Here is a 144,179-nt window from a genome sequence, read left to right on the forward strand (position 1 = left end):
CTGGCAGTTTAGAAAAAGTGTGTTAGTGGCTGTGTTGTAATATGAGCTTGAAGCAGGAGTGTTGTTAGTTGTGATAACTGTGTAAGACTCACAATAGTCTTGCTTTTCAATATAGTGTTCCTCTTCCAGCAGGTCAAGGAGGCATTTTGTTAGGTCTGTGTGTGTGGGCGTTGGACTTGGTGGCTGCGAGAGACATGAAGAGTGTACTGTTTTTCGTAGGGTAGTCTTATTATGTAATAGACAAGGGGATGCGAGGTTGTTAAGAGTGGCATGTTGTTTATTTTGTTTGCGTCTGTTTAGTGTGGATGGAGTATGGGTTAAGGGTGGTGGAGGAGCATGTGGATCATGATGTAAGGCTCTAAGTTGTGCAATGGAGGAGAGGCGAGTGAATTAAAGTTGCTGGGTTGGGGTGCTTGTGGTAGATGTTTGTGAAGAGTGAGAAAGTAGAGGTAAAGATAGGACGGGACTTGTATTCTTTGTGTAGTCCTGAGGGTGGGAGTGGGTGTGACGATAAGTATAATGAATGTTTGTGTTGATTTGATGTGCTGATGTGTGTGGTCTGTATTGTATTGTTTTGTGGAATAGTGAGAGGGGATATTGATGTAGTTGTTTTTGGTGAGGGATTTGTATCTGGGTTCGTGCTGGTGAGTGGAATTAGAGTGTTAGAGAGGGTGTTGTTGTGTTTTGGAGATAAATGTAAGAGATGTGTAAGAGGGGATGATGTGTGTCAGGGGAGTTAGTGTTAGATGTGATGAATGGAAGAGTTAATATGTGTGGTGGAGTGAAGTGCGGGGATTGTATGGTTGTGTGTAATTGGTGAAGAGAGGGGAAGGGTGTTTGTAGATGGTGTGTTAGAAGGCTGGGTTTGGGCATTGTTATGATGAAAGGTGGTCTGTGTGGAGCAAACAGAGGATAGTGTTGTTGGTTAGTATGAACAAGGAGTGTGTATCTGGAAGGCTGAGAGAAATGTATAGTGTGGTTTTGTGGTGTGTGGGTGATGGCAGGTTGTGTTAGTGGGAGTGGACAGATTAGTCTTTGTTGTGAGAATGCAGGTGTTTGACAGTTGTAGTTGTGGAAGATATGTGTATATATGTTGTATAATGGGTATTGTGTTGGGTGATGGGATATTGCAATCTGTCTGCGGTCAGTTTGTAATGCATGAGTTGGATGTCTTTGCAGATAATGTGTTTGCATGTTGACGGATGTGTAGGGACTGTAATCATTCCTGGTCATTTGAGAATTGGGCAGCATTTCTGGCCCTAGTCCCTAGCAGTCCCGAACAGGCCCAAACAGGCAACTGCCCTTGTCCTATCCGCCCTTGTCCTCGACGCCCTTGTCCTCGATGCCCAGGCTGAGACACCCTGAGTCCTAGGCTAAAATAACCCTACTAGCCAATAAAAACTTAGTCACAACCCTAACCAATCCGATTTGTAACCCTGATTCTAACAACTAATGGGAGACCCAGCCCTAATCACCAATCATACCCCTAATCCTGACCACCAATCACAGCCCCAGCCCCAGAACCAACAACCAATCAGAATCTCAGCCCTATCCACCAATCACAGCCCTAGAACCAACAGCCAATCAGAATCTCAGCCCTATCCACCAATCACAGCCTTAGAACCAACAGCCAATCAGAATCTCAACCCTATCCACCAATCACAGCCCTAGAACCAACAGCCAATCAGAATCTCAGCCCTATCCACCAATCACAGTCCCAGCCTTGGAACGAGCAACCAATGGAAAGACCAGCCCCCAACAATATATTACAACAACATATGCAACAACCAATAGGAACTTATAAAAGGAGCAAGTTAACTGCAGTCCAGTCCCTGTGGCCAGGGAGGAGGCAGCTGCTGCTCTATTCAGAATCTCCTTGGATACAGACAGGCTGAATCCACACTTCCAAGCTAGCAGAGTCTACTTTCCAGGTAAGGGAGAGATTGTTTAAAAACAAACACTGGAATACTGCTGGTCGCGCGCTCAGAAATGTGGGTTTTTTTAAGGCAAAAAACAGGGGGAGCAGACAGTTTCTAAACACAATCTAAATCACAGAAACAGATTAAACAGTCTCCTAAAACACACTCTGCAAGATGTTGCCTTTTTACTTAGAAAAGGGGGGGGGTTATGAAGTCATGTGCCAGAAACTAGAAAGGTAATTCACACAGTCACTGCAAAAAAAAAATCTTAGAAAAAACACCACTTTAAAAGGTCAAGCTGCCTGAAACACAGAGAGTCCACAGTACAACAGGCTCGGGTAGCTGAAAAGAACACTTTTGAACAAATAATACTATTTACCCAGAAAAGTCTGGGGGCTCCTTACCTAGGTCTTTAAGCAATCCTTGAACACTGGGCTGTATTAGGACACAGGGAAGATGCTGAGGCTCACAAAATGAGATGGCTGTCTTGGGCTTCCCTCCACAAACTTAAGGGGCCAGAGTAGGTGTGGGGGGGAGGTCCCAGGTTGCCAGAGACTCAGAGAGCCAATCAGCTCTCCCTCCTGGGTCCTTCCTGCGCCATTTTGTCATAACCAAGGCTTGTTGGCGACTTCCAACACGAAATCACGTCTGCATCCATCTTCACATCGTAGGACATCTTCTGCATCATGCAGGAACCCGCTAGCATCTTCCTAGGGTGCATTCCTGCAGTCTTCGTCCAACCAGGGACTCTGCATTTGCACCCTCTTCTGGGTTGGCAGGGGCTCCTGCCCTTCCTGGAACTTCTTTTTACTTCTGGACTTGATCCCCTTCCTTTGCAGGTCTTCAGGTCCAGGAATCCAGCAGTTGTTGTTTGCAGACTTGGTTGGTTACTGCAAAATCCCAATCATGAGGTGTAGTGTGTCCTAAGGAAACTTGCAGTACTTTACTCCTGCTTTTCTGGGCTCTGGGGTGGGGTAATTTACTTACCTTTACTGTATTCTTACTCTACCAGCGATTCTGCACACACCACACTTGTCTAGGGGGGAATTCGTGATTTGCATTCCACTTTCTTAGTATATGGTTTGTGTTGCCCCTAGACCTATTTTCTCCCATTGCATTCTATAGCATTTCTTATTGTTTGCACTATTCTATGCCTAATTACTTACCTTATTTTGGTGTCTAGTGTATATATTGTGTATAATGCTTACCTCCAGAAAGAGTATTGCCTCTAAGATATTTTTGGTACTGTGTCGCCCTGTAGGAGGCTGGCCTGGCTTATAGTGGGTACCTTGTGGTACTTACACCATGTGCCAGGTCCAGTTATCCCTTATTAGTAGATTAGTGGTGTTGGGTAGCTATAGCAGAGCAGCTTAGGCTGAACTAGGAGACATGCAAAGCTCCTATTATACCACTTATATCACTTAGCAATATATCATAAAAAACACAATACTCAGAGTTACTAAAATAAAGGTACTTTATTTTAGTGACAATATGCCAAAAGTATCTCAGAGGATATATTCCCTTAGGAGGTAAGTAAAATACACAAAATATATACACATAGACCAAAATCAGGTAAGTAATACACTTAGAAATATAGCAAACACAATAGAATGCAATAGGAGACAATAGGCCTAGGGGCCTAGGGGCCTCGTGGAATGCGAACCACGAATGGACCCCAGGCCTAGTGTAGTGTGTAGAGGGTTGCTGGGACTGTTAGAAAACACTAAGGTTGTCAAAGATACCCAACCCCAAGACCCTGAAAAGTAGGAGTAAAGTTACCCTACTACCCCAGAAACACAGTAAAGTTGAGATAGGAGATTCTGCAAAGACAACAACGGACTGCAGCACACTGAAGATGGATTCCTGGACCTGAGTACCTGTGGAAGAAGGGGACCAAGTCTAAAAGTCACAAAGGTGTCCGGGGGGGCCGGAGCCCACTAAACCCTGGATGAAGTTGCAAAAGGGCTGCCTCAAGGTGGAAGAAGCAAAAGATTCTGCAACAATGTAAGGTGCCAGGAACTTCTCCTTTGGTCAGAAGATGTCCCACAAAGTGCTGGAGGACGCAGAGTTGTTTCCACGCAGAAAGACTGCAAACAAGCCTTGCTAGCTGCAAGAGTCGCGGTTGAGGATTTTGGGTGCTGCTGGGGACCAGGAAGGACCAGGATGTCGCCCCTTGGAGGGGGAGTCAGAGGAGGTGCTTAGCAACTCAGAGAGCCCCCACAGAAGTAGGCAGATCCCGCAGAAGTACCGGAGCAGGCACTTAGAAGATCTGAGGACAGCGGTCGACTCAGAGTCACAAAGGAGGGTCCCACGACGTCGGAGTCCAACTCAGCGAGTTGGGAAATGCAGAACGGAGTGCTGGCAACCCAAGCTAGGCTGTGCACAAAGGAAGCCTTGGAAAAGTGCACAGAAACCGGACCAGCTGCAGATCACGCAGAACACAGGATTGTCATCTGGCGTGGGGAGGCAAGGACTTACCTCCACCAAACTTGGACTGAAGGACCACTAGGCTGTAGGAGTCACTTGGATCCAGCTCCTGTGTGCCAGGAACTACACTTGTTGAGATGAGAGGGGACCCAGAGGACTGGTGATGCAGAAGTTTGGTGCCTGCGTTGGCAGGGGGAAGACTCTGTCAACCCAGGGGAGATTTCTTTGAGATTTCCAGTGCAGGGTGAAGGCAGACGGCCCTCAGAGCATGCACCACCAGGAAGCAGTCGAGATAGCCGGCAGGATTAGGCACTACAATGTTGCTGGTAGTCGTCTTGATACTTTGTTGCGGTTTTGCAGGCATCCTGGAGCACTCAGCGGTCGATCCTTGGCAGAAGTTGAAGGTAGAAGTGCAGAGGAACTCTGGTGAGCTCTTGCATTCAGAATCTGAGGAATAGCCAAGAGGAGAGACCCTAAATAGCCCAAAAAGGAGGTTTGGCTACTAAGAAAGGAGGCTTGGCTACCAAGAGAGGTAAGCACCTATCAGGAGGGGGCTCTGACATCACCTGCTGGCACTGGCCACTTAGAGCTGTCCATTGTGCCCCAACACCTCTGAATCCAAGATGGCAGAGGTCTGGGACACATTGGAGGAGCTCTGGACACCTCCCCTGGGAGGTGCCTGTCAGGGGAGTGGTCACTCCCCTTTCCTTTGTCCAGTTTCGTGCCAGAGCAGGGCTGGGGGATCCCTGAACCGGTGTAGACTGGCTTATGCAGAGATGGGCACCATCTGTGCCCTTCAAAGCATTCCCAGGGGCCACGAGGGGCTACTCCTCTCAGGCCCTTCACACCCATTTCCAAAGGGAGAGGGTGTAACACCCTCTCTCAGAGGAAATGCTTTGTTCTGTCTTCCTGGGAGTCTGCCCAGACCCCAGGAGGGCAGAATCCTGTCTGAGGGTTGGCAGCAGCGGTAGCTGCAGTGAAAACCCAAGAGAGCGAGTTTGGCAGTACCCAGGGTCCATGCTAGAGCCCCGGGGATGCATGGAATTGTCCCCCCAATACCAGAATGCTCATACTTTGTGGCCTGAATGTGTGTACCTGTGTAGTGACTAACTGTGTCACTGAGGCTCTGCTAACCAGAACCTCAGTGCTTATGCTCTCTCTGCCTTTAAAATTTCACTATAGGCTAGTGACCATTTTTACCAATTCTAATTGGCACACTGGAACACCCTTATAATTCCTTAGTATATGGTACCTAGGTGCCCAGGGTATTGGGGTTCCAGGAGATCCCTATGGGCTGCAGCATTTCTTTTGCCACCCACAGGGAGCTCAGACAAATCTTACACAGGACTGCCACTGCAACCTGAGTGAAATAACTTCCACGTTATTTCACAGCCATTTACCACTGCACTTAAGTAACTTATAAGTCACCTTAATGTCTGTCCTTCACTTGGTGAAGGTTAGGTGCAAAGTTACTAAGTGTGAGGGCACCCTTGCAATAGCAGAGGTGCCCCCACATAGTTCAGGGCAATTTCCCCGGACTTTGTGAGTGCGGGGACACCATTACACGCGTGCACTACATATAGGTCAATACCTATATGTAGCGTCACAATGGTAACTCCGAATATGGCCATGTAACATGTCTAAGATCATGGAATTGTCCCCCCATGCCAAATCTGGTATTGGGGAGCCAACCCCATGCATCCCGGGGGCTCCACCATGGACCCTGGGTACTGCCAAACCAGCTCTCTGGGGTTTTCTCTGCAGCTACTGCTGCTACCACCCCACAGACAGGGTTCTGCCTTCCTGGGGTCTGGGAAGCCCAGTCCCAGGAAGGTAGAACAAAGGATTTCCTCTGAGAGAGGGTGTTACACCCTCTCCCTTTGGAAATAGGTGTTAAGGGCTGGGGAGGAGTAGCCTCCCCCAGCCTCTGGAAATGCTTTGAATGGCACAGATGGTGCCCTCCTTGCATAAGCCAGTCTACACCAGTTTAGGGAACCCCCAGTCCCTGCTGTGGCACAAAACTGGACAAAGGAAAGGGGAGTGACCACTCCCCTGTCCATCACCACCCCAGGGGTGGTGCCCAGAGCTCCTCCAATGTGTCCCAGACCTCTGCCATCTTGAATCCAGAGGTGTGAGGGCACTTTGGAGGCCTCTGAGTGGCAAGTGCCAGCAGGTGACGTCAGAGAGCCCTCCTGATAGGTGCTTACCTGACCAGGTGGTCACTCCTCCTCTGAGGGCTATTTAGGGTCTCTCCTGTGGGATTTTCTTTAGATAACGACTTGCAAGAATTCACCAGAGTTCCTCTGCACCTTTCTCTTTGACTTCTGCCAAGGATCGACCGCTGACTGCTCCAGGACGCCTGCAAAACTGCAACAAAGTAGCAAGAAAACTACCAGTGACATTGTAGTGCCTAATCCTGCCGGCTTTCTCGACTGTTTCCTGGTGGTGCATGCTTTGGGGGCTGCCTGCCTTCATCCTGCACTGGAAGCCATGAAGAAATCTCCCTTGGGTTGACGGAATCTTCCCCCTGTTCTAGCAGGCACCAAACTTCAGCGTCACCAGTACTCTGGGACCCCTCTCATCCTGACGAGCATGGCCCCTGGAACACAGGTGGTGGACCCAAGTGACCCAGACTGTCCAGTGGTCCAACTGTCCAAATTTGGAGGAGTTAAGTCCTTGCCTCCCCTCTCCAGACAGTAATCCTGTGCACCGCGTGAACTGCAGCTGCTAGGGATCTGTGCACATTTCCAAGGAATCCTTCGTGCACAGCCAAGCCCAGGTCCCCAGCACTCCGCCCTGCATTGCTCAACTCCCAGAGTTGACCTCCAGCTTCGTGGGACCCACTTTTGTAGTGTTGAGACGACCACCGTGCTCAGTCTTCTTGAACCCATGTTCAATTACTTCTGCGGGTGCTACCTTCTTGTGCGTGAGCACTCTAAGTTGTTGAGAGCCCCCTCTGTCTCCTCTCCCAAGTGGCGACATCCTTGTTCTCCTTCTGGGAAGGATGCTATGATATAAACAGGAACTGACTGCGGAAGCAGAATTCTATCCCGTCTAAATAATGCTCTTCCTGGGGACCTCTCTTCTAAGTCTTTTGATCAACCCGGTGTCCGTGGCGCAGACACTTGTCTGCTACAGACCTTCCTTTTCTCCCCCCTTCCCCCCTTCTGGTAGAAGGGAAGGTGACAGGCTTACGCCTTAGCCGGACGGACACAAGTATACTACAGGTGTTACAGTACTGTTTGGTTGTTTGAGGGTTTGTGGCATGATACGTATTAATGTTCAAAAAAGTGCTGGGTGGCTGGGGGTGACGTGGAGGGGGGTGGGTCTGGGTCTGAGGGTGGGGGGTTGGGGGGTGCTCGTAGACTTGCACATTATGTTTTGATGTGATGGTGGTAGACTATGCTCTTTTGACCTGTAACGTTTGGGGGATGGGTAAACCTGTTAAACGATATAGGGTATACAATTGTCTCAGAAGGCGACAGATTCATTTAACACACGAGGAATTACTTAGACTAGGTCGCCTGTGGAGGGGCCAGATATATGGAACTGAATACTCAGCATATGCTAGAGGATCACTAATTTGGATGGCACCGGAAGTTCCTTTTGTTAAAACTAGAGTGCAAATAGACCGCAAAGGAAGGTACGTACTTCTAGAGGGACGATTAAATGGTCAACCTATCATGCTGGCATCGATATATGGTCCAAACACACCCCAAGGGACTTTTCTTAATGAGCTGACCCTGAATCTGATACAGAATCCTGGGGCTTCTGGAATTTGAGGGGGAGATTTTAATTGCATACAGAAGTCCTTGTTAGATCCCTCACTCCCTCCTCTCCCAAGTACTCCCAGCCTACAAGCCACTAAAGATTTCCAACAATGGTCCCATTCTACGAAGCTACAGGATATTTGGCGGCTACATCACCTGGAGACCAGAGAATACTCATACTGCGCACGGGGTACCAAATACACACAAGGCTTGACTACATTTTCTGTGACTCACTTTTTGAGCCCTCTATCCGCAGTTTTGAATATCTGGGTAGGACACTATCGGATCACAATCCCCTCAAGGTCACCTTTAGCTGGGGTAACACTAAACCTCTGATTCCATTATGGAAACTACGGTTGGCGGCACTGCAGGACTTGGTATACAGATCTATGATAGGTTGCACTCTTTTGGAATATTTTGAACACAATTCGGGCTCGATGGAGGACCCCAGGCTGGAATGGGACGCGATGAAGGTGGTCTTGTGGGGCCATTGTATGGCCACTTCTTGGTGGGTGAAATCAGTTCTTACCCGGAGTATATTGAAATGTGAAACTGAAATACGCAAGCTGGAAAAAGAGGCCACAAACGATTTATGGGGCCGCCCATTGCTGGCAACTCAGCGCCAGCAGTATCGAGAGGAACTAAGGCGATTAAGTAATGTAGACTATAGAGCTCAACTGGCCCAACAGCATAAGGATGGGGATAGGCCAGGGCACATATTGTCATGGTTACTGCGCTCTGAAACACCCAAAACGGTCATAGGAGCGACTCGTACCAGTAGGGGGGAGCTGGTGAACTCCCAAGAGGCAATCAATGAAAGCTTCACACAATATTTTGAAACACTGTACTTGGCCTCCCTACCCCACCTGTTTCTCATCTTTGCTCATATTTGCAGGCGCTCCCCATGCCTACCCTGTCCCTGCAGCAAATAGAAGAACTACAGTTAGTAATACAACAGATAGCTAAAGGGAAAACCCCTGGAATGGATGGGTTTCCCATTGAATTTTATTTGAGTTACAAAGACACACTCGTACCCCAATTATTGGACATGTATAATGAATCTTATCAACAGGGGAACCTCCCAACGTCGCTTTGGGAGGTACTTATAATAGTATTGCCTAAACCGGGCAAAGACCCGCTTGAAGTCGGCTCATACAGACCTCTGTCAAAGTTAAACATCGATTATAAGATACTAAGTAAAACCTTAGCTAACAGACTTCTCCCGGTGATTTCGACCTTAATTCACCCCGACCAATGCAGTATTGTACCTCACAGAGCCACATTCCACAACGGCAGGCGACTGTGTCACATTATAGACGCAGTCTCCAGGGATGCAGGCCACCCAGTGGTGGTATCCCTGGACTTTGAAAAGGCATTCAACACACTGGACTCGACATATTTGATACAGGTCTTGGAGTGCTTTGGACTTGGCCTTTGTTTCATAAAGTGGATACAATTGCTATACTCCGCCCCTCGGGCAAGGGCCCGCAATGGCGGACAGGTGTCTCACAGCTTCTCAATTCAAAGAGGGACGCAACAAGGCTGCTCTCTTTCACCAGTATTTTTTGTGCTAGCTACAGAAGCACTAGCAGCGCAATTGCAAGAGAAGGAAGTCGATTGGGGTATTCGGACGGGCAGACAATGGCACGTCTCCTCCTTATACGCTGATGATGTTTTAATTTACATAAGGAACATTACTGGGGCTCTACCTGAGTTATTCGGTATATTAGACCATTTTGAGAGGGTGGCAGGCTTGAAGGAGAATTGGACTAAGTCCGGTGCCTTCCCCCTACGTAAGACTAGTAATGTAGAGGACCTCATGCAGAACGAAGAACAACTTGTTTGGGCCACCGGGACTTTCCGTTATTTAGGGATCAATGTCTATCACACTGAGATACACCTGATAGAAGGCAACTATGGCAGGGCCCTGTCCAACACTAGGTAATCCATGATCTTTTGGACTCGCTTCGCCTCTCTCCAATGGGTAGAGCAGACATGCGACAATTGGGACAACTACCTTATAAAGTTAACTGATAAAATAGTACCCAAGAGAGAGAGGACACCAGCCTTGCAGGGTCACCCAAGTTAAAAGATTAACACCTAGAGGTATAACACACAACCTGGTGCTAACACCCCGCAGCAAACAAAATCGTGGCCTGGCTACTGTTATTTACTGTGTCATCCAGGGAGTTGCGGTGTCGTTAGTCTGTGGGATCCTTGATGGGTAGGACGGACAATATGCCCAATATGAGTGCTGGGCGGGCCCGTCTTGTGTGGGGCTAGCGGGCTGAGGATGTCTGGGTGCTTGCCTGCCGCCCTCTCTTCCTCCCCTTCCTCCCCTTCCTGCTCCAACCCCGGCGATCTCCCCATCTGGGATGGTGGTCCTGGAGTGGGGGGTTGCCGGAGTTCCCCCTCCGGCCCTGAATGGCACATACCTGGCACATACTACAGTTTGTATTATTGTGTTTTAACCAAGTTTTGTTCCCGCCCCTGTATTAGCCATGTGAAGGCCCTATAGCAAACGTAACCAAGGGGTTGCGTCCAGATACGTAAGTGATGTTCTGGATCTATGACACATGCTTAAGATGCACATTGTTGGAGGGCCACTGAACGGATTCTTGTGGAGTGTGGCATATGTGTCTGATATTACTGTTTAAGGCCAGGTCTTATCTATCTTATGTTGTGATTGATGGTAATATGCTATGATGTTGTTATTGCTACTCCGTAACCCCTCTTGAAAAATTATTTGTAATACTCCTAGAGTTACTGTTGATGGCTATGTATTGGACATTGTTGAAAATGTATAAAAATATAAATAAATAAAAATTAAAAATCTACTGTGTGCCACCATGTGCCCTTCAGTTGTCCGCCTGCTAGCCCTCAGGTGCCTTCTTCATAAGCCCTACACAGCCCCTGGGCTCAGGTTGCCAAACTTCAGACCCCAGCATTCCTCACTCCCAAGGATTGCTCATTATTGTGCCTGTGGCTCACAAACGGGCCCGGACCTCTTTTACGCAGGCCGCTAGCACCACTCCCCATCCATTCGCCCAGGCTCCAACCAGTTGACTCCATGCCTCCCCGATCTCTCCTTGTTTGTTATCCCGTGTGGCCTCTCTCGATCACCTCTCAGGCTTGGGCACACGCTGATTGTGTTACCGGATGTCTACAAATGGAACTGTCCTCCATTTGGGTCCCGCTAGTGCCCTGTGCAGAATTTGTATTTCTATTTCAGATATTTGCCAGATTTGCAGCCTGTAGGCAGAGCCTTGCAAGTACGCCCTCATAACATCACGCTCGGCCACCTATCCCGTGTCCCCCAAAATGGGGGGTGCTAACTACAAAATAGGTGTGGTTTAGGGAGGAGTAGCGAAGGGTTAAGAAGGGGTTTACGGAGAGTCAGACACCCACCAACAAAAAGAGTAGACCCATCTTATCCACAAAGTGTTCTTCTAAATCTACTACAGGTACAAAGGTCCCAAAACAGCAGTAAATGAGCTCCAGCTCAGACCTGGAGTAAGTCTAGCACCACACACAGCCGCCCACAGGTACTGCAACACCGTCCCATTTTAAAGAATGGTGCAAGGGACTTAAATAAACACCATAGGAAATAATGTTATAAAATAAACTTGTTAAAAATATAAACAAATTTACTTTAACATTAAAAAGTGTCTAAATATGTATTTTGTTTTATTTTAACCAATTTAATATCCTTTTTTTAAAACATTATTTTGAATCAAAACATAATTAACTTACTTTTGATTCATGTTATACCTCACTTTTAATAATTATTAATATCTAATATGGAAATCTTTTTGTTTTTTACTGTAGGTGGGATTTTTTCAATTTAAACTTCAGAAAAAAATGTTAATTTATAATATATTCAAAATAAATGTTACATTTAAATTAAGCTATTAAGGCTGTACCTTTTTTTTGTTTTCATTAAAAATAAAGATTAATAAGTAATTTACATTAGTATTCAACATAAAAATATTTGTAGTCATTTTTTCAAGTTTAATAAACTTTTTACTACGGGGGAAATATGCCCTGGTTCATTTTTAACGTAGAACAAGATTTAAATCTGCAGCCACAAAACCCTCAGATAGTAGATGAAGAATAGCGAACAAGAAAAAAACGACCCTAAGGCCTTAACTACCTATGTAGGACATCCACATATTCATCAAGACTACCTGATCCCTTTTCCAATTTAGGAAAGAGCTGAAGACCCCCCTCCTTAAAGAATGCATCACAATGCAGCACAAGTCCAGTTGTGCTCCTAGACCCCAGCGACCCCTCCAGTAATTCGCTGTGCCATGGCCATGGACCCTATACAGTGCTCTGATGTCCTTTGCCAGGGTTTGCACTAAATAATACCAACTACATACACCCAGAGCACTTTGGGACGCTCTAAAGATTCACAAGTGAGCTGCACATCTGGAGACAACCCCCTGATGCAGGAATAGTGCGTCACATCACCTCCTGGGACAACGGTCTCCTTTACAGACGTGAGAAAGGAACCGCGGGGTCTATATGATACGAATTTCTGTTTGCGAGAGATGGAAGTACGGAAGGACTCTCCCACTGAAGGTGGCCTCGGTGAAGGTGTGGAGATGCTCCAGGGTCTCGGTGTTGTACAGGGACAGCCGGCCTGCTTCATAGTCAAGAAACATCCCCAACTTTCTGGGGGGGTCATGCAACGCTAGGAGGGCTTCAGAGTAGCCGGAGGAACTGGAAGGATCATCGGTGATAGCCTGATACTCACTAATATACCAGGACAAAGCCCAAATCCCTGCCATAAGTGGACCTTCTCTCCTGCTGACGGACTCTCTGGCAACCCCAATGACCCAATAGTACTCAGCCTGCAGCAGCTGCACCTCCCAGTAATGCCTCCCTGAGAGGAACCCCTCCCTCCCAAGCACATCCCCCTCAGATGTGAATCTCTTGGGACCGGCAGGCAGGATCTCTCGTTCAGGTGTCCATCTCACACGCCTTCCACCCTCAGACAGGATCAGCTGATGGTTGGCTGTGTCCGGGTCCAGAGTCACCAGCTCTGCAGAAAGAGGAGAGACCATAGAGACGTAACGTGAGTACAGAGAGTGCTACAGTGACACTGTAAATAAAGAGATGAGCGTCCTGGACATAAAGGGCTAGATGTAGGAAGTTCCGATTTTGCGAATCGGATGCAGAACGGTGTCTCAGACATTGTCTGCGATTTGCTATGGGGTCGCAAAGACCCACGTCATTAATATTAATGAGGTGGGTCGCATTTTGCGACCCCATAGCGAGTCACTGCACTCACAGGGATGGTGGCCTGCGGAAGACAGCAGACCTTCATGTCTGTGACTGCTTTTTAAATAAAGCAGTTTTTTATTTATTTTGCAGCCCGTTTTCCTTAAAGGAAAACGAGTTGCAAAATAAAGAAAATAACAAAACCATTTGGTTTCGTTTTTTCAGAGTAGGCAGTGGTCCACTGGACCACTGCCTGCTCTGAAAAAACATTTTGGGCAACATTCACAAAGGGGAAGGGGTCCCATGGGGACCCCTTCCCTTTTGCGAATGGGTTACCTCCAGTGTGACACTGGTGGTAACTGCGAGTTGCTTTGCGACCACATTCGCAATCACGAAGCAATTTAGCATTGCGGTGCGAGTCGCAAATAGGAAGGGGACACCCCTTCCTATTTGCAAGTCGCATTCACAATTTGCGAGTCGGTACCGACTTGCAAATTGTGAATGTGCATCACAAACGGCATTTTGCTTGGCGCAAACTGCGATTTTCGCAGTTTGCACCATGCAAAATGCTTGCCACATCTGGCCCAAAGTCACAACCATGCAAAGGGATCACACCTGCAGGAACGCTACACAGGTGTCAGCCATCTGAGGGGAGACTTAGGGAGCCGTTCACATCTTGGGTTCCATGCACGAGCAGATCATCCATTCCACAGGTTTATCTTTGTAGTCTGGTACCTGGCATCCTGTTTCTCCCAATATAAATACAGAACTACAAGTACCAGCGGGTGGGAGCTCTGGGAACTACAAGTACCAGCATGTGGGAGCTCTGGCGACCTACAAGTACCAGCATGTGGGAGCTCTGGGGACCTACAAGTACCAGCGTGTGGGAGCTCTGGGGACCTACAAGTACCAGCATGTGGGAGCTCTGGCGACCTACAAGTACCAGCATGTGGGAGCTCTGGGGACCTACAAGTACCAGCATGTGGGACCTGAGAGAACTACAACTACCAGCGTGTGGTGACCTGGGGGAACAACAAGTACCAGCGTGTGGAAGCTTTGGGGAACTACAAGTACCAGTGTGTGGGACCTGTGGGAAGGACAAGTACCAGCGTGTAGGAGCTGTGGGGAACTACAAGTACCAGCGGGTGGGAGCTTTAGTGAACTACAAGTACCAGCATGTGGGACCTGTGGGAACTACAAGTACCAGCATGTGGTGACCTGGGGGAACAACAAGTACCAGTGTGTGGGAGCTGTGGGGAACTACATGTATCAGAGTGTGGTAGATGTGGGGAACTACATGTACCAGCATGTGGGAGCTGTGGGAACTACAAGTACCAGCATGTGGGAGCTGTGGGGAACTACAGGTACCAGCATGTGGGAGCTGTGGGAACTACAAGTACCAGCATGTGGGGCCTGTGGGGAACTGCAATTACTAGCATGTGGGACCTGTGGGGAACTACAAGTACCAGCATGTGGGAGCTCTGGGGAACTACAAGTACCAGCATGTGTGACCTGTGGGAACTACACATACCAGCATGTTAGAGCTGTGGGAGCTACAAGTACCAGCATATGAGACCTGTGGGAACTACAAGTACCAGAATGTGTGACCTCTGGGAACTACAAGTACCAGCATGTGGGGCCTGTGGGGAACTACAAGTATTAGCATGTGGGACCTGTGGGGAATTACAACTACCAGCATGTGGAACCTGTGGGAACCACAACTACCAGCATGTGGGACCTGTGGGAATTACAAGTACCAGCATGTGGATGCTGTGGGAACTGGAAGTACCAGCATGTGGGACCTGAGAAATGTACAAGTACCACCATGTGGGACCTGTGGGACCTACAAGTACCAGCGTGTGGGGCCTGAGAGAACTAAAAGGACCAGCATGTGGGAGCTGTAAGAAATACAAGTACCAGCATGTGGATGCCGTGGGAACTACAAGTACCAGTATGTGGGTCCTGTGAAAATGACAAGTACCACCATGTGGGAGCTGTGGGAACTATAAGTACCAGCATATGGGGCCTGAGAGAACTAAAAGGACCAGCATGTGGGAGCTGTAAGAAATACAAGTACCAGGATGTGGAAGTTAGTGAAATAAGGCGGAGTGATGACACAACACCTGTCCTACAATCACTCAGAACTGAGGTGAGGCCTTGGAGGTTTCTGCAGCTAGAGAGCCGGTAGGAAGCCCTTTGGTGGTTGAAAAGGACCCAACTCAAAGAGCGCCTAGAATTATACACATTTATAAATTGAGAGGATTCTGATTTCTGTGGGTGGTCAATTAAGTAGATTGTCAAAATTGTACTGGCAGAATTATTTTGCATATCCCCCTTATGATTGGTTTCTACTTATCTTGTAATTATTAATGGGCCATAGGGGGATAGATACATAACGCAGGGCATGTGCCATCATGATGTGTGCAGAAGACACTCAGAAGCAGGCGCGGTTCAGGGAGGGAAAAGGGGCGGGGTGGCACAGTGCGTGGCGGGGGGTGGTTGTGGAACCTAAATAAATAATTAAAATAAAGCCTACCGCCACTACGCACCGCGCCGCTCCATCTTTTCTGCTCCATCGTTTCAGGCACAGGCTCCCAGCCTGCCCAGCGGCCAATCCTGACGCTGCTCATAGCAAGGTTAGGATTCGCTGGGAGCGCTCAGCCAGGGGGCTCCCAGGCAGACTGGGAGCCTGTGCAGGCTTTCTCCAGCCTGGCAACACAGTGACGTGCTGGAGAGAGCTCTGTGCGCATGTGTGTTTGTCCAGCCCGAGACGGCCAGCCAAACATACATGTGTTCTGAGGGGAGTGCTGTATACTTGCCCTCCATCCACATCACGCCTATGGCCATGCCAACTTTTAGAGTAAAAATATAATATGTTTTTACTGTAAAAGCTTTGCAGCTCCTACTGCTGGCTGGGGGGAATGGGCGATGCTCCTCCGCCCTAGCAGAGAAGGTGCCCCTGCTCAGAAGGTTTATTATTAACGGTATCTTCATTCAAACGGAAACAGCTAAGGTTGAAATGTGACATGTATTTTTTTTACTTGTTTATGTGTCACATGTCCATGTCTTTAGTGCTATCAGGTGGGACATATCAGGGCCTTGGCATGGCGTGTTTCAGGCGTCTTTATCTCGAGTACAATACAGCCTGATGCCCATGAAATAAACTACAGAGGTTGCTCACTTTTGTGCAACTTCACTTTAGAGAACAGGCTTTAAGACAACTGCTGTGCTGTCACATACCTACCTCCCTTCAGAAACATGATCCCTGTGGAAACGTGACCACTGGGACAGGGGAAGGGCCCAGCTCCACAGCGGCAGAGGCCAGTGAGAGTCCAAATCACCACAGGAACAGAGGACGGTGAGTCCCAACCACCACAGAGACAGAGCATGCTAAGAGTCCCAACCACCAACGAGACAGAGGACGGTGAGAGTCCTAACCACCACAGAGACAGTGGACGGTGAGAGTCCCAACCACCATCGAGACAGGGGACGGTGAGAGTCCCAACTGTAGGAGGCTGACCTGGTTTGTAGTGGGTACCTTGGGTACTTACACCTTGTACCAGGTCCAGTTATCCCTTATTAGTGAAGTAGTAGTGTTCTAGCAGCTTAGGCTGACAGAGGTAGCTATAGCAGAGCAACTTAGGCTGAACTAGAAGACATGCAAAGCTCATGCAATACCACTTATAGTTACACAGTACTTATACACAAGTAAAGACAATACTCAGTGTTACCAAAAATAAAGGTAGTTTATTTGGGTGACACAGTACCAAAAATATCTTAGAAGCAATACTCCTTCTGGAGGTATGTATTATACACAATATGTACACTAGACACCAAAGTAAGGTAAGTAATTAGACATAAGATAGTGCAAACAATAGGAAATGCTATAAAATGCAATGGGAGAAAATAGGTCTGGGGCAACACAAACCATACACTAAGAAAGTGGAATGTGAATCACGAATTCCCCCCAGACAAGTGTAGTGTGTGCAGAATCACTGGGAGAATAAGAATACAGTAAAGGTAAGTAAATTACCCCACCCCAGAGCCCAGAAAAGCAGGAGTAAAGTACTGCAAGTTTCCTTAGGACACACTATACCTCGTGATTGGGATACTGCAGTAACCAACCAAGTCTGCAAACAACAACTGCTAGATTCCTGGACCTGAAGACCTGCAAAAGAAGAGGACCAAGTCCAGAAGTCAAAAGAAGTTCCAGGAAGGGCCGGAGCCCCTGCCAACCCAGAAGAGGGTGCAAAAGAAGAGTCCCCGGTTGGACGAAGACTGCAGGAATGCACCCGAGGAAGATGCCAGCGGGTTCCTGCATGATGCAAAGGATGTCCCACGACGTGAAGATGGATGCAGACGTGATTTAGTGTTGGAAGTCACCAACAAGCTTTGGCTACAACAAAAGTGCATTTTGTGTCAAAATGGCGCTGGCTGGACCCAAGAGGGACCTGGAGGCCTCAACTCTCTTTTATGAGGAAGAGGGCGTCTCAGAACTTTAGAGAGCCCTCAGGATGCCAGACAGCACCCACGGGAGTCCCAGGACACGGGGACAAAGGAGGTGCAAAATGCAGTTGGTCCAGCACAACAAAGGAAGTTCCCACGCCGCCGGAGAACAACTCAGCGAGTTGAACGTTGCAGGATGGAGTGCTGAGGACCTGGGCCAGGCTGTGCACAAAGGAATTTTGCAAATAGCGCACAGAGGCCTCAGGAGGTGAAGAAGACGCAGTACACAGGGGTACTGTCGCTCTCAGGGAAGGCAAGGTCTTACCACCTCCAAACTGCGTCAGCAGGACCTCAGGACAGTCTATGTCGATGGGGTCCACCCTCTGTGTCCTTAGGAGCACGCTCGTCGTTGTGAGAGGAGTCCAAGGGTATCAGTCGTCATCTTGGAAGGTGCCTGCTTGAGCAGGGGAGTGACCCTGTCACCCAATGGGAGATTTCCTCGGTCCTTCTGGTGCAGGATGAAGACAGGGAGTCCTCAGAGCGTGCACACTGTGGAAACTGTTGCAGTTGCTGGCTGGAGCTGAAGTTGCAGAGGAAAAGTACGCCTTGTGGATACTTTGTTGCTGTTACAGCGGTTCCTGGAGCAGGCTGCGGTTGATCCGAGGTCAGAGGATGAAGTAGTAGTTGCAGAGGATTCCTGAAGGAAACTTGCAAGCAGAATCTGAAGAGAACCCACAGGAGAGACCTTAAATAGCCCTGAGAGGGGGATTGGCTACCTTATGAGGTAAGGACCTATCAGGAGGGGTCTCTGATGTCACCTCCTGGGACTGGCCACTCAGAGCCCTCCAGAGTGCCCCCACACCTTGCAAAGCAAGATGGCTGAACTCTGGGACACACTGGAGGAGCTCTGGGCACCACCCCTGGGGTGGTGATGGAAAAGGGAGTGGTCACTCCCCTTTCCTTTGTCCAGTTTTGCGCCAGAGCAGGTGACAAGGGGTCCCTGAACCGGTGTAGACTGGCTTATGCAAGGAGGGCACCATCTGTGTCCTTCAAAGCATTTCCAGAGGCTGGGGGAGGATACCCCTTCCCAGACTGTAACACCTATTTCCAAAGGGAGAGGGTGTAACACCCTTCTCTCAGAGGGAATGCTTTGTTTTGCCTTTCTGGGACTGGGCAGCCCAGACCCCAGGAGGGCAGAACCCTGTCTGTGAGGTGGCAGCAGCTGTAGCTGCAGTGCAAGCCTCAGGTTTGGCAGTACTTGGGTCCATAGTGGAGCCCCCAGGATGCATGGAATTGGCTCCCCAATACCAGATTTGGAATGGGGGGACAATTCCATGATCTTAGACATGTTACCACTGTGAAGCTACATATAGGTACTGACCTATATGTAGTGCATGTGTGTAATGGCATCCCCGCACTCACAAAGTCCCGGAAAATGGCCCTGAACTATGTGGGAGCACTTTTGCTAGTGCAAGGGTGCCCTCACACTTAGCAACTTTGCATCTAACCTTCAGCAACTGAAGGTTAGACATATAGGTGACTTATAAGTTACTGAAGTGCGGTGAAAATGGCTGTGAAATAACGTGTGCTTTATTTTACGTAGGCTGCAATGGCAGGCCTGTGCAAGGGTTTGCCTGAGCTCCCTATGGGTGGCAAAAGAAATGCTGCAGCCCATATGGATCTCCTGGAACCACAATGCGCTGGGTACTTAGGCACCATATACTAAGTACTTATAAGGGGGGTCCAGTCTGCCAATTGAAATTGGTAAATGAAGTCACTAGCCTCTAGTGACAAATTTAAAAGCAGAGAGAGCATAAACACTGAAGTTCTGGTTAGCAGAGCCTCAGTGACACAGTCAAGCACTACTGACAACAAACACATTAGGCCGCAAACTATGAGCACTGGGGTCCTGGCTAGAAGGATCACAGTGAGACAGGCAAAACACACTGACATATAGGTTTTTATTTATGAGCACTGGGGTCCTGGCTAGCAGAATCCCAGTGTCACAGTAAAAACACACTGACACACTCTCACAAACAGGCCAAAGGTGGGGGAAACCTTGCTAGAAAGAGGCTACTTTCTCACACCAACCACCACAGAGACAGAGGATAGAGAGAGTCCCAATCACCACTGAGACAGAGAATGGTGAGAGTCCCAACCACCACCGAGACACAGGACGGTGAGGGTGTCAACACCCACCAGAACAGAGGACGATGAGAGTCCCAGTTACCATCGAGGTAAAGGATGGTGAGAGTCCCAACCACCACACAGACAGAGGACAGTGAGAGTCCCAAGCACCGCTGAAACAGAGGACATGAGAGTCCCAACCACCACCAAGAAAGAGGATAGTGAGAGTCCTAACCACCACCGAGACAGAGGATGGTGAGAGTCTCAACCACCATCGAGGCACAGGACGGTGAGGGTGTTAACACCCACTAGAACAGAGGACGGTGGGTGTCCCAACCATCATGAGACAGAGGACTAGTCATAATGTCGAGGTAGTCTCCGTTTGTATCTCTTGTACGAAAAATCATCTAAAGTAAGTTTAGGAAAACAGCCACGCGGTCCAATTCATCCTGCAGCGTTCCCGAATCCTCAAACATTATGACTATTTTGGATTGTATATATTACATTAAGCCCTGATGAAGTCCTTCAGAGAGATACTTCTCAGAGGATGAAACACGTGTTGGCTGTTCCTATGGAGGATATTTGAACACTATGAATAAAATTGGACTCTGATACAAACACGAGTTGGTTGTCAATTTACGAAGAAGACTGGACATATGAGTAACTTCAAACTTGATATCACGAGTGCTATGACACCTGTTCTTTTACAGTGTTTAGAAAAATATATAATATTTATCTGGATAATTGTAGGTCAAAAAGAATAAAGTTGCAATGTGAATTTGTAGAGATATCACTGGAAAGTGATATAAGAATGTCTTAAGTCTTTAAAAAGCAAACAAAGGCGGTCATTCTGACCTTGGCGGACGGCGGAGGCCATCCGCCAAGGTACCGCCGCTGAATGACCGCACCACGGTCAAAAGACCGCGGCAGCCATTCAGACATTTCCTCTGGGCCGGCGGGCGCTCTCCAAAAGAGCGCCCGCCGGCCCAGAGGAAATGCCCCTGCAACGAGGACGCCGGCTCAGAAATGAGCCGGCGTAGTTGCAGGGGTGCGACGGGTGCAGTTGCACCCGTCGCGTATTTCAGTGTCTGCTTAGCAGACACTGAAATACTTTGCGGGGCCCTCTTACGGGGGCCCCTGCCGTGCCCATGTCATTGGCATGGGCACGGCAGGGGCCCCCAGGGGCCCCGCGGCACCCCCTACCGCCATCCTGTTCCTGGCGGCCGAACCGCCAGGAACAGGATGGCGGTAGGGGGTGTCAGAATCCCCCATGGCGGCGGAGCGCGCTCCGCCGCCATGGGGGATTCTAAGGGCAGCGGTAAACCGGCGGGAGACCGCTGGTTTGCCTCTTCTGACCGCGGCCGAACCGCCGCGGTCAGAATGCCCTGCGGGGCACCGCCGGCCTGCCGGCGGTGCTCCCGCCGACCCTGGTCAGAATGACCCCCAAAGTCTCTTTCAAGCACAAGTACCTGGTTTGGAGTGGAAAATCTCCTCAGAGGGCCACAAAAGAAGAGGTGCGTGGAAAAAGGGTGTGTGCGTCGATTTCTCCCCAGCACACACGGACTTGCGTCGTTATTTTTCACGCAGGGAAGTCGTGTGTCGTTTTCTGGCGCGCGGACAGTCTCTTTCTGTGGATCGCGGGGATAACCAGATGTCCCAGGTCTGTGCGTGGATTTTCCTGCTTGTTTTCCGGCTGCGTGTCGTTCTGCGGGGTTGCGCGTCGAAATTACGATCTCACGGCAGGCGTTGTGTCGATTTCTCCTCTGGAGGTCGGGCGGCGTTGTCCTTGCGAAGCCGTGCGTCGAAGTTCCGGTCGTCCCAAAGGCGTTGCGTCGATCAGCGTCGGTGTGCGGCGTTTTTCTCGCCGTGGAACAAGCTGTGCGTTGAAAAATTCGGCGCACGGAGCGTCCAAGTGAAAAAGAGAAGTCTTTTTGGTCCTGAGACTTCAGGGAACAGGAGGCAAGCTCTATCCAAGCCCTTGAAGAGCACTTTCACAGCCAGACAAGAGTTCAGCAAGGCAGCAGGCCAACAGCAAGGCAGCAGTCCTTTGTAGAAAGCAGACAAGTGAGTCCTTTGAGCAGCCAGGCAGTTCTTCTTGGCAGGATGTAGTTTCTGGTTCAGGTTTCTTCTCCAGCAAGTGTCTGATGAGGTAGGGCAGAGGCCCTGTTTTATACCCAAATGTGCCTTTGAAGTGGGGGAGACTTCAAAGAGTGGCTAAGAAGTGCACCAAGTCCCCTTTCAGTTCAATCCTGTCTGCCAGGGTCCCAGTAGGGGGTGTGGCAGTCCTTTGTGTGAGAGCAGGCCCTCCACCCTCCCAGCCCAGGAAGACCCATTCAAAATGCAGATGTATGCAAGTGAGGCTGAGTACCCTGTGTTTGGGGTGTGTCTGAGTGAATGCACAAGGAGCTGTCAACTAAGCCCAGCCAGGCGTGGATTGTAAGGCACAGAAAGATTTAAGTGCAAAGAAATGCTCACTTTCTAAAAGTGGCATTTCTAGAATAGTAATATTAAATCCAACTTCACCAGTCAGCAGGATTTTATATTACCATTCTGGCCATACTAAATATGACCTTCCTACTCCTTTCAGATCAGCAGCTACCACTTCAATACTGTATGAGGGCAGCCCCAATGTTAGCCTATGAAGGGAGCAGGCCTCACAGTAGTGCAAAACGAATTTAGGAGTTTTACACTACCAGGACATGTAAACTACACAGGTACATGTCCTGCCTTTCACCCACACAGCACCCTGCTCTAGGGGTTACCTAGGGCACACATTAGAGGTGACTTATATGTGGAGAAAGGGGAGGTTTAGGCTTGGCAAGTACTTTTAAATGCCAAGGCGAGGTGGCAGTGAACCTGCACACACAGGCCCTGCAATGGCAGGCCTGAGACAAGGAAAAGGGGCTACTTAAGTGGGTGGCACAACCAGTGCTGCAGGCCCACTAGTAGCATTTAATCTACTGGCCCTATGCACATAAAGTGCACATTACTAGGGACTTATAAGTAAATTAATAGTCCAATCAGGTATGATTCAAGGTTACCATGTTTTAGGGGAGAGAGCATATGCACTTTAGCACTGGTTAGCAGTGGTAAAGTGCGCAGAGTCTAAAAGCCAGCAAAAACAGTGTCCAAAAAGTGGAGGGAGGCAGGCAAAAAGTTAGGGGTGACTACCCTAAGGCTGTCAGGTCTAACAGTACCAAAAAGAGAATCTTTAATCACTGTATGGGTAGGAATATCTGGAGTGTAGATAAGCAGTCACACCCAACATTAGTATTAGAGGATACCTTTGCACCTACGGGGAATTAGACCATTATATCTAACATGTCCCCTTTATTTGTTTTAAATGGTGACATAGGTTCCTATCCAATGTTGATTTCTCCAAATGTATTCTCCAGCATGTTCATGGTGGTTCTTCAGAAATGAACAACTGGTCTTCCAAGTCAATGTCTCTTTGCTCCACCTTAATTCTAATCAGATAAGTCCATTCAGGTGCTGAGTACTAGTTCAGTTTATTCTGAACTCTCACTTCTGTAGATCTTCTGGCAACACAATGCTCCAACTCTTTCTTACTCAAATCGTTCGCTGTTTGATCTACGTCTTGCCGTGCCTCTTCAACTGTTTTGAGTCTGCAACCCTCTTTTTAACTTCTTCTTTTTCTCTTCACACTCTCAGGTCAACTGGAGCCAGCTGTTATCTTCAGGCCCATGTGAGACGACTGCTGGATCTTCACTTGGCACTTGCTCCAGGCAGTTTTCCACTATAACAACTCCCAGCAGCGGCTGTCACTAGAGGGCGCCAGGGCGCTGGCCACATCGATTACCAAGTTATGTGAATGGTAATTGTCAACAGCAATTACCATTCAAATAAGTTGTTTTTTTAATTGAAAACAGGGTTTTAAGCCTATGCCATGTGCTGAGTGGGACACAGGCTCGTCTGTGCATGTGCAACACAGCCTTGTCTTTTTAAATTCAGTCCCTGCGCAGGCTAAGGGCTGACCTAGTGTCAGCCCTGGCTGGTAATGTTCAGGGGCCTGAAGAGACCTCCCACTCATGACACGTAGCAGCGTCCTATTTGCAAGCAATTTCGGGCTTAAGTCCCTCAGTAAGAGCTTAGCTAAAGTCTCACCATCACATCTCCTAGTTGGAAAGGCCTCAATCCACTTTGAGAACAGTCAATAACTAGAATGTAAGTTTAGCTAGAATGTAACATAAACCATTACACCTGGGCATTTCAAAAAAGTTAATTTGAATTTTTTTAGTGGGGCCAAAAAACTGTCCAGCATGACGCAAAGTCACAGCCCTCCTCTTATCAACATTTAACTACTGACAAATAACACAACAATGACAAATCTCCAGCTTTAGCTCTGAAATGACGATTAAACCAACCATTTTTAAAGAAACGTTTCATGATGTCCAACATGTGTTGGAACATGAAAACACCTAACTATATGGCTCAGAATGGCATTCAGCAATATGTATTGATTATCAAGTGACTTCCAAATGCCACTATGTTGCATAGCACAACCTGCTTTTTTCCTTTTAACTTCAGATAGATTGATTTGCAAAATTCTCAAGTTGTCTAATGCCTGGACTCTCTTTGACAAAAATCAATTTACACTCTTCTTTTCAGAGGTACACTCTTCAAGTACTGGACACAAGAGCACATTATTTTGCAACCTCACCAACATAACAGTTTTAAGAGTAACCATGTCAGCTCCACATGTGCTGCACATTTTACAATAGCAACGTTTTTGGTACATTTCTAATTGGACTACCAGAAGGAGTTAAGAAACCTCTGTGTGACCAAAGCTGAACAAAGCCATGAACCACTCCAAAAGCAATAGGCCCATATGTACAGAATGTAGGGACTACGAGTTCTAAATTGTGATGCTTTGGGAGTCGCAATTAGGAAATCTCAATTGCTAATGTACAAAAATGCACAAGCTAAGAATAGCAATGCCTAATAGGTTTGCAATAGACGTACCTCATGAATATTAATGAGGTAGGTCACAATTTCTGACACCCATTTAGAATTTCTGCCATCACAGGGATGGTAGCCTCCAGAGGTCAGCAGACCACCATTTATGTGATTGCTTTTTAAAAAGCAATCTTTGCGTTTTTTTTTTTAATTTAAATGCACCCCGTTTTCCTTAAAGGAAAATGGGATGCATTAAAAAGAAGAAAATTAAACGTTTAAGTTTCATTTTTTAAGAGTAGGCAGTAGTCCCCTGGACCACTCCCTGCTCTTACAAAATATTGGTTCCAACATTCACAAAGAGGAAGGGGTCCCATGGGGACCCCTTTCAATTGGAAATGGTTACCACCACCCTTCAGGTGTCAGTAAAAAATGAATGTTTTGCAACTGTAACTTGGTTACAAAACATTCATTCTTACAACTGCAATTTGTTATTTGGGAGGAATGCCCTAAACACGCCCCTTCCAAATACTGAATCTCTAAACACAAATTGAGATTCAGTAAAATGTTACTTAAACACAGCTTGTGCTCTGTAATCGGACCGTTTCTGACTGCAAAAATGCTTTTGTACATATGCCACCACATTGTGTAGATTATTGCACAAATGCCCTGATTTATACTTTTTGGTGCAAACCTGCTCTAACGCAGTTTTGCCCTGAAAAGTTAAGCACCGGCTTGCACCATTTCTGTGCACCAGGAGAGGTGTAGCATTGCAGTGCATTCCCTGGGCTACCACTTATGGTAAATCTGGGAATGCGTCCAAGTCCACGGCTTTTGCATGTGAACAACCACACACCATCCATGGAATGCCTCCCTGGAGCAGAGTAATGCAACACAGTGATTTGCTCTGCATTGCGTCACACTGGATTTATCAAGCCACTCAGGGCCACGCAGGGCTTGATAAATCGCATCGTAAGGGTTGCGTTGCTTTTGCATCTGGTGCATGGCGCAAAAGTGATGCAACCCTATGATAAATGTGGCCGTCTGTCTTTAACCTGTCTGCTGGAAAGATCATCTCACTTCTCCCCCTGGAAACTGGTCCACACCTTTAAAAACTTTCTTCAATGTATCCTTATTGTCTTTAACATTTTAAAAGATAATAAATGTAAACCAATACTAAATGTGGACATTTTAGATTTCTGGTAAAAGTCATTTAAAAGACCATTTCTTCTAAACCTATAGACGCCACGGCAGTTATCCAATCCATGTAAGAAGCATTGCATCCTGAACTTCAGGGACCAGATGCTTCTGGTCAATCAATGAATGGCCAAGTGGCTGCCCATTGGGCTTTTATTCTGATGGGTGGAGCCAGTAAGCTTTGAAGGCTTACTCTTGGAGAGTGATAACAGTTTAGAAACAAGTAACGCAAAATATAATACTCAGTTGACTCATTAGGATCTTTAGTAAAGTGGTATATGACAGTTAGTTAGAGAAATGCCTTTACACCAAAAGGTGGGGATATTATGACCATCTCATTGCATCAGTTATGGCTCAGCTTCAGTGCATGAGCAGAGGAGCATTAATGTATGAGCTACATTGCATGGTTGAGGCGCCATGTGTCTGTCCTACTCGAGCAGTTCAGATAGGTCCTCCTTGGTCTTCTTAGAGTGCAGGCCAAGATGGTTGTTGCGGTTCACTCCATAGCTGCAGCATGGGGTGGGCAGTGATCATTATTACAACACTGCACAGAGGAAACACTGGAGCTGGGTTGTGAGGAGGGATAATGTGAGTGGTGCTGGCAAGCATCCCCAGGCTCATCGAGGCAGCAAATCGTGGTGGTGGTGTGGCATACTAGTGAGGCAGGGACATTGGGCAGAGCCTTAACCTCATAGGTGTGGTAGAGTGTACAACGTGACCTACATAGACAGAGATGCCTATGACAATTGTGGCACCAAGTGTACAGAATGGAGTCTCAGATGAAGGGAAGGCCTTAGTGAAAGATGAAAACCTTGATTAACCTATTGGGACAGTAGTGTGCCTGGGAGGGGTCAACAAAATTCTCGTTTTTCAGGCTTTAGAAACACAACAAGATGTAATTTAATTCAGTGCAACCTACTAGCAACAGTTTTATTTGTTGAAACCCTATAATTCGGAGACATGACTTTTTGCTTGTTTTCTCCCAGTCTTTGCTGGCTCTTTGTGCATGACCTTAAGACTCTGGGCACTTCCCCACTGTCTTGCAGTGGGAAAATGGGCACACCCAGTGTAGGAGGCTGGCCTGGCTTACAGTGGGTACCTGATGGTACTTACACCTTGTGCCAGGTCCAGTTATCCCTTATTAATAGATTAGTAGTGTTCTAGCAGCTTAGGCTGATAGAGGTAGCTATAGCAGAGCAGCTTAGGCTGAACTAGGAGCCATGCAAAGTTCCTACTATACCACTTATATCATATAGCACTATATCATAAGAATCACAATACTCAGAGTTACTAAAAATAAAGGTACTTTATTTTAGTGACAATGTGCCAAAAATATCTCAGAGAATATACTCCCTTAGGAGGTAAGTAAAATACACAAAAGATACACACAAACCAAAATCAGGTAAGTAAGCAGTTAGAAAAGTAGTGCAAACACTGTAGAATACAATAGTATGCAATAGGCCTAGGGGCAACACAAACCATATACTAAGAAAGTGGAATGCGGACCACTTAGGGACCCCAGGCCTAGTGTAGTGTGTAGAGGGTCGCTGGGAGTGTACGAAAACACTACAGGTGTCCCAGATACCCCACCCCAAGACCCTGAAAAGTAGGAGTAAAGTTACCCTACTTCCCCAGAAACACACTAAAGTTGTGATAGGAGATTCTGCAAAGACCACAACTGACTGCAAAGCATTGAAGACGGATTCCTGGACCTGAGGACCTGTAAAGGAAGGGGACCAAGCCCAAGAGTCACGAAAGTGTCCAGGGGGGGCAGGAGCCCACTAAACCCCGGATGAAGGTGCAAAATGGTTGCCTCCGGGTGGCAGAAGCTGAAGATTCTGCAACAACGGAAGATGCCAGGAACTTCTCCTTTGCACAGAAGATGTACCACGGCGTGCTGGAGGATGCAGAGTTGTTTCCATGCAGAAAGACCGCAAACAAGCCTTGCTAGTTGCAAAGGTTGCGGTTGAAGAAAAAGGGTGCTGCCCGGGCCAAGGAAGGACCAGGAGGTCGCCACTTGGACGAGGAGACAGAGGGGGCACTCAGCAACACAAAGAGCCCATGCAGAAGCAGGCAGCACCCGCAGAAGTACCTGAACACGGGTTCAAGAAAACTGAGCACAGTGGTCGTCTCAACACTACAAAGGAGAGTCCCACAAAACCGGTGGTCAATTCAGCGAGTTGAGCAATGCAGAACAGAGTGCTGGGGACCTGAGCTGTGCTGTGAACAAAGGATTCCTTGCAAAAGTGCACAGAAGCCCAAGCAGCTGCAGTTCACGCAGTACACAGGATTACTGTCTGGCGTGGGGAGGCAAGGACTAACCTCCACCAAATTTGGAAAGATGGACCACTGGACTGTCGGGGTCACTTGGATCCAGCTCCTGTGCTCTAGGGATCATGCTCTTCACGATGAGAGGGGACCCAAAGGACCAGTGAAACAGAAGTTTGGTGCCTGCGTTAGAAGGAGGAAGATTCCATCGACCCACAGGAGATTTCTTCTTGGCTTCCAGTGCAGGGTGAAGGCAGACAGCCCCCAGAGCATACACCACCAGGAAACAGTTGAGAAAGCCGGCAGGATTAGGCGCTACAATGTCGCTGGTAGTCTTCTTGCTACTTTGTTGCAGTTTTGCAGGCGTCCTGGAGCAGTCAGCGGTCGATCCTTGGCAGAAGTCGAAGATGGAAGTGTAGAGGAAATCTGGTGAGCTCTTGCATTAGTTATCTGGGGATATGCCTACAGGAGAGACCCTAAATAGCCCACAGAGGAGGACTGGCCACCTAGTCAGGTAAGCACCTATCAGGAGGGGTCACTGACATCACCTGCTGGCACTGGCCACTCAGAGGCCTCCATTGTGCCCTCACACCTCTGCATTCAAGATGGCAGAGGTCTGGGACACACTGGAGGAGCTCTGGGCACCACCCCTGGGGTGGTGATGGACAGGAGAGCGGTTACTCCCCTTTCCTTTGTCCAGTTTCGCACCAGAGCAGGGGCTGGGTGATCCCTGAGCTAGTGTAGACTGGTTTAAGCAAGGAGGGCACCATCTGTGCCTTTCAAAGCATTTCCAGAGGCCTGGAGAGGCTACTCCTCTCAGGCCCTTAACACCTATTTCCAAAGGGAGAGGGTGTAATACCCTCTCTCAGAGGATATCCTTTGTTCTACCTTCCTGGGACTGGGCTGCCCAGGAGGGCAGAAGCCTGTCTGTGGGTTGGCAGCAGCGGTAGCTGCAGTGAAAACCCCAGAGAGCTGGTTTGGCAGTACCATGCTGGAGCCCCGGGAATTCATGGGATTGGCCCCCCAATACCAGATTTGGCATGGGGGGGGACAATTCCATGATCTTAGACATGTTACATGGCCATATTCGGAGTTACCATTGTGAACCTACATATAGGTATTGACCTATATGTAGTTCACGCATGTAATGGTCTCCCTGCACTCATAAAGTCCGGGGAAATTGCCCTGAACTATGTGGGGGCACCTTGGCTAGTGCCAGGGTGCCCTCACACGTAGTAACTTTGCACGTAACCTTCACCAACTGAGGGTTAGACATAAAAGGTGACTTATAAGTTACTTAAGTGCAGTGTAAAATGGCTGTGAAATAACGTGGACGTTATTTCACTCAGGCTGCAGTGGCAGTCCTGTGAAAGAATTGTCTGAGCTCCCTATGGGTGGCAAAAGAAATTCTGCAGCCCATAGGGATCTCCTGGAACCCCAATACCCTGGGTACCTAGGTACCATATACTAGGGAATTATAAGCGTGTTTCAGTGTGCCAATTAGAATTGGTGAAAATGGTCACTAGCCTATAGTGACAATTTGAAAGACAGAGAGAGCATAAGCACCGAGGTTCTGGTTAGCAGAGCCTCAGTGACACAGTTAATCACCACACAGGGAACACATTCAGGCCACAAACTATGACCACTGGGGTCCTGGCTAGCAGGATCCCAGTGAGACAGGCAAAAACAAACTGGCATACAACTAAAAATGGGGGTACCATACCAGGCAAGATGGTACTTTCCTACATGGGTGGATGGCAGTTTGAAACCCGGGGTACTTGCAAACGCAGTGGCATCCATGATCTGGATATCAGGGCACCGCATTATGGTGCCAGGAGTGAGTGTGTACAAGTAAATATGTGCCCAGGGTGACTGATACCCATGGCACTGCACGATGGTGCAGAGTGGTGTGCGGGAGTGAGTGTCGGTGAATGCGAAGGCAGTACTGTGGCGCTGCTGGTTACTTTTATTCTGTCAGGGAGTTGTTATAGTTGGCATTACGCCTTGTTAGAGCGGCCTCGGATGCAGTGCTAGGTGGAAGCCTTGTATGTACAATTTGATGCTAACGTTGAAAAATGGGGTGCACCTTGAATTTGTGTGCTGCACTGACTGTGGGGAATTCTTTGGTGGGTCTTGTGCTGACAATGTTTGGCACCTTATGTGGGCGCGGGAGGGAATGTACTGTTATCCTCATGAGTGCATACAGTAGCTGGTCTAACACAGTTGAGCCTCATATTGTGACTTCTATTGCTAATTGGGGTATAGGCCCAGAGTTCCAGTCCAATCCTGCTGTGTTGACAATGTGTGTGTTGAATAAAATCTTTTTATACATACAGGGTGTGTGAAGTTTGTTATACGCCACACAATGTGGTTGTGGCGGGGAAGTGCTGTGTCTTTGCTTTACACATTGCCTCTGCGATAGATGTAGCTGAGCAGCCAAGACTTATCTAGGAGACATGCAAAGCTCTTGCAATACCACTGTAGTCACACAGTACTCACACATATGAAAGAAAATATTTTGGTGACACAATGCCAAAAATACCTTAGAGACTATACTCCCTTCGGAGGTTAGTAATATATAGACAATATATAAACTAGTAACCAAAAACTGGTAGGTACATAGTCAGAAAACAGTGCAAATAGTGAAAATCACAATAGGTTGCAATGGGCCTAGGGGTAACACAAACCATATACTAAAATAGTGGAATGCGAAAGTCGGTTTCTCACCTAAGCAAGAGTAGTGTGTAGAGGGACGCTGGGAGTGTAAGAAAACACCAAAGGTAAGTAATAGACCCCACCCCAGAGCCCAGGAAAACAGGAGTAAATCACAGTAAGTTTCCCAGAACACACAAGAAGTCGTGATGGAAGATAATGCAAAAACAAGAAGAGACTGCAAGACACCAACAATGGATTCCTGGACTGCAAGACCTGCGGAAGGAGAGGACCAAGTCCAAGAAGCACTGAAGAGTCCAGGGAGAACAGGAGCCTCTGCTAACCCCGATGAAGGTGCAAAAGATAAAACACCTGTGAAGAAGAACAGTCAGTACTGCACCCAGTAAGACAGATGCGGGTTCCTGGTTGGTGCAGATGAAGTCCCACGCCGGATGGAAGATTGCAGTCTGGTTTGCGTCGCTGGATTCTGCCAACAAGCCTTGGCACACACAAAGTTCACGGGTAGCAGAAAATGGCGCTGCCCAGGACCAGGAGGAACCACCCAGGAGAGGGAGACAGAGGGGCTCTCCTCAACTCACAGAGCCCTCGGAAGACCGTGCAGCATGCACAGGAGTCCCACAGCACGGGGACAAAGAAGGTGCAAATGGAGGCCCACTCAGCACGACACAAAGGGATTCCACACAGCCAGAAAACCACTCAGGAAGCTGTGCATCACAGGATGCAGTGCTGGGGGCCTAAGCTGTGCTGTGCATGAAGATCTTTGTGGAAGGTTGCACACAAGCCTTGGCAACTGAAAATCATGACTTGCACGGGAGTACTGTCTTGCATGGGGAGGTAAGCTCTTACCTCCACCAAAGTTGGACAGCTGGACCTTTCTACAGTCGGGACACTTCAGTCCACCACCCGTGTCGCTGGATCCACGCTCGTCGTCAGGAGAAGGGACCCATGCCACCAGTCGTCGCTGCAGAGGGGTGCCTGCTGAAGCAGGGAAGTGAGTCCTTCACTTCAAGGGAGATTCTTTCACTTCATGTGGTGCAGGCTGAAGACAGGCAGTCCTCGGAGGATGCATGACCTGGAAACAGTTGCAGTTGCTGGCAGGAGCTGAAGATACAATGTTGCAGAATTTGTCTTTGCTTCTTTGTTGCAGTCTGTAGAGTTCCTGGAGGGTCCAGATGCAGTGTCATCAGTAGAAGATGAAGTAAAGGATGCAGAGGATTCCTGCTGGAGTCTTGCAATCCGAATCTGAGAAAACACCCAGGAGAGAGACCCTAAATGGACCTAAAAGGGGGATTGGTCAGCTACACAGGTAAGCACCTATCAGGGGAGGGCTCTGACATCACCTGCTGACACTGGCCACTCAGATGCTACCAGAGTGCCCCACCACCTTGGAATCCAAGATGGCAAAAGCCAGGGACACTCTGGAGGAGCTCTGGGCACCACCCCTGGGGAAGTGATGGACAGGGGAGTGGTCACTCCTCTTTCCTTTATCCAGTTTGGCACCAGAGCAGGAACTGGGGGTCCCTGAACCGGTGTAGACTGGATAAGCAAGGAGGGCACCACCTGTGCCCTTCAATGCATTTCCAGAGGCTCTGGAAGGCTACCCCTCCCATGCCTGTAACACCTATTTCCAAAGGGAGAGGGTGTAACACCCCTCCCCCAAAGGAAATGCTTTGTTCTGTCTTCCTGGGCTCGAGCTGCTTGAGCAACAGGAGGGCAGAAACCTGTCTGTGAGGTGGCAGCAGCTGGGGCTGCCTGGAAACCTCAGAAGGCTGGTATGGCAGTACTGGAGGTCCACTGTGGAGCCCCCAGAGTGCACTGAATTGTAAAACCTATACTAGAATCAGTATTGAGGTACAATTCCCAGGTGTTAGACACCTTACTTGGCCATATTCGAAGTTACCATTGTGAAGCTGGACATAGGTAGTGACCTATGTCCAGTGCATGCGTAAAATGGTGTCCCCGCACTCACAAACTCTGGGAAAATGGTCCTGGACGACTTGGGGGCACCTCTGCTAGTGCAGGGGAGTCCTCACACACAGCTACTCTGCACCCAGCCTTCAGGGTGGGAAGGCCTGACATATAGGTGACTTATAAGTGAAATAGTGCAGTGTAGATGGCTGTGAAAGTTTGCATGCACCATTTCACACAGGCTGCAATGGCATTCCTGCAGAAGCCTTTGAATGGGCTCCCTATGGGTGGCAAAAGTAATGCTGCAACCCATAGGGATCCACTGGAACCCCAATGCCTTGGGTACCTAGCTACCATATACTAAGGACTGATAAGGGGTGACCAGTATGCCAATTTGGGATGAAATACTGGGTTACCAGTATGTAGGGACAAATTTGAGAGGAGAGAGAGCATACGCTCTGGGGTCCTGGGTAGCAGCTCAGCACAGTCAAATACACTGACATCAAGCAGAAGTTGGGAGTAACATCCCCAAAAGAGGGTACTTACCTACACCACTGTTAGCTGCATTTAGAGGAAAACTGCTTTTTCAAGACAACTATTTCAAAATAATCAGGCAATATAAAAAATGCATTAAGAGTAGCATGGGTAGTATTGTCCTCCAGAACTCCTCAATGGCAATATTGGACCATATTACATAATTACATGTTTCCTATTCTCTCTCTCTCTCTCTCTCTCTCTCTCTTTCTCTCTCTCTAAATTACCTACTGGTCTTCACCAGTAGGTAGTTATAGTTAGGACCTAGATTGGATTGAATTGTTTTTTTTTTTTACTTGCCTATATCTTTGGTGTCGATTGATGAATCTTCACAAACTTTTACAAAACAATTTGACGCTCACTTCAGCTGCTGTGCAGAAAATTTCAGGTCATTCGTCAAGAGGTGGCTGAGAAAAAGGAGGGGTCCAAAACGTGTTTTCCCCATGTTAATTTCCATAGGGATTTTGAACACAACTTCAACCCGAACAGCTTGTCGGAATTACACCAAATTTAGCAAAAAGCTAGCTTGTGGTCCAGAAAGTGCCCTTTTTGTGATCTGGTGAAAATCCATTCAGTAGTTTTCTAGTTATTAAATGAAAACCAAATTTGTATATTTATAGGGACTCAGATCCTCGGATCCTCCTCAGATCCTCCTCAGATCCTCCGTGGATTAAAAGTAAAAGCAAGGCCCTGATTGGCTGGTCGCAACCTGACAGAAAAGTTGAGTCCACCTCTTTGTTTCTCGCATTGCCTGGCAGAGAGGCGTGGTGGCGAATAGTGTACAAACATATAAAAGGTCCTGACCGCATAGGACACATGGAGGTTAGTGAGCAAAAAAATGCCCACTTTTTATTTTTTGGGCGATCCCTGAATCTTCCTCGAATCCAGGGGAAAAGCAAGGCCCTGATTGGCTGGCTGCAATCTGACAGAAATATTAACATGTGTGTTACAAAAACCATAGCAATTCACTGAAATAACTGAAGGGTACAGGAATGTTGTAGTTAGGTTGACGTTTTACCCATAAAAAGACAGAAATTCAGTAGTTGTAGTTATATTTATAGCTATACTTACCTGGAGAAACAATAACTCATGCAGGAAAGTAACTTAGGGCCATGAGTTAGAGTTTCTTCAAATACGTATACGTATAACCATATCTGCTGAATTTGTATAATTTTGTATGGGTAGAACTTCAACCTAACTATAATGCCACTGTACCCTTTGATTTGTTTAGTGGATATAAATATAGATAGATAGATAGACAGACAGACAGACAGACAGACAGACAGGCAGACAGATAGATAGATAGATAGATAGATAGATAGATAGATAGATAGATAGATAGATAGATAGATAGATAGATAGATAGATTTTGCTTTAAAAACCTCATTTAAAAAGGTGATGCTGATGTTTTTACCTTTTGGGTTACCTGCTTGGTAGACTGGCCCTTCAACAAGGTCACCCACTGAACATGAAAATGCCATTCTAGTTTTAGTAGAGACACAAATGTTGTGAGTGCATCGTCGATTCTCAAAGCGTAGATCTTTATTGAAAACCTACTGATTCAGTGTGGAGCATGACTGTCTCATGATGGATGCCCTGACTCTATTCCCATCTTTGAATGTTTTCAAAAGTGTATCATAGGCAGGAATTGAGTCTCATAGCGGTGATATATACACGCGGAAGGCACAAAATCAAGGCAGCCTTCTCTTTCCCTTGGGACACTGACAGGCACAAAGTTTGTAAGGGTCAGTGGACGTATTATAGCCAAGTAAAACAAGACTTCTTGAAAGTTAATAGCTCCTCCAAGCCACACATCCCTGGACCATCAGCGACCATGATGGGTGGTGTTTTGAGGATCAGTATTTGCTGTTGGCAGATAACAGAGAAAAAGCAAAAGAAAATATGTTTTTATTTTAAAGAAAATAATTTTATAGACATAAACATAGACATGAAAATGACACTTCATACAGTTACAAAGACTCATAAGTCTACCAAAGTATGTGGAGACAGAATTTCCACAAACGCCTCCAATGGGAGTAAATGACTTGTAAGAGACAAAGGAACGCCAAGGCAGAGATGGGGGGGACAATGTAGGTTTTACACAATACGTATATCTGCACCCCAGAGGCAGAAGAACGGGAAGATTCTCTCATTGAAGGAAGCCTTAGTGAAGGTGTAGAGATGCTCCATGGTCTCGGTGTTGTAAAAAGACAGCCGTCCTGCTTCGTAGTCCAGGTACACCCCCAGCTTCTTGAGGCGATCGCGGAGAACCAGGCGGTAATCAGGAGAGGAACTCATACAGGAGGATGGATAAGTGGTGACTACCCAGTAATCACTAACATACTGCCCTAAAGCCCAGATCCCACCCTCTGGTACATCTTGGTTCCTACTTACATTCTCTCTGGCAACCCCAACAAACCAACCTATTCCCTCTTCCGCCAACTGCACCTCCCAGTAATGCTTCCCTGACTTGAACCCCTCCGTCCCCAACACACACTGGTCATAAGTGAATCTCCTGGGATTCTCAGGCAGAGTCTCCTGTCTGTCTGTCCATCTCACACGTCTACCACTTTCAGACAGGATCAGGACAGGGCAGGCTGTGTCTGGATCCAGAGTGACTGGCACTGCAGAAAGAAGAGAGACTTTAAGACTTACTGTGAATGCACAACACATACTGGTGCTCGCTACATAGACAGATCAGCACCGTAGAAAGAGCAGAGACTCTAAGGCTTACTGTGAATGCACAACACATACTGGTGCTCGCTACATAGACAGATCGGCACTGCAGAAAGAGCATAGACTCGAAGGCTTATTGTGAATGCACAACACATACTGGTGCTCGCTACATAGACAGATCGGCACCGCAGAAAGAGCAGAGACTCCAAGACTTACTGTGAATGCACAACACATACTGGTGCTCGCTACATAGACAGATCGGCACTGCAGAAAGAGCATAGACTCTAAGGCTTATTGTGAATGCACAACACATACTGGTGCTCGCTACATAGACAGATCGGCACCGCAGAAAGAGCAGAGACTCCAAGACTTACTGTGAATGCACAACACATACTGGTGCTCGCTACATAGGCAGATCGGCACCGCAGAAAGAGCGGAGACTCTAAGACTTACTGTGAATGCACAACACATACTGGTGCTCGCTACATAGACAGATTGGCACTGCAGAAAGAGCATAGACTCTAAGGCTTACTGTGAATGCACAACACATGCTGGTGCTCGCTACATAGACAGATCGGCACCTCAGAAAGAGCAGAGACACCAAGACTTACTGTGAATGCTCAACACATACTGGTGCTCTCTACATAGGCAGATCGGCACCGCAGAAAGAGCAGAGACTCTAAGGCTTACTGTGAATGCACAACACATGCTGGTGCTCTCTACATAGACAGATCGGCACCGCAGAAAGAGCAGAGACTCTAAGGCCCGTATTTATACTTTTTTTGCGCCGCATTTGCGTCGTTTTTTGACGCAAAAACGGCGCAAACTTGCAAAATACAATTGTATTTTGTAGGTTTGCGCCGCTTTGCGTCAAAAAGCGGCGCAAATGCGGCGCTAAAAAAAGTATAAATACGGCCCTAAGTCTTACTGTGAATGCACAACACACACCGGTGCTCGCTACATAGACAGATCGGCACTGCAGAAAGAGCAGAGACTCTTAAGACTTACTATGAATGCTCAACACATACCGGTGCTCTCTACATCGACAGATCCGCACCGCAGAAAGAGGAGAGACTTTAAGACTTACTGTGAATGCACAACACATGCTGGTGCTCGCTACATAGACAGATTGGCACCGCAGAAAGAGGAGAGACTCAAAGACTTACTGTGAATGCACAACACATACTGGTGCTCGCTACATAGACAGATCGGCACCGCAGAAGAAGCAGAGACGCCAAGACTTACTGGGAATGCACAACACATACTGGTGCTCGCTACATAGACAGATCGGCACCGCAGAAAGAGCATAGACTCTAAGGCTTATTGTGAATGCACAACACATACTGGTGCTCGCTACATAGACAGATCGGCACCGCAGAAAGAGCAGAGACTCCAAGACTTACTGTGAATGCACAACACATACTGGTGCTCGCTACATAGACAGATCGGCACTGCAGAAAGAGCATAGACTCTAAGGCTTATTGTGAATGCACAACACATACTGGTGCTCGCTACATAGACAGATCGGCACCGCAGAAAGAGCAGAGACTCCAAGACTTACTGTGAATGCACAACACATACTGGTGCTCGCTACATAGGCAGATCGGCACCGCAGAAAGAGCGGAGACTCTAAGACTTACTGTGAATGCACAACACATACTGGTGCTCGCTACATAGACAGATTGGCACTGCAGAAAGAGCATAGACTCTAAGGCTTACTGTGAATGCACAACACATGCTGGTGCTCGCTACATAGACAGATCGGCACCTCAGAAAGAGCAGAGACACCAAGACTTACTGTGAATGCTCAACACATACTGGTGCTCTCTACATAGACAGATCGGCACCGCAGAAAGAGCAGAGACTCTAAGGCTTACTGTGAATGCACAACACATGCTGGTGCTCTCTACATAGACAGATCGGCACCGCAGAAAGAGTAGAGACTCTAAGTCTTACTGTGAATGCACAACACACACTGGTGCTCGCTACATAGACAGATCGGCACTGCAGAAAGAGCAGAGACTCTTAAGACTTACTATGAATGCTCAACACATACCGGTGCTCTCTACATCGACAGATCTGCACCGCAGAAAGAGGAGAGACTTTAAGACTTACTGTGAATGCACAACACATGCTGGTGCTCGCTACATAGACAGATTGGCACCGCAGAAAGAGGAGAGACTCAAAGACTTACTGTGAATGCACAACACATACTGGTGCTCGCTACATAGAAAGATCGGCACCGCAGAAGGAGCAGAGACGCCAAGACTTACTGGGAATGCACAACACATACTGGTGCTCACTACATAGACAGATCGGCACCGCAGAAAGAGCAGAGACTCTAAGACTTACTGTGAATGCACAACACATGCTCGCTACATAGACAGATCGGCACCACAGAAAAAGCAGAGACTCTAAGACTTACTGTGAATGCACAACACATACTGGTGCTCGCTACATAGACAGATTGGCACCGCAGAAAGAGCAGAGACTCTAAGACTTACTGTGAATGCACAACACATACTGGGGCTCGCTACATAGACAGATCGGCACCGCAGAAAGAGCAGAGACTCTAAGACTTACTGTGAATGCACAACACATACTGGTGCTCGATACATAGACAGATCGGCACCGCAGAAAGAGCAGAGACACTAAGACTTACTGTGAATGCACAACACATACTGGTGCTCGCTACATAGACAGATCGGCACCGCAGAAAGAGCAGACTCTAAGTCTTACTGTGAATGCACAACAAATGCTGGTGCTCGCTTCATAGACAGATCTGCACTGCAGAAAGAGCACAGACTCTAAGTCTTACTGTGAATGGACAACACAAGCTGGTGCTCTCTACATAGACAGATCGGCACTGCAGAAAGGGCATAGACAGTAAGACTTACAGTGAATGCACAATACACTTCTCGCTACATAGACAGATCGGCACTGCAGAAAGAGCATAGATTCTAAGACTTACTGTGTATGCACAACACATGCTGGTGCTCGCACAATACATACTGGTGCTCTCTACATAGGCAGAGCAGCACTGCAGAAAGAGCAGAGACTCTAAGACTTACTGTGAATGCACAACACATACTGGTGCTCGCACAATACATACTGGTGCTCGCTACATAGACAGATCGGCACCGCAGAAAGAGCAGAGACTCTAAGACTTACTGTGAATGCACAACACATGCTGGTGCTCTCTACATAGACTGATCGGCACTGCAGAAAGAGCAGAGACTCTAAGACTTACTGTGAATGCACAACACATACTGGTGCTCGCTACATAGACATCTCGGCACTGCAGAAAGAGCATAGACTCTAAGGCTTACTGTGAATGCACAACACATACTGGGGCTCGCTACATAGACAGATCGGCACCGCAGAAAGCGCAGAGGATCCAAGACTTACTGTGAATGCACAACACATACTGGTGCTCGCTACATAGACAGATCGGCACCTCAGAAAGAGCATAGACTCCAAGACTTACTGTGAATGCACAACACATACTGGTGCTCGCTACATAGACAGATCGGCACTGCAGAAAGAGCAGAGACTCTAAGACTTACTGTGAATGCACAACACGTACTGGTGCTCGCTACATAGACAGATCGGCACCGCAGAAAGAGCAGAGACTCTAAGTTTTACTGTGAATGCACAACACATGCTGGTGCTCGCTACATAGACAGATCGGCACAGCAGAAAGCGCAGAGACTCCAAGACTTACTGTGAATGCACAACACATACTGGTGCTCGCTACATAGACAGATCGGCACTGCAGAAAGAGCAGAGACTCTAAGACTTACTGTGAATGGACAACACAAGCTGGTGCTCTCTACATAGACAGATCGGCACTGCAGAAAGGGCATAGACGCTAAGACTTACTGTGAATACACAACACACTGCTCGCTACATAGACAGATCGGCACTGCAGAAAGAGCAGGGACTCTAAGGCTTACTGTGAATGCACAACACATACTGGTGCTCTCTACATAGACAGGTCGGCACTGCAGAAAGAGCAGAGACTCTAAGACTTACTGTGAATGCACAACACATACTGGTGCTCGCTACATAGACAGATCGGCACTGCAGAAAGAGCAGAGACTCTACGGCTTACTGTGAATGCACAACACATACTGGTGCTCACACAACACACACGGGTGCTCGCTACATAGACAGATCAGCACTGCAGAAAGAGCAGAGACTCCAAGACTTACTGTGAATGCACAACACATACTGGTGCTCGCACAACACACACGGGTGCTCGCTACATAGACAGATCAGCACTGCAGAAAGAGCAGAGACTCCAAGACTTCCTGTGAATGCACAACACATACTGGTGCTCGCTACATAGATAAATCGGCACCACAGAAAGAGCAGAGGCTTTAAGACTTACTGTGAATGCACAACACATACTGGTGCTCGCACAACACACACTGGTGCTCGCTACATAGACAGATCGGCACTGCAGAAAGAGCAGAGACTCTAAGACTTACTGTGAATGCATAACTCATACTGGTGCTCCCTACATAGACAGATCGGCACCGCAGAAAGAGCAGAGACTCTAAGACTTACTGTGAATGCACAACACATACTGGTGCTCACTACATAAACATCTCGGCACTGCAGAAAGAGCATAGACTCTAAGGCTTACTGTGAATGCACAACACATACTGGGGCTCGCTACATAGACAGATCGCCACCGCAGAAAGCGCAGAGACTCCAAAACTTACTGTGAATGCTCAACACACACTGGTGCTCTGTACATAGACAGATCGGCACCGCAGAAAGAGCAGAGACTCTAAGACTTAGTGTGAATGCACAACACATACTGGTACTCTTTACATAGACAGATCAGCACTGCAGAAAGAGCTGACGTTGTAGATGTGGTTTTGGTGAATACAAGGGACCACAGCGGAATTCCATGTCAGGACTGGAAGTGCTGATTGTACATTTACTCTGCCATACAAAGTCATCAATAAAACTAGTCATGTCAATCTATACAGTAGTAAAAACACTTTTGGGACTACAACTCCCATGGGCTCACAGAATCCAGAAAGAACTTCACACCGAATCAGCAATCAGTGCTGCATAATCTTCTTATTATTGGTTGGAAAACTGAAAAGCTTAGGCGCTCAATGGGAATGGAGAAATGCTGCTGGAACCCACAACACCCAGGCAAGAACCTTCCATAAAATGAGCAGCAAGGGTCTGCAACTGCCTTCCACCAGCTCTTACGCGGAGTTGTGCCACATTTACAAAGGATCTCAAAATCGTCCTCTCTGGGAGACACTTTGGATGACGTTCGATCTTTTCTCCCCTTTTTGACTGATCCAATCTGACCTTTCTCCCCTGATTATAACTGCTGAATCTGTGTGTTTCTTGTTGCTTATCTCTCATTTTTATGATTGTGATTCATATTCTTCTGTTTCTTTTCTTGTAAAGTGCTCAGATGCCATTAAGCCAAGTCTGTGCTAAAAAAACTGCAAAATTAAAATAAGATTTCTACAGCAGAACCAGTACCTCCCCTTTCAATCGCTGCTCAGCAGCCAGAGTAGTGCTTGTCTCTTCTGCTGGATTGTTACTGGTCATTGTTTATTCTTCTTCCCTTCACACCCTCTTCGCTTCTTTCAGCAAACTCCTTGTCTGGGAGAAGAGACTGCAGTGGGGGTGAGTATCAGGGCGCAGCATGGAGATTCCATCTAGCTGTCATGCCAGATTGTTTCCTCCACTCTTTCGTGCAGCGGTGCATCCCCAGGTGTACCTGGCTCACCACTCTTTCATTCAGCGGTGCGTCCATAGGTATACCCAGCCACTCTTTCATGCAGCGGTGCATCCCCAGGTGTACCTGGCTCACCACTCTTTCATGCAGCGGTGCATCCATAGGTATACCCGGCCACTCTTTCATGCAGCGGTGCATCCCCAGGTGTACCTGGCTCACCACTCTTTCATTCAGCGGTGCGTCCATAGGTATCCCCGGCCACTCTTTCATGCTGCGGTGCATCCCCAGGTGTACCTGGCTCACCACTCTTTCATGCAGCGGTGCGTCCATAGGTATACCCGGCCACTCTTTCATGAGGCGGTGCGTCCACAGGTGTACCTGGCTCACCACTCTTTCATTCAGCGGTGCGTCCATAGGTATCCCCGGCCACTCTTTCATGCTGCGGTGCATCCACAGGTGTACCTGGCTCACCACTCTTTCATGCAGCGGTGCGTCCATAGGTATCCCCGGCCACTCTTTCATGAGGCGGTGCGTCCACAGGTGTACCTGGCTCACCACTTTTTCATTCAGCGGTGCGTGCATAGGTATCCCCGGCCACTCTTTCGTGCAGCGGTGCGTCCACAGGTTTACCTGGCTCACCACTCTTTCATTCAGCGGTGCGTCCATAGGTATCCCCGGCCACTCTTTCATGCGGCGGTGCATCCACAGGTGTACCTGGCTCACCACTCTTTCATGCAGCGGTGCGTCCATAGGTATACCCGGCCACTCTTTCATGAGGCGGTGCGTCCACAGGTGTACCTGGCTCACCACTCTTTCATTCAGCGGTGCGTCCATAGGTATCCCCGGCCACTCTTTCATGCAGCGGTGCATCCACAGGTGTACCTGGCTCACCACTCTTTCATTCAGCGGTGCGTCCATAGGTATCCCCGGCCACTCTTTCATGGAGCGGTGCATCCACAGGTGTACCTGGCTCACCTCTCTTTAATGCAGCGGTGCGTCCATAGGTATACCTGGCCACTCTTTCATGCAGCGGTGCGTCCATAGGTATACCCGGCCACTCTTTCATGCAGCGGTGCATCCACAGGTGTACCTGGCTCACCACTCTTTCATGCAGCGGTGCATCCATAGGTATACCTGGCCACTCTTTCATGCAGCGGTGCATCCACAGGTGTACCTGACTCACCACTCTTTCATGCATTGGTGCGTCCACAGGTGTACCTGGCTCACCACTCTTTCATTCAGCGGTGCGTCCATAGGTATCCCTGGCCACTCTTTCATGCAGCGGTGCATCCACAGGTGTACCTGGCTCACCACTCTTTCATGCAGCAGTTCATTCACATGTGTACCTGGCTCACCACTCTTTCATGCAGCGGTGCATCCACAAGTGTACCTGGCTCACCACTCTTTCGTGCAGTGGTGCGTCCACAGGTGTATCTGGCTCACCACTCTTTCATGCAGCAGTACATCCACAGGTGTACCTGGCTCACCACTCTTTCATGCAGCGGTGCATCCATAGGTATCCTCGGCCACTCTTTCATGCAGCGGTGCATTTACGGGTGTACCTGGCTCACCACTCTTTCATGCAGCACTACGTCCACAGGTGTACCTGGCTCACCACTCTTTTGTGCAGCAGTGCGTCCACAGGTGTACCTGGCTCACCACTCTTTCATGCAGCGGTGCATCCACGGGTGTACCTGGCTCACCACTCTTTCATGCAGCGTGCATTCACGTGTGAACCTGGCTCGCCACTCTTTCATGCAGCGGTGCATCCACGGGTGTACCTGGCTCACCACTCTTTCGTGCAGCGGTGCGTCCACAGGTGTATCTGGCCCACCACTCTTTCATGCAGCAGTGCATCCACAGGTGTACCTGGCTCACCACTCTTTCATGCAGCGGTGCATCCATAGGTATCCTCGGCCACTCTTTCATGCAGCGGTGCATTTACGGGTGTACCTGGCTCACCACTCTTTCATGCAGCACTACGTCCACAGGTGTACCTGGCTTACCACTCTTTTGTGCAGCAGTGCGTCTGAAGGTGTACCGGTAGGACTCTTTCATGCAGCGGTGTGACCACAGATGTACCTGGCTTACCCTCTAAGGGCAGCTACTACTCTGTGCAGGTAGATCATGCACCCTTTTTGTGCTGACACACATGCATCAGTTAGGGGGCACTTCTGTGCTGGGCGATCAACATCCTGTCTTCATTGTTGCCAACAGCCAGGGCGCACCACAGCGACTTGCGATTCAGGATATCGCTGCCTGACTCTTCACAGTGACTCCTAGCATGGCCTGTCCCTCAGCGCTCTTCTTCACTTTTGTCAGCTGTATTCAGAGGAATCCTCTGCCCTACTAATCCAAAATGGTGGAATGGGTGGCATTAGGTTCTAAAGAACACCTGATTAATGGGTCCCAGAATACTAGGGTTGAAAAGTCTTTGCTCCGGTCCCTGTAGGCCTTGACAGACAAACTTTTATCCCAGCTGGGGAAGACACATTGGCTTCAGAAATTCTCTGTGACATTGGAGTGACCACCAGTGCCTTGTTGGGTTCCATTTGGGGACACAGTATAAGCGGATTCCTGCAGCTGAGCAGGGCCATGTACATAAAAATCTCTATATGTAAGTCTGTCTTTTTACCACTGAAAATACGAGTTAAGACTCAACACTCAAAACTAGAAAAGCCCTGAAATTCACCAGTTATTTTACGATGCTCAGCGTACCTCCCTCCCGCCATTGTTTCTCAGATTCTCCGTGTTCCTGCTCTATTCCAGTCTGCTTGCCACTTTCTAAACAACGTAAGCCCATGCCTGTGGGATTAGCATTTGCTATTGAAAAGCAAGTGACTAAACTCATTTTGATTGATCAATGCTTGTTTGTCTTTGAATGGTGCTCCAACCACGTGCATGTAGGTGAAGCTTCAATATAATCTCCTTTTCATGTTTATTATCATTTCATGTAAAGAGTCCATGTTTTTAGGTCTACCCCAAGTGCTTTAACCTGTTGTAAGTATTGTGGGCTTTTAGCCAGGCCCATCTCACGCCCATCACTTTCATTTGTTCCTGGGCTTGCCTTTCAAAAATCACTTGATGTCACTGGTAAATGCTTTCGTTTGTCCCACCTTTAAGCTTTTTTTGTAACAGCTTGCAGACTGCCCCGTTACACGGATTATTGCACGATTGCCGATATACTTCAGCGTTGCCGGACTATTTTTCCTTTCTTTTGTCTCTCCCCTTCATGCTTCATGGTGGACATATCGTGCACAGCGCGAACAGGCACAACAGCGTGAACTCCATCAGTAGTATTGGAGTGCAGGTCACATTGTTCATACTTACCTAATCAGAATAATTTCCCCTTAAAACACTTGAAATTAGTAAATGCTTAACGTAAAACAGAAATCCTCAAAGGGAAAGCGGCCAGATAGCTGCCCTATTGAGTCTCTTGAGCCCTGCCATTCAGTCCTGCTCCCCCACCTCTTCGCATTCTGCGCAGAGGCAGGGGATACTACAATATTCACTGCACTCGGGAAACCTGCCCCATAATGCTTTGCAGGGCATTACTTTTACAAAACATTTTTGCTCGTAACTCAGCCTGTGCTCCATAAGCTACATATATGGTTACACTGCGTTATTTATTGCCATTTGTGTGGTTATGCTCTCTAGGGGCAACCTATATAGTTACATGACCACGTTTCTTACAAATATTATTTTTATTGTGATGTTCTCTAGGGGCTGTTCTGAGCCTTGCAGTCAACAAACTATAATATTTGCGGCACAAAAACTCGCCCCATAATGCTTTGCAGGGCATTCCTTTTACAAAACGTTTTTGCTCATACCTCAGCCTGTGGTGGTCCGAGGACAATGGGACCACCTTCAAAAGGCTCTGTCTACATCACCTCTGGGTCCCCACACTAGGTTAGCGGGGACCCCAAAATAATACCCTTTCCCACCATTCAGTGTCTTTTAAGCTTTCTCATGGCTAGAACATTTGTTTTACAGCTGGGAGAGGTTTTGTTTGAAAGGCCTTGTTGGTAATATCATTGCAGTAGGCCTGCTAGACCCAAAAATGCCATCTCAGGACTAAGTATATGGCTACACTGTATTACTTTCTCCTGTTTTTTTCATGGGGTTATGTCCTTTAGGGTGTAACAATATGGTTACATGACCATGATTCTCACAAATGATATTTTTGTTATGGTGCCCTCTAGGGGCTGTTTTGAGCATTACACTCGAATGCCAAATGTGTATTTCTGATAAAGGTTTGTATGATAATTGTATATGTTTTAATAATTTCTCCTTATTACAGTTATGACCATGATTAAGGCCAATTTAACATCCTTATTACACTATGACTGAACACTCTTGATATGTTTGGGTGACCCTTCTAGTTTATTCCTCCTCTGTGGCTGACTTGTGTTTTTTTGGGAGGGAATTGTGCTAGCCAGCCAGCAGCTCTGACAGTGGGGTGCTGAAAGTGGTATTCTACAGGAATTAACAAGGCAGATTAAAATTAGAATGCTAAATGGCAAAACTTTCATTTTTTGCTGTAGATAGAGGAAGAAGGTAAATGGAAGTGCTTTAGTTCTATGCAGGGCCACTGGAATTATATGTCAGGAAAAGACCAAATTATGAGGCAGGGTTGACCAATTTATGTGGCAAGAAAAGTCCGGTTATGAATTGACAATGCCAATAGCTCTAACTCAAGCAAATGTGAGACCCATTGCACTGCAAATGCTTGTCTTTTCATGGTGGCTGCCTTTTGGTTTATTTTGACTCCCAGCTAAATTCTCGACTCTGCATGTTTCTTGAGAGAAGTGTCGTACTTAAGAACCTTTTGGGATTTGTTTGGTAGGAGTGACCTGTTTGTGTTTCTGTGAATAAATTATTTTTTAAACTGTCTGCTTTCTTGTTTACCAATACAACATTAAAAATGTAGGCCTCTTTACTAGTATTACAAGCAGAGTGTCTGGCTCGGTTTTTTTCAGGTTGTTTTTCAAGGAAGGACACAGATACTTTTACTTTTTGTGATTTATTGCTTCTCTTTGTATAGTGTAAGTGCTTAATTTGTCTGTGTGACTTACAAGCTGAATATTCTTTGTAATATTGCAAATATATGTATTATTATCAATACATATGTTGATATTGAGTTCTGGTTGAAACCATAAAATATAGCACATCATTTTGGAGGTGGTGATAAATAATTATGCAGTATTTTTGTTAATATTAAACAATTCAAAGAAAAATGCAAACTGTCATCAAATAGTATATATACATTTCACTACAAAAAAAAGGGGCTATGGACGTTATAGTTAGGAAAGAGAATTAAAAAAAAGAAATTCACTGAAAAAAACATAAGTTACAGGGATGTTATACTTAGGCTCACATTTTAAGCGTACAAAACCAAAGAAATTCTTCTGTTTTGGTAACAGTTATTTCGAGTAACTGAAACTCGCGCCCTAAGGTAACTATAACTCGCAACTCCCCCATGCACAGTCTTCTCATTAATAATTTTACTGCAAATGTTACAGTGTTATTTTCAATGTATTGTTATCAATGTGAATGGGTGCATGAGTCTTTGAGTGGGTCTGTGAATGGGTGCATGTGACTGATTTGGTTTGTGACTGGGTGCGTGAGTCTCTGAGTGGGTCTGTGAGTGGGAGTGGGAGTGTGCGTCTCTGTAGGAGGCTGGCATGGCTTATAGTGGGTAGCTGATGGTACTTACACCTTGTGCCAGGTCCAGTTATCCCTTATTAGTAGATTAGTAGTGTTCTAGCAGCTTAGGCTGATAGAGGTAGCTAGAGCAGAGCAGCTTAGGCTGAACTAGGAGACATGCAAAGCTCCTACTATACCACTTATATCATATAGCACTATATCATAAGAATCACAATACTCAGAGTTACTAAAAATAAAGGTACTTTATTTTAGTGACAATGTGCCAAAAATATCTCAGAGGATATACTCCCTTAGGAGGTAAGTAAAATACATAAAATATACACACAAACCAAAATCAGGTAAGTAAACAGTTAAACAAGTAGTGCAAACACTGTAGAATACAATAGGATGCAATAGGCCTAGGGGCAACACAAACCCTATAATAAGAAAGTGGAATGCGAACCACTTAGGGACCCCTGGCCTAGTGTTTTGTGTAGAGGGTCACTGGGAGTGTAAGAAAACACTAAGGGTGTCCAAGATACCTCACCCCAAGACCTTGAAAAGTAGGAGTAAAGTGACCCTACTTCCCCAGAAACACACTAAAGTCGTGATAGGAGATTCTGCAAAGACCACAACAGACTGCAAAGCACTGAGGATGGATTCCTGGACCTGAGAACCTGTAAAGGAAGGTGACCAAGTCCAAGAGTCACAAAAGTGCCCAGGGGGGAAGGAGCCCCCCAAACCCCGGATAAAGGTGCAAAAGTGCTGCCTACGGGTGGAAGAAGCTAAAGAATCTGCAACAACGGAAGATGCCAGGAACTTCTCCTTTGCACAGAAGATGTCCCACAGAGTGCTGGAGGATGCAGAGTTGTGTCTTTGGAGAAAGACCACAAACAAGCCTTGCTAGCTGCAAAGGTCGCGGATGAAGAAAAGGGGTGCTGCCCAGGCCAGGGAAGGACCTGGAGGTCACCCCTTGGAAGAGGAGACAGAGGGGGCCCTCAGCAATACAGAGAGCCCACGCACAAGAAGGGAGCACCCCGAGAAGTACTTGAACACGGGTTCAAGGAAACTGTGCACGTCGGTCGTCTCAACACTACAAAGGAGGGTCCCACGAAGCTGGTGGTCAACTCAGCGAGTTGAGCAATGCAGGACGAAGTGCGGAGGACCTGGGCTAGGCTGTGCATGAAGGATTCCTTGCAAAAGTGCACAGAAGCCCTAGCAGCTGCAGTTCACGCAGTACAAAGGATTACTGTGTGGAGAGGGGAGGCAAGGACTTACCTCCTCCAAATTTGGACAGTTGGACCACTGGACAGTCTGGGTCACTTGGGTCCACCACCTGTGTTCCAGGGGCCACGCTCGTAAGGATGAGAGGGGCCACAGAGTACCGGTGACGCTGAAGTTTGGTGCCTGCTGGAGCAGGGGGAAGATTCAGTCGAGCCACGGGAGATTTCTGCTTCGCTTCCAGTGCAGGGTGAAGGAAAACAGCCCCCAGAGTATGCACCACCAGGAAACAGTCGAGAAAGCCGGCAGGATTAGGCGCTACAATGTCGCTGGCAATCTTCTTGCTACTTTGTTGAAGTTTTGCAGGCGTCCTGGAGCAGTCAGCGTTCGATCCTTGCCAGAAGTCGAAGAGGGAGATGCAGAACGCTGGTGAATTCTTGCAAATCGTTGTCCGAGGAAAAGCCCACAGGATAGACCCTAAATAGCCCTCAGAGGAGGATTGGCCACCTAGTGAGGTAAGCACCTACCAGGAGGGGTCTCTGATGTCACCTGCTGGCACTGGCCACTCAGAGGCCTCCACTGTGCCCTCACACCTCTGGATTCAAGATGGCAGAGGTTTGGGACGCATTGGAGGAGCTCTGGGCACCACCCCTGCGGTGGTGATGGACAGGGGAGTGGTCACTCCCCTTTCCTTTGCCCAGTTTCACGCAAGAGCAGGGGCTGGGGGTTCCCTGAACCGGTGTAGACTGGCTTATGCAGAGAGGGCACCATCTGTGCCCTTCAAAGCATTTCCAGAGGCTGGGAGAGGCTACTCCTCCCAAGCCTTTAACACCTAATTCCAAAGGGAGAGTGTGTAACATCCTCTCTTAGAGGATCCTTTGTTCTGCCTTCCTGGTAGCTCAAGCCATATCCGGTGTGTTGATAGCCCGTGTAATATACTCAGTAGTGTGCCACCCAATCTTAGACATGCCCATTTGGCACGCCTACAAATGCAAGGGCTTCTCCCTCAGTATCTACCCATCAACTGCAATTACCAGTATAATCGCATCAGCGGCCTGCACCACCTTATGATAATCCTGCAGGGGATGGGTCGAGGAGTGGTTGTGAAAGTTCTTCCAATCCAGTGACCATCAGTCTGCTAGTGGCATGTTCTCCCTACGTGCAATGATGATCAACGTGGCTCCTTTGGCTCGTGGTGTTACTGAATCTGTTGACCAACTAAAGAACAAAGGTATTCACTGGCTTCACTCCAAGGATATATTCCCATATAACAGAGCAGATCAAATCCTAATGGCAAGAACAGTAGGATCGATTGACCCCTCAAAGAAAGTTAATACAGGAGACTGTGTCATTTTTATCTTTAGGTGGCTGGGATTCATGGGCAAATGTCTGTCTAAGGCGTTATTACCTGTTACATCTGATGGGAATATTGCACTCACCCCGTTGGGCAACTTCTACCGACATTTGTGTGGCGTCTCCTTGTCCTCTTTTGGCCAACCACGAGCGAGAGGCCCACATCGCTCCACCAACCAACCTCCAATGGCCTTTAATCTTTTTGATAGTCCCTGATTACCTTCTCAAATAGGCTCCAGGCTCTGGGCTCCTTGCAAGACAATGACTGACAATGACTGACTTTTCCCCAAAGATGAACTTCCCATTACTAGCACCCTGTCTGATACTATGTTTTTCCTCATGCTCCTCAAGGTGTGAGCCGTGCCCACCCCACTTCTCATCGCCTACTGTCTCTGCTATTGCTACCAATAATGGCACTACAGTTACCCCCAGGCATGCTAGCAATTGTTCTCAAGATGTTTTTTGTTAATTTGTTACCTGGAATGTGCGCGGAGTTCGCAGTAAGCTAGATCTTCCAGTAAGGCACCACATCATTTCAGTCTCTGATATTATCTGCACCCAAGAGACCTGATCTGTGGATTCAATTCATGTTGAGGGTTTTTCCTTCCACTTGTTGAGTGCTGTGCTATCTTCATGTGGGCGGGCAAAGTGGGGGTTTAATTATCTTAATATTGAATACGATACCTGTTACTGTCAGGTCTGTGTCTACCCCCCCCTGATTCCCAGTTTCTTTGGTTGTCAGCTATGAGCGGCCTCGATTTATTGGTTGTCAACTTTTATAATAATGTTTTCGATTTGTCTCGTAATATGGTGCCTCATGCACTTCATGTTGCACTGGAAGCCTTCTTGAGTCTGATTCAATCTAACTTTCTTATAATTTGGGTGAGTGGTTTTAATATCCAGGTTGTTCCCTGCTGGACAAGCGGGTAAGTGGGATGACAGACATGGAAGGAGCAGGCATCCCACATTTCTCACAAAATGTCTATGGTGATGGACTTAATTCACTAATTTTTGAATATGATCTCCTTCTACTTACAGTTTTTCTGATAAAGGAGCATTGATTCCTTCTTTTATAGGTAGAGATTCCAGTACTACTATCGATCATGTCCTTTTCTCTTCCGCTGACAATAAGTTGGTGACTTCTCTACTTGTTATGCCAACTGTAATGAGTGGTCACAACCCTCTAGTTCTGACCATAACCCCTTGGGCCAAAAAATTTAGAGTTTTTGAGTGTGTTGCTGACATTACCTCGGTAATGCCCAATGGTGTACGAATGAGGTGGGCAGGGATCGTTCCAAGTTCTGTCCTACAACACCTTGTGCAGAAGAACTCCACAAAGTTTAATTACAGTTTAGTGGGGGTGACGGGCCATGAGAAGATATTGGCCTTATTTGATTAGATCAGTATGGCATTAGGTGCTCTCTTTACCCGACCAATAAGATCTAATAATCTACAAAAACGCGGATGGTTTGATCACTCATGCACTATGGCCTCTAAGCACCCCAAGGGATTATTAATCTATTAGACAATTGTGTAAGAACTATAGTCAAGCACTAGCAGTGACAAAAAAGGAGTTGCAAGAACAGGCCTGGTCCAATTTGTTACAGGCTGAAGTGACACATGATGCAAAGTTGTTCTGGAGTATGGTTAATGCACCATTTCTTAAGAATTACAGTATTCCAAAGCTTAATTCTTTTGTCTCTTTTGAGACTAGGGTGGCATATTTTTCTAACATTTCTGATTCTGCCAGTGAAGTCTGTCAACGTTTCCACCCACCAAACTCTAAATGACCCCCTACGTGCTTCAAAATCGAATTTTCCAGGTTTCAGTATTGCTAATTAGCATAACAGTGAACTCACAGGAAATTATTTCACAGGATGACATGCAACATGTTACAAAGATAATAGTGTATGTCTGCACTGCTTCTGACTCCTGATGACATTTTAGGAATTTACAGGAAGAGGTCACCAGGCTGGACTCTTACAGATACCACAAGCCCTCACCACAAAGCCACTGGGAATGGGGGTGACCATGTCAGGAAATCCTTAGGATGTAGTCTGTGTCTGGTGCATACAGCAGTGAATTTTAACCACCATACAATACTTTATACAGAAGGCACAGTCCTGAAGGGGGAGATGCTCCACATTAAAATTATTTTGCCGTACGTGCCACATAATCTCTCCTTTGCCACAAAATGTGGTTCTTCACTGGTGAATAATTTTGAGGCCCTGAAAATAATGCCCTGGGCAGACCGCTTTTGCCCAAGTACCCTAGCGCTACAAACTCGCTGCCACCACCACGGGAAGCAGCTTCCTGCTGCCACCTGTAGGAGTTCACTGGTACTGCACTCCTGTGACTGACAGCTACTGACTGTGAATGATGGAGAGCGTTTTCCTGGTTTTCAGAGCCCCACAGATTGGCCCATGAGAGTTGTCTCTCAAACCTTCAGTTCAGGATCAGGTGCATCTTCAATATGTTTGGCTGACATGCCCAGATCCTGAGAGCCCATGGAGCACCAGGGCCTGCCCTGAAATCACATGCACTTTATGGCCTGCTTACATATATACACCCATTACAAACCTAGACAGCTCCAGAAATGTTAACTACATGCCGCTAATACACGCCCGACAAGTGGATCCATGGCATGCGTGACATCGTCAGTCAGTCCAGTCTTCTGAATGAACAGTGTTTGCTCGCTTGAGCAGTGCCATGTCACAAGTCTCAGGATGCAACATGCTGTTGGGTAAAAAACCAGGACTGGCTGAAAGTCTTACATGTGGCGCGGGGCCCACTGGCGATAATACTGATGCATACAGAGCCCTTAATTTAGACTTGTAAACGGAGAAGAAGATAAGCAAACCTTTGTCAATCTTCTCATGGTAAAATCTAACCCAGGAGTGTCTTTTCATGTGTATGTGGTCTTTACAAAATCAAGGCAGGGATTTACTAATGCGATTGGTCGTAGGAAAGTGATACAAAGTGATGCAAAGCGATGCATTGGCATTTGTTTTCCAGCTCAAAAGGGCTTTTGCTCTGGAAAGGTGGCCTTTTCTCAACCCAACTGTGTCAAGTTGCATCAGGGAAGCGTACTGGGGAGTTACTTGGGCAGATCAGGGGAACCCCCAGAGGTTTTGACGCAAAGCACAATCATCTAAGATCCACAGACCAGGGGTTGTGTAAAAAAATAACACCTCTTTGAAAGTGAAGTTAACAAGGGAACATGTGTTCATTTCCCAGTATAAAGAACACATGCATGCGTGCTGGAGAGTACAGCCTGCCCCCAGTGCATTGAATCCTTCTGAGTTGTCTTGGCACAGGAATCTGAACAGGTAGGGTATGCTCTCAGTACAAATCCAATGCTAGACAGCGCACACTCACTTCTGCACCATGATGCGGGGCTGCGCGTTGCGTAAGGTAGCCTAACTAGAGCGCCAGTGCAGGGCCTCGCAGCGCTGTAGGCTTCTCGTAGTACATATGGATCTATCCTGTGTTTTTCACTTTCTGCTTTTAAATTAGGCACACGAAACCACTAAGAAAAGACAGACAATGTACTGCATTCCTTACCTTTTCCTAAGCACTGTACTCTAAAATAAGACACACAAGTTTCTTTACCTTTATAATTCCACCAGGCTTCTCTAGGCTCATGAATGATCTTTTCTGGTTCCCGAAACTTCGCCTTTTCACATCTGGAACAGAAGATTATATGTTAAACTAGACACTCAAAAACCACAGATTTCCAGAAGATCAATGAGAAACAGGACACAACCCACCTTACTAACTACACAGACCTCACAATTCTCATGATCACAGAGGGAATGTATAGAACCCCTTTCCCTTGTCACACATCCCACAGGGAGCCTTTTAGTACAGATCTGACATTCTCCAATATTTATTTATCCAGGTGGGCTGCAGTATTTTGAACTGTATTCTATAACATATCATTTATTGGGCGAAAGCCAATAATTGTAACCTTAAAATTTACAAAAAGCGATGCAAATTTAAATATGACATTTATCATTCCCCTCGTTGTAAATGGCTAGTACACAATCCCAAATTTGAATTGAGATGAATTTTCTTCTTTTTAAAAAAAATAATGTAAATTTTTTTTAGTTCCAGTAATGTTAATTAAGTTTAAATATATACACTTTGCTCTGTAAAGTCGATGTTTTGGTTGGTTGGTTTTGTGGTTGATTTTTTGGTACTTTACATTATATATATAAAGTCAATATTTAGCTTCTCAATATTTTTTCTGTGATATATTTTTGAATCTAACATTTCTGCTGTCGATATTATATCATAGAATCAACAATAGAGAGAAGACATGCCCATCTAAATGCCCTGCTAAGATGCACGCCTGTGGCAGGACCAGAGGCTCAGATTATGCTTCTCTTTCTTTACTACTCAAAATTCAGCAGCCACTCAAAACACAAAAAAAACATTAACTACATTTCCCAACAAGCTTTGCACAATATGTCCACCAATCAACAGCTCCTTGACCCTATTAGAGTCCATAACGCTCAGGAGAACTCCTCTTTCCTTGCTGCTCATCGGCGAGATAGGTGCTCTTTGCTCTTATCATTATTCTTGTCATTTAATCTGTTTTTTTCCTGTGTTGGTTGGGGCGCGCGTGCTTGGTTGCCGTGGCGCCCATTGTAAATAGTTGTTTCTTGCATTCAGTGGCTTTTTTCCAATCCGGACGGAGTCCCGCGTTTAGGGATGCGCCCTCTTCCGTGGATCGGCCAGGTGAGTTCTTTGCTTCTTTCCTGATTTCCCCGGCCCCCTGGGCCCTCTGATGTTCTTTTCTTCGCGCTTTTGCACATGACCGGTGCCTTTCCTGGTACGGCCCGGGTCGGAGAGCACAGTCGGGGCGCTTAGCCCAAATCCTACTAGATGGGCTAGCGCATTCCGTCGTCAATTTCTCCTCCTCCGGCTGTTGACAGCACGTCGGAATCGCGCATTTTTCGTATTCCTGACGTGCCTGTCATCGGCCTAGACGCCTGACTCTGGCTGCAATAACGGAGTTTTGCCCTGCATTATTAGCGGTGTGCACGCTTGTCAAACAGTTAATTTAGGCTCTCATTTACGCCCCCACAGATATTTTGGTGGGCCGCAATAATTTTTATACAGCTGTGGCTTAGGAGGTTTGTTGGAATTCTTTCATATTGCAACTGGGGTGGCTCCCCCCTGTTGAATCCGGTGTTGCGACTGGTTTTTGTTAATTGCCTGTGGCAGTGCATTGAGCTACAATGACCGAGTGGTGGCCTTTGAGGAGGAGGAATTTGGGCAAGGTTATGAGGAAGCCCTCGGTCGTCAGTTGGGAGAAGGTTTGTCTGAGGTGATTAATGCCTCAGTGCAACAGTCTCTTAGCAGGGCTTTGGCGGTTTCCGTACGGCAAAAGATCAAACAGGCTGTTCTGGCAGCTTTGAAGCCCCTCACTCAGCAAATAGAATGTTTTGTCAAGAAATAGGGGTTAGTTCCTGTAGGAAGTTGGCTCTGTATGTGCTATTTCAAAGTAAGGAATAGCATGCACAGAGTCCAAGGGTTCCCCTTAGAGGTAAGATAGTGGCAAAAAGAGATAATACTAATGCTCTATTTTGTGGTAGTGTGGTCGAGCAGTAGGCTTATCCAAGGAGTAGTGTTAAGCATTTGTTGTACATACACATAGACAATAAATGAGGTACACACACTCAGAGACAAATCCAGCCAATAGGTTTTGTATAGAAAAATATCTTTTCTTAGTTTATTTTAAGAACCACAGGTTCAAATTCTACATGTAATATCTCATTCGAAAGGTATTGCAGGTAAGTACTTTAGGAACTTCAAATCATCAAAATTGCATGTATACTTTTCAAGTTATTCACAAATAGCTGTTTTAAAAGTGGACACAGTGCAATTTTCACAGTTCCTAGGGGAGGTAAGTATTTGTTAGGTTAACCAGGTAAGTAAGACACTTACAGGGCTTAGTTCTTGGTCCAAGGTAGCCCACCGTTGGGGGTTCAGAGCAACCCCAAAGTCACCACACCAGCAGCTCAGGGCCGGTCAGGTGCAGAGTTCAAAGTGGTGCCCAAAACACATAGGCTAGCATGGAGAGAAGGGGGTGCCCCGGTTCCGGTCTGCTTGCAGGTAAGTACCCGCGTCTTCGGAGGGCAGACCAGAGGGGTTTTGTAGGGCACCGGGGGGGACACAGGTCCACACAGAAATTTCACCCTCAGCAGCGCGGGGGCGGCCGGGTGCAGTGTAGAAACAGGCGTCGGGTTTGTAATGGAAGTCAATGGGAGATCTAGGGATCTCTTCAGCGCTGCAGGCAGGCAAGGGGGGGGTTCCTCGGGGAAACCTCCACTTGGTCAAGGGAGAGGGACTCCTGGGGGTCACTCCTCCAGTGAAAGTCCGGTCCTTCAGGTCCTGGGGGCTGCGGGTGCAGGGTCTCTCCCAGGTGTCGGGACTTAGGATTCAAAGAGTCGCGGTCAGGGGAAGCCTCGGGATTCCCTCTGCAGGCGGCGCTGTGGGGGCTCAGGGGGGACAGGTTTTGGTACTCACAGTATCAGAGTAGTCCTGGGGTCCCTCCTGAGGTGTTGGATCTCCACCAGCCGAGTCGGGGTCGCCGGGTGCAGGGTTGCAAGTCTCACGCTTCTTGCGGGGAGCTTGCAGGGTTCTTTAAAGCTGCTGGAAACAAAGTTGCAGCTTTTCTTGGGGCAGGTCCGCTGTCCTCAGGAGTTTCTTGTCTTTTCGAAGCAGGGGCAGTCCTCAGAGGATGTCGAGGTCGCTGGTCCCTTTGGAAGGCGTCGCTGGAGCAGGATCTTTGGAAGGCAGGAGACAGGCCGGTGAGTTTCTGGAGCCAAGGCAGTTGTCGTCTTCTGGTCTTCCGCTGCAGGGGTTTTCAGCTGGGCAGTCCTTCTTCTTGTAGTTGCAGGAATCTAATTTTCTAGGGTTCAGGGTAGCCCTTAAATACTAAATTTAAGGGCGTGTTTAGGTCTGGGGGGTTAGTAGCCAATGGCTACTAGCCCTGAGGGTGGGTACACCCTCTTTGTGCCTCCTCCCAAGGGGAGGGGGTCACAATCCTAACCCTATTGGGGGAATCCTCCATCTGCAAGATGGAGGATTTCTAAAAGTTAGAGTCACGTCAGCTCAGGACACCTTAGGGGCTGTCCTGACTGGCCAGTGACTCCTCCTTGTTTTTCTCATTATTTTCTCCGGCCTTGCCGCCAAAAGTGGGGCCTGGCCGGAGGGGGCGGGCAACTCCACTAGCTGGAGTGTCCTGCTGGGTTGGCACAAAGGAGGTGAGCCTTTGAGGCTCACCGCCAGGTGTGACAATTCCTGCCTGGGGGAGGTGTTAGCATCTCCACCCAGTGCAGGCTTTGTTACTGGCCTCAGAGTGACAAAGGCACTCTCCCCATGGGGCCAGCAACATGTCTCGGTTTGTGGCAGGCTGCTAAAACTAGTCAGCCTACACAGATAGTCGGTTAAGTTTCAGGGGGCACCTCTAAGGTGCCCTCTGGGGTGTATTTGACAATAAAATGTACACTGGCATCAGTGTGCATTTATTGTGCTGAGAAGTTTGATACCAAACTTCCCAGTTTCCAGTGTAGCCATTATGGTGCTGTGGAGTTCGTGTTTGACAAACTCCCAGACCATATACTCTTATGGCTACCCTGCACTTACAATGTCTAAGGTTTTGTTTAGACACTGTAGGGGTACCATGCTCATGCACTGGTACCCTCACCTATGGTATAGTGCACCCTGCCTTAGGGCTGTAAGGCCTGCTAGAGGGGTGTCTTACCTATACTGCATAGGCAGTGAGAGGCTGGCATGGCACCCTGAGGGGAGTGCCATGTCGACTTACTCGTTTTGTCCTCACTAGCACACACAAGCTGGCAAGCAGGGTGTCTGTGCTGAGTGAGAGGTCTCCAGGGTGGCATAAGACATGCTGCAGCCCTTAGAGACCTTCCTTGGCATCAGGGCCCTTGGTACTAGAAGTACCAGTTACAAGGGACTTATCTGGAGGCCAGGGTCTGCCAATTGTGGATACAAAAGTACAGGTTAGGGAAAGAACACTGGTGCTGGGGCCTGGTTAGCAGGCCTCAGCACACTTTCAATTGTAAACATAGCATCAGCAAAGGCAAAAAGTCAGGGGGCAACCATGCCAAGGAGGCATTTCCTTACACAACCCCCCCCCCAAATGAAAGAGGATGAGACTAACCTTTCCCAAGAGAGTCTTCATTTTCTAAGTGGAAGAACATGGAAAGGCCATCTGCATTGGCATGGGCAGTCCCAGGTCTGTGTTCCACTATAAAGTCCATTCCCTGTAGGGAGATGGACCACCTCAACAGTTTAGGATTTTCACCTTTCATTTGCATCAGCCATTTGAGAGGTCTGTGGTCAGTTTGAACTAGGAAGTGAGTCCCAAAGAGGTATGGTCTCAGCTTCTTCAGGGACCAAACCACAGCAAAGGCCTCCCTCTCAATGGCACTCCAACGCTGCTCCCTGGGGAGTAACCTCCTGCTAATGAAAGCAACAGGCTGGTCAAGGCCATCATCATTTGTTTGGGACAAAACTGCCCCTATCCCATGTTCAGAGGCATCAGTCTGCACAATGAACTGCTTAGAATAATCTGGAGCTTTTAGAACTGGTGCTGAGCACATTGCTTGTTTCAGGGTGTCAAAGGCCTGTTGGCATTCCACAGTCCAGTTCACTTTCTTGGGCATTTTCTTGGAGGTGAGTTCAGTGAGGGCTGTCACAATGGATCCATATCCCTTCACAAACCTCCTGTAATACCCAGTCAAGCCAAGGAATGCCCTGACTTGAGTCTGGGTTTTTGGAGCTACCCAGTCCAGAATAGTCTGGATCTTGGGTTGGAGTGGCTGAACTTGGCCTCCACCTACAAGGTGGCCCAAGTAAACCACAGTTCCCTGCCCTATCTGGCATTTGGATGCCTTGATAGAGAGGCCTGCAGATTGCAGAGCCTTCAAAACCTTCTTCAGGTGGACCAGGTGATCCTGCCAGGTGGAGCTAAAGACAGCAATATCATCAAGATAAGCTGTGCTAAAGGACTCCAAGCCAGCAAGGACTTGATTCACCAACCTTTGGAAGGTGGCAGGGGCATTCTTTAAACCAAAGGGCATAACAGTAAACTGATAATGCCCATTAGGTGTGGAGAATGCTGTCTTTTCTTTTGCTCCAGGTGCCATTTTTATTTGCCAGTACCCTGCTGTCAAGTCAAAGGTACTTAGAAATTTGGCAGCACCTAATTTATCAATGAGCTCATCAGCTCTTGGAATTGGATGGGCATCTGTCTTGGTGACAGAATTGAGCCCTCTGTAGTCCACACAAAACCTCATCTCTTTCTTTCCATCTTTGGTGTGAGGTTTGGGGACTAAGACCACTGGGCTAGCCCAGGGGCTGTCAGAGCGCTCAATTACTCCCAATTCCAGCATCTTGTGGACTTCCACCTTGATGCTTTCTTTAACATGGTCAGATTGTCTAAAGATTTTGTTCTTGACAGGCATGCTGTCTCCTGTGTCCACATCATGGGTACACAGGTGTGTCTGACCAGGGGTTAAGGAGAAGAGTTCAGGAAACTGTTGTAGGACTCTCCTACAATCAGCTTGCTGTTGGCCAGAGAGGGTGTCTGAGTAGATCACTCCATCTACTGTGCCATCTTTTGGGTCTGATGACAGAAGATCAGGGAGAGGTTCACTCTCTGCCTCCTGATCCTCATCTGTTACCATCAACAGATTCACATCAGCCCTGTCATGGAAGAGCTTAAGGCGGTTCACATGGATCACCCTCTTGGGGCTCCTGCTTGTGCCCAGGTCCACCAGGTAGGTGACCTGACTCTTCCTTTCTAGTACTGGGTAAGGGCCACTCCATTTGTCCTGGAGTGCCCTGGGAGCCACAGGCTCCAGAACCCAGACTTTCTGCCCTGGTTGGAACTCAACCAGTGCAGCCTTTTGGTCATACCAAAACTTCTGGAGCTGTTGGCTGGCCTCAAGGTTTTTGGTTGCCTTTTCCATGTACTCTGCCATTCTAGAGCGAAGGCCAAGTACATAGTCCACTATGTCCTGTTTAGGCTCATGGAGAGGTCTCTCCCAGCCTTCTTTAACAAGGGCAAGTGGTCCCCTTACAGGATGACCAAACAGAAGTTCAAAGGGTGAGAATCCTACTCCCTTCTGTGGCACCTCTCTGTAAGCGAAAAGCAGACATGGCAAGAGGACATCCCATCTCCTTTTGAGTTTTTCTGGGAGCCCCATGATCATGCCTTTTAATGTCTTGTTGAATCTCTCAACCAAGCCATTAGTTTGTGGATGGTATGGTGTAGTGAATTTATAAGTCACTCCACACTCATTCCACATGTGCTTTAGGTATGCTGACATGAAGTTGGTACCTCTGTCAGACACCACCTCCTTAGGGAAACCCACTCTGGTAAAGATACCAATGAGGGCCTTGGCTACTGCAGGGGCAGTAGTCGACCTAAGGGGAATAGCTTCAGGATACCTGGTAGAATGATCCACTACTACCAGGATATACATATTTCCTGAGGCTGTGGGAGGTTCTAGTGGACCAACTATGTCCACACCCACTCTTTCAAAGGGAACCCCCACCACTGGAAGTGGAATGAGGGGGGCCTTTGGATGCCCACCTGTCTTACCACTGGCTTGACAGGTGGGGCAGGAGAGGCAAAACTCCTTAACCATGTTGGACATATTGGGCCAGTAGAAGTGGTTGACTAACCTCTCCCACGTCTTGGTTTGTCCCAAATGTCCAGCAAGGGGAATGTCATGGGCCAATGTTAGGATGAACTTCCTGAACAGCTGAGGCACTACCACTCTCCTAGTGGCACCAGGTTTGGGGTCTCTGGCCTCAGTGTACAGGAGTCCATCTTCCCAATAGACCCTATGCGTTCCATTTTTCTTGCCTTTGGACTCTTCAGCAGCTTGCTGCCTAAGGCCTCAAGAGAGGGACAGGTTTCTTGTCCCTTACACAGCTCCTCCCTTGAGGGTCCCCCTGGGCCTAAGAGCTCAACCTGATAAGGTTCAAGCTCCAAAGGCTCCGTTCCCTCAGAGGGCAGAACTTCTTCCTGAGAAGAGAGGTTCCCTTTCTTTTGCTGTGTTGTAGTTGGTTTCCCAACTGACTTTCCTGTTCTCTTGGTAGGCTGGGCCATTCTTCCAGACTCCAGCTCTACTTGTTCACCCTGTGCCTTGCATTGTGCTCTTGTTTTCACACACACCAGTTCAGGGATACCCAGCATTGCTGCATGGGTTTTTAATTCTACCTCAGCCCATGCTGAGGACTCCAGGTCATTTCCAAGCAGACAGTCCACTGGGATATTTGAGGAGACCACCACCTGTTTCAGGCCATTGACCCCTCCCCATTCTAAAGTAACCATTGCCATGGGATGTACTTTTCTCTGATTGTCAGCGTTGGTGACTGTGTAAGTTTTTCCAGTCAGGTATTGGCCAGGGGAAACCAGTTTCTCTGTCACCATGGTGACACTGGCACCTGTATCCCTCAGGCCCTCTATTCTAGTCCCATTAATTAAGAGTTGCTGTCTGTATTTTTGCATGTTAGGCGGCCAGACAGCTAGTGTGGCTAAATCTACCCCACCCTCAGAAACTAGAGTAGCTTCAGTGTGGACCCTGATTTGCTCTGGGCACACTGTTGATCCCACTTGGAGACTAGCCATACCAGTGTTACCTGGATGGGAGTTTGGAGTGGAACCTTTCTTGGGACAGGCCTTGTCTCCAGTTTGGTGTCCATGCTGTTTACAGCTATGACACCAGGCCTTTTTGGGATCAAAGTTTTTACCCTTGTACCCATTGTTTTGTGAAGAGGCTCTGGGCCCACCCTCCTGTGCAGGTTTTTGGGGGCCTGTAGAAGACTCTTTACTATTTTTAGTTTTGGTTGTCTCATCACCCTTCCCCTGGGGAGTCTTTGTGACCCCTTTCTTTTGGTCACCCCCTGTTGAAGTCTTGGACACCCTTGTCTTGACCCAATGGTCCGCCTTCTTTCCCAATTCTTGGGGAGAAATTGGTCCTAGGTCTACCAGATGCTGATGCAGTTTATCATTGAAACAATTACTTAACAGGTGTTCTTTCACAAATAAATTGTACAGCCCATCATAATTACTTACACCACTGCCTTGAATCCAACCATCTAGTGTTTTCACTGAGTAGTCAACAAAGTCAACCCAGGTCTGGCTCGAGGATTTTTGAGCCCCCCTGAACCTAATCCTGTACTCCTCAGTGGAGAATCCAAAGCCCTCAATCAGGGTACCCTTCATGAGGTCATAAGATTCTGCATCTTTTCCAGAGAGTGTGAGGAGTCTATCCCTACACTTTCCAGTGAACATTTCCCAAAGGAGAGCACCCCAGTGAGATCTGTTCACTTTTCTGGTTACACAAGCCCTCTCAAAAGCTGTGAACCACTTGGTGATGTCATCACCATCTTCATATTTTGTCACAATCCCTTTGGGGATTTTTAACATGTCAGGAGAATCTCTGACCCTATTTATATTGCTGCCACCATTGATGGGTCCTAGGCCCATCTCTTGTCTTTCCCTTTCTATGGCTAGGAGCTGTCTCTCTAAAGCCAATCTTTTGGCCATCCTGGCTAACAGGAGGTCATCTTCACTGAGAGCATCCTCAGTGATTTCAGAAATGTGGGACCCTCCTGTGAGGGACTCACTATTTCTGACTAACACAGTTGGAGACAGGACTTGAGGGGTCCTGTTCTCCCTATTTAGGACTGGAGGAGGGACATTGGCCTCCAAGTCACTAATTTCTTCCTCTGTGATGTTATCATCAGAGGGGTTGGCTTTTTCAAACTCTGCCAACAGCTCCTGGAGCTGAATTTTGGTAGGTCTGGAGCCAATGGTTATTTTCTTTATATTACAGAGAGACCTTAGCTCCCTCATCTTAAGATGGAGGTAAGGTGTGGTGTCGAGTTCCACCACCTGCATCTCTGTATCAGACATTATTCTGCTAAGAGTTGGAATACTTTTTAAAGAATCTAAAACTGTTTCTAGAATCTAATTTCAAACTTTTAACAAACTTTTAACTCTAAAAGACAATGCTAAACAGGGACTTAACACACAAGGCCCTAGCAGGACTTTTAAGAATTTAGAAAAATTTCAAATTGCAAAAATGAATTTCTAATGACAATTTTGGAATTTGTCGTGTGATCAGGTATTGGCTGAGTAGTCCAGCAAATGCAAAGTCTTGTACCCCACCGCTGATCCACCAATGTAGGAAGTTGGCTCTGTATGTGCTATTTCAAAGTAAGGAATAGCATGCACAGAGTCCAAGGGTTCCCCTTAGAGGTAAGATAGTGGCAAAAAGAGATAATACTAATGCTCTATTTTGTGGTAGTGTGGTCGAGCAGTAGGCTTATCCAAGGAGTAGTGTTAAGCATTTGTTGTACATACACATAGACAATAAATGAGGTACACACACTCAGAGACAAATCCAGCCAATAGGTTTTGTATAGAAAAATATCTTTTCTTAGTTTATTTTAAGAACCACAGGTTCAAATTCTACATGTAATATCTCATTCGAAAGGTATTGCAGGTAAGTACTTTAGGAACTTCAAATCATCAAAATTGCATGTATACTTTTCAAGTTATTCACAAATAGCTGTTTTAAAAGTGGACACAGTGCAATTTTCACAGTTCCTAGGGGAGGTAAGTATTTGTTAGGTTAACCAGGTAAGTAAGACACTTACAGGGCTTAGTTCTTGGTCCAAGGTAGCCCACCGTTGGGGGTTCAGAGCAACCCCAAAGTCACCACACCAGCAGCTCAGGGCCGGTCAGGTGCAGAGTTCAAAGTGGTGCCCAAAACACATAGGCTAGCATGGAGAGAAGGGGGTGCCCCGGTTCCGGTCTGCTTGCAGGTAAGTACCCGCGTCTTCGGAGGGCAGACCAGAGGGGTTTTGTAGGGCACCGGGGGGGACACAGGTCCACACAGAAATTTCACCCTCAGCAGCGCGGGGGCGGCCGGGTGCAGTGTAGAAACAGGCGTCGGGTTTGTAATGGAAGTCAATGGGAGATCTAGGGATCTCTTCAGCGCTGCAGGCAGGCAAGGGGGGGGTTCCTCGGGGAAACCTCCACTTGGTCAAGGGAGAGGGACTCCTGGGGGTCACTCCTCCAGTGAAAGTCCGGTCCTTCAGGTCCTGGGGGCTGCGGGTGCAGGGTCTCTCCCAGGTGTCGGGACTTAGGATTCAAAGAGTCGCGGTCAGGGGAAGCCTCGGGATTCCCTCTGCAGGCGGCGCTGTGGGGGCTCAGGGGGGACAGGTTTTGGTACTCACAGTATCAGAGTAGTCCTGGGGTCCCTCCTGAGGTGTTGGATCTCCACCAGCCGAGTCGGGGTCGCCGGGTGCAGGGTTGCAAGTCTCACGCTTCTTGCGGGGAGCTTGCAGGGTTCTTTAAAGCTGCTGGAAACAAAGTTGCAGCTTTTCTTGGGGCAGGTCCGCTGTCCTCGGGAGTTTCTTGTCTTTTCGAAGCAGGGGCAGTCCTCAGAGGATGTCGAGGTCGCTGGTCCCTTTGGAAGGCGTCGCTGGAGCAGGATCTTTGGAAGGCAGGAGACAGGCCGGTGAGTTTCTGGAGCCAAGGCAGTTGTCGTCTTCTGGTCTTCCGCTGCAGGGGTTTTCAGCTGGGCAGTCCTTCTTCTTGTAGTTGCAGGAATCTAATTTTCTAGGGTTCAGGGTAGCCCTTAAATACTAAATTTAAGGGCGTGTTTAGGTCTGGGGGGTTAGTAGCCAATGGCTACTAGCCCTGAGGGTGGGTACACCCTCTTTGTGCCTCCTCCCAAGGGGAGGGGGTCACAATCCTAACCCTATTGGGGGAATCCTCCATCTGCAAGATGGAGGATTTCTAAAAGTTAGAGTCACGTCAGCTCAGGACACCTTAGGGGCTGTCCTGACTGGCCAGTGACTCCTCCTTGTTTTTCTCATTATTTTCTCCGGCCTTGCCGCCAAAAGTGGGGCCTGGCCGGAGGGGGCGGGCAACTCCACTAGCTGGAGTGTCCTGCTGGGTTGGCACAAAGGAGGTGAGCCTTTGAGGCTCACCGCCAGGTGTGACAATTCCTGCCTGGGGGAGGTGTTAGCATCTCCACCCAGTGCAGGCTTTGTTACTGGCCTCAGAGTGACAAAGGCACTCTCCCCATGGGGCCAGCAACATGTCTCGGTTTGTGGCAGGCTGCTAAAACTAGTCAGCCTACACAGATAGTCGGTTAAGTTTCAGGGGGCACCTCTAAGGTGCCCTCTGGGGTGTATTTGACAATAAAATGTACACTGGCATCAGTGTGCATTTATTGTGCTGAGAAGTTTGATACCAAACTTCCCAGTTTCCAGTGTAGCCATTATGGTGCTGTGGAGTTCGTGTTTGACAAACTCCCAGACCATATACTCTTATGGCTACCCTGCACTTACAATGTCTAAGGTTTTGTTTAGACACTGTAGGGGTACCATGCTCATGCACTGGTACCCTCACCTATGGTATAGTGCACCCTGCCTTAGGGCTGTAAGGCCTGCTAGAGGGGTGTCTTACCTATACTGCATAGGCAGTGAGAGGCTGGCATGGCACCCTGAGGGGAGTGCCATGTCGACTTACTCGTTTTGTCCTCACTAGCACACACAAGCTGGCAAGCAGGGTGTCTGTGCTGAGTGAGAGGTCTCCAGGGTGGCATAAGACATGCTGCAGCCCTTAGAGACCTTCCTTGGCATCAGGGCCCTTGGTACTAGAAGTACCAGTTACAAGGGACTTATCTGGAGGCCAGGGTCTGCCAATTGTGGATACAAAAGTACAGGTTAGGGAAAGAACACTGGTGCTGGGGCCTGGTTAGCAGGCCTCAGCACACTTTCAATTGTAAACATAGCATCAGCAAAGGCAAAAAGTCAGGGGGCAACCATGCCAAGGAGGCATTTCCTTACAGTTCCCTTGACAGATGACAAGTTGACGGATGAAGGCCCTTCGGCTCCGGCTAATCCGACACCTCAGACCTCTTCGTGGCCGCATGATGGCGCCATGTCGACGTTGACCCAGTCTTCTTCTGACCACGTGTATTGCTCCCTCCCGTCTTTTTCCAAAGGATCTTCCCTTGAGGCTGCAGTTTCGTCTGTGACTAATTCAGCCACTTCTGGCTCCTCCCATTCTAGTAGCCCCTTGCATAAGCGCAAGAGAGCTCGAAAGTCAGGTTCTTTCCATGTCAAGAAAAGGCCTAAGTCGCCCTCTAATCCCTTTCAGTTTAACCCAGAGGATATTATTCATCCACGCTCAGCAGATTGGGCCCCGGTGCAGGCAGTGGCGGATTATCTCTATGATAAGTTAAGGAAGGGCTTTGACAAGGAGGTACAGAATAGTTTGCGGGCTGAGTGCCCTAGGCCGGAAATTTTGGATAAGGTGGCAGAGACGCCCGACATTGACTCCAGCATGCTTATTCTCCTTAAGAAATTCCCCATGTGTAGGAGGCTGGACTGGCTTGTAGTGAGTACCAAGGGGTACTTGCACCTTGCACCAGGCCCAGTTATCCCTTATTAGTGTATAGGGTGTCTAGCAGCTTAGGCTGATAGATAATGGTAGCTTAGCAGAGCAGCTTAGGCTGAACTAGGAGACGTGTGAAGCTACTACAGTACCACTTAGTGTCATATGCACAATATCATAAGAAAACACAATACACAGTTATACTAAAAATAAAGGTACTTTATTTTTATGACAATATGCCAAAGTATCTTAGAGTGTACCCTCAGTGAGAGGATAGGAAATATACACAAGATATATATACACAATAGCAAAAATATGCAGTATAGTCTTAGAAAACAGTGCAAACAATGTATAGTTACAATAGGATGCAATGGGGAAACATAGGGATAGGGGCAACACAAACCATATACTCCAAAAGTGGAATGCGAACCACGAATGGACCCCAAACCTATGTGACCTTGTAGAGGGTCGCTGGGACTATTAGAAAATAGTGAGAGTTAGAAAAATAACCCTCCCCAAGACCCTGAAAAGTGAGTGCAAAGTGCACTAAAGTTCCCCTAAGGACAAAGAAGTCATGTTAGAGGAATAATGCAGGAAAGACACAAACCAGCAATGCAACAACTGTGGATTTCCAATCTAGGGTACGTGTGGAACAAGGGGACCAAGTCCAAAAGTCACAAGCAAGTCGGAGATGGGCAAATGCCCAGGAAATGCCAGCTGCGGGTGCAAAGAAGCTTCTACTGGACAGAAGAAGCTGAGGTTTCAGCAGGAACGAAGAGGGCTAGAGACTTCCCCTTTGGTGGACGGATCTCTCTCGCCGTGGAGAGTCGTGCAGAAGTGTTTTCCCGCCGAAAGGACGCCAACAAGCCTTGCTAGTTGCAAATCGTGTTTTTGGCGTTTTTGGACGCTGCTGGGGCCCAGGAGGGACCAGGAGGTCGCAAATTGGACCTGAAGAGTGAGGGGACGTCGAGCAAGACAAAGAGCCCTCACTGAAGCAGGTAGCACCCGGAGAAGTGCCAGAAACAGGCACTACGAGGATGCGTGAAACAGTGCTCGCCGAAGTTGCACAAAGAAGTCCCACGTCGCCGGAGACCAACTTAGAAAGTCGTGCAATGCAGGTTAGAGTGCCGTGGACCCAGGCTTGGCTGTGCACAAAGGATTTCCGCCGGAAGTGCACAGGGGCCGGAGTAGCTGCAAAGTCGCGGTTCCCAGCAATGCAGCCCAGCGAGGTGAGGCAAGGACTTACCTCCACCAAACTTGGACTGAAGAGTCACTGGACTGTGGGGGTCACTTGGACAGAGTTGCTGGATTCCAGGGACCTCGCTCGTCGTGCTGAGAGGAGACCCAAGGGACTGGTAATGCGGCTTTTTGGTGCCTGCGGTTGCAGGGGGAAGATTCCGTCGACCCATGGGAGATTTCTTCGGAGCTTCTGGTGCAGAGAGGAGGCAGACTACCCCCACAGCATGCACAAGCAGGAAAACAGTCGAGAAGGCGGCAGGATCAGCGTTACAGAGTTGCATTATTCGTCTTTGCTACTATGTTGCAGGTTTGCAGGCTTCCAGCGCGGTCAGCAGTCGATTCCTTATCAGAAGGTGAAGAGAGAGATGCAGAGGAACTCGGATGAGCTCTTGCATTCGTTATCTGAAGTTTCCCCAGAGACAGAGACCCTAAATAGCCAGAAAAGAGGGTTTGGCTACCTAGGAGAGAGGATAGGCTAGCAACACCTGAAGGAGCCTATCACAAGGAGTCTCTGACGTCACCTGGTGGCACTGGCCACTCAGAGCAGTCCAGTGTGCCAGCAGCACCTCTGTTTCCAAGATGGCAGAGGTCTGGAGCACACTGGAGGAGCTCTGGACACCTCCCAGGGGAGGTGCAGGTCAGGGGAGTGGTCACTCCCCTTTCCTTTGTCCAGTTTCGCGCCAGAGCAGGGCTAAGGGGTCCCCTGAACCGGTGTAGACTGGCTTATGCAGAATTGGGCACATCTGTGCCCAACAAAGCATTTCCAGAGGCTGGGGGAGGCTACTCCTCCCCTGCCTTCACACCATTTTCCAAAGGGAGAGGGTGTCACACCCTCTCTCAGAGGAAGTTCTTTGTTCTGCCATCCTGGGCCAGGCCTGGCTGGACCCCAGGAGGGCAGATGCCTGTCTGAGGGGTTGGCAGCAGCAGCAGCTGCAGTGAAACCCCAGGAAGGGCAGTTTGGCAGTACCAGGGTCTGTGCTACAGACCACTGGGATCATGGGATTGTGCCAACTATGCCAGGATGGCATAGAGGGGGCAATTCCATGATCATAGACATGTTACATGGCCATATTCGGAGTTACCATTGTGAAGCTACATATAGGTAGTGACCTATATGTAGTGCACGCGTGTAATGGTGTCCCGCACTCACAAAGTTCAGGGAATTGGCTCTGAACAATGTGGGGGCACCTTGGCTAGTGCCAGGGTGCCCTCACACTAAGTAACTTTGCACCTAACCTTTACCAGGTAAAGGTTAGACATATAGGTGACTTATAAGTTACTTATGTGCAGTGTAAAATGGCTGTGAAATAACGTGGACGTTATTTCACTCAGGCTGCAGTGGCAGGCCTGTGTACGAATTGTCAGAGCTCCCTATGGGTGGCAAAAGAAATGCTGCAGCCCATAGGGATCTCCTGGAACCCCAATACCCTGGGTACCTCAGTACCATATACTAGGGAATTATAAGGGTGTTCCAGTAAGCCAATGTAAATTGGTAAAAATGGTCACTAGCCTGTTAGTGACAATTTGGAAAGAAATGAGAGAGCATAACCACTGAGGTTCTGGTTAGCAGAGCCTCAGTGAGACAGTTAGTCACTACACAGGTAACACATTCAGGCACACTTATGAGCACTGGGGTCCTGGGTTACCAGGGTCCCAGTGACACATACAACTAAAACAACATATATACAGTGAAAAATGGGGGTAACATGCCAGGCAAGATGGTACTTTCCTACACCATGGACCCCAAAAAAGGCATTGACAGGGCTTGGCGCTCATGTCAAGACAAGCTTTTGGACCTTTCGGGTCCTTTCGCCAAGATATTGGAGATGGCCTTAAGGGCTAAAGAGTCTGGCGAACTAATTGACCCTCATACTCTGGCTGAATGGACGCAGAGGGCGATTTGTTTGTTAGGAAATGCTAACTGCGCCATATCAACGGAAAGGCGTAAGTCCTTCCTCATGAGGATTGATTCTACCTTGACGGAGTTAGCAGCGGCTGATGCGGGTCCCCTGGCTGAGGGTCGTCTTTTTGGTGACAAATTTGTCAAAGATATAGCCAAGTATGTGACCACCTTCACCACCCTGGATAAGGCGCAGGCGAATTTGAAAAAAGTTTTTCCAGTCAGGCCTTTTTGGACGGGCCGGGCTAGGCAGGGGCCACTCGTCAGGCCGTTCAACCTTCCAAGGCTAACAGCGAGGCTCTTTCAGTAGGGGCAAGGACTATGCCAGAGGAGGTGCTTTCTTCCCCTCCCGCTCCCGTTTCCTTCTTCGGCGGGGCCAGCGAGGAGGTTCAAAAACAAACACCCAGTCAAATTTGTCTGCAGGTGAGACTTCAAGATTGTTCTTTCATTCAGTTGGGGGGTCATGTGCAGTTTTTCCTCCACAATTGGTATTGCATGACTCGGGATGCATGGGTGTTGCAGATTATTCAGGGTTTCCGTTTGGAGTTCTTTCATACACCGCAGCAGGAAAGTATTCCTCATCCTCTCCATTTTTCCCTACAAGACGCCAGCGTGATCAATTCCGAGATTCAGGATTTGCTCCAGAAAAGAGCGATTGCTTTTTGCGAACCCCACCCTTCCAGGTTCTGCAGCAACATCTTTCTGGTGCAAAAAGGGGAGGAGGGCATCGCTTGGTGTTAAACCTTTGAGAATTCAACTCATTCATTGTCTACCGGCACTTTAAAATGGAGGGTCTTCATCTTTTACCAGATCTTCTTCAGATGGGAGACTGGTTGATGCGACTAGATCTCAAAGATGCATATCTGATGGTTCCCATTTGGCACCCTCACAGCTGTTTCCTCCAGTTCAGGTGGAGGGGCAATTGGATGGAGTATTCGGTCCTGCTCTTTGGGCTCTCCTCAGCGCCTTGGTGTTTTACCAAGCTGCTCAAGTCGGTAGTTGCATATCTGAGGGAGAAAGGGATTCGCTTGATCATATATCTCGACGATATTCTGATCATGGCGCAATCCCAGGAGTTGCTCAAGCAACACAGGATCACATCCATCTCCCTTCTTCAGGATCTGGGTTTCGTCATAAACAAAAAGAAATTGATCCTAATGCCTTCCAAGACTGTAGAATTCTTTGGTTTTCTGACAGATTCAGAGAGGTCACGATTGGTCCTCCCCAAGTCCAAGCTTCGGGAAATCAAGAAGGAGCTTCAGGTGGCTTTAGCCAAAACCTCTTTGTCCCTGAGGAAAATTGCTCGGATTGTGGGGCTCCTCTTCAATCCAGGCGATTTTTCCAGGACTCCCCCACTACAGAGCGTTACAGAGATTCAAGATCCGTTATCTTCAGAGAGGCTTGACCTATTAGGATTTGGTCCCTCTGATGGACGAGGTTCGTTCGGAGCTCAACTGGTGGTTGACGCAGGTCGACGCGTGGAATGGCAGAGCTATTTTCAGCTCCCAGCCCGAGACGGTGATAGAATCGGATACCAGCCTTTGGGGCTGGGGGGCGAGATGCGGGGACATCTTGACTGGGGGGAGATGGGCTCCGCAGGAACTTCAGTTGCACATCAATTGCCTGGAGTTATTAGCGGGTTCGTTTGCAATAAGGACTCTATCGCCAAGAAGGTTTTGTGTTCCATTCTTCTACGGATGGACAATATTGCGGCAGTTAGGTGTATCAACAAGTTGGGGGGCACCCGGTCGCCTGTCCTGGCCGAGATAGCCAAGGATTTTTGGCATTACTGTTTGGAACACAGTCTTCGGGTGATGGCGGAGTACCTTCCGGGTCAGATCAATGTGGTAGTGGATTGGAATTCCAGGTACCTCAGGGATTGCAGTGACTGGAAGCTTCTGCCTCAATTATTTCTTTTGACTCAGCAATTGTTTTTCAGTTGGAGACCGGATCCGTTGGCGAGGGCCACGGATGCTTTTCTTCAGGATTGGGCCGGGTCCCTCAATTATGCTTTTCCCCTCTTCGCCATGATCCCGAGGGTGGCGACTCAGATCAAACGGCAGAAAGCAGAGGTAATCCTGAGCACTCCAATTTGGAGAGCTCAGCCTTGGTTTCCGTTACTGTTGGAACTGGCGTGCGACTCTCCTCTACATCTTCCTTGGTCTCCGGACATGCTTCTAGGTCCGCAGGGCGAGAAGCATCCTCTGGTGCTGGAGAGACAGTTGCAGCTGATGGCCTGGAGGCTTTCAGGCAACAGTGGCACTTGCCTGGCATTCCGCAATCAGCTGAAAGGTTTATCAATAAGGCTTGGGCGCCCTCCTCTAGGAAGAGGTATTTCCCAGCTTGGAGAGTCTGGTGGAGTTGGTGCCTGGAACGGCATTTGGATCCCGTGGCAACCAGGCTTGTCCAAATCATGAATTTTTTGTCACAGAAAGCAGAGGAAGGATTGTCTTACAGGTCGGTAAATAATTTTCGATCAGCCATTTCTTCAAGCCATGTCAAGTTTGATAGAACTCCGGTGGGCATGCATCCGGTGGTGACTAAGCTTTTGAAGGGTGTGAGGGTTTCCAATCCTCTTTCTCCCAAGTATACGTTCCTTTGGGACGTGAACGTAGTTCTCCATTTGTTTGAGAGATGGCCTGATAATTCAGATCTATCTAGGAAGCAATTATCAGCAAAGTCAGCAATGCTTCTATGCTTGGCGGCTTGTCGACGATCTTCTGACGTGAAGGCCTTGGATCTTGCAGGTAGAGTTTGCACACCAGAAGGTGTTTCTTTTTCGATCCCTAGAAGAACTAAGACAATGTCTACCAGTATAGAATACTTTGCATTTCCATTTTCTAAAACGTTGTGTGTTGTTGATTGCTTGAAAGAATATGAACAGTGTACTAGATCGCTTAGGCAGAATCTGACGGGCCAATTGTTGATTTCACTCCGTAAACCTTTTAAACCTGTCTCTGCAGCTACCATTGCCAGATGGTTGCACCTTGTAATGGTCGAAGCTAGTATTGATACGCATTTATTTAGAGCGCACTCAGTTCGGGGTGCGATGGCCTCTAAATCTGTAGGTTTGGGTGTGTCGGTGCTGGATATTATGAAATCAGCTGATTGGTCCTCGGACTCCACTTTTCAACAGTTTTATTACAAGCCAGTTGGTGGTTTTGCATCCTGAGTGTTTCAAGCAGCTTTGAACGAGCTTAATCTGAGCCTCCGGTCCTGCCACAGAATGTAATATTTTTTCCTTTTTCCTAAGGTCGGAGCAAAAGTTGGAATAACAGGGATTTCCTTCCCGGTGCATTATGGTGGGACGTTCTTTCTGGGCGACTGATCATCTTCAAGCAGTTGTTTCTCCTTTGTGGGCGTTCTTTCAAGTTCTTGGTTCAGGACTCTTCGTAAGGCAGTTCGTTAAGCAAAGAAGGAGGAGTTCTCCTGAACGTTATGGATTATAATAGGGTCAAGGAGCTGTTGATTGGTGGACATATTGTGCAAAGCTTGTTGGGAAATGTAGTTAATGTTTTTTCTGTGTTTTGATTGGCTGCTGAATTTTGAGTAGTAAAGAAAGAGAAGCATAATCCTTGCCTCTGTGTCCTTAATAGAATTGAAAATTCTTGGTGCAATTGTTAGCAAATTTTACATTCAAAGTCGAAAGACAATCAAACATAAGCATTACTGACCCGGAAGATGAAATCCCCCCATTCCCCTCCCAGTATAGCAGCCTGACCCGTTCAGTTGTCAGAAACTGAAAATGTGAAAATGTAAAGGGTTTACCTGCTCAAGGTGCTTCGATAATCCTGCAAGAGAGAGGGACAGACCAATATCACCTCAGTGCAGTCACCGGTGCATAACACAAGGACCTTAAATTGAACCTATGCATCTGTTAGGCTTACATATATGTACTCCGAAAACTGCCATAATTACATACATGTGATATGAAATTAAAAAATGCAAAAAATATTTTTTTATCTCTGGGTGTTCTATATGTATCATACACGTGTCTATGATCTGCAATAAAATCAAACAGCAGAACATATGCAGAACATGTCTGAAAATGTTACTACAGCATGCCTCGTTTCTTGCTTTTGCTTTTTTACATTAACAGATGTTGGCTTTTAAGTAAGGTCATTCGCATTAGATATACACTGACGTCTTAAACTCGTTATTTAATGAGTGCAAGAGACCGAAGGGGAGCAGAAGGGAGTAATTAGATGCAGTCACATATATCCAGACCCAGGGCTCTCATACAAAGGCAGAGGGATGGGGAGCTTGTGATCAAGCGCCCAGTCCCTGACCCTGTATCTTCTGCTAACAGTCACTCTGCAGACAAGAAGAGGACACGGTATGGACATATCAACACAGAGGGGCAGATTTAAGAAAAGAGGTGCTGCACCCAATTCAGCGCCCCTTGGCACCCCCTCTAACTCCACCATGTGTGCGCTGTATTTAATATGCTGAGCATCATGGCAGTAGTTAGGGAACTAGCATCCACATTTTTGGCACTAACTCGCCGCTTTGCAGGATTAGCGTCAAACATTTTGATGCTAATCTTGCAAAGCACATTGAGCCCCATTATAATATAATGGGAGCCTCCTCTGAACGACTGCTCTGAGCAGGCGTTAAAAATGCTGAAACAAATGAGGCAAAGAGATCTTTTTGATTTTTTTGTGACATTTTTTCGGCCCCCCTAACGGGGGAACGCCTCCCTTGCATACATTATGCCTGGCGCAGACCTAACACGACGCAAGGGGTTACAATGCATACACTGCGCCACTATGTAAATTTGGCACAGCAATTCTTGCCTCGGGCCACATTAGCATACCAAAAATGATGGTAATGTGGCACAAGGAGGCGCTAGGCCCTCTTGAATCTGGGCAGAGTGATTAAACAGTCACAAAAGTGTCCAGTGAGAAACAAGCGAGGAGATGGGTGTTAGAGAATGCTGCAGAGCTTGCATAGCACCTGCTTCTGAAACATACTTGTCTTAGTGCTTGAGAAAGGGTGTTGGTGAGTGACAATTGCTTTACAAGTGCTACAGGTATGTGCTACACAGAGTCAGATAGAGCTCCACCAGGACTTCTAAAGCACCCCAGACTCGCCCGCTCACCAATGTGTTGGTGTGATAGAGAAGGTGCCCAAAATCTTCCTCGGGAACATATATCCGTTGTCCACTTCCACCACTGTCGCAACCCGCTTCCATTACTGGTGGCAGTCCACATTCACAACAGGTGCTGCCCACCGCCTACATGGACAAAACCCAAAGCCTTCGGTGGTCCCACTGCCCCTCCAACAACTTGCCCAATTGGGGCAAAGTGACCCAGGGTGTGCGTGAAACCGGCTTTAATTTTAGCTCAGAGTCGTGGATGTCGTATTGCTAGTTCACAGAACCAAAGCTGCACTGACCCCTTCGCAAGCCTTCCATGAGCACAATTGGTGCAGATCAGCCCAACACAGGGTATCGTTGAGTGATTGTCAGTGGTTAGACAAATTGAAGTCATTTCTCCCATCACCTTGTGAGCATTTGATGTGGGGAATGCGCCAGGGAATCCGCCAGGAAATGAGGCAGTGTGAGAGAGACTACCAGAGCACAAGGAGTCAACTTCCACTAGAGTGCTACGAGCACCCAACAGTAGGACGCTAGTAGAAAACGCGCGTGCAGCAAGACGAGATGCAGACTCCGCTATTGTCGGCCGTTGCAGACTGATATTTCTCTGAGTTTCAATTTGGTCCCGCAGTACCAGTGAGTGCAGTTTCACTTTCACCTAAGAAAGACTGCGAGGGATCATAGAGAGACTATCTAGGAGCAGGATTCTAAAAGAGAGGGCACAGGCTCCACCTCACTCTAGTGATGCAGGCGATGAAGATCCCCTTTGCTATTTATGGACACTCTCCTTTACAGGGTAAAGTCACTGTTCATGTTTCCTGGATCCCTTCTAATTTAATGAGTTTTACAAACAGTTTCCCAATGTTTGAAAGAACTCTGCTTAGTTCTGTGAGTAATTACAAGGCATGTTCAAAGTGTATAAACCTGACTGGGCTCACGTGACCCTATTGTTGTATTTGGTGACGCCAAGTGATACAAGAGGTCGACTGCTCAGCAAGGGAGATTGGCCAAGACAGAACACTGGGAACGATGGGGCCCAGAGTGTGGCGATGGATGCCTTGTTGAATGTGGTTGCAGATGTGTGCCCATAAAAGGCAGATTTGGCTAAGATTTCAAACTCTAAACAAAATAAAAAAGATTCACCATCTGGCTATCTGGATAGGTTCAAGCATGTGTTGGCATCTCTTGGGGCATTGCCAGCCCGGCGGAGATGGCTCAGGAAACTGTCGGTGCTTGATGACTATTTGAGTTGGCAAACTAAGAAGCTGGCAGAATTTCTGACGCTATTGATGTACTGTTCAGAGTTAGCGCCAACATTTTGAATCTGTTACTTTAAACCAATGCAAGAACTACACTATCTCCTCACTGAATTAGCTAAGAAAAGGCAAAGGCTTCAAAAGAGAAACTGCAACGTTGTCTTTCCCATGTGCATTATTTAGGTCAAGCAGGTAAGCATCACTTATCGACAGAACGGATTGAAGCCATATGTACGTTACCCTCTTACTTTCGTGGGTATGTCTGGGTATTGTAGACAGTGGGTTCTTTGCAAAATCATGGTTAAGAAGACACCCCTCAACCTTTGCAATGGCCTAAATGAAGGTGTACAAATAAAATAAATGCTCACCTCCATGCCCACCTTGAAGCTCCCTGATGATGCAAAACAGCTTTGATTGTGTTGTCATGAATGAGATGATTTGACCTTTGAGTACTAGTGCAGGATCACGGTGATCAGAAGAAGCCCCTCACAAACTATTCCTCTGCTTTAGCCCCCCAAAAAGCAGGACTCCCTCCATGCCTCAGCTCTCTAACCACCTTGTTGAAGCGTCAAAAAAAGATTGTGTTGAGTTGTGCTTGATTGTGACTGCTCCTCATTCTGTTGTTGCTGCCTCATCTCTACCAAGATCCAACACCTTTCCACTGCCAGGTTGTCCTGATATGCGACTCCATGGGTGTCTGCCTCCCTCGTCACTTTAGTCCGCAGTCCCACTCTGAACCCCGCATCATTGATGCCCACCTATGAAAATGGAGAACCCCACAACAGGCTTGTAGTTACACACGCGTAACAAAGCCCTGCAATGTTGTTAAAGATGCACCTATACCAAAGTGTGAACAAATCTACTTGGAAGATGGATTGTGCTTTAGACATGAAAGTGAGTGTGTTGCTTGTCACATTGTACACACTTTATATCAGGTTGTTGAGATGCTCTTGTTCCCTTTACCAAACATGCAGTCTGTCCAGGTCATCACAAACCAATGGGGCTACTATGTATGTTCCCTATTCTTTTGCAAAAGAATTTGTGTTTGTTAGAGGACCAGGCCTCTAAAATTGAAAAATAATATTGGACAAAGCAGAGTTGTACAAGGAACCCATAACGGTTGTGTAGAGATGGCTCAGGGCATGTGGTCGCACCTTCATTTTTGCTGCCTATGTCACAAGGGATAGTATAATTTGTGCCACGAAAAACCACTGATATGCGTGGGTCTTTCTTTGTACTGCCCAGAACCATTGCTATTCCTCTTTGAGGTGGTGCGGCATACTTCTACCTACTTGGACATCAATCCATACTTCTTGGCCCCTGTGAGCCCTGTGCTCACCCTATGGCCTGCTCCGGGTTCTGTGACTTTCGTTGTTAGTGCTTTGTTTGGACAGGAACGTCCCTTGCATGGTGTACACTTGTGTTCCCTTCCCTGAGTACCCAGCTGCGAGTATTTGGTGACCTACTTTTACATTTTTGGCTTTAGACTCACACTGACCTAAGGCGTGCATATAGGAGAAGGGCCTGTCCCTACCAATGAGTGATACCCTGGGCCTGTCCTGTGTCCAGCAGGAGACACCGAGCACGCCCTCACTTGTCTGACAGTGAACTACTGTCCCTGCCGTGGAGTTAGCATGGGACAGCGGTGGTGGCAGTGAACCATGATTTGTGAATCCACAGTTCTGACTATTGTGCGCTTGTGTAAATCTTTGCTTCTACTCTCTAACCCAAATTCTAGCGCTAACGTTCCAAGTGTATGTTATGCACGTGCATGAATGTGGTCTGTGTGGTACATGCATTGTGTGTATCAGTGAGGCTCAGGTTCCATTTTGAAGCCCTTGGCCTGTTCCTGTGCACAAGAAGAGAGGGAGCATTTTCCAGACATTGGAAGTAAGTTGCTGACATTCCTGAAGCTGGAGGGAGGAGCCCCAGACACGAAAGTGGGGAAAGAAGAGGCCTGGCTCCTTTAGGCATTTGATTAGGTCATCTTGCTGTGAGGAACTGCAAATACGTCTTCATGAGTGCTGCCCTTTGGAAGGGGGTGGGGATGAAGGTTGGAACTCCAGTCTCTGTTGTTCATAGCGCAAAGGGTGCTTCAGGTGCCTTTTTGCCTCTTTATGATTACTATTTGGTGTAGTTGTAGGTAGCCCAATGCAAAAAGCTCACACCTCTTTGCGTGTTTGTTGTGGGCACCTTAGGCTGTGAGAAATATCACTGTAAACAAATGCTGTGTGTGGCCGCACCCTAGAAAGGATAAGAAAGGAGAACCACCCCAAAGCGTTCCTCAAAGTGCATTCCGAGAATCCACATTCCCGAGTGCTTTGATTGTATACACACGGAAGCCAGTGCCCCACTGGTTGTGCCAGTGTTAGGGTTCTCTTTGACTAAGGAAGGGATGCTCCGCACAGTACTCAGAGGGCCTATGTTTACCAGGCAGGTCGCTCCCCTGACCGCCACGCAGCCTCTGTGTGACCGCTGACCGCTGCTTCTTTCCTGTGTCCTTTTGCTGCCTCAAGCTTGCTCTCCTCACCTTTTTGCCCAGTTGCGGCCCCAATCTCTGGTTCCCTGCTCACCGCGTCTCCCCCTCGCCGCCCGTTTTCCCGCCGCCGCGTCCCGTAGCTCCGCCCCCCTCGAACCCCATTGGCCGCCCTGCTCCCACCTCCCAGCTGCTCCTCCCTCCCTCTCCTACTCATATGGAGGCCGTGCAGCGGTAGAGAGAGCGACCTCTGACCCTGTTTACCAGGCAGGTTGCTCCCCTCACCGCCACGCAGCCCCTGTGTGACCGCTGACCGCTGCTTCTTTCCTGTGTCCTTTTGCTGCCTCAAGCTTGCTCTCCTCACCTTTTTGCCCAGTTGCGGCCCCAATCTCTGGTTCCCTGCTCACCGCGTCTCCCCCTCGCCGCCCGTTTTCCCGCCGCCGCGTCCCGTAGCTCCGCCCCCCTCGCACCCCATTGGCCGCCCCGCTCCCACCTCCCAGCTGCTCCTCCCTCCCTCTCCTACTCATATGGAGGCCGCGCAGCGGTAGAGAGAGCGACCTCTGACTCTGTTTACCAGGCAGGTCACTCCCCTCACCGCCACGCAGCCCCTGTGTGACCGCTGACCGCTGCTTCTTTCCTGTGTCCTTTTGCTGCCTCAAGCTTGCTCTCCTCACCTTTTTGCCAAGTTGCGGCCCCAATCTCTGGTTCCCTGCTCACCGCGTCTCCCCCTCGGCGCCCGTTTTCCCGCCGCCGCGTCCCGTAGCTCCGCCCCCCTCGCACCCCATTGGCCGCCCCGCTCCCACCTCCCAGCTGCTCCTCCCTCCCTCTCCTACTCATATGGAGGCCGCGCCAAAGGCAAGCCCATCTGCGCCCGTCCGCGCCTGGCCCACGCCCAGCGCCAGACCCCCTGGTCCCCTCAGAGGCCAGCCGACCTGCAAGACCTACAACGCCGCCACTCTCATCGCAATCAACACCGGCCGGAGACCCGGCTGCTGCAGAGCCACCCCCAGACGCACCCACGGGCCCTTCACCTGCCAATCCTGCAAGTTCTCCTGCGTCCAAACCCGCACCGCACCCGCCAAACCAAGCACCAGCAGCAACCACCTGAAGTGCATCCTGCTCAACACCTGCTCCATCCACAGACACGCCGTGGAACTCTGGAACCTGCTCGACACCACATCTCCAGACGTCGCCTTCCTCACAGAAACCCGGATGAACGCCTCCTCAGCGCCCGACATCGCCATCGCCATCCCGGAAGGGTACAAGATCACACGGAGGAACCGCGTCAACCAGACAGGAGGAGGCATCGCCATCGTCAACAAGAACACCATCCGCATCACGACCAACTCCGACGACACCCTCACAGCCGCCGAACACCTCCACTTCCAGATACACACCGACCCCAAGACCACACTCAGAGGCACCCTCATCTACAGACCCCCAGGACCCCGCACACAGTTCAACGAAGACATCGCAGACTTCATCAGCTCACACGCCCTCCCCTCCGCTGACTACATCCTCCTAGGGGACCTCAACTTCCACCTGGAGAACAACAGCGACAACAACACCACCACCCTGCTGGACAACCTCGCCAACCTCGGACTCAAGCAACTGGTCAACACCCCCACCCACTACGCCGGACACACGCTTGACCCTGTCTTCTCCTCCAGCAAGTACATCTCCTTCAGCCACTCCACCGGACTCCACTGGACAGACCACAGCTGCGTCCACTTCAGCTTCAGAAGAACCACGACTCACCACCACCCACAACAGGCTCCCCGCAGGAGCTGGAACAAGATACCACCGACCAGCTCTCCACATCACTGAGCCAGAACCCCCCCGCCAGCTCAACGGACCCCAACCAAGCAGCCAACAACCTCACACAGTGGATCACCAACAGCGCCGACAACCTCGCACCTCTGAAATCCCATCCCATCAGGCACAACAGCAAGAAAGCCTCCTGGTTCAACATCGACCTCAAGAACTCCAAGAAGAATTGCTGCACTCTAGAGAAAGCCTGGCGAAAAAACCTGACTACAGACAACATGACCGCCCTCAAGCATGCCTCCCGCAAACACCACCAGCTGATCCACACCACCAAGAAGACAGCATTCAAAGAACGACTAGACGACAATGCATACAACAGCAAGGAACTCTTCAACATCGTCAAAGAGCTCTCCAACCCCAGCGCCGGAAACAACGACTACACTCCCTCACAAGACCTCTGCGACTCACTCGCCTCGTTCTTTCACCGCAAGATCGCCGACATACACAAGAGCTTCGGCACACAGACCACGCACCCAACCACCAAACCGACGCCCCCCAACACCACCCTCCGCGCCTGGACCCCGGTCAGCACCAAAGACACCATACATACGATGAACACCATCCATTCCGGATCACCAACCGACCCATGCCCCCACCACATCTTTAACAAGGCCGACTCCATCATCGCACCCCATCTCCCGGACATCATCAACTGCTCCTTCAACACCGCCACCTTCCCGGAGAGCTGGAAGCATGCCGAACTCAGGGCCCTCCTGAAGAAACCTTCAGCTTACCCCACCGACCTCAAGAACTACCGCCCCATCTCGCTCCTCCCGTTTCCCGCCAAAGTCATTGAGAAGACCATCAACAGACAGCTAGCCGCCTTCCTCGAGACTAATGGATCCCTCGACCACTCGCAGTCCGGCTTCCGAGCCAACCACAGCACCAAAACTGCCCTCATCGCAGCCACTGACGACATCCGAGCCCTGCTCGATAACAGGGAAACAGCGGCACTCATCCTCCTGGACCTCTCCGCAGCGTTCGATACTGTCTGCCACCACACCCTAGTGCAGCGCCTCCGCATCATCAGAATCCAAGAGAAGGCACTAGAGTGGATCACCTTGTTCCTCGCCGGAAGAACCCAGAGAGTCCGCCTCCCCCCGTTCAGATCCGAGGCCACCGAAGTCATCTGCGGCGTACCACAAGGATCGTCTCTTAGCCCCACCCTCTTCAACGTCTACATGAGCCCCCTCGCAGCCATCGCACGCCAACACAACCTCAACATCATCTCCTACGCCGATGACACCCAACTGATCCTCTCCCTCACCAACGACCCAGCCACCGCCAGAACCAACCTGCACGAAGGGATGAAGGACGTAGCCGAGTGGATGATGAACAGCCACCTGAAACTGAACTCAGACAAGACGGAAGTCCTCATCCTTGGATCATCACCCTCTGCCTGGGATGACTCCTGGTGGCACCCTGCCCTGGGCAGCGCACCCAAACCAACGGACCACGCACGCAACCTGGGCTTCATCCTGGACTCCTCCCTGTCGATGACCAGACAAGTCAACGCCGTCTCATCATCATGCTTCAACATCCTACGCATGCTCCAAAAGATCTTCCGTTGGATCCCCACCGAAACCAGGAAGACGGTCACCCAGGCACTCGTCACCAGTCGACTGGACTACGGAAACACCCTCTACACCGGAACCACGGCCAAACTACAGAAAAGACTCCAACGCATCCAGAACGCCTCCGCACGCCTCATCCTCGACATCCCCCGACACAGCCACATCTCCGGACACCTGAGAGACCTGCACTGGCTCCCCGTCAGCAAGAGAATCACGTTCCGTCTCCTCACCCACGCACACAAGGGCCTCCACGACCTGGGCCCCAGGTACCTCAACAACCGCCTGACGTTCTACACTCCCACCCGCCAGTTACGATCGACCAGCCACGCCCTCGCCGCCGTTCCACGCATTAGAAAAGCCACCATGGGAGGAAGATCCTTCTCCTACCTGGCAGCCAAGACTTGGAACTCCCTCCCCATCCACCTCCGTCTGACCCAAGACCACCTCTCCTTCAGGAAGCAACTCAAGACCTGGCTGTTCGAGCAGTAGCGGTCCCCCGTCCCCCAGCGCCTTGAGACCCTCTGGGTGAGTAGCGCGCTTTACAAATTTTTTGATTGATTGATTGATTATGTGTAACCAGAGCCATGTTTGCCTGACAGCCAGCATCCCAGAGGTGAGAGAGTATCACCTGATGTCTTCCCTGAAAAGAAGAAGCTGTTCCTCTGACATGAAGTGCCTAGAAGCCAACCTGCCTGTTGAGAGATGGAAGGACCTGTCCCCCCTGCAGTGGTTGTGACCTTCCAAGGAAAGGCAGAAGCAGCTTGACCCTCTCCCCTGCAGTGTGTGGGTCTGCCAGAAAAGGAAGACTGAGGACAGTGATCTGCATGTCGGAAGAGCGTGGGAGCAGTTTGTGTACAAACCGTTCTAGTTGGAAACTCCATCAACAAGAGTGCCTAGCAGAGGTGTGCCAGAACGAAATGTACAGCTGTATCGGAGGAACTGTGCCTGAGGGAGAATGAGCCACTCTAGAGAGTGGCCTAAGGTGAACCATGACCTTTAACCCTGTGGCCCAACCCACATCTCAAGCAGGTTTGTTGACAGCCAGTGGTCTGAATCCATGCACGGCTGTGCTTAATTTAACCCACTGGTTGCCGGTGGGGGCCACCAGCACTCATTTGTGAGGACCAGCACTTATTTTTCCTCATCAGACATTTCCCAAGAGCTAGAGAGCAAAAAACACACAAACGGGAAGAGACGGAGGAAGCGAAACATGAAAAACTGTCAGAAAAGGAGGAAGCAGGAACCTGCAAGAGTGAGATAGAGGGTAAGGAGGTGTCAGGCAGTGGATGAAAGCGGCCCCAGGTGGATTCAAGGCTATGCAGTGTTGGTATTCAGCGCCCTGAATGACAGTGAGCAGTGCTTTAGGCACCGGCACTCATTATTTTACAAATTAAGCACTGACGCCAGGGCCCAACACACTTGCAAGGACTCTGGGCGGTGGCCTCCATTGCTGGCTGCTGTGGCCTGAGCTTGGAGAACCTGCATCCGGGGTATCTGCCCCTAGAAGGGAGCGAGTATGACGCATGCTACGGATACACTCTGTCCACCCAAGGAGGACTCGCTCTGCGCTGTTTCGTGCATTAACATTCTTTGCAGTCGCTCGTGGTTTCACACAATGCACCCCCGGGACTGTAACACGTATTGCACACTGCACTCTCTCAAGCTTTCACATTCCCTCCACTTTCAGGTTATCACATCCTCTGTGCTCTCTCAGGTTGTCACATCCTCTGTGCTCTCTCAGGATGTCACATCCTCTGTGCTCTCTCAGGTTATCACATCCTCTGTGCTCTCTCAGGATGTCACATCTTCTGTGCTCTCTCAGGATGTCACATCCTCTGTGCTCTCTCAGGTTATCACATCCTCCGTGCTCTCTCAGGTTATCACATCCTCTGTGCTCTCTCATCTCAGATGTCACATCCTCTGTGCTCTCTCAAGATGTCACATCCTCTGTGCTCTCTCAGGTTATCACATCCTCTGTGCTCTCTCAGGTTATCACATCCTCTGTGCTCTCTCATCTCAGATGTCACATCCTCTGTGCTCTCTCAAGATGTCACATCCTCTGTGCTCTCTCAGGATGTCACATCCTCTGTGTCTCTCAGGTTGTCACATCCTCTGTGCTCTATCAGGTTATCACATCCTCTGTGCTCTCTCAGGATGTCACATCCTCTGTGTCTCTCAGGTTGTCACATCCTCTGTGCTCTTTCAGGTTATCACATCCTCGAAGCTCTCTCAGGTTACCACATCCTCTGTGCTCTCTCAGGTTATCACATCCTCGAAGCTCTCTCATCTCAGATGTCACATCCTCTGTGCTCTCTCAAGATGTCACATCCTCTGTGCTCTCTCAGGATGTCACATCCTCTGTGCTCTCTGAGGTTATCACATCCTCTGTGCTCTCTCGGGATGTCACATCCTCTGTGCTCTCTCAGGTTATCACATCCTCTGTGCTCTCTCAGATTATCACATCCTCTGTGCTCTCTCAGGATGTCACATCCTCTGTGCTCTCTCAGGTTATCACATCCTCTGTGCTCTCTCAGGTTATCGCATCCTCTGTGCTCTCTCAGGATGTCACATCCCCTGTGCTCTCTCAGGTTATCACATCCTCTGTGCTCTCTCAGATTATCGCATCCTCTGTGCTCTCTCAGGATGTCACATCCTCTGTGCTCTCTCAGGTTATCACATCCTCTGTGCTCTCTCAGGTTATCGCATCCTCTGTGCTCTCTCAGGATGTCACATCCTCTGTGCTCTCTCAGGTTATCACATCCTCTGTGCTCTCTCAGGTTATCGCATCCTCTGTGCTCTCTCAGGATGTCACATCCTCTGTGCTCTCTCAGTCTGTCACTTCCATTATAGCTGTGCTCTCTTGCAGTCACATTCTTTGCACCTGTGTTCCCTTTGAACATGTAATTCCCTGCTCCTGCACCCGTAGGCTGCCACATCTTCATTCCCTTCATTCTTGTGGTCAGTTACATCATCTGCCCCTGCAGTCTCGGTCCTGTGTCTGTCACAAGCCTTGTCTCTGAACTCTCTTAGGCAGTCACTTTTTAAGTTTTCACATACTCAGAATCTGTATCACTGTACTCTCTAGCCTGTGCACTTGTCTTATTTAGGTCTTGGTTACACACAGCTTCAGCTGTCTGTTAACCAGACCTATTGACCCATACTTATGGAAGCTTAGCATCGCCTCAGTGGCATTTATTTTGGCCCTAAAGCACAGCTAACGTAGCTCCATTTTTATATTTTGATGCTAGACCCTTCTAGCTTCAAAATATTGGAGTTAGCGCCATTTTTAGGATGTGCAAACCCATCCTGCGTCAAGGAGATGGAAGGTAGGCATTCCCGTCCTAAAAATGACCCTAGCCCCCCAGCCCCATATTTAACTTCCGGCGCAGAAACGGCGTGTGAGTGGGAGGCAGACCAAAATAATGACGCTAAGCCCTCCTAGCGCCCTTATTCAATGACGGGTCAGATCAGGCGTTAAAGTGCAGGTATGCCCATTTCCATGGCAGAACACCATGGAATGGTCGCAAAGCTGCCCAACCCAAGCCCCAGCAACACCAGCACCCGCACCACAGGGACACTACAGGAGGAGCGAGCCCATCCCAGGTAAGTTGCAGGGAAGTGTTTGTGTGTGGTGTGCCATTGGAAGCCCCTTACATGGGGCCCCCTGCCTGGCACTGGGTATGCAGGGCTTGCCCAGGAGACACTAGGCCCCTGTAGTGGGCATTGCGGTGGTGGTAATGTCTCCTGTCCATACTTAGACAGGAGACATTTTTTGGCTGCTTTTACATCAAAACATGATGCTAGGCTGATTAGCGGCAGAAATATTGCCGCTAACCAGCCTAATGTCATTTCTGACCCACTATCGCCATTTCACCTAACGCCATCCCCCACCGGCTAGTGTCTTTTTTGTGTGACGCTAACCATTCCTTAGCGCCATGGTGCTTCATTTCATAGATATGGCGCATGGATGGCTGTAAGGAATCGCGTTAGCCAGGGTTAAAAACAATTCCGCACAACTGCGTCAGTGCAGTTGTGCGCCATTTTTTACAAATATGGGCCACTGTTTCTAATATACATATGGTGGGCTTTGAGTCGGCCCCTCGCTCATGATTGGATACCTTTTTTGCTCATCTCTGTTGTACCTTCTTGTTTCTTTGGCTTTATTCCCTATTCTTATCTTGTCCCACCAGGAGCATTTATGTCCCAGAGTGTTCTGACTGAGCAAGTTGTATCCTCATTGTGCATCGTTGAGGGACTCTTTCCTTGTATCAACACCCCAAAGGGGTGCATGTGTTTCCGTGCTTTTCTCTATCTTGTTTTTTAATTTCATTTTGTTTACGCGGGCCCAGCAGTTGGGAAGTGCAACCGGGATGTTCTTGTCTTTTTCTAGAGGAAGAGCACATGTTCTTTTCTTTTTTCCTCTTAGTTTATTGGGCATTCTATTTGTGAGAAAATTCCCTTCTTGGGATCACCCTCGCTTTTTGCTAGATCTAGTGCTGGTTTACTGACTGTGAACACTGGGGAGCTGACATCCAGTGCCCGCTGTATGTGCTTTGACCCCTGAAGTATATGTGCAATTGGCTAATCCCTGATTGGCTCATTTAACTTAGCTGTAAATCCCTACTACATGGTAGCCCATGGACTGTACGTTAAATGTCACTGTTGGGCTGCAGCACACATTGTGGCCACCACTAAAATGACAGTGCACACATGCTTTCAGGCCTGCCCCTGCAGCCTGAGAGTGCAGTTTTAAAATTACTAATCCAACCTGGCAAAAACACCTTTTGGCAGGCCTAAAACTGCATTTTTAATACTTCTAGGTCACTCCTAAAGTAAGCCTTCCAAGACCATTAGGCAGAATGCATAGTATTCAAAACATAGGACCTGCGTATTTACGTTTTACATGTCCTCACAGTGAAAAATCTCGAAAGTCGTTTTTCATTGTCCCAAGGCTGGCTCTCCAACAGAAAAGCACTGGTTTACATTATAACACTTTAGAATGCATAATGGTTTGAGAATAGATAAAACTATGGTTCAAGGGTTCACATTTATATTCATTTAAAATCCATACTGATGGTGAAGTCAGATTTGAAACTGCTATTTTGAAAATTCCACTTTTAGAAAGTTTCTCACTTAAAAATGCTCCTAGAGGAATTGCTTAGATATAGTTTGTGTACATAGGATCCAGTCCTCAATTAATTAATAAGACAATTCTGTACTGTTCAAACCCAATATATTAATCAAAAGGATTCAGGAAGTTCAAAAAATGTACCACAGATACAACCAATGTAGATCTGATAAACAACAACACTGTAAATAAACCCCCCTAGATCACACTATTGCATCCCAATAGAAGATCCAGGAAGGGGTCACAACCCTCCTCTTGACACAGTCCTGCAGTGCCCACGCCTGTGGCCCCCTGCCCAGCCCCCTCGTAATGCGCACTGTCTGCTGTGCCCTGTGGCCCCCTGCCCAGCCCCCTCGTAATGCGCACTGTCTGCTGTGCCCTGTGGCCCCCTGCCCAGCCCCCTCGTAATGCGCACTGTCTGCTGTGCCCTGTGGCCCCCTGCCCAGCCCCCTCGTAATGCGCACTGTCTGCTGTGCCCTGTGGCCCCCTGCCCAGCACCCTCGTAATGCGCACTGTCTGCTGTGCCCTGTGGCCCCCTGCCCAGCCCCCTCGTAATGCGCACTGTCTGCTGTGCCCTGTGGCCCCCTGCCCAGCCCCCTCGTAATGCGCACTGTCTGCTGTGCCCTGTGGCCCCCTGCCCAGCCCCCTCGTAATGCGCACTGTCTGCTGTGCCCTGTGGCCCCCTGCCCAGCATCCTCGTAATGCGCACTGTCTGCTGTGCCCTGTGGCCCCCTGCCCAGCATCCTCGTAATGCGCACTGTCTGCTGTGCCCTGTGGCCCCCTGCCCAGCATCCTCGTAATGCGCACTGTCTGCTGTGCCCTGTGGCCCCCTATCCAGCACCCTCGTAATACACACTGTCTGCTGTGCCCTGTGGCCCCCTGTCCAGCACCCTCGTAATGCGCACTGTCTGCTGTGCCACCTATGGGTGGCAGCATTACCGCCGGCTACTGGGCTGACAGGCGGAAACAGTGGTTTTCACCGATCAGCCAGCGGTAAAGTCACAATGGGTCTGGCGGGGAGGTCGCCACTACAGTGGCGGCCACCCTGTCGGGAGTTTGGCGGACGGGTGTTCCCATCCGCCGAACTCGTAATCTGGGCCTATATTTCTAAACAAGCCGGGGTCTAATTGAAGAGCACAATGTTGGTTTTCCTCCTTTCCCATGTGGAGAAATTATTTATTTCCTTTGTGATTATAGTGGAATGATTTAATGGATAGCGCATTTAAGATACATCCGCAGTGTGCAGGCTCGTTCATTTATCCTATCCTGATACAGATAGTGCGCCACTGAAGGACGCAGACAGACGCTTGTATTTTGAACAATCTTGAGCACCTAACAAATATGTAATTTTATTGTTTTGCTTCAGCTTGATTGGTCAGTCTTGTGAGAACTGAGTGCTAGTTCTTGTGTAATTTTACAGCAGATAGGAGAATAGAGCAGAACAGAGCAGGAGATCTAAGCTCTCTCTGGATGAGAGGACTGACCTTTTCCCTTTTGAGGTGACTTCATGCTGGTTTGTCCTCTGCTTAGTAAGATTTAATCTAATTTTGATTGCCTAATAATTTAAGTATTTATATCCTGGTTATAAATCGCTGCTAACCTGATTTTTAGCCTTCTGTAAACCATTCACTTTTAATAAGCCTTCATGGTTTAATACTAGAATGTTTTGAACTCTTTGTGTAGCCTAACATGCTTCACATAATACTGAATCTACTGATTTGTTGACAGGGCTCAGGTGTGGAGCGCCAGCATCCCTAGGGGAATAACAGAGCTCAATGCCCATCCAGAGAAGGGCTTCATGCTTCTTGAGTTTGCATAAAGAAAAGCGCTACGATGGGGCAAAGTCCTCTTCTGAATGAAGGTCTTGTTGACCAAAAGCATCAGACATAGGTTTTCCATTGCTTGGACGCTTGGACACGTGTGGGTCTCTGTGTGGCGTGTAGCACGCGGGGATCGTCGGAACATGTACTCTGGGTTTGCCTGTAGTGTTCCTCCCACAGGACTTACATGCTCATAGCAACATGGGCACCGGTCTGGATACAGTGAGCTCCACATGGCGTGGAACCAAAAATCAGTAGAGCATTTTGTCCACTGAATGCATTGTGGAGTGTATATATGTGTGTATCTATGCAATGACTGTACAGCACAATCTCAGCAAAGAGTCAGCAGAGCGATGTTCAGTTTCAAAGCCAAGATACATTCAATGATTAACTGTAGAGAAAGCTGGATCCTGAGAGTAAGAGTGGAATGTGTAAGCAGGAGATGCTGACATGTTGTGCTGTGTTCAAAGCGTAGAACAGATGCAATAAGTACTACTGGCCAGATTTACAAGGCCCAATCACCACAAAAAGTGACACTCCAGTGGCACAATGCCCTGCACCCTATTTACAAGGCGGTGTTAAACCACCTTCTGCGGCTTAACTCCATCTTGTAAATACGGCCCCTTCACACACAGCACTTTGCGTGGAAGGTGCGTGCAACGGGTGTTGCTGTGGGCGTGCCACAGCTTCACTCATTGCATTTTGACGCTGCCTCAGATTTACTAGTTTTCGTAAACCTGAGGCAGCACCAAAATCTACTGCCACCCCAGGGGTGGTGTTAGAGTGGCACAACGATGAGAAGTGCGTTCATTTCTCCTCATATTTTGCTCTTTCTATGCGTGCTGCATTCTGAAGCGTAAATAGAAAGAGCAAATCACCGTATAAGATCATTTTTGTGCTGGAAGGTGTCCCTTGCTGCAAAAAAACAATCTCCCCCTCAACGCAGCCATGCTTGCACCATGGCACAAGGTGGCTCTGTTGGCACTTGGCAGCAAGTTTAGCACCAGCGCAGAGGGAAACACAGGGGTGCGCCGTATTCTTGTAAATACAAAGCATCCCTGCGTTTTGAAAATGATGTTGCGCGGTGCTACCAAATTCAGTGCGGCCCGTGCACCATCATTTTCTAATAAATCTGGCCCTAGGGGTTTAGATAGTAAGGCCCAGAGTTACTGAGATTTTGCATGGGGTTGCGTCACTTGTGGTGCACCCCAACACAAAATCTATTTTGGCATTTACTAAGCCATGTAAACTTGATTCATGTGGCAGTGCTTGGTTTAGTAAATACAAAGTAATGCCCCGCAGCACATAGTTTTGCCTTGTGCTACTTTGTGTCAGGGAAGCGTTACACGGATGTTCCCATGCATCCACCCATGTATTGTAACGCACACACAGATTTACAAAGATTTGTAAACCAGGTTTTGAGCCAAAATGGTGCATCTACATGACAGACGCGTAATGAGGGGAAATATCATCACGTCTCCACGTTACCTCCTCTTTCCGCGTGTTGCACTGCAGTGCAGGGGTGGCGTTAGGTAACACACAGTGCAGCAGAACTAGAAGAGAGCAGATATGGCACACTTCTGCTCTTCTTTGGAAAGCAATGCATTGCACCAAGTTACCTTACTGTGTTGCTTAAGATATTAGTAAATCTGCCCCTGTGTGCTGTTCATACATTATTGATGACAAAACACGTACAATACTCCAGACATGATCTCAGATTGCACAGTGAACAGCACAAGCCTCACACATTTTGCTCCCTCACCTGCAGGAAGCTCTCTGCTGACTGATGACACTTGGCCTGTATCTCCTTGATCAGGGCATCGAGAGGTGATATTTGACCTGATAGTTCAGCCACCTTTGCGTTCTCGGACATGGTGATTTTCCTGTCCATCACTGCCAGTCTCTTCAGCATGTCCTGTTCTTGTACTTTCAGTCGCTGATAAAGTCGCTGAAATTCAGCCACAAGTCTCTGCCTCCCAGTCACCAGCTTGATCTGTCAGCAGGAAGGATAGATTAGTTGTATATTCCGCTGTTTGATGCACAAAGATTTGAGAGACCCATACAAGACGGGCCACTGCTATATACCAGAATGACACCAAATTGGTATATTGTTTAGGTTCATTTATATTAATTGAGGAACCACTTTCAAATATGAAATTGAGTTCTGTTAACACAATCACATCTTCCACTGGAGGCCGCCATTAGATCATGGTGAATCGAGGATTAAAGGCCTAATTTCGATATTGGCGATTAAGTTACTCTGTCACAACGGTGACCGATATCCCATCCGCTGACATCTAAATATATATATATTTATATCCTATGGAATTTAGATTTCAGTGGAAGGGATGTCCATCACCGTTATGACAGAGTAACTCATCTGCCAATATCTAAATCAAGCCCTAAATTGCCTCATGCGCACGGCCTATCCGAATACAGGTGCCAGGTATCAGACAGAGATTGTGCTCCCCCTGCACTCTGGCAGGATCCTCTGATTGGCTACTCCACACTCTTTCCAGCTATGACTAATCACAGAACTAAAGCATAGGTTCCAATCAATGGGAGGACAGATGGTGCATCCTTGCCACACCCCGTGGGGCGCAAACTGCCCTTCAGTCATCTTCTGTATTATTTTACTGTATAAAAGTAGCTACAATGCAACATGAGTGACTCTACTAACTAGCTAGATAAAAGAAGTATTTACTAAAAACAGGATTTCCCCAAATGATTTCAGTTCCACTCTTGGGTAGTTACCTAGGGTGACTCTAACAGGAGCTCCTTCTTAATTCAAAATGAGAATTAGACGTGATGGGAACCTCACCTGCAAGCAGAACAGACACAGTGACAGACCAGCACACGTGCGCTGATGTGAAATGGGGAGAGCAGTTCTGGAGGACGTTAATGTGGCAGCAGAAGTTCAGTACAATGAAGGGAAGTATTACTACGGTGGTGGTGGATGTCGGTGGATGTCGGTGTGCCTTCATGAAGTGTGAGTGAAGTTGTATGTGGTGGATGTCAGTGGATGTCGGTGTGCCTCCATGAAGTGTGAGTGAAGTTGTGTGTGGTGGGTCAGTGGATGTCGGTGTGCCTCCATGAAGTGTGAGTGAAGTTGTGTGTGGTGGATGTCAGTGGATGTCGGTGTGCCTCTGTGAGAAAGTAGCCTCTTTCTAGCCTTGTTACCCCCACTTTTGGCCTGTTTGTGAGTGTATGTCAGGGTGTTTTCACTGTCTCACTGGGATCCTGCTAGCCAGGGCCCAGTGCTCATAGTGAAAACCCTATGTTTTCAGTATGTTTGTTATGTGTCACTGGGACCCTGCTAGTCAGGACCCCAGTGCTCATAAGTTTGTGGCCTATATGTATGTGTTCCCTGTGTGGTGCCTAACTGTCTCACTGAGGCTCTGCTAACCAGAACCTCAGTGGTTATGCTCTCTCATTTCTTTCAAATTGTCACTAACAGGCTAGTGACCAATTTTACCAATTTACATTGGCTTACTGGAACACCCTTATAATTCCCTAGTATATGGTACTGAGGTACCCAGGGTATTGGGGTTCCAGGAGATCCCTATGGGCTGCAGCATTTCTTTTGCCACCCATAGGGAGCTCTGACAATTCTTACACAGGCCTGCCACTGCAGCCTGAGTGAAATAACGTCCACGTTATTTCACAGCCATTTTACACTGCACTTAATTAACTTATAAGTCACCTATATGTCTAACCTTTACCTGGTAAAGGTTAGGTGCAAAGTTACTTAGTGTGAGGGCACCCTGGCACTAGCCAAGGTGCCCCCACATTGTTCAGGGCCAATTCCCTGAACTTTGTGAGTGCGGGGACACCATTACACGCGTGCACTACATATAGGTCACTACCTATATGTAGCTTCACAATGGTAACTCCGAATATGGCCATGTAACATGTCTAAGATTATGGAATTGCCCCCTCTATGCCATCCTGGCATTGTTGGCACAATTCCATGATCCCAGTGGTCTGTAGCACAGACCCTGGCACTGCCAAACTGCCTTTCCTGGGGTTTCACTGCAGCTGCTGCTGCTGCCAACCCCTCAGACAGGTTTCTGCCCTCCTGGGGTCAAGCCAGGCTTGTCCCAGGATGGCAGAACAAAGGACTTCCTCTGAGAGAGGGTGTTACACCCTCTCCCTTTGGAAAATGGTGTGAAGGCAGGGGAGGAGTAGCCTCCCCCAGCCTCTGGAAATGCTTTCTTGGGCACAGATGTGCCCAATTCTGCATAAGCCAGTCTACACCGGTTCAAGGGACCCCTTAGCCCTGCTCTGGCGTGAAACTGGACAAAGGAAAGGGGAGTGACCACTCCCCTGACCTGCACCTCCCCTGGGAGGTGTCCAGAGCTCCTCCAGTGTGCTCCAGACCTCTGCCATCTTGGAAACAGAGGTGCTGCTGGCACACTGGACTGCTCTGAGTGGCCAGTGCCACCAGGTGACGTCAGAGACTCCTTCTGATAGGCTCCTCCAGGTGTTGCTAGCCTATCCTCTCTCCTAGGTAGCCAAACCCTCTTTTCTGGCTATTTAGGGTCTCTGTCTCTGGGGAAACTTTAGATAACGAATGCAAGAGCTCATCAGAGTTCCTCTGCATCTCTCTCTTCACCTTCTGCCAAGGAATCGACTGCTGACCGCGCTGGAAGCCTGCAAAACTGCAACATAGTAGCAAAGACAACTACTGCAACTCTGTAACGCTGATCCCGCCGCCTTCTCGACTGTTTTCCTGGTGGTGCATGCTGTGGGGGTAGTCTGCCTCCTCTCTGCACTAGAAGCTTCGAAGAAATCTCCTGTGGGTCGACGGAATCTTCCCCCTGCTACCGCAGGCACCAAAAAGCTGCATTACTGGTCCCTTGGGTCTCCTTTCAGCATGACGAGCGAGGTCCCTTGAATCCAGCAACTCTGTCCAAGTGACTCCCACAGTCCAGTGACTCTTCAGTCCAAGTTTGGTGGAGGTAAGTCCTTGCCTCCCCACGCCAGACTGCATTGTTGGAAACTGCGTCTTTTGCAACTACTCCGGCTTCCGTGCACTTCCGGCAGAAATCCTTTGTGCAGAGCCAAGCCTGGGTCCACAGCACTCTAACCTGCATTGCACGACTTTCTAAGTTGGTCTCCGGCGACGTGGGACTCCTTTGTGCAACTTTGGCGAGCACCATTTCACTCATCCTCGTAGTGCCTGTTTCTGGCACTTCTCCGGGTGCTACCTGCTGCTAAGAGAGCTCCTTGTCTTGCTCGACGTCCCCTCTATCTCCTGGTCCAATTTGCGACCTCCTGGTCCCTCCTGGGCCACAACAGCATCCAAAAACGCTAACCGCACGATTTGCAGCTAGCAAGGCTTGTTGGCGTTCTTTCGGCGGGAAAATACTTCTGCACAACTCTCCACGGCAAGAGGGATCCGTCCACCAAAGGGGAAGTCTCTAGCCCTTTTCGTTCCTGCAGAAACCTCAGCTTCTTCTGTCCAGTAGAAGCTTCTTTGCACCCACAGCTGGCATTTCCTGGGCATTTGCCCATCTTCGACTTGCTTGTGACTTTTGGACTTGGTCCCCTTGTTCCACAGGTACCCTAGATTGGAAATCCACCGGTGTTGCATTGTTGGTTTGTGTCTTTCCTGCATTACTCCTCTATCACGACTTCTTTGTCTTTTGGGGAACTTCAGTGCACTTTGCACTCACTTTTCAGGGTGTTGGGGAGGGCTATTTTTCTAACTCTCACTATTTTCTAATAGTCCCAGCGACCCTCTACAAGGTCACATAGGTTTGGGGTCCATTCGTGGTTCGCATTCCACTTTTGGAGTATATGGTTTGTGTTGCCCCTATCCTTATGTGTCCCCATTGCATCCTATTGTAACTATACATTGTTTGCACTGTTTTCTAAGACTATACTGCATATTTTTGGTATTGTGTACATATAACTTGTGTATATTTGCTATCCTCTTGCTGAGGGTACATTCTAAGATACTTTGGCATATTGTCATAAAAATAAAGTACCTTTATTTTTAGTATAACTGTGTATTGTGTTTTCTTATGATATTGTGCAAGTGACACTTGTGGTACTGTAGTAGCTTCACACGTCTCCTAGTTCAGCCTAAGCTGCTCTGCTAAGCTACCATTATCTATCAGCCTAAGCTGCTAGACACCCTATACACTAATAAGGGATAACTAGGCCTGGTGCAAGGTGCAAGTACCCCTTGGTACTCACTACAAGCCAGTCCAGCCTCCTACATTGGTTGTGCAGCGGTGGGATAAGTGCTTTGAGACTACTTACCACTGTTGTCATTGTACTTTTCATAAGAGAAAAATATACAAAACAAGTTCAGTGTGTGTACACATAGCTAAAAAGTTTTGCATTTCCTCTTTTCACTCTTTTCTAAAGTGCTGAAAAGTACTTCTAAACTTTCAAAAAGTTCTTAAAAGTGTAAAAAGTTTTTTTTCTGTCTTTCTAAAAAAGTTCTGAAAACTATTTTCTCTTTTTCTATCACTCTAACTCTCTCTAAAAATGTCTGGCACAGGCCAAAATGTTGACCTGTCTAAGATTGCATTTGATCACCTTAGCTGGAAAGGAGCAAGGAGTCTCTGCATAGAGAGAGGTTTGAGTGTAGGGAAGAATCCTTCCTTGGAACTGTTACTTAACATGCTTAGAGAACAAGATAAGGCTAAAAGTGCCCCATCTGTTGAAAAAGTAGCTAATGGTTCCCAATCTGATCCAGGGACTCCCCCAGGTAAAGGTTCAGGAAAGAAACTTCTTAGCCTTCCCATTACAAGACAGTCTAGCATAGTTGGTACTGAGGTGGAGTCACATCATACAGATGATGTGCTCTCACATTACACTGTCAGCCAAGCTGTTAGGGTGCCCTCTGTAAGGGACAGGTCTCCTTCTGTTCATTCCCATCATACCTCTGTGTCTAGGAATGTCCCTCCCACCCACCCTGAAGACAGATTGTTAGAAAGGGAGCTCAATAGATTGAGAGTGGAACAAACCAGACTGAAGCTCAAGAAGCAACAGCTGGATTTGGAAAGACAGACCTTAGAAGTAGAGAAGGAAAGACAGAAATTGGGTTTAGAAACCCATGGTGGCAGCAGCAGTATTCCCCATAGTCATCCTGCATGAGAGCATGATTCAAGGAATCTGCACAAGATAGTTCCCCCTTATAAGGAGGGGGATGACATTAACAAGTGGTTTGCTGCACTTGAGAGGGCCTGTGTTGTACAGGATGTCCCTCAAAGGCAGTGGGCTGCTATCCTATGGCTATCATTTAGTGGAAAAGGTAGGGATAGGCTCCTTACTGTGAAAGAAAGTGATGCCAATAATTTTACAGTTCTTAAGAATGCACTCCTGGATGGTTATGGCTTAACCACTGAACAATACAGGATAAAGTTCAGAGAGACCAAAAAGGAGTCTTCACAAGACTGGGTTGATTTCATTGACCATTCAGTGAAGGCCTTGGAGGGGTGGTTACATGGCAGTAAAGTTACTGATTATGACAGCCTGTATAACTTGATCCTGAGAGAGCATATTCTTAATAATTGTGTGACTGATTTGTTGCACCAGTACTTGGTGGACTCGGATCTGACCTCTCCCCAAGAATTGGGAAAGAAGGCAGACAAATGGGTCAGAACAAGGGTGAACAGAAAAGTTCATACAGGGGGTGACAAAGATGGCAATAAGAAGAAAGATGGTGAAAAATCTCAAGATAAGCATGGGGATAAGGGTAAAACCAAGGATCCTTCTTCAAATCTTAAACACTCCTCAGAGGGTGGGGATAAAACAAATTCTTCCTCTTCTTCTCAACCCACACACATTAAAAAGCCTTGGTGCTTTGTGTGTAAAAACAGAGGCCATAGGCCAGGGGATAAGTCCTGTCCAGGTAAACCCCCTGAGCCTACCACCACTAATACATACAGCTCTAGTGCCCCTAGCATTAGTGGTACTAGTGGTGGGACTGCTGGCAACAGTCAAGTTAAGGGTGTAGTTGGGTTCACTTATGGGTCCATAGTAGAAACTGGGGTAGTCAGTCCCAAGACAGTTTCTGTCACACCTAGTGGCATTGGCCTTGCCACACTGGCTGCTTGTCCCCTTACAATGGATAAGTACAGGCAGACAGTTTCAATAAATGGTGTTGAGGCCTTGGCCTACAGGGACACAGGTGCCAGTATCACTTTGGTGACTGAAAACCTAGTGCATCCTGAACAACACATCATTGGACAACAGTATAAGATTATTGATGTCCATAACTCCACTAAGTTTCTTCCCTTAGCTATAATTCAGTTTAGTTGGGGTGGAGTTACTGGCCCTAAGCAGGTGGTGGTATCACCTAGCTTACCTGTAGACTGTCTCTTAGGTAATGACCTAGAGGCCTCAGGTTGGGCTGCTGTAGAGTTTTATGCCCATGCAGCCATGCTGGGCATCCCTGAGGAATTGTTCCCTCTCATTTCTACTGAAATGAAAAAGCAAAGGAGAGAAGGCCTGAAAACTCAGGATCCCTCTCCATCAACAGGTAAGAAGAGTATCACAGTATCCCCTAACCACCCTACCATTCAGGATACCATTCCTGTGGTGGAAGAAACCTCTCCTGGGGTGGCACCTGTTCCAAGGGAATCATCAGTTGGCAAAGCTGGACTCCCTGAGGTAGAAGTACCTCTCTGTGGGATAACTAACATTGGTGAGAAAAAGAGCACCATTTTAGTTAACATGGAGCATCCCTCCAACCCTCCCAGAGAAACTTTAGTGCAAAAACCCTGCACTGCCTCACAACACTTAGGACAGCATCCCTGCCCTAGTGTGGAGCTCATAGGACAGCATCCCTGCCCTGCTCCAACTCAAGAGAAACAGCATCCCTGTTCTCTCTTCCAGCCATATGGACAACGTTTTTGCCCAGCTATGGCTTTTCTGAGACAGCATCCCTGTCTGGCATTTCCATCACTACAAATAGGTTCAGTGGACAATTCCCACTGCTCTAAACTAAAACTTACTGATAGAAACTCTGAAAATACATCTTCACATTGTTGCTTAGCTAAACAACTTCAAACAGGGTGGTTACATCCCCACAGGGAAGTAACCATATAGTGGATGATAAAGGGAGTAACCAGTCTATTGCAGAGCTACTCTCTACTTATTACCACTTAGACAATAAAGTCCCAACTGGCCAAGGTTAGCCTTATTGTCCTTTGTATGGGGGGGGGGGGGTTGTGTGAGAAAGTAGCCTCTTTCTAGCCTTGTTACCCCCACTTTTGGCCTGTTTGTGAGTGTATGTCAGGGTGTTTTCACTGTCTCACTGGGATCCTGCTAGCCAGGGCCCAGTGCCTTAGTGAAAACCCTATGTTTTCAGTATGTTTGTTATGTGTCACTGGGACCCTGCTAATCAGGACCCCAGTGCTCATAAGTTTGTGGCCTATATGTATGTGTTCCCTGTGTGGTGCCTAACTGTCTCACTGAGGCTCTGCTAACCAGAACCTCAGTGGTTATGCTCTCTCATTTCTTTCAAATTGTCACTAACAGGCTAGTGACCAATTTTACCAATTTACATTGGCTTACTGGAACACCCTTATAATTCCCTAGTATATGGTACTGAGGTACCCAGGGTATTGGGGTTCCAGGAGATCCCTATTGGCTGCAGCATTTCTTTTGCCACCCATAGGGAGCTCTGACAATTCTTACACAGGCCTGCCACTGCAGCCTGAGTGAAATAACGTCCACGTTATTTCACAGCCATTTTACACTGCACTTAAGTAACTTATAAGTCACCTATATGTCTAACCTTTACCTGGTAAAGGTTAGGTGCAAAGTTACTTAGTGTGAGGGCACCCTGGCACTAGCCAAGGTGCCCCCACATTGTTCAGGGCCAATTCCCTGAGCTTTGTGAGTGCGGGGACACCATTACACGCGTGCACTACATATAGGTCACTACCTATATGTAGCTTCACAATGGTAACTCCGAATATGGCCATGTAACATGTCTAAGATCATGGAATTGCCCCCTCTATGCCATCCTGGCATTGTTGGCACAATTCCATGATCCCAGTGGTCTGTAGCACAGACCCTGGCACTGCCAAACTGCCTTTCCTGGGGTTTCACTGCAGCTGCTGCTGCTGCCAACCCCTCAGACAGGTTTCTGCCCTCCTGGGGTCAAGCCAGGCTTGTCCCAGGATGGCAGAACAAAGGACTTCCTCTGAGAGAGGGTGTTACACCCTCTCCCTTTGGAAAATGGTGTGAAGGCAGGGGAGGAGTAGCCTCCCCCAGCCTCTGGAAATGCTTTCTTGGGCACAGATGTGCCCAATTCTGCATAAGCCAGTCTACACCGGTTCAAGGGACCCCTTAGCCCTGCTCTGGCGTGAAACTGGACAAAGGAAAGGGGAGTGACCACTCCCCTGACCTGCACCTCCCCTGGGAGGTGTCCAGAGCTCCTCCAGTGTGCTCCAGACCTCTGCCATCTTGGAAACAGAGGTGCTGCTGGCACACTGGACTGCTCTGAGTGGCCAGTGCCACCAGGTGACGTCAGAGACTCCTTCTGATAGGCTCCTCCAGGTGTTGCTAGCCTATCCTCTCTCCTAGGTAGCCAAACCCTCTTTTCTGGCTATTTAGGGTCTCTATCTCTGGGGAAACTTTAGATAACGAATGCAAGAGCTCATCAGAGTTCCTCTGCATCTCTCTCTTCACCTTCTGCCAAGGAATCGACTGCTGACCGCGCTGGAAGCCTGCAAAACTGCAACATAGTAGCAAAGACGACTACTGCAACTCTGTAACGCTGATCCTGCCGCCTTCTCGACTGTTTTCCTGGTGGTGCATGCTGTGGGGGTAGTCTGCCTCCTCTCTGCACTAGAAGCTCCAAAGAAATCTCCCGTGGGTCGACGGAATCTTTCCCCTGCTACCGCAGGCACCAAAAAGCTGCATTACCGGTCCCTTGGGTCTCCTCTCAGCATGACGAGCGAGGTCCCTTGAATCCAGCAACTCTGTCCAAGTGACTCCCACAGTCCAGTGACTCTTCAGTCCAAGTTTGGTGGAGGTAAGTCCTTGCCTCCCCACGCCAGACTGCATTGTTGGAAACTGCGTCTTTTGCAACTACTCCGGCTTCCGTGCACTTCCGGCAGAAATCCTTTGTGCACAGCCAAGCCTGGGTCCACGGCACTCTAACCTGCATTGCACGACTTTCTAAGTTGGTCTTCGGCGACGTGGGACTCCTTTGTGCAACTTCGGCGAGCACCGTTTCACGCATCCTTGTAGTGCCTGTTTCTGGCACTTCTCCGGGTGCTACCTGCTGCTAAGAGGGCTCCTTGTCTTGCTCGACGTCCCCTCTATCTCCTGGTCCAATTTGCGACCTCCTGGTCCCTCCTGGGCCACAGCAGCATCCAAAAACGCTAACCGCACGATTTGCAGCTAGCAAGGCTTGTTGGCGTTCTTTCGGCGGGAAAATACTTCTGCACGACTCTCCACAGCAAGAGGGATCCGTCCACCAAAGGGGAAGTCTCTAGCCCTTTTCGTTCCTGCAGAAACCTCAGCTTCTTCTGTCCAGTAGAAGCTTCTTTGCACCCACAGCTGGCATTTCCTGGGCATTTGCCCATCTCCGACTTGCTTGTGACTTTTGGACTTGGTCCCCTTGTTCCACAGGTACCCTAGATTGGAAATCCACCGGTGTTGCATTGTTGATTTGTGTCTTTCCTGCATTATTCCTCTATCACGACTTCTTTGTCTTTTGGGGAACTTCAGTGCACTTTGCACTCACTTTTCAGGGTCTTGGGGAGGGCTATTTTTCTAACTCTCACTATTTTCTAATAGTCCCAGCGACCCTCTACAAGGTCACATAGGTTTGGGGTCCATTCGTGGTTCGCATTCCACTTTTGGAGTATATGGTTTGTGTTGCCCCTATCCCTATGTGTCCCCATTGCATCCTATTGTAACTATACATTGTTTACACTGTTTTCTAAGACTATACTGCATATTTTTGGTATTGTGCACATATAACTTGTGTATATTTGCTATCCTCTTGCTGAGGGTACACTCTAAGATACTTTGGCATATTGTCATAAAAATAAAGTACCTTTATTTTTAGTATAACTGTGTATTGTGTTTTCTTATGATATTGTGCAAGTGACACTTGTGGTACTGTAGGAGCTTCACTCGTCTCCTAGTTCAGCCTAAGCTGCTCTGCTAAGCTACCATTATCTATCAGCCTAAGCTGCTAGACACCCTATACACTAATAAGGGATAACTGGGCCTGGTGCAAGGTGCAAGTACCCCTTGGTACTCACTACAAGCCAGTCCAGCCTCCTACATTGGTTGTGCAGCGGTGGGATAAGTGCTTTGAGACTACTTACCACTGTTGTCATTGTACTTTTCATAAGAGAAAAATATGCAAAACAAGTTCAGTGTGTGTACACATAGCTAAAAAGTTTTGCATTTCCACTTTTCACTCTTTTCTAAAGTGCTGAAAAGTACTTCTAAACTTTCAAAAAGTTCTTAAAAGTGTAAAAAGTTTTTTTTCTCTCTTTCTAAAAAAGTTCTGAAAACTATTTTCTCTTTTTCTATCACTCTAACTCTCTCTAAAAATGTCTGGCACAGGCCAAAATGTTGACCTGTCTAAGATTGCATATGATCACCTTAGCTGGAAAGGAGCAAGGAGTCTCTGCATAGAGAGAGGTTTGAGTGTAGGGAAGAATCCTTCCTTGGAACTGTTACTTAACATGCTTAGAGAACAAGATAAGGCTAAAAGTGCCCCATCTGTTGAAAAAGTAGCTAATGGTTCCCAATCTGATCCAGGGACTCCCCCAGGTAAAGGTTCAGGAAAGAAACTTCTTAGCCTTCCCATTACAAGACAGTCTAGCATAGTTGGTACTGAGGTGGAGTCACATCATACAGATGATGTGCTCTCACATTACACTGTCAGCAAAGCTGTTAGGGTGCCCTCTGTAAGGGACAGGTCTCCTTCTGTTCATTCCCATCATACCTCTGTGTCTAGGAATGTCCCTCCCACCCACCCTGAAGACAGATTGTTAGAAAGGGAGCTCAATAGATTGAGAGTGGAACAAACCAGACTGAAGCTCAAGAAGCAACAGCTGGATTTGGAAAGACAGACCTTAGAAGTAGAGAAGGAAAGACAGAAATTGGGTTTAGAAACCCATGGTGGCAGCAGCAGTATTCCCCATAGTCATCCTGCATGAGAGCATGATTCAAGGAATCTGCACAAGATAGTTCCCCCTTATAAGGAGGGGGATGACATTAACAAGTGGTTTGCTGCACTTGAGAGGGCCTGTGTTGTACAGGATGTCCCTCAAAGGCAGTGGGCTGCTATCCTATGGCTATCATTTAGTGGAAAAGGTAGGGATAGGCTCCTTACTGTGAAAGAAAGTGATGCCAATAATTTTACAGTTCTTAAGAATGCACTCCTGGATGGTTATGGCTTAACCACTGAACAATACAGGATAAAGTTCAGAGAGACCAAAAAGGAGTCTTCACAAGACTGGGTTGATTTCATTGACCATTCAGTGAAGGCCTTGGAGGGGTGGTTACATGGCAGTAAAGTTACTGATTATGACAGCCTTTATAACTTGATCCTGAGAGAGCATATTCTTAATAATTGTGTGTCTGATTTGTTGCACCAGTACTTGGTGGACTCGGATCTGACCTCTCCCCAAGAATTGGGAAAGAAGGCAGACAAATGGGTCAGAACAAGGGTGAACAGAAAAGTTCATACAGGGGGTGACAAAGATGGCAATAAGAAGAAAGATGGTGAAAAATCTCAAGATAAGCATGGGGATAAGGGTAAAACCAAAGATCCTTCTTCAAATCTTAAACACTCCTCAGAGGGTGGGGATAAAACAAATTCTTCCTCTTCTTCTCAACCCACACACATTAAAAAGCCTTGGTGCTTTGTGTGTAAAAACAGAGGCCATAGGCCAGGGGATAAGTCCTGTCCAGGTAAACCCCCTGAGCCTACCACCACTAATACATCAAGCTCTAGTGCCCCTAGCATTAGTGGTACTAGTGGTGGGACTGCTGGCAACAGTCAAGTTAAGGGTGTAGTTGGGTTCACTTATGGGTCCATAGTAGAAACTGGGGTAGTCAGTCCCAAGACAGTTTCTGTCACACCTAGTGGCGTTGGCCTTGCCACACTGGCTGCTTGTCCCCTTACAATGGATAAGTACAGGCAGACAGTTTCAATAAATGGTGTTGAGGCCTTGGCCTACAGGGACACAGGTGCCAGTATCACTTTGGTGACTGAAAACCTAGTGCATCCTGAACAACACATCATTGGACAACAGTATAAGATTATTGATGTCCATAACTCCACTAAGTTTCTTCCCTTAGCTATAATTCAGTTTAGTTGGGGTGGAGTTACTGGCCCTAAGCAGGTGGTGGTATCACCTAGCTTACCTGTAGACTGTCTCTTAGGTAATGACCTAGAGGCCTCAGGTTGGGCTGATGTAGAGTTTTATGCCCATGCAGCCATGCTGGGCATCCCTGAGGAATTGTTCCCTCTCATTTCTACTGAAATGAAAAAGCAAAGGAGAGAAGGCCTGAAAACTCAGGATCCCTCTCCATCAACAGGTAAGAAGAGTATCACAGTATCCCCTAACCACCCTACCATTCAGGATACCATTCCTGTGGTGGAAGAAACCTCTCCTGGGGTGGCACCTGTTCCAAGGGAATCATCAGTTTGCAAAGCTGGACTCCCTGAGGTAGAAGTACCTCTCTGTGGGATAACTAACATTGGTGAGAAAAAGAGCACCATTTTAGTTAACATGGAGCATCCCTCCAACCCTCCCAGAGAAACTTTAGTGCAAAAACCCTGCACTGCCTCACAACACTTAGGACAGCATCCCTGCCCTAGTGTGGAGCTCATAGGACAGCATCCCTGCCCTGCTCCAACTCAAGAGAAACAGCATCCCTGTTCTCTCTTCCAGCCATATGGACAACGTTTTTGCCCAGCTACGGCTTTTCTGAGACAGCATCCCTGTCTGGCATTTCCATCACTACAAATAGGTTCAGTGGACAATTCCCACTGCTCTAAACTAAAACTTACTGATAGAAACTCTGAAAATACATCTTCACATTGTTGCTTAGCTAAACAACTTCAAACAGGGTGGTTTACATCCCCACAGGGAAGTAACCATATAGTGGATGATAAAGGGAGTAACCAGTCTATTGCAGAGCTACTCTCTACTTATTACCACTTAGACAATAAAGTCCCAACTGGCCAAGGTTAGCCTTATTGTCCTTCGTATGGGGGGGGGGTTGTGTGAGAAAGTAGCCTCTTTCTAGCTTTGTTACCCCCACTTTTGGCCTGTTTGTGAGTGTATGTCAGGGTGTTTTCACTGTCTCACTGGGATCCTGCTAGCCAGGGCCCAGTGCCTTAGTGAAAACCCTATGTTTTCAGTATGTTTGTTATGTGTCACTGGGACCCTGCTAATCAGGACCCCAGTGCTCATAAGTTTGTGGCCTATATGTATGTGTTCCCTGTGTGGTGCCTAACTGTCTCACTGAGGCTCTGCTAACCAGAACCTCAGTGGTTATGCTCTCTCATTTCTTTCAAATTGTCACTAACAGGCTAGTGACCAATTTTACCAATTTACATTGGCTTACTGGAACACCCTTATTATTCCCTAGTATATGGTACTGAGGTACCCAGGGTATTGGGGTTCCAGGAGATCCCTATGGGCTGCAGCATTTCTTTTGCCACCCATAGGGAGCTCTGACAATTCTTACACAGGCCTGCCACTGCAGCCTGAGTGAAATAACGTCCACGTTATTTCACAGCCATTTTACACTGCACTTAAGTAACTTATAAGTCACCTATATGTCTAACCTTTACCTGGTAAAGGTTAGGTGCAAAGTTACTTAGTGTGAGGGCACCCTGGCACTAGCCAAGGTGCCCCCACATTGTTCAGGGCCAATTCCCTGAACTTTGTGAGTGCGGGGACACCATTACACGCGTGCACTACATATAGGTCACTACCTATATGTAGCTTCACAATGGTAACTCCGAATATGGCCATGTAACATGTCTAAGATCATGAAATTGCCCCCTCTATGCCATCCTGGCATTGTTGGCACAATTCCATGATCCCAGTGGTCTGTAGCACAGACCCTGGCACTGCCAAACTGCCTTTCCTGGGGTTTCACTGCAGCTGCTGCTGCTGCCAACCCCTCAGACAGGTTTCTGCTCTCCTGGGGTCAAGCCAGGCTTGTCCCAGGATGGCAGAACAAAGGACTTCCTCTGAGAGAGGGTGTTACACCCTCTCCCTTTGGAAAATGGTGTGAAGGCAGGGGAGGAGTAGCCTCCCCCAGCCTCTGGAAATGATTTTTTGGGCACAGATGTGCCCAATTCTGCATAAGCCAGTCTACACCGGTTCAAGGGACCCCTTAGCCCTGCTCTGGCGCGAAACTGGACAAAGGGAAGGGGAGTGACCACTCCCCTGACCTGCACCTCCCCTGGGAGGTGTCCAGAGCTCCTCCAGTGTGCTCCAGACCTCTGCCATCTTGGAAACAGAGGTGCTGCTGGCACACTGGACTGCTCTGAGTGGCCAGTGCCACCAGGTGACGTCAGAGACTCCTTCTGATAGGCTCCTCCAGGTGTTGCTAGCCTATCCTCTCTCCTAGGTAGCCAAACCCTCTTTTCTGGCTATTTAGGGTCTCTGTCTCTGGGGAAACTTTAGATAACGAATGCAAGAGCTCATCAGAGTTCCTCTGCATCTCTCTCTTCACCTTCTGCCAAGGAATCGACTGCTGACCGCGCTGGAAGCCTGCAAAACTGCAACATAGTAGCAAAGATGACTACTGCAACTCTGTAACGCTGATCCTGCCGCCTTCTCGACTGTTTTCCTGATGGTGCATGCTGTGGGGGTAGTCTGCCTCCTCTCTGCACTAGAAGCTCCGAAGAAATCTCCCGTGGGTCGACGGAATCTTCCCCCTGCTACCGCAGGCACCAAAAAGCTGCATTACCGGTCCCTTGGATCTCCTCTCAGCACGACGAGCGAGGTCCCTTGAATCCAGCAACTCTGTCCAAGTGACTCCCACAGTCCAGTGACTCTTCAGTCCAAGTTTGGTGGAGGTAAGTCCTTGCCTCCCCACGCCAGACTGCATTGTTGGAAACTGCGTCTTTTGCAACTACTCCGGCTTCCGTGCACTTCCGGCAGAAATCCTTTGTGCACAGCCAAGCCTGGGTCCACGGCACTCTAACCTGCATTGCACGACTTTCTAAGTTGGTCTTCGGCGACGTGGGACTCCTTTGTGCAACTTCGGCGAGCACCGTTTCACGCATCCTTGTAGTGCCTGTTTCTGGCACTTCTCCGGGTGCTACCTGCTGCTAAGAGGGCTCCTTGTCTTGCTCGACGTCCCCTCTATCTCCTGGTCCAATTTGCGACCTCCTGGTCCCTCCTGGGCCACAGCAGCATCCAAAAATGCTAACCGCACGATTTGCAGCTAGCAAGGCTTGTTGGCATTCTTTCGGCGGGAAAACACTTCTGCACGACTCTCCACGCAAGAGGGATCCGTCCACCAAAGGGGAAGTCTCTAGCCCTTTTCGTTCCTGCAGAAACCTCAGCTTCTTCTGTCCAGTAGAAGCTTCTTTGCACCCACAGCTGGCATTTCCTGGGCATTTGCCCATCTCCGACTTGCTTGTGACTTTTGGACTTGGTCCCCTTGTTCCACAGGTACCCTAGATTGGAAATCCACTGGTGTTGCATTGTTGATTTGTGTCTTTCCTGCATTATTCCTCTATCACGACTTCTTTGTCTTTTGGGGAACTTCAGTGCACTTTGCACTCACTTTTCAGGGTCTTGGGGAGGGCTATTTTTCTAACTCTCACTATTTTCTAATAGTCCCAGCGACCCTCTACAAGGTCACATAGGTTTGGGGTCCATTCGTGGTTCGCATTCCACTTTTGGAGTATATGGTTTGTGTTGCCCCTATCCCTATGTTTCCCCATTGCATCCTATTGTAACTATACATTGTTTGCACTGTTTTCTAAGACTATACTGCATATTTTTGGTATTGTGCACATATAACTTGTGTATATTTGCTATCCTCTTGCTGAGGGTACACTCTAAGATACTTTGGCATATTGTCATAAAAATAAAGTACCTTTATTTTTAGTATAACTGTGTATTGTGTTTTCTTATGATATTGTGCAAGTGACACTTGTGGTACTGTAGTAGCTTCACACGTCTCCTAGTTCAGCCTAAGCTGCTCTGCTAAGCTACCATTATCTATCAGCCTAAGCTGATAGACACCCTATACACTAAGAAGGGATAACTGGGCCTGGTGCAAGGTGCAAGTACCCCTTGGTACTCACTACAAGCCAGTCCAGCCTCCTACAGCCTCCATGAAGTGTGAGTGAAGTTGTGTGTGGTGGATGTCAGTGGATGTCAGTGTGCCTCCATGAAGTGTGAGTGAAGTTGCGTGTGGTGGTCGCGTAGAGGTTGGATGACAGTGTTGTGGTGTGGGATGACAGTGGGGTGGCATGGAGTGCTGTGCAGTGTTGTATTTTGAGGAGTAATAGTGCTGGAGGGATAGTATGGTAACATGGAAGTGTGGCGCGGTACTGATGTGAGGCTAGGGAGGTACAGAGAGAGCACAACACTCAAGTAAGTTCTGCTGGACGGTGGTAACCAAGTGGCCAAGCGAGAATGCGGTGCGGGGTGTGTGTGTACAATGCTGGGTTGACATTGCAGTGCTGGTGTAGTACCATACAGCCAGGTTGTATATTGTGGTGGGGGAGGTGAGAGTGCCAAGTGTGCGGTAGTAGCGTAGCGCTGGAGGTGGTGCCTCGGTAGTGCGGGAGGAGGAGGCGGAAGTGTAGCATGGTTATTTAGTAGGGTGGTGGTGGGAGATGACAGGGCACTAGGGTGGGCTGAATTAAGTTCCTGGGGTGATAGTAGTACATGTCCATAAAAGACTGCCTCCTTGCTCTCTGTGTTAGCACCTAGCCCCATCATCCCACACAGGACAGGCGCTCTGATTGGTAGATCCACAGACAATACAATAACCAATCCGAACAATCAGAAAGTGATGATGCTGTGGACCACTGAAAAACGTAATGTGATTCACTGAGAAGCAATGCCCTTATAAGACTCTTGTTGAGATATTAGTTTGTGAATGAGTTGGAACTCTCTGCAGAAGCAATGTCCTTCTAAGGCTTTTGTTGAGACATTCATTCAGGAATGAGTTAGAACAGTGGTTCCCAACCTGTTTCCGGGGATCCCGGGGGGTCAGCGAAGCCTTCTCAGGGGGTTCGTGACAGCCTTGAAAATTCTAAAATATTAACAAATATTGACAAACTAGTTCCCCAGCTTCCAGTAATGACTCAGGTGGGGGTCCCCGGATTCCCATGATGATTCAGTGGGGGTCCCTGGGTTCCATTAATGTTAAGGTGGGGGTCCACAGAAATCAAAAGGTTGGGAACCACTGAGTTAGAAGTCTCCAGAAAGCCCTGATAGCCAGCAGCCACACAACAGTCAACAACAACCATGCCTACACAGACACATTGACGTAGAGGTACCCTCTCACCTTTATAGCTTTAAATTTCTCTTCTACTTTCTGCTTAGATGCCATGATTTCTTCCTTCTCTTTCATCAGAAGATGAAGCCAGCTCTGGAGTTCATCCTGCAGGGTGGAAAGGCCATGGGGTGAAAGTTTGCATCCGCACAGTTAGGTCTGCGATCTGAACAACTTGCCTATGCACTGGCACAGTCTTTCCCAAAGTGTGGGTCGGCAGCCGATTGTTGGTGGGTTGCAAAAGTCCAAGTCCATGTTTTTTGTTTAACACAATAAATGTTAATACCTGTAAAATAACTCTACACACCTTTTTTGTAATTCTGAAGTGTGATGGGAGCAAAGATTTGTAAAGAATCCAAGCAAATCAAGGCACTTTATCACAAATGATAAATGTACACTGAAACGCAATTCCCACACATTATCATTTGTGTCCAATATAGTATTATCAGTGTAACAGTATGTGCAAATTTAATTCAATGGAAAATGTGCTGTCTGTAAATGACAGTGCGCTACCACACAATGCTGTAGTTACATAAAAAAGCTCTCGCCTCAAGTCCATTTAAGCTAGGTGTGTCGTGAAAGTTTATCGTTCTAAAATTGGGTTGCGGTCCCAAAAAGTTTGGGAAGCATTGCAGTAAAACGCAGAAGCTAATGCTTTCACTGTTATATGTGCACAGACCCCAGTACAAACTTGGCGGACATTTCTAGCTCACAGATACACTCTACATGGAAGGCAAGTGTAGAGAACTAGTTAAGGAGAGAACACCCACAGGAGAGAAGTGATGTCCTGTTGGCGGCGTCCAAGAGATCCTACACTATGCTGCTGGGGGCATATTTACGATCCGTTAGCGTCATTCTAACGCCACATTAGTGTCATTTTTTTACGCTAATGTGGCATTAGAAAGCCAAAAATGCTGCACCATATTTACAAAGTGGTGCAATGCATGCATTACACCACTTTGTAACCCTTTGCGCTACAATATGCTTGCGCCAAGCATAATGTATGCAAAACGGGCGCCCCTAACAGGTTTCCTTGCATAATTTTTCTTGCCACTTTTAACGCCTCCTCAGAGCAGATGGTAAAAGGGGGCGTGCCGTTGAATACAATGGGTCCCTAGGCACTCTGCAGGAGTAGCGCCAAAAACTTGTTACCGAATCGCAAATTGGAATTGCGCCTACATACCGATTCGGTATTAGGAAGGGGCGTGTCAAGGGCACCCTTCCTAATACCGAATCGCAGAGATATGTAGGAATGTTTTGTGACAGAAATGCGATTGCAAAACATTTGCATTTTACCACCTACTTCAAGCAGGTGGTAACCCATTCGCAGACATTTTTTAGGAGCTGTCTACCCTTTAAAAATGAAAAAAAATGCTTTTCATTTTTCTTTTTTAAACGCATCCCGTTTTCCTTTAAGGAAAACTTGTAGCATTTAAAGAAAAAGAACAGATCAGTTTATTTAAAACCAATCACAGATCTGGTGGTCTGCTGAGCCCAGCAGGCCACCATCCCTGTGATTGTAGCCATTCACAATGAGTCGCAAATTGTGACCTACCTCATGAATAATAATGAGGCAGGTGGACTTGTAAGCCGTTGGGAATTGCTAAATGAAAGTCCTGGAGTTTCATACATTCAAATAGCGATTTCCTAATTGTGATTCACAGAAAATCGCAATTAGGTAATCGCTATCCAGATAATTGATACATCTGGCCCCAAATTCCCTAGCAAACTACTTAGCGAGCTAAGGAGAGAGTGCTCCTTGTTGTTCTGGGCATCTAGCCGCTAAAGTGGAGAACCTGAGTGCCATGATGAAATCCCCTTAAATCGGAAAAACCTAATCATAAAGTATGGTGTTTTCAAATGGGCTATGTTCTGTAGTCCTGTAAACATAACATACTTATTCATCTATAAACGTAACCACCATATTGGAGTGGATGAACAAATACCTACTTCAGTGCTTCTACCAGCTACGGCAAATTGATACCATCTCTTGGTAGTCAAATGACAAATGTAAAACCCTGTCTCTTAATTGAAGTATAGGAAATTATTCACTGCTTTGCTGATAAAAACAAAAGTAAACCGTCAAAAGTCGACACCAATAGTTCCTCAGGTGACTCTGTGACAAAGGTGGTTGTTCTGAAACAAACCACAGAGACAGCCCTCATGGCATCCACCGACGACATCCGATTACTCCTAGACCGCGGCCACACCGCACTCATACTTCTCGACCTCTCAGCAGCATTCAACACGGTCTCCCACAACACTCTGCGCACCAGACTCTACAATATAGGAATCCGCAGAAGAGCCCTGGAATAGATCCACTCCTTCCTCTCTGGAAGGACGCAGAGGGTCAGACTCCCACCCTACACATCCAGACCCACAGGAGTCAACTGCGGAGTCCCCCAAGGATCCTCACTGAGTCCCACACTGTTCAACTTATACATGGTCCCTCTCACAGCCATCGTCAGAAGTCACGGTATGAACATTGTATGATATGCTGATGACACACAGCTCATCATTTCCCTCACCAAAGACCCAGACACGGCCAAAAGGAACTTCCACTCAGGAATGGAAGTCGTCGCCACCTGGATGAGAGAAAGCTGTCTCAAGCTCAGCTCCGACAAGACTGAGCTCATCATCTTCGGAAACGCTACCTCAGCCTGGGAAAACTCCTGGTGGCCCACATCCCTAAGCGGCCCCCCTGTACTGACTGAGCACGCCCACAACCTAGGCATCATCCTCGACTCCTCCCTATCCATGACCCGCCAGCTAAACTCAGACGCCTCCTGCTGGCACATGCTCCGCAGGCTTCTGAAGAGCTTCAGATGGATCCCAGCATACTGTCGCAGGACAGCCACCCATGCCTTAGTCACAAGCAAGCTCGACTTCGGCAACGCCCTCTATGCCGGCACCTCCACTAGAAAAAAACTAAAACTCATCCAGAACGCTGCCGACAGGCTCATCCTGGACCTTCCACACCAAGAACACATCTCCCAAAACCTGAGGATCCTCCACTTGCTCTTTGTTGAGAAACGAATCACCTTCTGACTACTCACCCACATGTACAAGGCCATACACAATGCAGGACCAGACTACCTGAACCACTGCCTTTCCTTCCACACCCCGCCAGATCCCTCCACTCCGCCCTGGTGGTCCTGGCCACCATCCCTCGCATCCACAAAACCACCACCGGAGGACGATCCTTCACCTACACTGCAGCAAAAAGCTGGAACATCCTCCCCCTGCACCTCAAACAAAGCCCATCACTCACCATCTTCAGGAGAAACCTCAAAACGTGGCTCTTTGGATGAGGCCCCTCCAACCCCCCCCCAGTGCCTTGAGACCCTCATGGGTAAGTAGCTGCGCTTTACAAAAATTGATTGATTGACTGATTGATTGAAAGCCATCAAAAGTCAGCTCATTATCAACACGCTGACTTAAAGTTCTACTAAAATTCTGTTCCAAACTATAATAACAGCAGGGCCATTTCAGAGACACCTAACCAATATTTACCCTATGCAAGTAAATTCAATGAGGAACAGTACTCTACTTAATAAAGTCACAGGTCGCTTCTCATCTGTGGGGCTGTATCCCTACTATCAGGAAAGTAGCCTTCTAATAATGTTTACGACTCCTCTAAGGTACAACTTCAAGCACTGTGTATAACTGCTGATGCTACCAGTTATTATAGGGGATCCAGAGGGAGATTGCCCATTACAGAAGAAAGTGGAATAGTAAAATGTGAACAAAACCAGGTCCCCTGAGTAGAAAACAGCCAGTGGACACAGCACCTAATCACCCTGGTCATCAAGCTATACATTTGTAACTCCTTCTGTGTCAAAACATATATACAGCTACTAAGTTACAAAACTGTTACACATTGAGATTATATCACAAAAACAAATGTGTATATGAGGGTCTTTGAAATTGAATCGCACATAAGACCGGGTATATTCACTCTATACAAATCTTGTCTATTCACCCAGAAAGGGATGTAATTCATGGTTTGTAATAAAACCCTCCTCAAAAGCCTCAAAATCCACAAAGCTTCTCGTCGCCAAAGCCTTAGTTCCAGATTTCCACCCCTCTGGTCAGGCTGTACCTATGCCATGAAATAAGAAACCTTTATGTAGACCCTGCTTGGTACATATACCGGTATGTAAAGAGGACGGGTATCTTTCGTCACCCCATTTAACTGTTCTGAAATACTCAGCAATCCTCCTCTTTTACAGGTCTGATAGTTCTCCCTACGTAGATTCAGTTACACCTACCAACCAAAACATAAATCACAAAACGTGGTGTACAGTTGATATTATTCCTCACTGGGTAAACCGAGCTGTTGTTATAAGTAAATGAAGTGGTCTCCTTAGCTATCCTACACATGGAACAGTCACCACATTGGAAAAAACCTTAACCACTAATACCCAACCAATTATCTTGTTGTGTAGGTGAGTATACCTGAGAGAACTGACAAAGTGACACTTGGAGAATAAATACATTGCTCACTAAAAGTGAAGATAGAATTTGAGAGTCAAGTAGGTGCATCTACAGAAAATGACAAGCAGGTGTCTATTAAAGTTTGCGTACTTACCAAACATTAAAAGGTACAATAAAATGAAAGAGTGTATGTTAAATAAAAGACAAGCTGGTGCTTTGGCACCAAAATGTGCATATTTTAAAAATGCTTTAAGCCTTTGATGTGAGTAATTATTCATGCTGAGTTGTGCCAGAGGCCTCTTGAGGCTGTTGTAGTTATTTGATGACACATCTGTAGGCTGTTCATGTTCTATATAGCTCTATATAGGTTGCCTTTGATGCCATTTTCATCATTATATATAACTGGTCTCTGCGTAACGTTAATGGAGCCGGTAACCTGGGATGTGTAAGGTCTGGGTTTTGGATATCTGTATAGCATTTCATTCTTCGAGACAGGCCCTTTTCAGAACTTCCCAGATTGGGAAGGGAAGAGGAGGAACATATATGAAGGGAGATGTAAAGCAGCATGCTTTGTCCATCAGGCTGCTCCTTTGAATGAGGGCAGCACTGTGATTATGTGCTCTCTGGGTAGGGTTTGGGATTCTGACTGTTATTGTGCCAGTTGGCTTCTGGGGTTTGTTGGCTGAGCATGAAGGTGCAGCTCCATTTCTGAACATTTGCCACAATTGTGATTTCTAGTTTGGTGATCCATCCAGGTATATGTCTGTGATGTGAAAGGTTTTCTCCATCTTCTGTATTTGTGCCTTCTCCTAGGTAATGTTATGTTATGGGTATTATTGGGAATTCTGTTGCTTACATTCTTCTGCACTGCCTCCTAGCACTTTAGGAAGTCTACTCGTTTTTCACCTGGTTCTGGGATTAGAGCAGAGTTTTGTTCAGTTGTGAGATGTCACAGATATTGATTTCTGGCCATTCTCTCAATTAGGTAGCTGGGGTTTACTTAATGAGATGTAGGCGTATGATTTGGTGGTTTAAGGCCAAAGGAGGACTGTTCAGAGGGGCGCATCTTCTGCAAGACTCAGAGGGTGCAGCTCTTCTCTAAGCTACCCATGGTACCAGCCTTTGATGTTTCTGGCATTTTATCATCAGCCTCAGCACACATGACAATCATGACATACCGAGGGCTCGTGATCTCACGGATATGCGACTCCAGATGTGTCTGTGGCCTTAAGAGGCATAACGTGTGCACTCCTAGTCTGGACCACAGCTATACACAACCCAGTGCAGTAACCAGCTAAGGAGACTATATTATAAAAAATAACTAGAGGGCACCTGCAGAGCTGTTCAAAGCTTCCAGAGCACTGAGAACCATAAACTGTGCCTCTGTCTCTCACACTTCATCATCCACCACACTGTGCGCTCTGTGTCATAACACGATAACCCCACCTCAGCGGTCACCACGCATGACATGCAAACACTTCCAGCATAGGATCAAAAGAAAGACAACATCCTTCCAGCCACACACTCTGCACAGTGTAGCGTGCTATCCAAGGAGGAGAGTGCCTCGACACCCCACACGGGGGTAGTAAGAATGATGTAAATGCTGCAATACATTACAATACAGTCAGACTCAGAGTATCAAAGATTGACTGTGGTGGGAACAATGGGTCAATACAGCAGGACAGGCTTTTGGTCAGTAACCTGTACATGGAGAGTTACCTTTTGGTCTCTATCTTTAAAAAGGTCAGGGAGCACCCTGCAAGTGTGTCTTTCACGACATTCAGTTCTGTGTGGATGCTGCATGTGTGTATGTATATCAGGCTTTTCCAACAAGTAGCTTCTGAGCTGCTGGTAGCTCTCCAGGTAGCTTTAGGTAGCTCTCCGTCTGCAGCCAAGCCTACTGAATGATGCGTTTTTGCTTAATTGAATCAAAATATATATATATATATATATATATATATGCTACCGAAATTGAGAAATGTGTATTTGAGGAGAAAACGTGTCTATTTCCAGAACTCATAAGCTGATGTTGGGAGCCAAATGTAGAGATTTTCCGACTGAATTTGTCATTTAGCCATTCTAACCACTGAGTTGGGTATCAACAATCATCTGTTATTCCAACCACCAGGTACCCTTTAAGGTGAATGCATGCTTTACAAATACATATTTTATGTTCTGTTCTATTTAAAGCTAATATTTGATAAATCACGCAACGCTGGGGTGGCCTTTTGCCTCGGTCCTTTGCAGATGGGGCAGTTATGTAGTACCTCCTTAGAAGCATTCCAAAATGATAAAGCCGTATTTGCATTAGTGCTGGCATTCGTGGCTCATGAAATGAGGTGATCACCGCTGATAATCTTGCATGAGGTGGCCATTCATGCAATCTTGTCTGATGTGGTCATTATTACAACACTAATAATATTAGTGGCTCGAGATACTTTTCATTGAACATAAGTAGCCCTTATTACACAAGAGGTTGGTAATCACTGGTGTATATAGTGTGTGTGCAGTGAATGTGTGTCTTACGATTGCTGACATAGCAGAATCGATTTGGAATTTCTTTTATGGGGACACTGTACAAAACAGACTATAAATGTAGCCTGCTTTTGTGATCAGCTAGAATCTAGAGTTAGGAAAAAGAGGATACAGCAGGAGTACAGAGAACATCCTTACCCATGTTGTGCTAGTTTGCTCTCCGAGTTGTTTCCCCATCAGGCTGATGATATATGTACGGTGTGATGGTTTCGCTCTGTTTTGTAGCCATGCTCTCTTGTTTCTCTGAATCAGACACTCTCAGCCCCGTGGCTCATTCCTGCTAACACTAAAAAACAAAGACTATGGCCGGCTTCTCTGGAATGAGAAAAAGCATCAGGGTTCCTGGAACCAGTCCCCACAAACTGTGTCTGGAAACATCAGGGCATATTTAAGAGCCCCTGGTGCCATTCTAATGCCACATTAGAGTCATATTTTTTTGTGCCACATTTACAAAATGGTGCAATGTATGCATTGCACCACTTTGTAACCCTTTGTACTAGATTATGCCTGCATGAAGCATAATGTATGCAAAGGGGGTGTTCTTTCTTTGCGTCATTTGTTTTCTGCAATTTTAACGCCTGCTCAGGGCAGGTGTTAAAAGGAGGTTTCCATTGGTTACAGTGGGCCTCTGGGTGCTTTGCAGGATTAGCGTCAACATTTTTGACACTAATACTGCAAAGCGCCAGACTAGCATAAAAAAATTGACGCTAGTCCCCTATCTACCGCTATGGCGTGGAGTATTTTAAATACGGCGCACACATGGTGGAGTTAGGGGGGCGCTAAGGGGTTCAATAAAAGTGGGCTGCACTATTTGTCTTAAGTATGCCCCACAGTATATAAAATGGGGCTGATGCCCCTGGTCAGTGCCCCCAGACTTCTCAGTGATGGGTGCCCCGGTGATACCCCTGCAGGGTGTGGGGTGACGTCTGTGATCAATCATTGCAATTGAAAAATTAGGTAAAGGCAAATGGAGTGAGAGTGCAGAGGAAACAAAGCTGAATACAAATAATGAAAACAGAAAAGAAAAAGAAGCGTGATGGAAATAGGGTGCAAAAACACAGCAAATATGAAAAAAAAGCTGTAAATGAAGAACGAAATAAAATATTAAGGGTGAAAAGAAGAAAATAAGTAGGAAAATGTAGCGAAAAGTAAAACGGAGGGAAAGAAAGATAGAAGGAAATCAGAAAACATAATGAAATAACAGATAAAAGAAATGTGAGATGAAAGAAAAGGCAATGCTGGGAAAGAAGAGAAAGAAAGGATTAACAAATGAAAAGATACATAAAGAAAAGATGGAAAGAAGGTGCAACGGAAGGACAGGAGTATGATAAGTATAAAGGAATAAAAAGAAAAGAAGATAGCAAAAGGGACAGATGGAGTAGAGAAGAATGAACAGGATGAAAGAAAGATAGAGAGAATGAAAGACAAAAACAACAGAAAGATTTTGGAAAGAAAGGGCATACAAAAGAAAGAAGACGGGAGAAGGAACGAATGAATGAGATAAATAAGTCAGGATTGGTAAGTGTGTACTTTGTGAGAAAGTCCTCTAGATCGTGCTGTGATATCAATCATTCTCTGCACATTTTCTATGGGGGTACAGATATCACGGCACTTCATCGGAAGGGTAGGGGGCAATTAACGTTATGGGGCATATTTAAGAGCCCCTAGCGCCACCTCAGTGCCACCATAGCATCATTCTCGGCACATCTACAGGGGTACAGTTCTCACGGCACTTCATGGGAAGGGTGGGAGACATTTAGCACTATATACCGATGAAAGTCGGGTATTTTATTCCTTTGGCTCCTCCTTTGCTGAGGGGGAAGCCCTGGGAGATGTTTCTGCATGTATGTTAAGGGTCACCAGGGGTGGCAGCTGCGACCCCTGCCTTTCTCCTTGCGACCCCAGCACTGCCTCTGCGACCCCTGCCCTCATAGGCGGAAAAAGTAGTGCCAGGGACACAGGGGTAATTCCCTCTAATGGACATCAGTTGGGGCTTCACTTTCCTGGTTTTCTGTCAATTTTTTTATTACACAAATAGTAAATAGTATTAGAAGAGCATAATTCGCTGGAATATGACCCTCCCTGGCAGGTAAGGTAAGTAAAAAATGCTTTCAAATGTATGAGGTATGTGAGGCTTGCAGGTGAGAGTGTTTATGAGAAAGTGTGTGTGAATGTGTGTGTATGGTAAGCACAGGGCCGGCTTTAGGGCGGTGCGAGCTGTGCAGCCTCACTCGGTGGTGACCTGAATTGGGGGGCGCTGACCTCAAGGGGGTGTACACCTGCTGAAAAGTTTCTTGTGTGTCCAGCCTTCAGGAAGCACTTAGCATGTCAAGATACCTCTTGTGATTTATGTTCCTGCTAGGGAGAGAGATGGGAGTTTTGTCTAAGGGCACCTTTGGCTCACCATAAAGTAGTGTAGAGGGTTAATGTGCCTGCTGCTAAGAACAGAAATATATTTTATGTGGATTGCTCAGTGGATTAGTAAAGCCAGCCTTTACAAGTGCTTTAAAACAAAGAAATGTATGTGAAAGGGGGGCTATAGAGAGATGAGGGGCACATTTGCCTGGTAGTAATGAGGAAGTCTGGGGAGGTGGTCATGTGTTGGTCATGTGGTGGGAGGTGCCAAAAAAGACTGTCGCACAGGGCGTCACCAGAGCTAAAGCCGGCCCTGGGTAAGCATGTATGAGTGAGTCACAGTAAAGGTCAAATAGCATGTGATGTCACTTCCGCTGCCCCTGGCATCCTGGTGATTGACAAGGGACACTGCAGAGGAAGATACTGGCCCACAGGACTGGAAGTAAAAGAGCACTGGGGAGCTGAGGGGGAGACCTGGGATGAACCCTGCTTTCTGAGTGTGTTTCCCCAGCTGCCTCCAGCTGGGCCTTAATGTCGCCGGAGTTGTCATAGTGGTCTGAAGCTGCCCATACAGCGAGCAGGGAGCCCTGCTGCCCAGGGAACCCTATGTAACCCTACAGGCTCTATAGCACAAAGTGGGCTCTGGCCCAGAGCCCCAGCCTTCCAGAGGACCACCTGATAGGGATAGTTCTACAGAGGCTCTTGCCCTGATGACCTTGAATAATTCTTAAAAAGAATGTTTAAATGCTGCTTTCTTTTAATTTATTTTAAATGTTGGTGAAGTGTGAGAGTACCTTACAAACATTCTGGGAAGAAATGTGTTTATGTTTCATTCAACAGCCATAATAAAAATATTCTTTTAGATCAACACAGCACCTCACATATAAGGCATGGAGGGTGACACAGAGATTATTTGCAGTAATATTAGTGAGCTGCAGCTGGGTGACAGTAACAAAAAGACATCACTATGCCTGAACATTGGATGTAAACGCATTTCGAATGTGGACACGTGTGACTGTGAAGTCAGTGACCTGGCCAAAGAGCTCCAATTGGATCAAAGCAGTTTCAAACAGCGCCCCCTGAAATGCATTTGGCCCAGGGCCCCGAAAATACTTAATGAGGTCCTTGCCCCATAGCTCCCTGAAGCGCAGCACGTGACCAGACTGCAACCATGAGCCGCTGTTCTGGTTCTATTGCCACAACTGTGCACGGTGGTGTGAAAGTGCACCTCATGACACTTTGCTCCCTTTACAATCCCCACAAGCCGGGGTACTCCATGGCTGCCTCCTTTATGGAGCGCACAGTGTGATCCGAGGTCTCTGGCTTCTTACCTTGTACTCCGTGCCTGCCTCCTCTTTGGGGTGCACAGTGTGATCTGAGGTCTCTGGTCGGCTTACCTTGAACCCCACAGCTGCCTCCTCTGTGGGCCTCACAGTGTAATCTGAGGTCTCTGGTCTCTTACCTTGTACCCCACAGCTGCCTCCTCTGTGGGCCGCACAGTGTGATCTGAGGTCTCTTACCTTGTACTCCATGGCCGCCTCCTCTATGAACCGCACAGTGTGATCTGAGGTCTCTGGTCTCCTTACCTCGTACCCCACAGCTGCCTCCTCTATGGGCCGCAGGGTGTGTTCTGAGGTCTCTGGTCTCCTTACCTCGTACCCCACGGCTGCCTCTTTGATGGGGCGCACAGTGTGATCTGAGGTCTCTGGTCTCCTTACCTCGTACCCCACATCTGCCTCCTTTATGGGGCGCACAGTGTGATCTGAGGTCTCTTACCTTGTACTCCATGGTCGCCTCCTTTATGGGGAGCGCAGTGTGTGATCTGTGGTCCCTGGACTCCCTGCAGATGACACAGATGAGCTTCTTGTCCTCCTCACAGAAGAGCTTCAGCTTCTCCTCGTGCTCCTGGCACAGGCCCCCCTCCTCTGCCCTCTCTTGCTGCAGGGAGAGCTGCCTCACTGACTCCACAATGCTCTGAAGCTGCCGGTTCGCCCTGAGCCTCACCCGGGCACAGGCCACCCTGCACTGAGGGCACTGGAGGGCTTGGCCAAGCCCCTTGGGGCACCCCAGGATACAGGCCCGGCAGAAGTTGTGCCCACAGTCTATGGTCACAGGGTCCTTGTAAAACTCCAGGCAGATGGGGCAGGTGGCGTCGGCCTTCAGGCTCTGCAGGGGATTGGCAGCAGCCATGGTGGCTGAGGGACTGAGAAATGAACAGAAACTTAAGTTTCACTTCACAGAAAACGAGCTTCAGGAAGTGCACAACTGCCATGTGACCTAACCCCGGTGAGTGCCAAGCCCCACCCAAAACAAGGCTGGAATATGTGAAAAATGCAGCAAGTCCAAGCGCGCGCTGGACAAACACGTTTTAAAGTGGTTTGTGGTTTGTGTTGTGACACAGCATTCACAGTCAGACTGAGAGAAGGCCTCTCCACTGTCAGCAGCTCACAGCATCAGAACACGAGTAACAGAGAAATATTCAGAAAATGATGCAAAGTGAATTGTCCAGGATCACAATATTTGGCCAAGTGCTGGAAGTAAAGATTTGAGGCTCAGCTGGAACGAGTACAAAAGACGCATTTCACCACTGGATGGTTTCGGGTGAGGCACGTGGGAGTTCTCTGGCCCCTTGGGTCGTCCGGGGCACCAGGTCTGAACCCCAAAACTGGGACATTTACCAAACGTAGAAGAAAGACTACACTTTTATATCAGCCGAGGAGCACAAAACGACTTGAATAGCAGTGCCATTCACACAGAAGAACAGACAACGGGGCACGAAGGATCTAACTTAGAAGCAACCTTTAAAGCCAGCCTTATGCATGTTTGTTGATTAAGTTGTGTTTTGATAGGAGCTACTAGCCCGTCCTGCCTTTGAGCACAAGAAACTGCCTTCCTGATTCCAGCCCTCTCTAATAACCGGGGCATGAGCTAAATTTGAAAAAACATGCTTGGACACATGGAAAACCGGGACTGTCCCGGTAAATCCTGGACAGGTGGTTACCTGACCTGTCACTTGGCAATTAATGAATCATTGCAGTTATCACATGTACTCAAGTCTGATGGGGCTCAGGCAAGTTGTGTCATCCCTGCTTGGGTTCTGGCATCTTCTGCAAGCTCTGGTCCATCACTTCTCTTATCACCCTTCAGAGGAGACCACAGACCACACATCATCTCTGTGGCAGAGATGTCACTTGCTGTAGAGGAAACACACATGCTCCATTCAGGATCCAGAAGAACAACATATTCTTCAAAAGGAGGAACTGTCCAACCCACAGACCACTCAAGAACTGCAGCTGGAGCGTACCTAAGAGAAGGTCTTGCGCGTGGCAGGTACTTCTGTGGTGCTGGTATTGGGTGATGGGCAAAGAACCTGCTCCCACCTTCAAAGCAGGTCTTTGTCTGAATGGCCTCAACCGAGACTGGGAACGGTTGTAGGTGTTGTCTTCAGTAATAAGTGGGAGATGAAGAGATCATGCCACTGAGAAGATTAAAAACCAAGTTAATATTATATAATGCCTATTGTTACCACAACTATAGGTTGACTAGTTTCGGCCAACAACGAAGGCCAGATGCATCCATGGCCTTCTTCAGGAGCGCTGATCCGTAACACTTGCCCGACCTTAGACCACGAGTTTTGTGCAAAGGAGTGGGGGACAGTTTCGTATCCTTAGTAAGAGTTGAACAATATACTTATACTATAATGAATGGAACGGATCTGGCAATTCACTGAGGGAACAGGGAGATCAGGCACCATACAGGGATGTCTGTAGTCAGTGTAGGTGCCAATTTTATACGTGTTCGCTGGTTTCCCCCTCAAGATTGCTCCTTCAGCATAAGTCTAAAGGAAAGGCAGCCTTATGTGAGTGTTCCTGTCTATCTTGTCAACATGTCTCCTTGATACACCCCCTCCTGTAGTTGGCATAGACTTTAATCTTCTCCTGTGGGTGAGGATCTCAAATGTGCACCTCATGATGTGCGAACGGAGATAACCCCTTCATATATGCGAGCTGCGTCCTCACGTGTCCCCCAAACATCACTTCAGCTGGAGATAGTAACACAGAATTTGCCACAACACTTGACATACGGACCTCTGAAACTGAAATCCACAGAGGAAAGATTGCTTGTGTAAAGAATGCCATCAGGTGTCATTGATTCGGTACATGGTGTCCTACCCTGGTTATTCATGGTGTCCACCTGATTGTTCACCGTGTGCACAGACTGTGCCACTGCAAAGATGTCTTCAGCTTTCCTTGGTTCTTGTAAGAGTTTGTAGCAGAAAAAGCAATTCACGACCTGCTGTAACGTGGGACTCTTGTGCCTCTAAAATTGTGTATTTGTCAAATTGTCAGTCTCATCTGTGTGCACAGAGACACTGACAGACATACTGATGGTTCTCCTGAGACTTATCTACAACAGGGTTCCCAACCTGTGGCCCGGGGACCCTGGGGGTCCGCGAAGACTCCTCAGTGGGTCTGTGACTGCTTAGAAAATTAACAAATACTAACAGATCAATAAAGTGCAAATAAATAAAGTAGCATAATATACAATTGAAAATTTTGAAACATACTCTACAAGAACTGCAGGTGAAGCAGTTTCGCGGGAGCAGTGCAGATGCATCAAACAGAACATAGTATGGACGATGTGTGGCTTCAATTAAATAAGAAAAGCTTCAACCTTCCTATTAAAATTCATTTATTTATCATTTTTGTTTTATTTGTTTGCAAATTAAATAAAAGGTGTTATAATTTGAGTATGTGTTTGATGATTTCTTGTTTCTGTATTTTTTGTGTATTGTTTTGTGGTTCAAAACATCAACAGTTTTTAGGCCGGGGTCCCCACCTTCTAATAAAGACTCAGCGAGGGTGTCCCCAAATTCAAATAGTGATTCAGTGGGGGTCCCCGGGTTCCAAAAATGATAAAGTGGGGCTCCATAGAAGTCAAAAATGTGAAAACCGCTGGTCTAGAATGAAGAAAGAAAGATGTACTCAGTCTCCATTATTCAGAAGCATGTAATGTTGACACATATGTTACATTTGTGTGGGGAGGTGCAAGACCGAGGGTGCTAATGAGCAAACTATCTGCACATACAGAATCTAGCGGCAATGTATTTGCCATACAGGCACATACTACTTGGCCAATCACAGGTCACAATTAACTTATTTTAAATAGGTGGTACCCGATACTCCACCATGGGATGCGGCTGAATGAAACATCAAGGAGAGAAAGAAAAATGTAGCCATTTTCTACAAACCCTGGCCCTCTAAGTCCAAGACCGACAACTCAATGGCAAACTGTAGGCTACAGGAGTGGAACTGGAACATAGAGCTTTAAATCTTGACCCATGGATACATACATTGGCCGATTAAAGGCACAGATCTGGGATAAGGGTCGGAGGCACAACCATATGCCGCTAAACATGGAAGGTGGACGCTCCTTCTCTCACCTGGTTGCCAAAGCCTGGAACGACCTTCCCCTGCACCTCAGGAATGCCGCATCGCTCTGGGAATTCAGAAAGGACTCAAGGCATGGCTGCCCGAATGAACAGAGCACCGAAAAGAAGCTAGCAACTTCAGCAGCTTGAGACCCCCACGGGTGATGCACCACACTTTATGGATCCTGACTGATGGAAGCACATATTATTATCAACCAGTAAATTGCCTACAATTTTGTGCTCAGATGGTGATTGTTTACAAATGCAGTAATTGCCGACTGTCTCATAGATGGCTTAGTTGGAATCAGTCAGTGGGAACACTCTTGTTACACGTGCAATAATAACTCAGTCCTTTTGAATATTCAGTAACCAGAAGAATCCAGAAATAGAGGGCACATTACGTACGGAGTGATATACAGTGTGGTTGTTATTCAATAGCCACAGCATTTATTAAGTTCACTGTTACATGCTGTTTGTTGTTGGAAGGCTGCGGGTCTACTTCTCGGAGGGGGGAGGCTTACTGTAGAGCAGGGAATAAATCCCAAGAGTGATGGTTATTATTTGTTTATCCTAAAACATGAATGCATCATGCCCAGTGTGTTAAAAGCAGTAACTCATAAGCATGGCGGTGTACCTAGCGAGGTGCAGGAAAGGGCCCTTTTTGTATGTTCACCTCATTCTTTTTTCTCCAATGCTGATGATTATGACTCTAACCAGGCAGTGCCCCTGCTCTCTCCCTAAAATATAATTCATGTGAATTGGTATCCCCAATTGGCAAGGACCTTAACCGCCTTATAAGTCCCTTCTAAATGGTACCAATGGTTCCCAGGGCATGGGTGTTAAAGGGATCGCCGGGGCCTGCAGCACAGATGCAACTGAGACCGAGTGAACCAAGTAAAGAAATAGCAGCAGTCCTGCCATTGCGGATTGTTTACGCGTTGCAGACTGCCAAAACTCGACCTTGCCCTCACCAAGAGTGGCAAAGTCACAGCACTATTTTTAATATATATGTCAGTCACCCCCAGGGTAGGCCTTCTGAGCCCAGGAGGCAGAGTGCATTATATTAAAGGTGTGGGAATATGAGTGCATGCTTATATGCCCCTTTAGTAGCAGTAGTGTCTTTCCATTAAGGGCTACATAAGTGCTCAGGGGGCTTTAGGATAATATGGTCTGGCATCTGGGCATCTCGGGCTGCCAGCTCCATTATGGTCCTAGTGAAATGTATCATGTTTGGTATCAAACAACTTGTCTCATCAATCCTGACTTGTTGCCCAAGCCGGATTTGATGTGACATGCACCCAGGTGCCTACCTTAGAAGTTGCCTACCTGGTTGCCCCAGTCTTCCTGTGCCCTGGTTGACAGCCTACAAGTTGCTGCAGCCAAACCAGGAAATCTGACCCAGCCAGAAGGTGTGAACTTTCCCAGGAGTCATCAATAAAGGCCTGCCTGGGCAAGAGGTACCCCCGCCTCCCTGGCATGGTAGGTAGTGAAATGGCACATCGGGCTGTGAGCTTCAAAGCCCACACCGCATCTGATATGCACATAAAGGGCCTCCCAGAGGAGGACAAAGCCAGCCCCCTGTCCCAGGCACATTTGCAACCCAGGCAGGAGGAAGAATTAGGTAGTCAGGAAGCGTACACCCCAAGAAGACTAGCCACAGCCCTACGGTGGGCTACCTGGAATGTACATCCTAGGATGGGTTCTGCCATTTTGAAAAGTGGCAGGATAGAAGCTTCTGGAAAATAGATTCCACACGCCACAGAAAGTTGTCACCTCAGACATGTTTACTTTACTAAAGTTGGGACCTTTTTATGAATTTGTAACTCCTTTTTGGATGGGCCAACTAAAAAAAGGACTTTTAAACTTTTGGTAGTGTTGTAGGGACCTTACCAGGGCCCTAACAATTATTTTAAAAAATTGTCAAAAACAATTAGCCAATCAAAAAACAAAAACAATTAAGCTAAAGACAATTCGGAGAGTTATTTACGTGCTCACAAAATTGACAAAGTGGTATCAGCAAATGCAAAGTCTTTATCCCTCCGCTGATCCACCAAAAGTAGGAGGCTGGCCCTCTATGTAGTGCGCAAAATTAGGCACACTGTGCAGGGGGTCCAGGCAACCACACGTTGGTTTACAGAGGTAAAAACTAGATCACCTAATGCTCACATTTTTATGGTAGCTTGGTTGATCTCGTAGGCTAATCTTGGAAAAGTGCAAAGCATTTGTTCTACTCACAGTCTCAAAAATAAGCCCACACACTCACAAGCATAACTCAAGGTCACTTTACAAAAATACTTCAGATTTTATAACATTTTTAAGACTCAGATCATCAAAATTGGGTAAATATTTTTTAAGTTATGAATTTCTTAAGTTTAATAAAAATAGTGTTTTTGAGTGTAATTACGCACTATAAAAATCAATGGAGAAAATATTTGAAAATGCATATAAAATCAGGCAATGTGTTTACCAATGTCTCCTTTTGCAGGAATGTTTATGTCATCAGTGGGCGCTGTGGACCAGCTGGAGAAGTTTGAGCAGCTCCTGGTTTCAGTGGGAGCAGCTGCAGAAAGTCGTTGGAGCTGGTGCAAGGCCACTGCGGGGGACCACTTGGAAAAGCACTGCACATGTGGACTTAAAGGTAAGTCCGGTGGGTCATCTTGGAGTGTCGAGGTCACAAGGGGTAGGGGACCCTTAAGGCACAGCTTGTTCTTCGGTGCAGGACACCGGGTGGCCAGGTGCAGGATGAATCAGTGAGCCAGAAGTTGTGTGCAAAGGTGCCCTTGGAAGCAGGAGGTAGGTCACTTTGAGGGACATTTGCAGGTCAGCAGCTGCACTCTGGTGGAGGTCCTGGCGGTTTCTGATGTTCCTTAACTGGGGCTTCCTCCTGGTCCTTTTACAGTCCAGAGTGGACTGTCCTTCTTGGTGTCCAACATGAGGTGACCAATACCTAGGGCTATTGCACGGTTTGGCCACTGGAATGTGCAGTGCCACCAAAACTTGGCACACTTGCAGGGATTGTCTTCTTGGTCTGTTGCATGGAATTTGGTCTGGATGGGGCATCCGGTTCCTTGGTCAGCAACCGGTCAGTGAAGTGGCCGGGTCTTTGGTCTTGGGTTGCAGGAGAGTGATGTCTTCACCCTGGAGGGAGAACTTTAGCGATTTTCAAAGAGTGGAGATACTCTGGGGGGCTGTAAAGTCAGTGTAGTGTCCAACCAACCCCTCTGCAGTGATTGTTGAGTTCCAGGTGCAGCAGCCAGGATTTGGTGCCTTTTCTTTTTGCAGCAGGACTTCAGTTCTCGAGCTTTGGGTCTTCTTTGTTGCTGGTCTTCTTCAGTCCTTTGAATCTGATTTCTTGGACTAGGGTTGCCCACTAAATACTGTATTTAATGGGCAATTAGGAGAGTACCAAGTAGTGACAAATGGGTCATCTACCCTAGGGTGGCTACACCCACTAAGTGACGACTTCCTGTGGGAAGAGGTCACTTCCCTACACTTGATTGGCTATATTTCTTCCATGCAAGACAGAGGAAGATGAAATGGAGAGATCATCAAGCTGGGGCTGGCCACTCCTCCCGTCCTTTATGTGGTTTCCCGCTGTTTCTCCCGCCAAAAGTGAGGGTTTGCAATAGGGGCGGCCATCTGCTGCTAGCAGCAGGCTTAGGGGGTGGAGTTTGAAGGGGGGTAAGCCCTTTGAAGCTTGCTAGCAGGGCAGTGCACATTCCTGAGGGAGGAGTTGTTTGCACCTCCACCGAGGAAGGGCTTTTTCTGAGTCCCAGAGAGGAGGATCTCTCACCCTAGGGTTCCAGAATGTTGTCTGGTGGAGGCAGGCTGATTGTGTCCGGCCAGCAACCATACCAGCGTAGTTAGCTTTTGCAGGGGGCACCTCTAAGGGGACCCCTGGGTACATTTTGTAATAAATCCAATACTGGTACCAGTTTGGATTTAACATTCTGAGTTGTTTGGGCAAACATCCCAGGGTTCAGAGTAGCCATCATGTAGCTGTGAAACTCATACTGACCAGTGTCCAGCATAGGTATTAAAATGGCTGCTCTGTTCACTTACTATGTTCCAGGTTTGGCAAGGACACAATAGGGGCATATTGCTCATTCATCAATGCCCTCACATACAGTATAGTGCACCCTGCCTTAGGGCTGGGAGGCATGCTAGAGGGGTGACTTGCCTATAGTGCATGCAGTGTGTAGTGGACAGGGCACACAGGCTGTATGCCATGTCGAGATTGTCTTTTAGGATTGCATCAGAACACTCAGCCTGCAATGGCAGTGCTGGGTGCCTCTGGATGCATGGTCCTAGAGGATGGCCCAATCTGTGCTGCTGCACTCAGGGGCCTACCCTTAGTACCTCATGCCCTGGGTACCTAAGTACCATTTACTGGGGACTTATAGTGGCAGTTAAAGGTACTGCCAATTGTGCAAATGCATTACAACAGTTTTGGGTAAAGACATCTGGCACAGGGAACCTGGTTAGCAGGGACCCTGGGCACTAACAACTTTGAGACTACATCAATAACCGGGAAAAACACTGGGGCTAACCATAACCATTGCTAAGGAACTTCTGCTACTCCCCTGGCACCAGAATTGCAGATCTGACGAACCTGCAACAAAGGACAAAGAAGAGACCTGTGACTGTGCCTTCACGACCCGCACAAAACAAATATGCAATAACCTGCACCTGTGGCAGCCATCCTGCAACTGCATGACCACGACTCGTCCGGGACCTGACACTGGATCCAAAGGAAATAGGAACTCCACTTCAAGCCAAAGGCTGCTCCAGAACTCCCTTGGACTAGCATTACTAGCAAAAAACACTCCCGGAACCAAAGAATCACTGGCCACCAGGCCTGCTGAGATATCGCCCAAAAGTAAATGGTCCATTGCATTGTGGGAAACGTAGTTCTGACATCCAGCAAGTTTCAGGTGGAGTAGGAAAGTACCCTCTTTTTGGCATGTTATCCCCAATTTCTGCCTGATTTCAGTTTGTTTGACTGTGTCACTGGGATCCTGCTAACCAGGACCTCAGTGCTTATGCTCTCTCTCAAATTTGTCACTACATAATAGTAACCCAGTATTTCATTCCACATTGGCATACTGGTGCCCCCTTATAAGTCCCTAGTATATGGTACCTAGGTACCCAGGGCATTGGGGGTCCAGGGGATCCCTATGGGCTGTAGCATTACTTTTGCCACCCATAGGGAGCCCATGCAAAGGCTTCTACAGGACTGCAATTGCAGCCTGTGTGAAAAGGTGCATGCACGATTTCACAGCCATTTACACTGCACCAGGTCACTTATAAGTCACTTATATATCAGGCCTTCCAACCCTGAAGGCCGGGTGCAAAGCACCTGTGTGTGAGGCAACCCTGCACTAGCAGAAGTGCCCCACATCGTCCAGGACCATTTTCCCTGACTTCATGAGTGCAGGGATGCCATTTTATGCGTGCACCGGACATAGGTCAATACCTATTTCCAGCTACACAATGGTAACTCCGAAGATGGCCATGTAAGGTGTCTAACAACTGGGATTGTACCCCAATACTGCTTCCAGTATTGATTGTACAATCCCATGCACTCTGGGGGCTCCACAGTGGACCCCCAGTACTCCCATTGCAGCCTTCTGACAGACAGGTTTCTGCCCTCCTGTTGCTTGAGCAGCATTAAGCCCAGGAAGGCAGGACAAAGGACCCTCTCCCTTTGGATACAGCTGTTACAGGCATGAGTGGGGTAGCCTCCCAGAGCCTCTGAAAATGCTTTGAAGGGCACAGATGGTGCCCTCCTTGCATAATCCAGTCTACACCGGTTCAGGGACCACCAGTCCCTGTTCTGGTCTGAAACTGTGCAAAGGGGAGTGACTACTCCCCTGTCCATCACCACCCCAGAGATGGTGCCCAGAGCTCCTCCAGAGTGTCCCTGGGGCTTGGCATCTTGGATTCCAAGGTGGTGGGGCTCTCTGGGAGCATCTGAGTGGCCAGTGCCAGCAGGTGACATCTTAGCCCTCCCCTGATAGGTGCTTACCTGGTTAGGTGACCAATTCCCCTTTCAGGGCTATTTAGGGTATCTCCTCTGGGTGTTGCTTCAGATTCGGATTGCAAGACTCCAGCAGGATTCCTCTACATCCTTTACTTCATCTTCTACCGACGGAACCACAGCTGAACCCTCCAGAAACTCTACAAACTTCAACAAAGAAGCCAGGGTGACTTCTGCAACATTGTATCTTCAGCTCCTGCCAGCAATTGCAAAAGTTTTCAGGTTGTGCATCCTCTGAGGGCTGCCTGTCTTCAGCCTGCACCAGAGGAACCGAAGGAGTCTCTCCCGTGGAGTGACGGAGTCACATCCCTGCTTCAGCAGCCACCTCTCTGCAGCAACGACTGGTGGCGTGGGTCCCCTCTCCAGACAACAAGCATGGATCCAGCAACACAGGTGGTGGACTTAGGTGACCCCGACAGTCCCAAGGTCCAGCTGTCCAACTTTGGTGGAGGTAAGAGCTTGCCTCCCCATGCAAGACAGTACCGCCGTGCACTGCGTGACTTGCTGTTGCCAAGTCTTGTGTGCAACCTTCTAAGAAGATCCTTGTGCACAGCACAGCTTAGGCCCCCAGGACTCCATCCTGCGACGCACAGCTTCCTGAGTGGTTCTCTAGCGGCGTGGGATTTCTTTGTGTCGTGCTGTGTGGGCCTCCATTTGCACCTTCTTTGTCCCGGTGCTGTGGGACTCCTGTGGGTGCTGCCTGGTCTTCTGAGGGCTCTCTGAGTTGCTTAGAGCCCCTTCTGTCTCCCCCTCCTGGGTAGAGGCCACCAGGTCCCTCCTGGTCCCGGGCAATGCCATTTTTTGCTAATCGTGAGCTTTGTGTGTGCCAAGGCTTGTTGGCGTAATCCAGCGACGTAAACAAGACTGCAATCATCCATCTGGCATGGGACATCTTCAGCACCAACCAGAAACCCGCATCTGTCTTCTGGCCCTCATCATGCCACTGGCGGTAAATCCCGCTTACCACCGCAGTGACAGCCGCCAACATACCGCCACAGTGGCGACTATCCATTCACCATATTATGACACACACACACCAGACCGACAGAATACTGCCACATTGTAGAGATGGGTTGTTAATTTATGTAATGTAGTAGGTAGTACTAGAACTCAATGAGGTATGGATTCTAGAATGGAACAGGGAGGCTGCAGAGAGGAGATGGACAGAGAAGGAGGTGGGAGCTGTTCTGGTGATACTGTACATCGCTGTGCTGGAGATGCTGTACATTGGATGTGGAATAAAAAAAAGATGGAATAAAGCTTTGCGAGAAGATTCATCTTTACACTGGCGACGAGGGTCATGCCGTGCAGGAGACGGATTGAAATTGAGTAGAGCATCTCCACTCCTGGAAATAAAATCAGCGCTATAAACAACGGAAAATAAGAAAAAGAAAGAAGGAAAAAGAACGAGACTACTAGTGGATAATCCAAAAATTGATTTCTCTTAGAACTGGTAAGCAAAAAGTTATTATTGGAACCTGACAGTTTGTTCTGGATGTTAAATAACTTTATATGAAGAAAATATTTTATCGGGTCTTGTGAAGCAACTGAATTGGATAGCTAAAAGTGAAACTAATCATCTTCATAAAGGTAATCTTTTTAACAACATTGCCCGCGCGTCTGTGATGAACAGTGCATGTTTTTTTTTAAATACTCAACTGAAGTAAGCGCGTGCTACACTCAGCGCTTTGCTAGAAGCGTGCGCACACAGCACGCGAGGAAGGCTGTGCAGTGCTTTCGCTGAGAGTTTTTTTTTCAAAGATAAACATACCGCGAGCACTGCGTGTGCTGCAATTAGCACTTCTCTGGCAGCGCGTATACACAGCACGTGAAGTAAGCTGTGTAGTGCTCGCGCTGAGTATTTTTCAAAAGTAATCATACCGCGAGCACTGCGCGTGCCCCAATTAGCGCTTTTCTGGCAGCGCGTGTACACAGCACGTAAAGGAAGATGTGTAGTGCTAGCGCTTTAAACAATTTTAATTGATTTGTGCCTTGACTTGAAGAAACTGTGTACAGTTACCAGAAGCACAACGTACCAACGATACAAAAACTAAATAAACGATAAATATTTAACAAAAGAAAAGAACTGACCTGTGTAAACTCATCGTATCTGCAGTGCACCACTCCCTGTCTTAATATCCATATTAGGAAATCAAAATTGAAGAGGGACTTAATAGAAATAAGGAGGAAATTGAAGAAAGATTTGATAGAGGTTGAACATTCCATAAGGAAAGACTCTAAAAAAAATATAAAAAAAATAATAAAAAATATTTCGAAATTAAAGGAAGAAAGAAGATATGTATATAAAAATGTATAGATCAAAATTATTAATATAATGTATCTATATTTTTAACAATAATATTGAATATAGATCTAAAGAAATTATGGGTGATCGAAGTATGTCTTCACCACCACCCTTTTTACCAACCCCTGGAGAGCCATCCATTCCATGGAAACAGTGGAGGAGATGTTTTCTACCTACTTACTAGCTATTGGGGGTGATCGTTACAGTCTAATCAGAAGAGAAGCAATTCTTCTTCATCATTTAGGTATAGGGGGAAGAAGAATCTATGAGGACCTGCCTGAGGTTTCCTTAGGTATGGGTGATGGTCAGCCCTCCAATCTATTCGAAATGTCCTTACAAATGCTAGATTTGCAGTTTACACCTATAATTAACTTAGTCTTAGAACGTCATAAGTTCTTTTCGAGAATGCAGAATGCTGAGGAAGACATAGCATCGTATGTAGCAACCTTACGTGGACTCGCACGTTCTTGCCGCTTCGAACAGTTATCTGATTCTCTGATAAGAGACCAGATCGTAAGGTGTGCCTACAACAAAAGGATAAGGGAGAAATTACTAATGAAAGATCCCAATTTGGAAGAGGCTATACAGATTGCTAAAGCTATGGATCAAACGGCTGTATGGCTACTGGAAAAGTATGGTTCGAATAAAGAAGGAAAGCAGAATACAGTTAATGAAGTAAGAGATAAGGGCAAGCTCCCAATTGGGGAAATGAAGAAAAAGTCTACAAGGAATTGGGAAGACCAAGATCGAGGAAGATTTGACGCAAGGGAAGTAAAATGCGATAGGTGTGGAGCGCCTGGACACATTGCATCAAGCAAAATGTGTGCTGCAAAAACTGCTATATGTCGCAATTGTGGGAAAAGAGGGCATTTTGCCAAGGTCTGTAAGTTCAAAAGTAACGAAGGTGGCGGACGTGCAGTCCAAGAAATTCAGGATGTATGTGGGATTTTGGAAGAAATAATATTATCTGTGGAAGAAAGCTTCATTGATCCAGTGCCTGAAGTGGTAACTGCGAGTGTAATAGATCTGATACACAATGTTGATCTGGAAAGTACAAGTGTTTTAGAAAAACCTCATGCTCAGGTGTTATTGAATGACAAGCCAGTCAAATTGTTGGTGGATTCTGGGAGTCTGTTTACTCTCATTTCAAGAAAAACTTACGAGGAATTGTGGAATAATGTGAAAGAGGAGAAAATGTTGGAACCCGATATAAAAGCCGTGGGGTATGCTGGGAAAAGAATAGTGATGATAGGCATGATTTGGATGAGGATTGTTTTCAAAGGGAGAGCAGTGAAAGGAAGAATAAATATCACGGACTTTGGTACCAATTTATTGGGCTGGCGTCACCAGAAAGATTTAGGGATAGTCCTCAATCCTAATGCTAAAGAGCCTGTAATGGTGATGGAAAATGGAAAAATTTGTGAAGTTAATGAGAGTTCCCGTCATCCTTTGATTCAAAAGCATCCACAAGTTTTTTCTCCAAAATTAGGCATCTTGAAGGGGTTTTCTCATAGAATTGTGTTGAAGAGAGATGTGAAACCGGTTGTCCACAAAGTGCGTGGCATACCTAACTTGATGAAAGAACCTTTAAAAAATGAATTGGATAGATTGTTTCAAGACGGCATCATTGAACCTATTGAGTCTTCAGAATGGCTTGCTCCAATTGTGGTTGCGCCCAAGGAAGGAGGGAAGATTCGCCTATTCATCGACCTTAGAGATTTGAACAAAAATATTTGGGTGGACAGACAACCCTTGCCAAATATTTCTCAGATGTCCGTAAAAGGTAAAGGGTGCATTTTTAGTGTGTTGGATATGTCCTCAGCATATCATCAGATTAATTTACATGAAGATTCTAGACACTTGACGTCCTTTGTGACGCCTCTGGGAGCATTCCGCTATAAGAGGATACACTTTGGATTAGCCTCTGCCTCAGCTGTTTTTCAAAGACTGATGGAGGAGATTTTGGGAGATTTGGAAAAAGTGTTATGCTTTCAGGATGACATTTTGATTATAGGTACTGATGAAAGAGAGCATAACCATTCGAGGAAGTGATGTCCAGATTGTAGAAAAGAGGCTTAACCATTAAGGAAGAAAAATGCCAAATTGCAAAATCTGAAGTAACTTATCTGGGACACTCTGTTAGTGGAAATGGTATTAGACCTAAGAAAAGCATAGTGGCCGCAATTGAGAAAACACCAGAGCCAACTAACAAGGATGAATTGAGATCTTTTTTAGGTCTTGCAGAGTACTGTGCAAAATTCATAAGGAATTTCACAGAGATTGTAGAACCTTTAAGGAGATTGATGAAGAAAGGAGTGATATATGAGTGGAGTGAGGACTGCAGATGTGCGTTTCAGAATGTGAAGAAGTATATTTTGAGTGCCCCTACTTATGTGTCTTTGATGTAACAACAAAGACGTACATGACTTCGGATGCGAGCAATGTAGGAGTGGGAGTAGTCTTAACGCAAGTAAAGGATGGTGATGATTATGTTGTAGGTTTCGCTTCCAGACGATTGCAGGGTGCAGAATTATCATATTCTGTAATTGAGAGAGAGGCCTTGGCTTGTTGCTGGGGAAACCAATCATTTCAAGTTTTACTTGTGGGGAGTGCCTTTCAAATTGAAGACAGACCATAAGCCCGTGATTTATATTTTTAAAGGGGGCTTTGGTTTAGAAGGGAAAGTAGCACCGCGAATTTCAAGATGGTTATTATCTGTAATGGAATATAATTTTGATGTGGAGTTTGTAAAAGGTAATAGAAATGTGGTGGCGGATTGTTTATCTAGAATGCCTGTGAATGTGGATGAAATCGTGAGTGAAGTGATTGAGAATCTTGTGGGAACCATCTTGAGCCTTGAGCGAGAGTGAATGAGCCAGTGCTAAAGCGAACGATGTGGTTATGAATAAGGTGGAGAGTAAAATAATTAACGGGTGGACATATGAGGATGAACATGATAGTGATGTGTCTCCTTACTTTAGGATCAAGGATCAACTGAGCATACTAGAAGGTAGGATGTATAGGAAGAGTCAAATTGTTCCTCCAGAGGGTGTGAGGAAGCACATAATTGATATAACACACCAGGGAAATTTAGGAAGAAGAGTAATGAAAAGAAAAATAAGACAATTGTTCTGGTGGCCAGGGATAGACAAACATGTAGAAGAGACAGTGAAACATTGTGTGCCTTGTGGTAATAGTAACAAAACTAAGATCCTAAGGCAAACACCCCTAGCTCCCATGAGTTTTCCAAAAAGACCCTGGGAAAAGTTAGCTGTAGACTTCATTGGTTCCGTCTTCAAGTTGGGTGCTAGGACCAAATTCATTATTGTACTAGTTGACTAGCACTCAAAACAGTTGACCAGGTGGACACTGCAAGAGTCATAGATTTCTTTGAAGAAGTCTTCTTAGAATAGGGAATTCCGAAAACTATTGTGTCTGATAATGGCGTACAGTTCGTGTCACGGGAAATGGTGGAATATCTTCGGAGGATGGGTATTAATCATGAAAGAGTTGCTCTGTTTCGGCCACAGGCCAATGGTTTGGTTGAAAGAGTTAACAGGCTGATTATGGATAATATTCAGTTGTCTTTAGCTAATCATCTCTCCTGGAAAAGAGAATTGTGTAAAATGATGTGGACATATCGCACGACTCCACATTCGGCCACTGGGATAGCACCATTTGTGTCTCTAAAGGGGAGAATGCCTGGTGTGAAAGAATGTCCAGTGTGGTTAAAAACTGAAAGGAATGTGAAAGTATACAGGGAAGCAATGATAAAGAAAGTAGAAGAGATGCAAAGGAAAAATATCCAACACTATAACAAAAGAATGTGTGTGAAATATGGCCACATAAATCAAGGGGATTGGGTAGTGACAAGGAGAAGTGGAATAGTTGTGAAGGGAGACAGCAAATACTCTGCTCCTGAACTTATGAAGGAGGTCAAACGAAATGTGGTAGTTTTTGATGTACCCATACTTATGTGTCTTTGATGTAACAACATGGCTCCTCCTGGAGTATGGGAAGTGTGTGTAAAGTTCATCGTTAAAATGCTAAAATGCAAAGTTTCTTAATTGATTTGTAGAACTTATATTGTAAGCTTGTGCCAAAAATGTTGTCTTATTTCTATTTATCTATCTCATTTATCTTTTCTTTGTTTGTTATGTTTGTTATGTTTAGTATATCATATAGGGGGAGAAGTGTGGAGATGGGTTGTTAATTTATGTAATGTAGTAGGTAGTACTAGAACTCTATGAGGTATGGATTCTAGAATGAACAGGGAGGCTGCAGAGAGGAGATGGACAGAGAAGGAGGTGGGAGCTGTTCTGGTGATACTGTACATCGCTGTGCTGGAGATGCTGTACATTGGATGTGGAATAAAAGAAAGATGGAATAAAGCTTTGCTAGAAGACTCATCTTTACAAACATACACAAATCCGCCAGCCCAAAAGTCAGTGTTAAAGTGTCGGTACGAACACTCATACTGTTATGCCAACAAAACAGCACCCACCGCATTATGACCCACGAATCAACACGGAGGACATTCAATGGCACTAAACCATTGGCAGTACACACCGGCGCACTCAGAATGGCCACCCAAATCCAAAACAACACAACATTGGCCTAAATGAAAATCACACACCTGACACTGATACACACACCACACCCACCCACCCACTGCACTATAAAACACACACTCACATTACCCTCAACCCTTTGTGAACACCAATAATTGCCACGAGACTAACACTAAGACCACTGTGACAACTATACACACACCCATCCATCCATCATGCACCACCCATGTTTCCCTCTAAGACACCCCCGTTTCACTGATGAGGAGTTGCGGGTCATGGTGAAGGACATAGTCAGGGTAGAGCCACAGCTGTTTGGCGCACAGGTCCAGCAAATATCCATTGCCAGGAAGATGGAGCTATGGCGGAGGATCGTGGACAGGGTGAATGCCGTGAGACAGTATCCAAGAACAAGGGACGACATCAGGAAGAGGTGGAATGACCTACAGGAGAAAGTATGTTCCGTGGCAGCAAGGCACCAGCTCGCCATCCAGAGGACTGACAGTGGACCGCCACCTCCTCCCCCACTGCTCACAGCATGGGAGGAGCAAGTCTTGGCAATACTGCTTCCTGAGGGACTCACTGGAGTTGCTGGAGGACTGGACACTGGTGAGTCAATATTTATTACTTATCACCCCCATACCTGCACTGTCATCACTCCATACCATCCCACACACTGCACCTACACATCTGAGTAACCCCAATACCAAGCCCTGCATGCTATATCAATGCATGGACAGCCCTCCCAGCCCTGCATGTACACCCATCATCAAAGCAGGCACAGCATGGAGAACTAACAATCCCACAATACATCACCATGCACAAACAAAGGTAGTAGGGCAACAGCAACGATAGAGGGGAAGCTAGGGATGTACAATATGTCACAGACATGACGCATAATACATCACTTACATCCCCACAGGTGCCCCAACCAATGTCAGCGCTGAGAAGGTGCCACGACTATCCAGTCCCCTAACAGAATATGCCCACAGTGATGACAGTAACTCTGGATCTGGAAGAACTAGCTGGCCCATCAGGGACCACTGATCAGTCGGCCACCCGAGCCCACTCACAGTCCACCACAGAGCCTCCACCATCATTATCCAACAACACAGCACCCACCCAACGTCCCCACACCTCTGTCCCCAGGACACGTCAATCAGCAGTGTGGCCACCTGTACAAGGACCCCAGTCCAAACCTCACCCCAAGACAATCAGGGACCAGGGGTCAGTGGCAGTGGGCACACCGTTCAGGGGACAGAGGCCCGGGGGAACAGGTACATTGGGAGGACTGCTGTGCGCCAGGGGAGGAAAGGCCCAGGGAACCAACTCTCCAGGAGGCACTCACCAATGTCCTGGGGGCTTAAAAACAATCCCAGGACAAGATGGGCCAGATCCTTACCAACATGCAGGGGAACAAGCGGCTGCAGGAGGAAGACCACCAGGAGATCAGGGAGGATTTGCAGGCCCTCAACACCACCATGGTCTCCATAGCAGGTGTGCTGGAAGATATGGCCAACATCATAAGGGAATGGACAGCACAAAATTGGGCCCCTACCATTAGCCAGTCTACTGACTAGTCCTTCACTTCTGCTGCAGCTAGTGGGCAGGGGGCCCTGCCACAGGACCCACAGGCCACCAGCACCCCTCCCCCTGCAGAAGGTGAACCACCCTGGAAACGTTCCCTGTGACCCAGACAGAAGTCAGAGACACTTGCCAAGGCCACTGCCAGGAAGTGAGACCCTCCTGAATGTCCCCCTTGTTTCCCACCCTGTCACCTTGTCCACTTTGAACTGCCCCTGCTCCCCTTCCTATGGCCCTTTGGACACTGGGCCTGTGCTTCAAACAGACTGAAACTATATCCTAGCCTTCCCTCTACCATCACCCCATTCCATTGCACTTTTCCATCAATTATTTGCACTACAATAAACACCCTTGAATACAACTTGAGTGATAGTGTTTTATGTGATGAAAATATGCATTTATGGAACCAGTCACATCTTGTGCAAATGATCTGAACACTGTGGTAGCATGCAATTAATGACCTGTAGCTGTCTTTAGTCATCACATCAGTACACAGTTGTTAAATCACCAACGTCTGAAAAATTAGAAGCCATAGGTGACAGTAAGTTGAGATGCAAAGGAAGTGAATGCCATCCTGCTACAGCCACACAAAAAACATCAATATTCAGAGGGATGGTCAGTTCCACTGTCTCACCTGTGTCATTGGAAGTATTGACATAAAATTGTTGTTCTATTGTCTATATCCTCATCCTCTGCCTCCTTATCTTCACTGTCCTCAGGGTCCACTGCTGCCACAGTGGCATTTCCAGTCTCCTCTTCCTGCAGATAAGGCACGTGTCATCTGAGGGCCAGGTTGTGCAACCTGCAGCATGCCACTACTATCTGGCAAACTTTCTCGGTGAGTAGCACAGGGATCCACCTGTCAGATGGAGGCATCTGAACATGGCCTTCAATAATTCTCCTGGTTTGCCCATGTGCATCATTATAACGATTCTCAGCCCCTGTCCTGGCATTCCTCACAGAGGTCAGGAGCCACAATAGGTTTGGGTAGCCAGAGTCACCTGCAGGTATTGAGTGACAAATATTAGCCTTACACGATGGTATGGGGTTAACACCAGAAGGCATACACTGACATACATTGGGTGGGGAGTCAGGCTTACCTATTAGCCACACCCTGTGCCTCTGTAGTTGTGACATCACATTTGGGATGCTGCTATTCCTCAGGACGAAGGCATCATGCACCGACCCAGGATACTTGGCTGTGACGTGGGAGATGTACCTGTCAGCCAGGCACACCATGTGCACATTGAGTCAGCGGAAACTCTTCCGATTCCTGAACACCTGTTCATTCTGGCGAAGGGGGGCAAACGCAATATGTGTACCATAAATCGCCCCAATAATATTGGATATATGTCCCATTGCATAGAATCGTGTCTTCACAGTGGCCAAAACTTCCAGCTGGGGGAAAGTAATGTAGATTCACATGTGTTTGAAAAAGGCAGACAAAACTCTTGCCAGCACAATTGAGAACATTGGCTATGACTTTCCTGCTGCCAAGGCCACTGTCACTTGGAAAGAACCATTTGCTAGGAAATGGAGCACTGATAGAACCTGTACAAGAGGGGGGATCCCAGTGGGATGACAGATAGCTGAAATCAGGCTCCAACTGGGCACACAGCTCTGTGATTGTGGCCCTGTCCAGTCTATAGGTGAGTATTACGTGCCTGTCCTCAAGGGGTCTGTACACGGGGGCTTGTCTCCTCTTCCCATTCATCCGCAGTGGTAGGCATCTAAGGGACCCAAGAGTGAGTAGGCTGTCACAATTTGAACAATGGAACCACCACCTCAGTGTACATTGAGCATTGATGTGATGGGACAATGGGAATGGCAATGTATGTGCAAATTGTAGCAATAACACAGTTATGGATTATCTGAATGTTGTCCACCACCATTAACTGGCGACCGTCTGTCCTGTATCTGGGGATAGGTGGACGTGAGGTAACTCCACCGACGTTGGGTGTCATGGCGGAAGGCGGTTTTGCACCACCGTACAATTCCTCATTGACTAATATGGGGCTTTATGGAGTACAGTGGGCAATGGGGATCAGTGGCGGCGGTGACGGTCTACACCGCCGTGGACGTGACTGTCATTTTCTATCTAAATCCTCACTTGATTCCTGACTTTCCAAAGGACAACACCTACACTGCGTGTGCTGCTGTGACCTGTGTCTGGATCCTGCCATGGCCCGTGTGACTGGGGAAAGGCCCCCTGCCTTCACTTTTGGGGAGTTGGAGCGATTGGTGGATGGGGTCCTACCCCAGTATGGACAGCTGTATTGGCCTCCAGACTAACAGGTGAGTACACCTTGGGCACAATGCATGTGACAAGTTTGCATGAAGATGTGTGTGCAAGCAGCGTGTCATTTGGGGGGGTTGGTATGTTTGGTGGTAGTGTACATGATGGGCGCTGGGTGATATGTGTGCCAATGGAGATGGAAATGGATTTATGGGCTGTATGTGTGACAGGCTGGATTGTATGTGTAATGGTGTCCTCCTGACTGTGTTTCCTCTGCAGGTCAGCGCCCATTAGAAGAAGGGATTGTGGTGTGCCATCGCCAACGATGTGCGGACCCTGGGGGTCTACAGCAGATGAAGCACCCACTGTAGGAAAAGGCGTGAGGACCTCAGACGCTGGGCCTAGAAGACTGCGGAGGCCCAGCTAGGGATAGCCTCCCAACGAGGGCAGGGTGCCCGGCGGAACCTAACCCCCTGATGGCCTGCATATTGGCGGTGGCCTACCCAGAGCTGGATGGGCGCTTGAGGGCATCACAGCAGCCACTATGGGGTGAGTAAGTGGGCGTTACAACTAGAATTGGTAGGTGACATGGGATCGTGGTGGTGGGTGTCAGTTAGCGAGTGCCCCTTAATGCCAGCATAGACCTTGCAGCGTGATACAGCTCAAGGGTAATGGGTGTATTGTAAATTCTGGTAACCTAGCTAGGTTGCATTCCATGTCAGACAGGGCTTAGTGGGTCCCGGGAGGGGTGCAGTTGGCAGTGGTTGGCTCTCATTTTGCTGTGGTACCTAGCCAATGGAATTCCAGTGCGATGCATGGTGCTCAATCCTGATCCCTGTGTGTGAGGTAATGTGTATGCCATCTCTGGTGTTGCTGCTGAAATTCACCAAGTGCTCCCTTTCTCCCCCCCCCTTTTTAGGGCTCGGAACCCCGTCCACGTCACGTCAGTGTCTTTCAATGGCTCGTGGGCTTGCCTGTTAGAATCTGCTTGATTTCATTAGTGGAAGGCCTTTTCCTGTGGATAGCCCTCCACGAGCGCATCGACCAAGTACAGAACACATACAAGGCTCGCTGTTTTCTGTCCGGTTCGTGGACCACTTTTTCTCAATTTTCACAGTGCGATCTCGCTTGGCAGAAGTCGAGTGCTATGCATAATATCGACCCTGTTACACAATTAATTGCACTTTTTCCAGTTACGTACATGGTTTATGCAGCAAGAAAAGTCCGGTTAGGAGTTTACAATGCTATTAAGTCTAACACAAGCAAACGCGAGACCCGTTGCATTGCAAATGCTTATTTCTTCTGTCATCCTGTCCATGTGTGCATTAGCATAATCTGGCAAAGGAGCAGGGTCACCGGCGACAGAGGGAGCTGCATCCCACAGGACCCAGGAGGCAGATTCCACAGACGCTGAGGGAACCATTGGGACGGAGGGCGAGGGGAGTACCATGGCGGTGACAGGAGGTGACAACACTGGCTCTGATTCCTCCTCCAATGGAAGCTCCCTGGTGGTGACGGAAACATCTGGGACAACCCCAGTTACAGGTACAGCCACCACCTCTGTACCAGCACCGCCCTCCCATTAGCCCCTCACTGAGTTGCCCGTGCCCGCTCACCCAGGAGGGTGGGCATCTCCTTCACCCCAGGCACCTCAGGCCCTGCCCCAGTGAGCCCTGCTGCCCTCAGTGAGGAGGCTATTGACCTCCTGAGATCCATCTCTGTAGGGCAGCCAACCATTGTGAATGCCATCCAGGGGCTGGCATCCCAGATGCAGCAATGTAATGCATTCCTGGAGGGCATTCACAGTGGATTGGCGGCCCAACAGATATCGTTTCAGGCTCTGGCTTCCTCTCTGATGGCAGCCATTGTCCCTGTTCCTACAGTCCCCCCTCCAACTACAACTTCCCTGTAGTGGGTTTATTAGAGATATATTTAAGTGGAACCTTCACTGTATATGTGGTCTCTCTTTAGGAAATGTATTTGGTCTTGTCTTCTTCCTTTATCCAGTAAAGAAAAATGACATGGGTTTTATTTCCTGTAGGGCGTTCTAAATGGTGGTCAGGATCCCATCTGGATGGTCGTCGGGAGCAAACAGGAACCCGTCCCCAGACGATGTTGACCGGTTTCCCAAAGACAATAATGGGAAAAACAGGTAAGTGCAGGTGTTGGTTGGAAGGGTTAGAAGGGTTAGAAGAGGTGTGGAAGGGTAGGAGTGCAGGGGTATGGGAGGAATACATTTATAGTGAATCACCCCGTGTACAGGAGTCTCTCTATCTCTCTCTCTAAATTGTATATGAGGGTGGTTCACTTCACCACCCCCTTTTGTGCTGTTAGATATCAGGGGTGGGGGGCATTTAAGAATAGTTTCCCCTTCTTTTATTCATTCCCTCCAACCCTTCTCGGCTCACTCTGGCTCCCACCCCGTATCCACTCGGGCAGGAACTTTAATCTAAGGTACGATCGTACCTGTGTATGCCACGCCCCTCCAGGGACGTGGCGCCGTTGTCCGTTTTTCCTCAGTGTCTTCGTTGGGGTCTTCTGACCCTTCTCCAGGCCTCCCGCTGTCTCGAAGTCCCTGCTTCTGTCGTTCGCGTTCTCGCGGGCGTTTTCCTCCTTGGATTCAGTTCTTTCTTCCGCTCCTGGTGCCATTCTCAACTCCGTCTCCATCCTGCTCCACGAGTCTCCTTCGGACTTGTCAGAACACACCCCCTCTCACTTCTCCTTCCCTATTATTGGTGCTGCCGCGTCCCGAATATCTGGGTCAGAGACCTCTTCCGGGCCGGCTGTTCTCTTGCAGGTGCCCCCGGGGTACGACTCTGTCGGCCCGGGGCTATCATTCATAACCGCAGCGATGGATGCCCGGTTACATGCCTCTTCCCACGATTGGGGCTGTTCAAGTCCCAGAGCAATCGGATAACGGGATAAGTAGTCGGCCTGGCCCATTAGCTCCCCTGGAAGGTGGCATACCTGAAAGGAAAAAGGTTGGAGTTCCATGAACCATCTTAGAATACGGTTGGTGGTATCTTTGTATGGTGAGAGCCAGGTGAGAGGAGCGTGATCAGTATACAGCAAAAAAGGGCATCCCAGAAGGTAATATTGTAGGTTTTCTATGGCCTACTTGATGGCCAAACATTCTCTTTCTATAACTGGATACTGTTGTTCTCTTGCCAGGAGTTTACGACTGATGTAAACAATGGGGTGACTTATGTCATCTTTGTCCTTCTGAAATAAAACCACACCTAGGCCTACATCTGATGCGTCAGTTTGTAAATGGAAGGGCCGACTGAAGTCAGCACAGCACAATATTGGTTTGGTCATGAGACAATTTTGTAGAGCTATATGACTATGGTGTTGGGATGGGGTCAACCTTGCTATTTTTGTGGGCTGTCCTTTTTTTAAGAGGTCTGTTAAGGGAGCAGCCAGAGTTGAGTAATGGGGTATGAATCTACGATAGTAACCGACCAGCCCTAGGAACGAGCATACTTCTTTTTTTGTAGTATGGGGTTTTATACGGTTAATGGCTTCCACTTTGTTCATCTGTGGTTTTATTACACCACCACCTATGTGATATCCTAAATAGGAGATATTGGTGTAAGCTAGGTGACTTTTAGTGGGATTAGCAGTGAGCCCCACCTGGTATAACACAGAAAATATTGAATGTAGATGGTTTAGATGGTCTTCCCAACTTTCGCTATACATCACAATATCATCCAGATATGCAGCTGAATATCTGGTGTGGGGTCGTAAGAGGGAATCCATAAGACGCTGGAAGGTGGCCGGGGCACCATGTAACCCAAAAGGGAGGACGTTAAAATGGTAAAGTCCTGACGGTGTGGAGAAGGCTGTCTTCTCTTTGTTTGCTGCTGCTAACGAAATTTGCCAATAACCCTTTGTCAAATCAAAGGTGGACATATACTTGGCTTTCCCGAGTCTTTCTAGGAGTTTGTCTACCCTGGGAAGGGGATATGTGTCAAAATGGGATACCGCGTTGACTTGTCGGAAATCAATGCAGAAATGAATTGATCCATCAGGTTTGGGAACTAATACCACTGGGGAGCACCAAGGACTTTTTCATGGTTCTATAATTCCCATGTCTAGCATTTTCTCTATTTCTTCCTCTACCAGAATTTTCCGTGCTTCTGGTATGCGGTATGGTCACAATCATATTATTTTCCCCGGTAGTGTTTTAATATGGTGCTGTACTAACGTGGTTTTTCCGGGTTGAGTGGAGAATTATTTGTCATAATGAGAGAGCAGATGGGTTAACTTTTCCTGCTGTTTTCTTAGGAGACATGTATTTCTTTGTGGCTCTTCTGGTTTGGTGTTTCTTTCCGTGGGACATCATCCAATATCCAGTTCTTTAATGGTATTAACCAAGTATCCG

General features: G+C 47.7%; 1 protein-coding gene and 1 long non-coding RNA gene across 3 annotated transcripts; one reads left to right on the top strand and one right to left on the bottom strand.

Moving 5' to 3' along the window:
• Positions 1-11,939: 11,939 nt before the first annotated feature.
• LOC138281241 (E3 ubiquitin-protein ligase TRIM39-like) lies at positions 11,940-119,883 on the bottom strand. 2 transcript variants are annotated; one of them, XM_069219564.1, is made up of 6 exons: positions 119,408-119,881; positions 108,317-108,412; positions 90,576-90,806; positions 73,403-73,425; positions 53,637-53,710; positions 11,940-13,163 (listed from the first exon to the last, which is right to left on the bottom strand). In XM_069219564.1, the coding sequence occupies exons 1-6, from the start codon at positions 119,819-119,821 to the stop codon at positions 12,640-12,642; spliced, it is 1,362 nt and encodes a 453-aa protein (XP_069075665.1). In that variant the 5' UTR covers positions 119,822-119,881; the 3' UTR covers positions 11,940-12,639. The 2 variants fall into 2 exon arrangements, with proteins under 2 accessions (XP_069075665.1, XP_069075663.1); XM_069219562.1 differs by lacking the exon at positions 11,940-13,163 and adding an exon at positions 35,334-36,033 and having other exon boundaries at positions 119,408-119,883.
• Positions 54,511-73,206, top strand: LOC138281242 (uncharacterized). Its single transcript, XR_011200885.1, has 2 exons — positions 54,511-54,767; positions 72,888-73,206. It is a non-coding gene; the product is annotated as an uncharacterized lncRNA (long non-coding RNA).
• Positions 119,884-144,179: the final 24,296 nt, after the last annotated feature.

Source organism: Pleurodeles waltl, unplaced genomic scaffold, assembly GCF_031143425.1.
Source record: "Pleurodeles waltl isolate 20211129_DDA unplaced genomic scaffold, aPleWal1.hap1.20221129 scaffold_73, whole genome shotgun sequence".
NCBI lineage: Eukaryota > Metazoa > Chordata > Amphibia > Caudata > Salamandridae > Pleurodeles > Pleurodeles waltl.

Bases quoted from the DNA above. Each gene is read 5' to 3' on its own strand.
- LOC138281241 (XM_069219562.1), bottom strand. From the start codon at position 119,821: ATGGCTGCTGCCAATCCCCTGCAGAGCCTGAAGGCCGACGCCACCTGC. The intron at 90,807-108,316 runs GTGAGAGGGTAC...TCCTGCTGACAG, and splicing joins AGAAATTTAAAGCTATAAAG to ATCAAGCTGGTGACTGGGAG. The intron at 53,711-73,402 runs GTAAACCCTTTA...CTTCTGTTCCAG, and splicing joins TATCGAAGCACCTTGAGCAG to ATGTGAAAAGGCGAAGTTTC.